Genomic DNA, 144,179 nt, shown 5'->3' with positions numbered 1-144,179 from the left:
TTTATACATTTGTATATCCGAAGCTAACTTGCCTGTATACCTCAAGGCAATTTGATGATAAATTTAAAGTGCAATTCTATTTCCTGTGCCAGTTGACTTCAGTAGATGAGTCATCTTCAAGCAACTAAGCTGGTAGAAGTTTTATTTGTATCTCACACATAACAAGAAAGCTATGGAAAACTGCAGTTTGATATGTTTTCAAGAAAGAGTGTTGTACGATGTGTACACACTTGTATAATGTAGGTTTGAATCATGTACACTGTACAGTATGCATGCAAATTAGATTAAGTTATGATTCAACACCTTACAAGAATCATCATTCTGATTAGTGATAAGTTATTAGTATCTTGTTTGCATATTATGTGGTTGAAAACAATGTTCTAACTGTAAACATGAAAACTTAGTTTTCTATATATTTTTTATGCCTCCGCCACGAAGTGGTGCCTGAGGCATTATGTTTTCGGGTTGTCCGTCCGTCCGTACGTCCATCCGTCCGTACGTCTGTCCGTCCGTCCGCTTTCGTTTACGCGATAACTTGAGTAATATTCACTGGAATGTTACCAAACTTGGTCCAAGTATGAAGTATGATGGGGCAATTATTTGATTAGATTTGGGTGAAATGGGCTAAAGGTCAAAGGTCAAGGTCAAATCATGAAATTGTATCCGTTTGTGCGATAACTCAAGACTGGATAGAGCAAATTTCACCAAACTTTGTTGGAGGATGATGTATAATGGGGCAATTACTTGATTAGTTTTTCAATGAAATCGGAAAGAGGTCAAAGGTCAAAGATCAAGGTCAAATCCTAAAATTTATCTGTTTACGTGATAACTCAAAACTGGATGAAGCAGCTTTTACCAAACTTGGTCCAAGGATGATGTATGATGGGGCAATTAGTTGAGTAGATTTTAGTGACATTGGCAAGAGGTCAAAGGTCAAACGGTCAAGGTCAAATGCTACAAATGTTGCAGTTTCCCCCATATCTATGCAATGCCCTAAGGTATTTTCTTGAAACTTAGTGTGGACATGTACTACTACGTAGAGATTCTCCAGAGAGAGTTTCATGTCATAAGGTCAAAGGTCAAAAGGTCAAAGGTTAGGTGAAAATGTTGCAATATCACTTTTCTTGCAAATGGTTCAATGTATCTTCGTGGAACTTGGTACATACGCATGTACTGACTGGCAGGGATTATCTAGGGAATTTAGGGGTCATGGGTCAATAGTCAGGGGGTCAAAGGTCAAGGTCATCTCCTCAAAATTTTACTATTTCCCTCATATACTAGTAATGCTTGCATTATTAGTTTCAAAACTTAATATGCATTACCTAATGGAGATTCTCTGGGAAATTTCCAGCCAGAAGGTCAAAGGTCAAATGCCAGGTTTCAATGCCCCCCCCCCCCAAAAAAAAAAAAAAAAAAAATCCATTTTGTACCATCATTACACTCTGTCTTCATACCTTTGAAATTACTCAGTGCATAAACTTATATAAAGGTCTGTCAGAATTCAAGTAAAAATTCTCAATTCCCCATATATGTGTACCTGCACTCTTAAAAAATTAAAGCAAACCCAGTTCAAGACATTTCTGACAAACCTGTCATTTCAATATTTTGCCAGTTAAATGTGAAACTGTCATGGATCACACATTGTGAAGACATTGTACTATACGCCTATTGGGAGAATCATGCATTATGGCGGAGGCATCAGTCGCCATAGCGACATTTCTAGTTTTAATTTCAATCTAATTTTGATGAAACTTCTACTTATTCTGTCTGGTTGTATCATATTTAGAAAAGCCAATTTTAATAAAGAATCATGTTTCACTTAACACATCAATTCATTGGGAGATAAAATCATGAAAAGAACAAGATACAAATGTAAGATCAGTCTTTGCAGCTAGATTCCTGAATAGATACAATGTAAGTCATGCTGAGCTTTGGCACCTGCATTTGATTGTCATTCCCCGTGCCACCTTTGGACAAAAGTCGACAAGTATTGGCTCATAACAAAGGGCTTCCAACCTTTTGCTGGAAGGGGGTTGAAGAAAGAAAACAAAATTGATTCTCATCCTCCCCAGGCTCACTTCTCATACAGGCTAAATCTGACAGACGGCCCACGTAAATGCACTTCCTCCTGTCCTAGACGAGAGGAAGTCTGTACCTTAGGCCAGATCCTTCTGGGACCCATGACCCAGATTTTTTTCCCACTACTGCTGGCGTGATTATTAAGTTGAGTGATCTGCTGCCATTCTCCTTGGCTCAAACTGTATACTATCCAATCCAGTGAGGAATGATGGCTCTTGCGACATACTGCACACTACAAAAATGACCACATTTTCCAACTTCATGTTCCTCTTCTTCAACTCCTCCTTCTCCCTTTTGAATGTCCAAAACATTTGCTCTTGCCCAGAAACTATTATGATGTACCAATTGATAAAATCATTAATTTTGACTATTAGTTACATCCTAATATATTAACCACATTGTCAATGCTGGTCAGGGGGAAACAAAAACAGCAACAACAGCAACAACAACAACAACAACAACAACAAAAACAAAAACAAGCAAGCAAACTACACTTGCCATGTGAACTAAAACCAGAATGTGATCTGTAAGTTCAAAATGGCAATTGTACAAATTTACTTTAGTTATTCAATTATGCGACTGGGTGCAAGTTTTACTGATCAGTCTTTCAGTTATAATACAACAGGCTGTCCAATTTTAACCAATATCTGTGATTCATTGTAAATCCAGAATGATATTGATATGGCAGAGAGCTGTGAGAGAGCTTTAGAGATGTAAAGTCCAACTGAGTTTCAGTTTTAAGCAGCATTCATTTCCATAAAAAACAAAGAATGCAAATGAGGGCAACACAAGAACAGGCATATATATTGATTGAAAGCTTGCTTGCGGTGACAGTACTCGTTGGAAAACTTTGAATGAAATGTGTGATATGTGTACAGTGCTCTGACTCCTGGTTTGGAAGCAAGGAAGAAGGGATAGAAAGACAAAGACATGTGTGATTATAGAAACATGACACATGATGAAATGCCTGTGGCACATGTGAGCGAGCAAGAAAATCCATTATCCTCCAGTATTGAAGCACAGAAGACCATTAATTAGAATGCAAAATGATCGCAGATGAAGAGTTTGTTGAACATACAGAAAAAACAAAAAAAGAAAAGGAAGCAATGCATTGATTGTAAAAGGGGAAAAAAAAACATGGGATCTAAAGTTTTTGATATGAAGTTCGGTTGTTGGCCCCTATACACTTTCTCTACCAACATTCTTGGTGCCTTACTATAGGAGAGGAAATGAGAATCCAATGTGTCAGTGTGGCATTAGTAAAACTAGTCTGTAGAGACAATATGAGGTGTCCATTGTATTCAATAATAGGTCAGTGCATATTCTCTTAAATAACTTTTGTTATTTCTATGAAAGAACGATTCCACAACGGCAAAATTTGTATGATTGACATGATTGATTGATAAAAACTTTGATACTTTTTTGTGTGTGTGTCCTTTTGGGAGTTGTTGGATCTAGTCTATTAAATCTGATAGACACCCTGTCCACGATGTAATCATGAACTCATTTTGTGGAATCTCTGTTCTGTATAGCCCGAAAGAGTCTAGAAACTTTCTAATCAGTTACCTTGAAATTTTACATTGTCATGTCAGGGAGTGATTTCTGAGAAGAGGTAAACCAACACTTTGGTGCAGTTGAATTGTAGTGTACACCGTATAGCATTGAATAAAGTTTGATCACAGTGGGGAAGAAAAAACACTTGATGCTATCATCAGCATTACTGTCATTAACACCAAAAAAAAAAGAGAAAAAGATGTATATTGTACGTTTCGTGGTTCAAGGGTACGTACATTGTAGATGTACATTCTATTGGCTGTGCTCTAACCTATATGATCTCTTTTTCAATGATAGTGTTTCACTTTCATATTTTCATGCTGCAAATGATACATGTAGCTTCAGGGAATGAAAATTTAACTTGATCTATCTCATCTATCTATCACAATCTATCTCTACATCCATATGTATCATCGATCATCACCATGTAAAGACAATAGGCACATCCATGAATGCGCAACTTGCGGCGTATCTGAATTTGCAGCCCATGGAGTCATGTACAAGGCATTCTATCAGATTGCAACACAAACCATGGTACAGCATGGAATGCCTGCACAAGGATTACTCTGCAATGCATTGTATGTCATACATGTGTATACCGACTGTTCATTGAGACATACAATCATGTGCATGTACTCATGTACACATTATTTTGTATGTTGCTCTAGGTGTAGATGCTAAGGGCCATGATTTCACATACCATTATCTAAGTGGTAGCTGAATAAAATTAGTTGTGTCATCATCAAGCTGATAAGTCCCCCCCCCCCCCCCCAATTTTTTTTTTTTTTTTTTTTTTTGACTTGTAGATTTTAGGTTCGGACCAGTAAAAAATTGAAAAATTGGGTACCTACTGGACAGTGGTCCAACAGAGACGGGTCAGACCAGTTGAAAAAATGAATTAGTGTGCAGCCCTGCCTACACAATGGGGAATTAATACATTGGCCTATCAATGCATTTTGCTCAATATGCTCTTGTATTGCACAGTGAAAATTGAGCGGACAAGAATACACATTTTAATTTGCCACTAAAAACATCCTATGTAGATGATAATAATTGTTATCTTACGATTAAGTATGGGGCCTATTTGAGTGATTTTAATTCATACTGATGGCATTTTCTCAGTGATCTAAATCCATGAATACCAAGTTACTCCCTCAGTTGTTCTCTAATCATTTGAATTTTTGCAACATTTGTTTGACTTTGTTTTCCATTATTTACTCTGACATGACTCATCATTTTTTACCTTTGTAGTAACAATTTAGTGAATTTGGGGAATAAAATTAGCCTGTGATTGAATTTTCTATTTTCTCCAGCAGTACTGTTGGCATTGGCAGTAAACATTCAGACAGATCACTTCAGAAATGCAAACAGAAATTGTTGAGAAACACCAAGTTCTCCACTCTTATTTTCTTTGTATAACTCTGTCCACATTTGAAAAGCCAGATGTAAACATTGCAGAATATTCACGATGGATTTTATTTCCTGATATGTCCCTTTAACTTGGCTTCTTTGACGACAAACATGAATGATTCACATTTAAACTGCAAGTTTGGTGCCGTTCACAATCCCTTGCCTGATACGCAAATGCCAAAGTGCTGTTGCAGAATAAACATGTTTCATATCCTACAATTTGTATTTCTCTCAAAATTTTCTTTCTTTCATGGAAAAAGGAAGATTATTTCGTCACATGAGATCAAGTTTGATAAACACACCATTGATGCAACACTGATGCTGAATAGCCTAATGAAAATAATGCATTGTGAATGTTTTGCAAGATGATATTGATCTACACATTATACGCTGTGAAATTTACAATACATTGTAAACAGCCAAGCATGGATTTTTTGTTAACACATATATTGTTTTAGAGTGTTTATGCAGCTTTTTAAATGTACAATTATTAATATGTACAAATATTTCCTGCAGCTTGTACATTTGATATTCTAATCATTGGGTAATGCACATTGCAAGGCCAAAGGCTATCAACCAATGTGAGTTTTTTCAATGAATCATTTAAATCTCAAATAGAAAGTTGTAGATTTTTAGCATGAACTATTTTGTCTTTGTTTTTCTCTAAACCATACACATGTAGTATTTCATGTGTCTTGATTACATGCAATTGTATTGATATGTAATCTCAATCAATTCTGTAGGCTTTTGATGATATTATGGTATATTTGATTTTAAAGTATCTCACATTCTTTCGTGTACCCTGGGGTAATGATTTTTTTTTTTTTTTTTCTGTGCACACATTGTAAACAGAACTACATTGTAGCCCTTTGCCACTCTGGCGTGGTGCGTATGGAGGTTCCATACGCAATGCAAACACAGGGCTCCGCTATTGAATCTATCTTGTATGTGATGCTGTGACTATCTGCCTATTGCTGGGCAGGCCTATTCAGCCCCTGTTCATTCCCCTTTGCACTGCCCCGTGGTTGCTGTGGCAACCATAAGCATTTCATTAGCTGACACAGGCCTGCACTGAATCAACTGTGGCTGTATAAATACCCAAGGTTTCTTGTATCCAGTGTTGAGCGTAATTAAAAGCTGAACATTGCTTACAGCAAAGGACTGAATGAGAAAGGATATTGGACAAAAAGCAACGACAAGCAAACCCTTCCCAATTTTGTATTGTTGTTGATGTGCTTGTAAAGCCTTTACAATTGAAGTCCTTCCATTGCAAGATCCATGATAAAGAGTGTCTTCTACAGCAAAGACAGCGGTATAGTCTGAGCATATTTTCAGAGAAAATAAGACATGTAGGAATGTGGAATTACAGAATAGAAAAAAAAACCTAATTAATTATTCAATTGCCCAGGATGCATTTTGTGATAAATGTGTCCCTAACCCTGTCCGTTTGCAGTAAATGTAAATGGGGAAAGTGAATCGCTCATTACACAGGTCATCGTCACAGCCTCTGGAAAGACTTGGGTGCAAGGCAAGTCCAATAAATCAAATTTTAATGACTTGATGTACACAACCCATAGTTCCCATCGTTCATACCCAGGCTGTGGTATCAGGAATGTATTCAAACAAACCCATAATGAAGTACTACAGGATATGAGATGAGTTGTCTTTGTTTTGATATTTTCTCTACATGTACAATGCACTCCCATTATAATGAACATGGTTATAACAAAATTCTGGTTACAACGAAGTAAAAATTCAGGCTGTAATATTATCCACTCTTTGTATTTTTATTGTTTTTTCAGTTATAACAAAATTTCCATATAACAAAAGAAAACTGCCGGTCCCGAGGACATTGCTATAGCGGGAATCCACTGCATCTGTATCTGTAGAATGTATCAAAATCTACTCAATGTAGTTAGAGTAGCTAAAAGCAATTGAATTAATATGAATTACACACAATATAAAATGTTGCTTGAGGCCTAATATTGAAAAAGCTAATTTCATATTTTTATTTTGGTTTCCTATTCCTTTATCCCCCCCCCCAAAAAAAAAAAAAGAAGAAGAAGAAGAAGAAGAAAGAGAGATGGTTGACATGCCTAACTGCAAATGGTACCTAAAACTTAACCTTATTTTTATTTTATAATGATGTCTCCAACGAATCATTGTGAAAGTGTATGGAATATATTGTAGATTATGCTCTCACAATCTGCTTCAACACCAATAGCAACCTTGACATTAAGATCCAGAATAAGATGTGTGCCAGCCTTGGCATGTTAGGTCAGTTTTAGGTTTGTAGTAACGTAGAGTACCAGAAAATGAAAAAGTAGGACGCTCCCGACACTCACGAGTAATTTGATTGCTGTGGTTGCCATGGAAGTTGATTCCAGATGCCTGCGAAGCAGGGGAAGCACGAAGTAACAGTTGAAGATTGCCATTACAATGAGGGGGCAGGGGGGATGAAGTGCAATAAATGGCTGAAATGATGGAGTTTGTTGACACTCACATGAAGAGCCCTGTACCCTTCAAATTTGGAACATGACATCAGCTATTTTCACGACATCATCCTCGATCCTGTACATATCCTGGTGCTCGGTACACCTCAAACCACAAATGTTTTCCCTTTTATATTCCTTTAGAAAGCTTTTTTGCCTAGTGACCTCTAAGCCTAAATTTTGTCAATTGCCAAAAAGGTTTTGGTTATGGTAAAGATCCCCCCCCCCCCTTCTGCTTGGGCTCCTAGTCCTAGCACACAAGGCTGTGGATTTTATTATTTATGTTTGCTTGCGAATGCAATTATTGCAATATCTTCCTCATTTCACCTTTCAGCTCCTGAAGCATCAGTAGCTGACCTTGCCCTTTTGCTTGTATTCAGGTACCTGGATCATATCGTCACCCCTAAATCACCCCCTCTGAGCAATTTAGAATGCACAATCAATTTGTGCGATCTCATACAAAAATGTAGCGTCAACTGTTCATTTCAGCTCTTCTCAACCCCCCCCCCCCCCCCCCCGATTTCAGAGAGTAAAGCTAGCTTGACATCTGCATGAGACCTCTACGAGCTACATGTAGCAAGTCAGGGGCAAATCTTCTAGAACCCCAGCATGTATTTTTGTTACGGATTTTTTTTTCCCCTTTTATGTAATCTTGCATGCCATGGCAGATCTTGTTATTTACGCCTGATGACAGTTTTTCTTCCAAACAGTTGTGCAGTTTTTGAACCTCTCTGTGATAATAGTGAGGCAGAGGGACTAGGGATTATGAATTCACAACCTGCTCAGCTCTCTCTCTTCCGAGCAAGTTATGATGTTAATCACTTCTTCACGAGAGTAGTGATGGGAGTAGTAAAGGAAAAGAAGAGAGAGAGAGATTATGTGTTTGTGTGTGTGTCTGTGATACCCCTTTTATACTGTGTATGACTTTGAATTGCTGGCTTCTGAAATGAGATAACTTTACAGGGATCATATAGTTTTGGTTGAGACCTAACTTCAGGTTTCTAACATTTTTATGGCGACATAGTGGGAAACCTCTTATGAAATCTGAATAAACATGTAGTTCCAAGAGGAATTTGCTTATTTGATGAAAATTGTTTTTTAAATGGCTGAGATATCCAGAACAGAGCAATCCTAATAAAAGGTGGGACCCACCTTACATTACGATTACTTTGTTTATCTTTGTTTTTGGATATCTCTGCCATTTCAAAACTGATTTTCATCAAATGAATTTTGAATTCCTCTTAGAATAGTATGCTTTTTAACATTTCATACAGTTGTTTGTGAGTATCTCGCAAAAAGTTCAAAGCTGAATTCTCACCTCACCCAAAATTAAACCATCCCTTTAACTCAGAATAAGTAATTTTATACTGCCATTTTTTTACCACCTGAGTCGTGTGTGAGATCAGAGTAGTTGTCATGGTAACTTTATCACCCACCCCTCAGCTGTGCTTCCTGCAAAAGCGTGAAAATTGTTTATCAATATGTACGCTTTACAAGCTCAGTTCTGTGTGAAATTTGGTTCATGGGTCACTGAATTTTAGTCCAAGGTAAAATTGAGACACCATTTATACTGTTGTTAGCCTGAAGGGGACTTGAACGACCATAAAAGTGCATATTTTCGTCCGACTAATTTTTTGCGCTTGGCTGGGTAAGAGGAGTTTTGCATGTTTTTAATTCCGCAGAATCCAGACATCAACTACTGGAACATATGGCAAGCAAAAATATATAAAGAAATATTTTATTTTCGCGCTGGTTTCGGATTGCGCCAAATGCGCGAAAATTTCAACACGCAAAAATTTCCACTTTTACAGTACTTGCGAAAGCATGCTAACTTTAGCTCGGGCTAAATTGTTTTCAATCCCTGGCCTGAAGCGACATAACTCCATATATAAGTGGAGTATCCCTGTCCATTCATCCACCAAAGAGCAATAAAAGTGTTTGCAGGGGGATGCAGAACAACTGAAGTAACGCTCGCCTTGGCCGGTATGATTTCCATTAGTAACATGTTACTATGTGCATGCACATTGATGGTGAAGTAACTTATGCAAATAGAACGAGAGGATTTTCAGATCACCTTATCATGAAATACAATGTTGTACCTTGGATAGATAGGGTGGTACTGCACAGTTTGCAGGGAATATTATGCAAGATTTTTAAGTGTGACGCGCATCATGAAATACCACAGATTATACAGTGGTGTATATCTTTTGTGACTTGACACTCTCCATGTCATGTGTGTCACACACACACACACACACACACATGGAGACAATATTTGTGATTCTAGCTATGTAGCTCCATGGTTTTAGTATCCTGCAGAGATTTGCCAGAGAGCACATAACCCATCTCGCAAGACAGAAATTAGCCCCTTGTGGTTTCAGTTTACGTTGCGGGTGTGAAGTTTACTTCGCCGTCTGGAATTCAGTATAATCAGGGATGTGACCCACGTCTCACCTCCCTGGTGTGATGCAAACCGTGATCTACAAATGGATCATTATTGCTCGTGTCGCTCGCTCACCTTCAGGACTGGCCCTTGCTCAGCTCTTTGCTGGTGAGTGAGTGAAGTGCCTCCCGCCTGAGCTTGCCTGGATATTGAACGGGATTTGACCCTTTCAACCAGACCCACTGATAACCTCTGATCAGGGAGGTGGACCTCCCTGCTCTGATGTTGTGCTTGGCATTTTATAGGCTTGACACACACACACACACGCACAAAAAAAAAAACAACCTGCACACTCAAATTATCTTTTGCTCTCCATGTGTTCACACATTCATTGGATGGCACATGATTTGTGGTGATGTTGTAAACATAGCAAGTGGTTATAGTTTGCATCCTAACCCCTTACCAGGCCACTGACAACCTCTAATGTTATGCTTTGCATTAACAGGATTAACACAAAAAAACACACACTGAGGTTATCTTTTTTAGTGAGTCTAAATTTTTGTGAATCAGGACTTTCCAACGATTTTGCGAGTGGTTAAATTCGTGATCGTGAAGCACTGATAACTGAATGGAGAAATGTAAAAGTGTACGTCACGTTCATATCAGGTCAGATTCAACATTTTCATGTGTCTTTAATTTCGCGAATAGCACCAGACTCGCGAAATTTGAGAAAATAAAAACCTTGTGAAATATTTGGCTTATACAGTAGTTAAATACCCTGGACGTCAGTTTGTAAATTAAATGAACATGATCCTTTAGGCGAACCAAAGATGGCTTAGCAATAAGAAAGGAACATTAGGCTGAAAGGCCAAAGATGTTTTTGAAGTAGTTGTTGTTAAATGATACTAAGCACATATCATCCACAGGCAGAAAGTGGTATTTATGCTGGATATTGCATTGTATTGCAGCACAGTATGTCATATCACAAGCTTGTAATGTGCAAATAAACGTGTGGATGTTGTTTGATCTGTACCCTCTAATGCCAGTGCTATGCATGTACACGCTGCAACTTCCCACCATTTAGATGGTCTGTGCATAAAAAATTTCTACTGTCACGCACTCCTGAACACTTTGCAGTAATTGAGTTTTAGTGTTTCCAGACCCCAGTGTGCTTGGTTGCGTGTCATTGTCTGATCAGTGTTTAACCAGTTGGTGTGAGAGTGTGTGTATAGCCTTCATGAGGCCAAACTAGTCTGCATTCACAGTTAATTTCCTCCCCACTGCAGTTCCAGCAAGAGAGTCCCTAATAAAGAGATGGAAGGAGAAAGTTAATTTGGAGGGGCAGGGTGATTTAATTACCTAGTCAAATAGGTTCATGTTTTTTAGCCAGTACATTTTGCCATGAACATTGATCATTATCACAAAACAAATAAAAGAAATCTGGCATTAATAAGATAACCATATATAGTGATCAATTTTCAGTGCATAGTGTATGAAGAATACCGCAATAGTATTCACTCTTTGATTTGTCTCAAATTGCAAGTTGATGTGTCATATCTCTCTTTCATTTTTCCTTTCATTTTTCCTTTCCTTTTTTTCCTTCTTGCAGATTATTGCCTGAGGAAGTCTCGTTGAGTGAATGCCAGACTTCTGTTCATAGCACCCTCGGGAAGCGATAGATTCATGCGGTTCTCCTAGAGGCATTGTCACTCAGCAATAGAGTCATGATGGCCGACGATCTCCCAATTCGTAAGTCACAGCCAGAACCTGGTGTTCAGAGACTGACACTGATAGCCCATCGCTATCCATCTATTCATCTCTGTTTATATTCATTATGCAAATACAATGTGAATACATTTTGTGTGCATATATATTCACATACTGTTAGCAGTATTGCAAAAAGTATTATAGAAGACAATATTGCTTGCGATTACAATTCATTGTGTGAAAATCAACAGCAAGAGATTTACGGTTAACTGAGGAAGATGGAGCAAGAAAGAAATAAAAAGAAGTGAATTATACCAGATACTATGAAGTTACTCTGTTTTCAGTATGTTTTCACTTTTCTGATGTTGAAAAAAATTGGTACCATCAAAGTGAAGGGATTTGTGGAGTGTTTTATCCTTTGCAGTCTCCATATGGGAAGCTATGCACATTTGTACCAAATATGTGACTGGACTATGTATACTTCCATGATACATGTTGTGTATCATGGAACATGCAAAGTAATGCAGGTTGAATCATTGTGCAGAATCAAATTAGTCTGTTCATTGATGTTACTGTGTGGCTGCAATGAACATTGTCTCTCTGAGAGAGAGAGAGAAGGGAGTGGGGAATGAATCGCTGAAAAATGTTTAGCACAGCTGGACTGTTCACAGTGTACAATTTGATCATTCTCTTGACAAACTTATTCTCTTGTGTGTCCTTGCCTCACATGTACTTGAATTCATGATGCACTTGTTGCATGCATACGTACATGTGTTATTGATCTTGTTGCAGTGCTGAAGGTGATATTGATTTCATTGTCTTGTAATGTGTGGGAGAAATTAAAACGTGGGTTACTATCATGTAATTAGCTCATTTGTGAAAGAGAGAGAATGTATGTCTACACTGTATGCACAAGGCTGTGTAAAAAACATTAGATGAGATTAAATTGCATTGCATGTACAATGCAGGTCCTTCACCTTAATATACGTGTATCAGTGTGAGAGCTGTTTTATAATGAAATAAGTACCTCTTGAATGAAATAATTACCACTGAAAATTATGTATGTAGTAGCCACTGAAGATTATGTACGTAGTATCTAAACCTACAGGTGTATGGTTCACTTGAAGGTACAGCAATATTGCTCTCATTTCGACAACATTCTAAATGATATGAAATATCTCACTGCATGTTTATTTTTGTCTATTATACAATGTAAGTTATATTTGTTTGAAAGCCTAAGACTTTACCAAGAGAATGGTGTATCACAGAGATAATTCTGACATATGTTTGTTGACCTTTGACCTTTTTTACATAACTATGTGAAATCCTTTGAAGCTTGTCACTGTCATACTTTGTATTGATTATTACAAATGAATATGATTTAATATACTCAAGATTACTTTATTTGGCTGCAAAATTGTGCCTATGCATTCCCTACCGTGTTTGTTCATCTCAGAGCACGCCGGCGAGATCTCGGATTACTACTCATGCCTTGGAAACTTCGACATCGAGAAGAAGATCGGCAAGGGGCAGTTCAGCGAGGTGTACAAGGCGCGGTGCCTTCTCAACAACAGGGTTATAGCACTCAAAAAAGTGCAGGTGCGTGTGAACGATACATTGATTGAGCATGGTGAATTTTATACGATTTGTATATTAAAGGCGTGAATGGGTCCCTTGAGCAGACATGTCCTCAGTTCTGCCTGGAATCGTGACTCACAGGGTAAATGAATTCAGGGTTTTTCATTCATTGTGTCAGTGTTCCATCTCATCAGATTTGATCTATTTCATTTTCCCCTTCAATAACTGGACTACTTTGTGTCATTACAGAAAATCTGGGAGCCCCACTCCCCCCTCCCCCTCCCCTCCCCTTCCCCCTCCCCCTCCCCCCCCCCCCCCCGAATTTGCTCACACTTTGACAGTGAAGACAAACACAAGTTCTTTGTTTGTACTTTTGAATATTCATTGTTTATGATTGTTGTATTTTTTTGGCAGGGGGTGGGGGGTTCTTGTTGGACTGCCAGAGATCTCTGTATGATGTCCGGCACTCTTATAATGAGCTGGATTGTATTTGTCATCATTTAGTCTCTGTTTTCATTGTTTCGTTTCTTCTGTTGGTAGATCTTCGAAATGATGGACGCCAAGGCACGTTCAGACTGTATAAAGGAAATAGATTTATTGAAGGTAAATATGTGGTATGAACTGCAACCAAGTTTAACTCCCCTTCTAGCCTTTCGATATGGCCTTCGTGCCTTGAAAGTAGACTAAGGGCGTCACTCCCAATGGCAATTGCATGAGGGATCTGTGTTGCGAGCTGCATGTGTGTGTATCATACCATATGCAGGTACCAGTAGTTCATTGGTGAATATTGTCATGTGGCATTATTCTTGGGGGTTTTACATAAGAAAATCTGCATGTCATTATCAACCATGGTGGTAGAGGAAAAAAAAAAAGGAAACAAAATTAATCAACTACAACAATCAGTCAAGCTAGTAAAGGCAGTCTTTGGGTGCGTTCGAGCGTTCTAGAGCGAACCAAAGCGTACCGTACTGAACTGTGCCAGATTTGGAGCATTCAAGCACTCTGTTGAGAAAGCGTATCTCACGAGTTATTTTTAGAAAAGGTCACGCATGTTTGTGGCAAGAATGTCAGCCACCTGGCGCTTGAACTACTTACACCTGTCCGGAACAAAGAGAATGATGTCTTTGCATTGTGACGTATGCGCATGATACGCGCATGCTTTTCAACGAACTTTTGGTACGCTTTTGGAGCACATCGGGAAGTGGTCCACTTTTGGTTCGGTACAGTACACTTTAGGAGCGTTCGAACGCTCCTCTGGCGCGAGTACGGTACGGTACAATTCGCTTTAGGAGAGCGCTCGAACGCACCCTTTGGCCCCTCCAGACATGATCTTTGGTGTATCACAATTAGTCTCGATTCAGGCACACATGGGATATCAAAGCTCAGACCGCATTGGCTAAAGGTTCCTGTCGTAGCGTCACATGGCAGAGCAGTAAATTCTTTGCCTACCACAGAAAGTGAAAGTGTCCATCAAGTGTCATGAAAGGTTGAGATTCCTTTATGCCATTTGTGTATACAAGTAGTAATGAATGATGTCATGTCCTAAATGCATAGTAATTTATGTGATTGGTCGATGTATGATTAATGAAAGAATGTATCCCTTTAAACTCTCGATAGGATCTTGTGAACATCATTTTCATTACAAATTGAAATTTTTGCTTTCATTTGTCATATAATCTGTGTACTTAAAGGACATTGGTGAGAAATTCTACACTTCCTCCAAAGCATTCTCTTAGAGCATGTGTATGTTTGTGTGCATGCATGTGTGTGTGTGTGTTTGTGTTTGATGTTTGTTTGTTCAACTATTTTGTAGGTTCCTGTCTTTTTATGGAAGGATTCATACCACAAGATCTTGTCACGCTGAGGGAAAAAACTCATTTGGGGATTGAATTTTACAGCAGAGGCAGTCTTGCTGCGAACGTTGTTGCGAATGTGTTGAAATACATATCAGATGATGATTTTGTCCTTGTTTTGTGACAGTCCTTGGACCACGACCATGTCATCAAGTACCTAGCCTCATTCATTGAGAACAATGAGCTGAACATCGTACTAGAATTAGCCGATGCTGGTGACTTGTCGAGAATGATCAAGGTAATGAAGTATTCTCATTTTTGCACAGTGTAAACTGTGATATTATGTATTTCAGCGTTGTTTGTTGGACCGCACGATTAAAAAAAAAGACATTGCATAATTCATGTTGTAATTCATCCACCTCTTAGATTAAACTTTTGCGGTCAGTGGCATTCGCAGAATAGATAAATGAGTTTGAGACTACATCGATTGATTATTCCATGTTGATGTTCAGTTTGGGGTTGAGGGTGAGGTAGGATGTGTTGGATTAGGGAAGCACCCAAGGCATTCCTCTACGAAACGTCAATTTGACGTCATCCCACCAAATCCTTGGGCTCCCCCGTATCGTGGGTATTTCTGGTGGCTTCCTGGCAAGGGGATAGAGCTTTCTCAATACAGGGGAAGCGCATGAGTTCAGCGCTGGTTCATCGAAATGCCTTCGTTCAACCCTCTCAGTCACATGTGGAAGCAACAACATTAAAAAGAATCATGAGAACCTACAGACAATGGCCGCAAAGGATTGGATCTTCTTGAAAGGTCAACGAGAGTGCTAAATTGGCAACTCGACGACACACTGGATAGAAGATTCGAGATAAATGTGCGATAAAGGGATGTACGGATTAGGTTTCTCACTTCACAAGGATTAATCTCTTGCAGTTGTTTTTTTTTTTTTCTTTTCTTGCTCTCTTGTTGCTTTCTCTCTCTCTTTCTCTTTTTTCCATGGAGTATATGCTAGAGAGTGAAAGCTACATAGTCACATGTCTTGTGATTTCAGTGATATTGCTTTCAGGACGTAGTCCTGTTATGACTGATTATCAGCACAGATAAGAAGCATGACGTCACATGGCTGGATTTCTCTTAAATATGTATGACCTATGATATCACTTTAATGTCATCACGATTCTAGTTTGTATTTATCCGTTCGTAAGTGAATTAAGCTAGCATCCATGTCCACATCCGTGTGACAAACTTTTGTTGTTGCTTTTGTTTAATGTGCTCTCTCTCTATTTCTATTTCTACTTCAATCCTCTATCCTCTAATCTCTATTCTAGCATTTCAAGAAGCAGAAGAGACTGATCCCCGAGAAAACCATATGGAAGTACTTTGTGCAGCTCTGCAGCGCCTTGGAGCACATGCACCATAAGAGGGTGATGCATAGAGGTGAGACCAGGGAGTCGGCATGGAGCAATGTGGCCCCAAATGTATGAATTGATTTCAATTAATGAGCGACTGTATACACCATATATTTAGCGAGTCTAAGTTTTCGTGTATCGGGACTTTCCGACAATTTCGCGAGCAGTTTAATTCACAATTGTTGAGTGCAGTACTGTACTAAACGGAGAATTGGTTGCGTGCACATCACATTCATTTGCGTGTTTTTATACTCGCAAATTGCACGCGGTTCACGAAATTTGTGAAAAAAGAAACCTTGTGAAATCTTCTGCATATACAGTATATCGTAAAGAATTATCCATGCAGCCACCAAGGCTGAATTGCACATGTTGTTTTGTTTTTTAATTCATTTGTTGAAAACAAAATTGTCTGTATGCCTTGCAAACATCGAAGCAAAACTCACATGATAACACAAGATACTCATGAGAAAGAAGGAATATGCGAATACTTTTGAAAACTCACAAAATGTGATATACTTTTTAATTCAAACTAGCAAATACAACAATAGGAATGTCCTCCTGTGTAGCAACATTTGTGCAGCATTGTGTTCCTTGAAACAAAGTTGAATGAAAGTGAAAGTAATTTTGCTCAACAAACGTCATCCCAATGACTCCTTCTATAGATTGTCTCATATTGTTGGTACAGTGGACTCCCATTAAAAACGAAGTCCTCGGGATCGGCAGTTTTCTTTCGTTATATTGAAATTTCGTTATGACTGAACAAATAAACTTTGACTGAACAAATAAATTCTAACTAAACAGAGAGCTGATAATGTTGCGGCCTAAATTTTTATTTCGCTGTAACCAGAATTTCATTATAACTGTGTTTGTTGTAATGAGAGTGCACTGCATTTGCTTCTTTTTTTTTTTTCAAAACCAGACATAAAGCCTGCTAATGTATTCATCACCGCTGATGGAAGGGTCAAGCTCGGTGACCTTGGCCTCAGCCGCTTCTTCAGTTCAAAGACCACTGCTGCACACTCCCTCGTCGGAACCCCGTACTACATGTCGCCGGAGCGCATCCACGAAACCGGCTACAACTTCAAGTCAGACATCTGGTCACTGGGCTGTCTACTGTACGAGGTGAGGCTGCATTGCTTGTAAACACAAAATGTGACAAAATATGAAACAAATCTGAGGGTTTGATAAGAGAGAGTGTGAATGGAAGATATCGTCGGCTTAGAACCAGAAGGGCGTTATTGGGTTTGAAGATTTGAGCGTAGATAAAAATGAAATAATCAAAGAATATCAGTAGGAAGTATGTGCATTAGTTTAGATGTTCAGGTTTGCATATTGTGTGGTGGTATGGTCGTCTATGTCACACTTTGTGAGAATCCTAGTAGGTGTCATTGGATTTATGATTGTGATTATTTTTGGAATGAGGTGGACAGAATTTTTGATGGAAATGCTCAAATGGCTCTACATTTCATGTCAAGCCAAGGGGACAAGTTGACTCTCCACAAAGGTAAATTCATAGGGCACCTTTGCTCAGTTCTTTTCATGACTAAAGTCAAGAAACAAGAAAACAAAGTAACTAACGGACCACAAAGTCCTCATCAATTTTCTCTCACGTGATGTACTGAAAAAAAAAAAGCGATGTGCAGAAGGAAGAAGTCTTGAGGATATGGTGGCTTTGAACATATCGATGATGAGAGCTATGCGTGGCATTTCTTGTGGTACAAAAATACTGAAAATTAAAAGTCACTGATACATGTGATAGGTAATCTATGGATGCCATATATGGAATCTTCCCACTGAGCGTGTGACGTTGTGTCATGAGACACTTGACATATCAAAGTTTTGGTCTCTTTTTTTTGTGTGTGTGTGTATGTGTGTGTGTTCTGTGTCCAAGTGTGACATTTGTTAACACGTAAATGCAAGTTTCCCTAGTTTCCCAGAGATAAGAGATTTCCTAAAGAAATAAGCCAAGCTGTGTTAAGGGTGGAAAGCCACTTTGCAAAATCTGTTCATGCCTGAGGTGAAATAGCAGAGCAAAGAGGGGCGTAAAGATATCCACACAAGTTGAGAGAATGAATTTGATGAATGCATCATGGTACACAGACTGAAATAGCTGTCACAAAGAGGGTATATTTTGAAATACAGTGGTATGAACTTTGTTGGGTTTTTTTATCACAAATTAAAATGAGCCAAGTGCTCATCTATTATGAATTTTATCAGGACACCCGAGCCATAAATAGATCAAGTGGGCTTGCTTTGGTGTTGTGCGTGGAAGGAACCGGCAGTGAATGAATAGTTAATGAATTGTATTGTACGGAAGCGGTGCACCATCATTGACGCCATGGTGGAATGGCGGATGTAAGGCAGGTGGTATTCCATGCACAAGCTTTCTTTGACCTTCTGCCAAATTAAAAATTTGTGATGAGAGGTTTTGTTTTGTTTTGTTTTGTTTCTGCAAAGATTGATTGGAATCGTTTGTAATTGTAGCATGTAATACTGTATTGCCCAAGAGACACCAGTGCAAATTTTGGCTGGATGCTGAAATTGAAATCGGTGGTTTTATCTCTATCATAGATTGAATGTCACACTTGCTATCCATCAAATTTGTATACCCGGTATGTCACTTTTAGAATATTCGATAATGAACCATTTTTCACCTGCTTTTTGCAATTGCATATTTATGTCTATCCCAGCCATATGTTATGATTACAAGATGCTTGCTGTAATTTTTCCAAAGCTTATATCAAAATTTGTGTCTTCTTTTATTTTAATTCTGCTTAGTTTGTTCAAGTTGTTTTTTAGAATTTTCTTGTTGTGGTGATGTGCACATAATATCACATTTTGATCATATTTTTGAGATACATTCTTCTTTTGATTGTGACGAATGATGGTCTTTCAGATGACAGTGATTGTGTGTTGCATGCAACAAATATGATATGGATGTCAAATTTGTTTGTCAGCACTTCATAGCATTTTAATGTAAGTGCATGACTTTGAAAAAAGCAATCAGACAGTAAATTTGGGGATTTTTTTTTTTTTCTAAAACCAAGATTTACTCCAAGGTACAAAAGTGTCATTTTCTGTATGGAATGTTTTGTGTTGTGTGTCCCTATGGCCACTGTATGGAGAAAATGGAAGTGAATAGAAAGAGTAAGGCTCACTGTTTAGACTGTGATTCAATCTGCTATCATGCTGTTAACACAAACATAAGTCTCGTCACCCCCTTCCCTGTGTTTTGTGCAATCTTTGTCTGAGAATTCCCAATCGACGGAGGAATTTGCGGTTCTACACCAGAACTCTAGACATTATGATAAAAATTCCCAGACTGTATGGACCGTTGTGTTGCATCCCTCTGCTGCATCCCATAGCTTTTGAGCACAGACACACAAACATACACACACAAACCAATAGTCCAATGTTCAACTGTGCAATCTTGATGCCCTTGTAACAGTGTAGTGTTGAATTTTTAATTCCACATAAAAAAAGCCCATGTAGTCAACTGTGCATCATCTATGATGACAATGAGTATCTGTACATTGTATGAGTGAGTGTTTGTGTTTTGTGTGTGTGTGTGTGTGTGTGTGTATGATCTCTATTTTTCAGTCCTTGTATTTCCTGTAACTTTTAAAAGGTGGTATTACCCTTAACTATTTCACGTTCAATTTTGGGAATTTTTTTTTCGTAAATATTCTTAGTTGGTGTATGAAATATAACTTTTTGTTTTTTCTCTCTCCCTCTTGCATTAGGATATTTGAACATGAAGTTGACTATTACAAGAATACAAATATTTTGTGTACTGGTATCTTTGTAAATATTGAGTGCTGTTGTCCAGTCTTTATTTGCTAAGCAATGATTTCTGATAGCAGAAGCCCTCTTTGTCCTGCAGTTACATATATGTATTTTTAAGCCATGATTTCTAGTGAAATTATGTTTTTCTTTGTGCATAGATCAAACCTTTGATATATCTTGTGCAGCAAGCCATTGAGTAGGAGCTTACTGTTTGTGTTTTTTCCAATATTTTGTCGCTCCAATTATTTTTAGACATCTTATTTGTCTTGTCATGCCCCTCAAATAGATTTCCTAATCTACCACATGTTAGGTTGCACATCCTCATGGCTATGTGTTTCCTTGCTTTATACTTCTGTCTGACCCCATCCCGCTTGATCTCTGCCTGGCCAATCGTTGGCCCTGTCCGTACCTCCCCACTAGATGGCGGCCCTCCAGTCCCCTTTCTACGGCGACAAGATGAACCTCTATGCACTTTGCAAGAAGATTGACAAGTGCGATTACCCGCCCCTTCCCGCCGACCACTATTCCGAGGAGGTAGGGGTGGTTGCTGTGAGCTTTGTTGCTGGCGCAGTCGTAGCCTAGCCAGTCCCTTTGTGGTCGTGATGTGTGAAAATGTTTCATATGGGAAGAATAAGTCCAAGAGCAAGATGGGGATGCCCCAGGCACATTGCTGTTTAAGAACAAGTCCTCCTACTTTCCAGGAGTCACAGTGATTTTCATACGAATTTTAAAATGCATCAATATCTTTTTATGTGCAACTATATACAACAAAACCAGAATGGCGTCTTTGGAAAAGCCAGACAAATTTATAGTTCGTGAACAGAGTCCCTGTCTGAGATTCCACATCTTGCTCTTGTGTGTGAACAAATATCTATGTATTTATGATGTGCTTATTCTAATAATTCATCACTAATTGAGTGTGTTTTATCTGTGTTTCTTTCCCTTTCTCTCCTTTTCTTTCCTCCCCACACTCTATCTCCACTGTGTTGTGCTGTGTGTGGCTTCCCTCATCCACCAAACTCACACACAAAAAACACCAAAAATATTCCCCAATTTATGCGTGTGCTAAACAAAAATTAAAAAATATGATGTAATCTGCAAAAATGAATGAAATCCAATATCAAAACGAATAAATGCCAAACATACGTCATCATTTTCCCCATTTTTTTTTTTTAACTAACATTCATTGCGTTGGATAATTAAAAAAAAAAAAAATCATTAAACAAAATTAACCTCCCAAATTCAACCACATTATAAATTTCGTCTGGTTTATGTACAAATGGCACGCACACTATATGTACTCTACACATCATCTTTGGTGTCCATATGTTTGTGTGTGTTTGTTTTGGGACACCGGGGGTCGCTGGTGACGTAGATGGCAGCTCTCCATTCCCCCTTTTACGCAGAGGGCTTGGATTTGTACTCCCTCTGCCAGAAGATAGATAAGTGTGAATACCCGTCGTTACCCGCACACTACTCAGACGAGGTAGGTATTCAAACCGGGCGATGCTCATTGTTCAGAACATTGTTATGCCGAAGCACACCAATTCTGTATACCTAGAAGTTTGTTAAACTGGAAATGAAATAAGGCTTGTTAAACCAAACATTTGTGGTATTAGTCCGAAGGTTCGTTAGTATGAACATGAAATAAATGTTCGTTATTCTGAAGGTTTGTTGATCTGAAAATGAAATAAGGTTCATTATTTCGAAGGTTTGTTAATCCGAAAATGTGAAAAAAAAAATGCCGTACTAGTGAATGTTCAGAAAAATTAACCTGTTTTTATTTTCAGATTATTGAGCCTTTGGAGGAAAGAAGCAAACCTCCAAACCATTTAGGCGAGAAAGCCTATTAGCATTTCCCTTGGTAGTGATGAATACTTCAAGGGGATAAAACACAGTCTTATCATGGCAGCTCGTATATATGTGGGCACGTACAGTACTCGATTGAGAGATTTCATAAAATGCTTTCCACAGACATTTATTGTGTTCCATTTAAAAAAGAAAGAAAGATGGAGGCAAACATCTAGCAGATTCACCATTTTTTGGCAGGAGAAAAGCCATAAACTTATGTTTGTTGTGAACTCACTTTATTCATCACACACACTCAGCTGTGAGCCTGAAAACCAAGATATTTCCACTCTTAACCTCAAATCTGTTTTTTGTCTTTCCAACTCTTCTACACTCGTATCTATGGCATGCAGGTTGTCTAACAATAATAATGATCAGAGTAAACCCTGAAAAAAAGAATAGAAACTAAACACATGGAGCTCATTAGAATAGGTTTTGGGAGGTGGCAATTGAAGTTCCGTATACTGTAAAAGTGGATATTTTCGCGTGACTAATTTTTCGCGGTAGGGCGGGTCAGAAGAGTTTCGCGTGTTTTTAATTCCGCGGAATCAAGACATCACGCACAGGAACGTATGGCAAGCAAAAATATTCGCGTGTTTTTATTTTCGCGCTAGTTTCTTGTTGCGCGAAATGCGCGAAAATTTCAACACCGCGAAAATTTCCACTTTTACAGTAGCATTCTGCTTTTATGAATTTCATGCAGAGCATGAGTTCCTTCAAATTAATGTGATTCAGGGAGGGCCGATGTTCCATTCATGAGCCATCGGTTTTTACTCAAGGATGAATTTGATCAAATCAAACAAAGAGCAGCTTCCTGTATATTAAAGCCACTTCACAAAGTTTTATACATCATATCCCATCTTGAAGCTTTGTAGGATGACCAAATGTCAACACAAAGTTTGCTCCAGTTCTATCTACCAGCAACCTTTTGCCAACTATTACTGTGATGAAATACCATTGTTGGAAAATACTTAAAATTAATAAATTGCCAGTAGGTATTTGTACCAAAACATCTTAACTGTGACTACATGTATACATGATTTTTGATAGTGTATTCCCTGCTTCTCTTGCATTCTAGTAAAAAAAAAGAAAAAAAAAGTGCTGGAAGTAAAACTAGTCTCTTTTCCTGTTTGACCAAATCAACAACATGATTACGTCAAATTCGTGGATTGCCGTCAAGTCCGCTTCCTTCCATCATTGACAATGTATATACCACATCCTTTTTAACATTTGTTTTGTATTCTGGGAGATAGTCAACAAAAAGATGACAACAAACAATGTTAAACCTTGAGGAGACCAGGCAATGCTAGTACCAAGGGAAATTTGGTCACTTTTATGCTGCTAAACAACGATAAAGGATGGACTCGATGTGATAAATGCAAATTGCAGAGCATCAGTTCTTGTATTTTATTGATTTTGCAAAAAGCTGTGATAGGTGAACTTCAGTGTAAAAAAAAAAAAAGTCCATGTACAAGTTTCTGAATTTATTTTTGCATGAAAAAACAAAACAAAACAGGGAATGAGTTCTCAATGATTATTTTAGTATTATTATTGGAAACCCATGACTATGGAAAAGTATTCTTTAGAAAGAAGACACAAAATGGATTGCATACTACTCTAAGAAAAAAAAAATGTAATAATAAAAAGTTACAGGGATGTAGGAATATGGGACTGATTAAATTTTTCTTGAACAAAGAATCACATCAGAGATTGGATATTGTGAACTTAAAACATGAAGAGATTTTCTCATCCTAGATTAACTTCCCTGAATAAACTGTGGTATCTTGTTTTATGAGATCCTAAAAACAAAAGACAGTTTGGAAACTGTTTTGTCTGTTCATTATTGTTTTTCCTTCCTTTTCATTGTGCTTACTGTAAAAGTGGAAATTTTCGCGGCGTTGAAATTTACGCGCATTTCACACAACCAGAAATAAGCATGAAATTAACAGCCCGCGAATATTTTTGCTTGCCATATGTTCCAGCAGTTGATGTCCTGATTCTGCGGAATTAAAAACAAACAAAACTCTTCTTACCCGGCCGAGCGCGAAAAATTAGTCATGCGAAAGTATCCACTTTTTCGGTACTTTGCCAATATAAAACATAGGCCTAATATCTTGTTCCATTCATACTGTCTCTAAAGTGTGTTGGTATAACTGGTGGTCTAACATTTAAAAAGTATTTTCCTTTCTTTCATGTATATGTAACTGGTGTATTGACACTTTTTGTGTGTTGTTTTGATTGACTAGAGTCCCATTGCATGGTAGCTGTAATTCTTTAGTTGATTAATATATGAAAACATTCCATGGTAATGTGTTCATCCACCCTAGATCTTACTCATCTTGTACTAATCTACATGAACGTACAGTTATGCATGTTGTTTTAATGTGTGGAATCAATTGCAACTTATCGCTCGCTCCCATTCTAAAACTGTTGTTCCTAAGGGGAAACTGAATGCGACATACGTCAAAATTCATTATGCTTCTTTTCATTGTGGTCTCTTATTTGCCACAAGAAGGAAGTGGAGCGTGAGTGTTGGTGCAGTGAAAAAACCAAATGATTCCACCCACATGTGATTGGATAAATTAACCCCCCCCCCCATATTGTCCTACCAGCTTGCATGTGGTCACAACCTACAAAACCAAAATCCACAAAATAAACGGAATGGTTCCCAAATAGCAACAATTTCAGCACCATCTCCCCCCCCCCCCCCCCCCCAATCCTCTGAAAAAAAAAATGAAACAGAAAAAAGGTGGTGGATTGTATGAATGTATCAAACAAATACCTCATGGTCAGCCTGTAATCGACCAAAGAATTCTTTACCAATGTCAGGAGTTTTCAGGATGGGAAAATAGTGGGAACCCCCCCCCCCCCCCAAACAAACAAACAAACAAACATGTTTTAGGCTTTGCTTCTGTTTTTCAATTTTTTTAATTATTTTTTTTGGGGTAGTATGATGGCAATAAGCAATGGATATTTTACTCAGTCTTACATGCTGAGAAATGGCCTCAAAAACTGATAAATCGTTACACCAATTTGGCACGGTGGAATGTTCTCTCGTTAAAACGGCAATGTGATGGACCAAGTTACCTCGATCCACCTTGTTGTTTTGATGATGACATTTTTGCTAATTGGCAATAATAGCGTCATCATATGCCCTTACTTTGCATGACAGGACTTGTTCTTTGTTGTTGTTATTGTTGTTGTTTTAGCTCCTGCATTAAGGATGCATAAAGAAAGAAAGCAAGTGAAGCCTGTTGCTAATTGGGAAAAATCAACCATGTGTGTCCATTGGATCCTGTTTACCCGATTTGGGATGATGAATGATAATGCATACATCATTATACAGTATTACTGTTTTAATAGTGACTTTTGTATGTATGAATGTTTGATACTTACACACCCTTCCCATATTCCCTTCTCTCCTATTATCTTCCAGCTGCGGAACCTGGTGGCAATGTGCATTCACCCGGACCCGAGCCTGCGGCCAGACGTGTCCTATGTGCTGGAGGTGGCAAGAACGATGCACATGCAGAAGGTCCAATCCGGCTAGTTGCAATATCATCATTCAAACCCTCATACAACCCCCATCCCTTTCCTTCTTCCTCCACTGCCCCCCCCCCCCCCCCACTCCCACTTCATTATACCCATCCATATGCCCCTTCTATTTGTTGGTTGTTAGAGGTTTTTTCATGAAGGGGAGGGGGGGCTTGGGAGGGCACAACAATAGACGTCCCCCCCCCCCCCACACGCACAAGTTTGTAACCCTTCATTGCAGGTCCCATCAATTTCAGTCAAGTTTTATCCAAAGCATGCCATTTTTGGGGGACCCCCCCCCCCAAAAAAAAAAAAAAAAATCAAAACAACAAAGCAAAGGTACATATATAGTTCAAACTTCCCATGGTTACTTGTTGTCAATGGAAATGGACATTAAAGGGCAATAAGTGGGAATATATGTTTCAGGCAACACTTTCTGTTACCAACCATGCCCTCATATCCGTGCCTTGATCATTACTACCATCGTTACCTGTTTTTTTTTTTTTTTTTTTAGTCATCTGTTAAATAGAACCATGCAGGGGACATAGGGTGGGTACAGAGTGTAAGTCTCCATGTTTTTCTCCACCACGTCTTTGTCTGAGCCGACAAACATTCCATCGCGATCATACATACCATCCCCCCCCCCCCCCCATGTTTGAGAAAAAGATGACTGTATCACCACATAGTCATATCCATGGTAGTGGCTCCGTCAAAGAAAAGTCTGCTTTGTATTTGGTGAGGAAATATTGTGAGTTGTGAGCTCATTTCAGTGTAGAGGTCCATTTTTAGTGGAGACTCGAGTTAAACTTGTATCCTTGGTAATGTGACCATCGCATAAATGAGATATGTATCCAATGTTCTGCCAGTGTGGCACACAGATTCACAAGATGCTAGAAAAGGTAAAAACAGTGGCTGTGAAAGATATGTGGTTAGGCTTGCATGAATGTGTTGTCATACGTTTGGCTTTAATATCCTTGTCCACTTCAAATTGACAGGAGTGGCAACTATGTGAATAATTCCTATCATATTTTCCTGGTGTGTACTGGAATATATTATCTGTGTGTGCATGTGTGCCCTCAATCTCGGTCTATCGGATTCTCGTTGTGAAATTATTTTCCATTTCCGTCCAGGGCTGTTGTGGATTATGTTTTGGTGGTAGCTGAGTAGTACAGTGTACAAACAGTTTCAGTTTTTACAAGAGTCAGCGTAACTGCAGTTAGTGCGCATATGTATGGAGAGATCCGCTAATTTAATGCATTTTGGATGTTCAACAAGTCATGCACAGTGTCAGTCATACTAGCTTGTCACTTGTGAAAAAATGAGTTTCGTGTTATCAATTTAGTTTGTAATCCCACGGTAACATTTGCAATGATTTGAGAGCATAGCAGAAATGCTTCCTTCTGTGTAGAACATGACTGTTAGGTGTGTTTATTGAAAAGCAGATTATTGTGTTTTGTGAGTGTAACCTATGTGGCCGACTTGACATGGGAATCCAAGAGAAAATGTTTAGAACTAATGCTGGTATGTGGGAGACATGTATTACGCTTAATGTTCTGTTGCACGAAGGATATGAAATTTCCTTGTCGGAACTTTTGATCATTACCAGACACTTTGAGAGCAAGGGTGGGGTGTATCCTTGAGGTATTCAACCACGTGCTGAACGCAAAGGCACGTCAGAAGCAAATGTGTGCACTCGGATGTAGAGAAGTTGGTGTCATCAGAGGGCAGAGCGCTAATTTCTGAACGTGTTGGCTGTGTAATGTCCAGCTGTGCCTGCTCTCATGGACTCATCGCTGTTGACCCAAGTTGTGAGCTGCACCACGGGAAGAGATCTTTCTTTCTTTCTTTCTTTTTTTTTGGATGCACGGCACTCTCCGAGATGCGGAGAGATGATGACATACCTCAGCGAAGTCGTACGGAGGACATGCTCCTTTCTTGTGGAAGAGTTTTGAAGCGATGTTAAACTGGCCTTAGTACAGCGCAACTGTGTGTGGCTACAGAGAGCTCATGCTGGGACAAGTTATATTCATCACCAGGCCAAGAGTAGGCATGAGAGAAAACGGTTGAAGACAATCCTGTTACCTTGCTTGACTCTAAAACTTGCAGTCACTTCAAACGTTCGCATCAACGCATATGTCCTGCTATTGATCGTTGTTTGTTTTTTTGTTTTTTTCATATAGGGAATTGATGAAAGGGCAGAGATATATTAAAAAAAAAAAAGAGAGAGAGAATAGGATCACACAAAATTATATACAGTGTACCAACAATATTATGTTTCATGATATATAAATATTGTATGTGTGGATGAGAAGTTTTTTGCAGTGTACTTTTCAATTCTACAATCACTATTTCGATTTGTTTTCTTGCATTTGTAGTAACAATGAAGTGAGGTTTCGGTTTGCGGAATAATGTGATGAATTTCGCAACAGTTGATTGTCACACAAGTGGTAGTGCCGAAGAAATTGTACTGTAATTTTATGTCTCACTGGTATGTAATTGATGTAATGATTTCAGAGATACTAAGATTACTGCGCTTTCTTTTTCCATGTATGTTGCTGTTTCCGTGTGACGATGTATGCTGAGTTTTCAAATTCACATACAAGGGTTTGTCTCCACTCGCATTTGCCTTTTTCATTTCTCTTTGCCCTGCTTTTATTTTGAATAGTATAAGGTATTATTGCACTTTCAACATTGCAGTCATTTGTGAGAAAAAAGAAGTTGTAATGATTCTCAGGACCAAAATGAGTGAAGACGTCTGGGTGACTTGTGTGCCGTATCTTAAAAGGACCTGTGTGCATTTATCTTGTGGTTGCCTAGTTGTTATTTCTTTGATTTATTCCTGCCTTTTCATTAACAGTGGTGATGAGACAACTGATGCTGTGATATGTGGTAGAGTAGTTGTTCAAAGGGAGAGCATGTTGCTGTGTAGCAGAACCATCAAGGAAAAAAAAATCAGAGATATACAACTGTAGCAAGGCATGCAAAGTGGGTAAACTTTGGGGGGGGGGGGAGGGGATGTGTTTTAGCCTCAACTGTAACATGGGGCAGGGGATGGCACCACATTATATAACTGTACAACTTTGCTATAGCATACATTTCGATCCTCCCCCCTCCCTGACACACCCCCACACACACCATGCCAAATCAAAGCTATGGTGTCCTCAGATGGTGTGCCTTGAGATTTTAATCATCAAAAGGGGAAGGGGTTGATCCTTCAATGTCCAGTACATTGCCTCCCAAAGAACCACAGCCAGCTACCTCGCCGTGTGAGCGTGTCGCACATGTGCCCAGCACTGTTTGTGACGGCCACAAATTCAAGATTCAAGGCCTTAGTCCCATGGCTTTGCAGTGGTGTTGCTAGTAAATTGTGAAATTGAGCGGGTACTACTTTGATGATGTGGCTTGCAGTGGCCTGCTTTGAGGAGAGTTGGTTCAGTAAAGAAACCTGTTCTGAAAGACTGCCTGTGATTTGTTTAACCCTCTCTGTACCAGGGACTTTGGACAGTGTGTACAGTGCTATGGGTATGCTATGCCGATTGACATTCCAAGCACATAAGGAGTTAAAAGAAATACTAGCATCATTGGAGGGATTTCAGTGTAGGGGTCTAAAAAAATGAATTGCATCGCTAATGTGAAATAGTGTTTCAGGTATACGTGTTACCTGTACATGATTAACCAACATGAAATATTCTCAAGTCTGTTAGCCTTTTGTCTGGTGTTTTGTATTTTTTGAACTGATCTGCTATGAATTTCTGCTGCCATTATTAACTAGACAGCCTGATTTGTGGATCAATTTCCAAAGTATGTGTAGTGCCTTCACACCTTGCGTCACCGCGTCATAATGCCTTCTGCCACTGATTGGACGGGTGCCCTACACCCCAGTTCTCTCTCTCTCCTGTTAATGGTGTGAAAATGAACTTTCTGTCATAGTGTCTCTTATGGTGTCGTAGAGCCAGCAAGTGTGTCGATTCATCTTCCTACTCAAAAAAAGGAGAAAATGTACATGCATTCCACACATTTTGATCTCTTTCAATGTGCTGTGTGATAGACAGAAGTGTCCTTCGAGTATGAGTAGATATTTGCTGCCGTGCGATAGTGTATATGAGAGATGAAATATGAAACTGTTGTACAGAGTGGCTTCTATATGGTCAGATGAATAACCGTCTTGCGCTTGTGATACGAATGTGTGTTTAATCAATTTTCATTTGTAGGGGGCAGTCAGGCATACAAATCGAAAAAAAAATAAAAATATATATATATATATGAGAGAATATTCCAATTTAGATATACCACATTCATGCGCCTGTTATGGACAAGCAATACTCATATGCAGGTATCATATCGATTAGATCTGAGTAATAGTTGTAAAATCATGTGATAGGGTCAAATGTTTATCGCATCCATCATTGAGCACTTCTGATAGACTATAATGATGTTAATTGTTGTGACTGTGTAACCTTTCGCGCCATTAAAGATCACATCTTGTTCTAACCAGCTGCAAGATATGTGGACAGACAGTAGCGCAGTTCTTGTTCCAGTGATCAAATTCTCTCTTTCTGGTTGAATTCTGATGTAGGGCAAGAGTATAGATACACCAACCATGTGAAGTAGTACTAATTTCAGCACATACCATTTCAGAAAAAAAAAAAATGCACTCTTATGAGAAGATAATGACTGTCTATATGTTCTTTTGATCTTGGTATCTGCAGTCACTAAGCAATTCTTTAATTTTCCTATTTGTCTTTGATTTTGTAAGGATATGTGTGATATATTGAGAATTCTCTTTGGCATTAACTATCTTTCCCACCATCTTGTGTTTTACCATTTTGAAAATTTGTTATCTCTCTTTCATTTCTTTTTTTTTTCCATCAGAGCTTTAGCACATTTTTGTTTTCCATGTAAAAAAAAAGAATACCTGTTTAAATCATCAAATTGAATGTTTATCATAAATATGATATATTGACATAGCGAACATAAATTTCATGAAGCATATGGAGCGTATTTTTGTAAATATATTATACGAGAAATGAATATAAAAATAGCCAATCAGAGATTCTATTGTACGAGTAAATGAGTAGCATGTGTATGCAGGTATACACGGTTCTCACACATACCGCATGTGGTGCACTTAATTTGTGCGATGTTGGATGAAATATGTTGCTAAATTTGTTTGTGTGTTGTTTTTTTCCCCCTCTGTGACATGACATGGCAATTTCATAGCTGACGCATGTAGAAATCTTTGCAAGAAATGGAAATAGAGCGGGGGGGGGGGGGTGATGAAATTGATTGACATGGGCTTTGATGACTTTTATTTAGAGCTCTAGAAAGCTCTACATTAGTTAGTAAATTGCATTATTGTAATGGGTTATTATATGGACTCCCTGATTCTCAAGTTGGGCGCCTGCAGCGAGTCCAAAACTCCTGTGCAAGGCATATTTGTAACAAACCTAGGTTTTCAAGGATTACTCCTCTTCTGAAAGATTTACACTGGCTTCCGATTCGTAAACGAATATTGTTTAAGATCGTGTTGATTGTGTATAAGTCACTTATCGGTCAAGCCCCCAGTTACATATCTGAATTATTAGTGTTTAAATCTTATCGACATACTCATAATTTGCACAGTTATGAGGACACTCTTCTTTTACAGATTCCAACATGTAAAACAAAAGTAACATTGGGAGACAGAGCATTTGCCTGTGCAGCTCCCAAACTCTGCAATGATCTACCATTAGAAGTCCGGAAATCCTCAACAGTAGCAGTCTTTAAATCACGACTCAAAACACATCTTTTCATTTAACTGTTCGTTATTATCAAGCACATCAGAAGCTTTTGCAGCGCAGAAGAATATATGTCTATAGGTTTTGCGCTTTATAAATTGATATATTATTATTATTATTACATTAGGGTTTTATTCTTTTGATTCATGGGGCAGTGAAAATATCACACAGTTGCATTTTGACAAAGGATCTATCTATGATGACCTTTGGTTGGATATCAAAACAGAGTGTGTGAAGTTTAAAGATCATCATGTTTTTTTAGAAAAAGAAATGATAGATGATAAAGATTAATGTTGAAATTTGGACATCATATACTAAGGGCCTGAAGGATGTGGTTAGTAAGCGATTCATCTGATGTTTTATTAGTAGCCTCCAGAATCCCATATAATGAGTATGCTTCTACTGGTACCTTGTCAGTTACAGCTTACACTAGTGATACCAATACAACGTACTTCATATATATTCGTTGTACATTGTGAGTGAATCACAATGAATATATTTTTGTATCGTATTTCAAGCAAGGGGATGCATGGATTGAGCCTGGTACCTTTGGTAGAGACCATCAGCTACATCTGCCTGCAATTGGCCAGTCCTCCAATGCAGAGCCCAGAATGTTGGGCTGATGATGGGGGAAGTGTTGAACTATTATTTAGGAGGTAGCCATTTAATGATATTAGAATTTGACATAATTGAAAGAAAGTCAAGGAAGCATTATATTTGGCACTAGTTGTAACAGGGTCTGAGTGGACAGCCATGGTAGAGTATCAACGTGTTGTGAATGTCGGCAGAATCGCGTGTAGATAATCTCACAAGGACATCAAAGCCCGAACCACCCATGTTATTTGCTCCCCTATGATAATATCATGTGATTGCAATGCTAGAAACTGTGCACAACGCTCAACAGAATTCATTCATAGAATGGTGTACAAATTTGATGAGTTATTACTTGCTACAGTGTATGCTCAAAACTACTGTATGAATCATACCTCTTTCAAAAAAGAAAAACATGTGATAGCAGTGATCTGTAGGGCATAAGATGTATTTGCTACTCAAAGCTACAATATGAATTATATCAAAAGTATAACCATAGGACATAAGATACATTGGGACTTGCTGTAAGACTACAAACAACTTTTATATATGATTACAAAGTGCAGTGTACATGAATGTATCCACTTCACGCTCCCTTTACTTTGTTAAGCATCTAACACACTGGTCGGTTGATATATCTTCAAAATAGGACATGAAATAAGAAAGCTTTTGGAATATAAAATTTCACATGATTTGGAAGAAAAGGTGAAAATGGAAGCAACCACATTATGTAAATTATATGAAGTGGTGATGTCATAACCACAAGTCTCACATTGACCTCCACACATATCTTCACTAAATTCTCCCTTTTTTTTAATGAATTGGTAGAATTAAAATTTTTTGTTCCGTGGCATGAAGTTTTTGTCGTGTGCCAGTGATCTCGCCATGGTGATCGACAGAGGGGAAAAAGTTTGCACGGGGGAACCTTGCTATATTGAGGACTGTAAAACCATGACAGTTGTCCTTTTATATATCGTTGCTCACTGTATCAGGTATAAAAACAAAGAAATACAAAAAGAGTTTGGTCCTATAAAATCACTTTGTTATATTACAGAAAGTTTTCTGACATTCAACCTCTTTTATATAGAGGTTCCACTGTAGTCACTGAAGTATTGACCGAAAACTCAATGCGTCAATTTATGATATTTTGAGCACAAATCAAATGGGAGAGTTACAAGATGATGACATAACCACCATCAACTTACATACAAATGTAGTTTCTACTCATACTGCTAGCTAGTCAACCAACATGTGAAAATTTTAGATTCCATAACTTACTGTTTTGATAACAATTCCACCATGCAGTTTGTGTGATTCTTGCTCTGTTAATTTAATCAAGTTAAAACATGGTGTTGAAATGCACTTTAATTTCTATGTTTTGTTTTGTTTTGTTTTGTGTTTTTACTCATTGTCGTACAAGCCGGCAAAGGGTCTCAAGCAGAGCATATGTCTAATGGTATACATAACATGTATCTTTGCGTTTTCCTCTTACTTTTTTTGTGTGTACTTCCAAACCAGTGACATTCGTGTAATTTATATATTTTCTTGTGACTTGTCGATGAAAAAAATGGAAAAAAAAAATCTCTTCTCGGTGTGCATTAAACTTGTTTATATTCTTACAACATGTGGATGCTTTAAAGAGTATTATTGTCATTGTTCGGCTTGTCTTCGGATCCAGAAATATGACTATAGTGTACAGGGGTGGATATAGGAATTCCTTAAAGATGGTGTTATGATATGAGTGTGCTTCTGTAATTATGGAAATCTACAAATATAGATCAGAATAAGAGATTTAGTGGCAGGAAGAGAGAGAGAGAGAGGCGAGAGGTTGTGTCTCCCTTTGATATCAATGATATATTTGTGTATACAAATAATGCACTAGCATTCCCAATTGTGATACTAGTCCCTTGGTATTATAGAAATGCCACAGCAGGAACAGGTCAATTGTATTGCGACTTGTTTTCGTGTGTGTGTGTGTATTTTCCTTTTTCTTTTTATTGCATGCACAGATGCATAGGCCTACTCACAAATACCGACAATCAATACAACACTGAATAGACAATAATTGCTAGTTTTCATCATCAACAGTGGATAATGTTTGGTTCAGACAACACAAAGAGCACAGAGCAACAAAAATAAAATTGTGATGTGTCTGTAGTGTGTATGGGTTTTGTGTATGAAAAATTAGTTTAGCCTGCTATCTCCATACTTTGAAGTACAAGGCAGTGATTATGCCCCACTACCAACTTCCAAATACATTGTACAAAGTGTACCTGTAATCGCTCTAGCTCTCCACTGAACTTGCCGCTGGCATGCAGATTCCCACTCCAGCACTCGGTGATCAGAAAAATGCTCTGTCTATGGGGCGCCAATTGTAGTACAATTCACATGTACCGCTACAAGCAAGAAATTACAATTTAGGTACTATTTGAGTATCCTATTAGAATTTTATGAAAAGCCACAGATCATATATTTCGCGCGCGCGCGCACACACACACACACACACACACACGCAATTAACAAACGTACAATAGCAAACACACAAGTAAGAATTAAAGGAAACCAAAACCCAATATGGATTGAGAGAAAACAGGAATTTCAGTAAAACACGTCGGTGAAAGTGTGAGGAAAGACGAACCGGATAATACTTTGATTTAAAAGTTTTCAAAGTTGTTAAGTTTTGGTGCCATCATTGCTGGATAAGGAGACTGCGACATTTCTCAATGTCATTTTGGACAACAATATATCAAAATATAAGGAAAATTCCACATAATTTCATTTTTCATGAAGAGTACACATTCCATTGACTTGTTACTGACACACATTGAGGGTAATATTCCTCTGGTTTCTAAAACAGTAAAAGAAGTAAGTCAAGTGCTCTTTCATTGTGCTAGAAAAGTGAAAATGTGTTGAATTTTTGGTATAGGCCCAACTTTCATTATATCATTGTCCATAATGACGTTATGAAGTGTAAGTCTCCTTATCCAGCGCGATGATGGCACCTAAATTTTAACCATTCATAACATTTGAATCACTTGTTAATTTCCCCCAAACATCGTTGATCTGGGTACCGTTTCATGACAGTTGTCAGCGCTGACAAGTTGTCAGTCTCTGACAATCACCATGGTAACAGTCAGTGACCAGAGCATCTTGGCCGATCAAAACCAAGGATTTTGCTGAAAATTTCAGAGACTGACAACTTGTCAGCGCTGACTAAATTGATGAAACACCCCCCTGTTCTTCTTACATTGCTGCTTTCATTCACTCCACATTTACATTTAGGCTTTGGTCTATTTCAATGCTCTTACTCCTCCAGACATAGATCATAATTTTAGCAAGCAGCCGTTAATTCATCTCCTTTGTAACAAAACATCAACAATAAGAGAAAGGCTCTAAACAATGACTGTCATGGGATATGCTCTCTATGGCTGGCACCACATTTTTAAAAGTGAGGGGGAGCAGTTTATGGTGCCACTTCCGGGTTTCATGAGCTAACAAGTAAGAAAAACAAATATCCTTGAGGGATGGTACAGTATTGGTGGAGATGAGAATTGGGCTTTTAAAGGACAAGTTCACCTTCATTAACATAAGGATTGAGAGAATGTAGCAATATTAGTAGAACACATCATTGAAAGTTTGAGGAAAATCGGACAATCCATTCAAAAGTTATGAATTTTTGAAGTTTTTGTGCAGTCACCGCTGGATGAGAAGACTACTACAGTGTATGATGTCACATACGTACAACAATATAAGGAAAATATAAAGAGAATTTCACAAAATTTTATCTTTTGAAAAAAACTACACATTTCCTTGACTCGTTACTGACATATGTGGGTAATATTATTCCCATTGCCTTTAGAAAGAGGCAAGTCAAGTGCTCTTTTATCATGCGAAGAAAGTGAAAATATGTTGAATTTTCTATACATTTTCTTTATACTGTTGTACTCATATGACATCACAAGCCTTAGTAGTCTCCTCATCCAGCGGTTCCAACACAAAAGTTTTAAAAATTCACAACTTTTGCATCAATTGTCCAATTTTCCTCAAACTTTAACTGATGTGTTCTGCTAATATCGCTGCATTCTCTTAATCTTCATGTTAATGATGGTGAACTTGTCCTTTAACTTTTTGCAAGATACCAAGAAAACACTTATGGTATAGTACAGAACATAGCGTTTTAAGAGGAATTCAAAGTTTACTTGATAAAAATCGGGTTTGGAATTACTGAAACATCCAAAAACAAAGTAAAACAAAGCGATCATAATAAAGTGTGATTCCCACACTTTATTAGAATCGCTCTTTTTTGATATCTCGGCCATTTCAAAACCAATTTTCATCAAATAAACGTTGAATTCCTCATAGAATTAAATGCTCTTTCGTATTTCATGAGAGGTTTCTCATTATCTCACCAAAAATGTTAGAAACCTGAAATTAGGTCTCAACCAAAACTATACAGTCCCTTTACCTGCGCTCCCACTCCAAGGTTTCATTGGCTGGCAAAGAAAAAGAATTGCTCTGGTACAATTTGACCACATTCTCTTTTTTTTTTTTGGGGGGGGAGGGGGTCAACTTTCTGGGTTAAACAAAAATAAAACAATCTGGGGCCCAAAATGGTTACCCCTATGTATTCTTAAGTAGGCCTACTGTACACACACAAAAAAAGTGGCCCGACCCCCCCCCCCCCCCCCTAGTTTGCAGGCACAAACCCTTGTTGGTCGTAAAGGAGTCTGCGCCAAGACTACTACATGCACCATTTTGGCACTGTCCCATAGGCCCTGTGTTGAAGCTTCTTGGGAGAGGCTGCAGTGTAGTGGTGCGTGTTTTAGTCTTGGCGCATGCAGACTCCTATACGACCAACAAGGGTTTGTGCCTGCAAACTACCCCCCCCCCCCCGAGGATCTAGACTTCAATAAAGGGCTTTGAAATGAGGCAAGAAATTATATACATATGTATTTTGGAACAGAAAGGAATGCTTTCTCCTAACTCGAAGCAGGTTTTTCGATTTTACATCGACATCACTTTGCCTTGCATGTGATTCCGTCCCGATACGAACGTTTTATTTAGGAGAGAAGTTGGAAAACTTCTGTCCGTGAAAAAAAGAAACAATAACATTTGGCGCCCCATAAATTCTGTGATTGTCCGATCGCGAACGAAATCGACAAACTGTGTCTGTGAAATGTTACTTATCTTGTGCAAAAGAGTAGCAGTATTTGTAAAACATGAATGAATAATTCTATCTTCATGGCTTTGCGGGACAGGTGAAATGGCGCAAAATACAGTAAAAACTAACGTTAGGGCGAACGCAGGACAAGTTCGCCAGCAACATGCAACAAGCTCGAGCGTCGATGGAGGAGGAGCCCAGCAGCGGGACAGAAGCCTGTCCGAGCCCGCCAGCACCGGGCCTTGCACAGGCTCCGAACCCGATGGGGAGCCCTGTGCAACAGCAGCATCATTCTCTCTGAATGTCACTGTAAACATCAATGTCCTTTTCATGTTACTTACTGTTCTCTCGTTTGGTTCCCGTCTGTGGAGACTTGAGCAACCAAGGGGTGTGGTGTAAGTATAAAATTTACTTGGATCGCACTTGACCATGTTGACTTGGATTTTTTTTTTTTTTTTTTTTTTTTTTTTTTTTTTTTTTGGCTCGTGTTGCGCTGGAGCTTGCCTTGGGCTTTCAAGCCATCCATGCCCGGCCTGGCCGGGCCTGTTCTGGATGGGTAGGCAGCAAAAAACCCACATTATATTGATTTACGTGAACACATAAGTTTATGCAAATAATTAGAAAGTCTTGTAAATTGCAATTGATGTATTCAACAGAGGATATGTACACTTAAAAACAGATGAAACCCCTGTAAAATGTTGACATTTTATTTGCAAATATGAGCATGATTACCATTTCAGATGTCGGTTATAGCCAAATCATGGTCAGATTGATCAACTCTCTATCTATTGTCTTGTGATGTTCATTCACATAAGTTGATATATACATAGGCCTATGTACAGATGTAGCAATGTTCAATAGGTGCTAGCATTGTAATTTGTAGTAAATTTATTTGAAATATCCGCACATGCATGTACACATAGACTATGTACCACAGTTGTGAAACATCCACATCCTTTGTTAAGTTGGCCATTGGTCTATAAATTGTGGCCCATAAATCTGAAATCAACAAACAATCTCAGAAAATATGGTTTTGTGTTTGGTATGTGAGGTTAAGCTTGTTTTGTGTGTCTCCTCGGGAGCACTGTCGGGGGAAAAAAAGAATATGTACGCTTTTGGCAACTGTTCACTAATAGAACTCTTAAGTTTGTTTTAAATAATTATACTGGTAATCCACTTACCCTTTCTGTACGGGAACATAGTGGCCTGTGTATTAGTATATGGGCATTTCAGAATTCAGTTTGGAATGGGTTAAGCAAGTAGTTGCATTTTGTACCTTCCCATTAGTGTGAAACACTACAGAGACATCAATAATGACAATATGCACTTGTAATGTTAGTGATAAATTTAGTTGCCACCAAACGACCATAGTCCAGTCAACAATAAATGTAAGTTTGATACTGGCATGTGATTTACATTGCAGATTTGACGAAACCCACTTTGGTTTATTCACAAGCTTCTACCTGCGGGGCATATTTTTCTTTGACGTGCATCCACCGCTGGGGAAGCTATTGCTCGCTGTCATGGGACATGCTTCTGGTTTCGAGGGAGACTTCGCCTTCGACAAAATAGGACTCGGTGAGGTTTTTGTCACAACAAAGTCTGGCTGCGACAAGAGGTGTTCTGTGTGTGAAGTTTTATGATTAAGACTTTGCAGTCTGCAATTATGTAAATTAGTAACTTGGGACAGGTTATACCAATATGACATCATTTAGCAGCAATGGTTCGCATGATGTGCAGAATTGTGGCCCACCACTGAATCAAGGAGAAATTAGATACCGGTCTTACTCGCTGTTAATGCCTCGTTACTAGTTAAGTCAAATTTATGGCCTTCCCCAACAACCTTAAAGCAAGCTTTTCCATTTTCTTGTGCATAATTAATGCAGTTCAACCCTTGTTATCAAAGTTTTCATCCATGGAAGAGTTGGTGCCATGGCATGATGCTAGGCAAAGAAAAATGCACCAATGAGAAGATTTCAACAAAATTTTTGAAAAAAAATGTGATTATTCAGTTTATTGAGGGTATTATAGTGGCTATCAAGAATTCAAGTTTCATGTGACAGTAAGTGTAGGATGCATGTCAAATATGTAACCCATCCCTATGAAAATATGCTACCATTGTTGATGTTGGTTGCATCATCTCTCCATCAGAGTATCCCTGTGATCTTCCAATCTGGTATCTGAGGCTTCTTCCAGCCCTGTGCGGGGCGCTGCTCACCCCCCTCAGCTACCTGGTACTGGAGGCGATGGGGTTCAACCAGTGGACAGCTGCCCTTGGGGCCACCCTCATGCTTTGTGGTAAATAATGACTATCAAAGTTCTCATTATATCGTCAATTATCACCTTTCCTTGATATTGCTTTCTGCCTGTGCCACGATTTAGCAGCAAGGAACAGGAGCTATTTCTGTTTCAAAGTTTTAATGAAGATCAAGTGGAAATAGGGAAATTGTACTCCAAGAGCTCTAGTGCTTAGAAGGTGCTAGATTCGTATCATTAGGTAGTCAGGTAAGCTTTGATTTTCTGGGTTTGGTATCAAAGTTACTTCTTATGAATCATTCCCTGGATTTAACCCTATGAGTAGCTGGATCAAGTGACCAGTTGAAGTTATTTTGATTTCCAGTCTGTCATGTTTGATTAATTTCTAGAATGACATGATTGTCAGCAATAATAATTTTGGTCCAAAATGATATCTCTGTTATAGTTATGATTGCTAATATTTGTTGATATGATAATAGTAATGATGAGCATTCATAGTTTTACCATAATCATAGTTACAATACAACTTAGCTGAAAATGAAATACCTCTGGCACCGTTTAGAACAGAGGCATAAAAATTGTGATACAGCAAACAACAATACTTCTCATTTTTCTCCTGAAAACAGACAACTCCCTCTTGACCCAGTCCAGATTCATTCTAATGGATACCATGCTGCTGTCTTCCAACCTGCTGGCTTTCTTGGCCCTCCTCAAATTCAGACAACTCCATCACAGGTATCTTGCACACAAGTGATTAGGCAGCCTTAGATTTACGATGCTTACACAACGACGCACCTCCTCCCAGGTTGCGTTGATGCTTCTCCTCTCTCTCCATGCCGTGTTGCAAAGTGGCTTTAGATTTTGTGAAGATGCAGCTTTGAAAAAAAGAAATACAAAATGTGAAATTGTATTGATAGCGATGTTACATAGTTGCAGTCATTCTGTAAAATGAGGAATGGTAGTCCCTTTCTTAGGTGGTGCCTGATCATTTTGAAATGCCAATAGTAAGTGATGTACATCAAACAAAAATGTTTCTTTTTGTTCATAAAAGTTCCTAAGGTCGTTCTTATTCAGCTCTTTTGAAATGATGCAACAAGGGTCATATTGCTCTAATTTGTATACATGTCTCAAAGAGTTTTGTTTTGTTGCCACAAAAATGCAGATAACTTGTGGCATATGTCAGGAAAAAGGAAAAAAAGAAAACATGCCAGGGAATTTGGAAGCATGTCCTTTTCATGCAAGAACAACAAGCAGATGCTGGAAGATATTCTAAATTGCATGATGTGAAATGGGGAAATTGACATCAATGACTAAGCTTCTTGTTGTCTTTGTCTTCTTCTATCTCAATGTTGTCACGACAGGGCGTTCACCCTCCACTGGTGGATGTGGCTGGTATCCCTTGGAGTCTTCATCATGTGTTCTGTCAGGTATGCAAAATGGAGAATGAGGCACACGGTAATCATATTGCCAATGTACAATGTACAAGTGTGTGCATAGGTATGTGGAGGGCTGCAATGACAAGATAAATTGTCTCTGTTCTCATATGACATGTAGTAAATGTGGCAAGGCCTCAATGTGCTTGGAATGTGAAGAGATATTAAATGAGTCGAAAGTGGAAGATGAGAAAGAGTGCCATTATTGAAATAGTCAGAAAGGAAAGATTGAGGACAGAGGTAGCCATCTTCTGAATTCATAGACATTGCAGGCTGATATTGATTTAATAATTTGTCAGTACATTGTACTTAAATATGTTTGTGTTTAAAAGAAGACAACTGCTAAAACTGCTGACACTCGTGTTTACCACTGCAATTATGCTGCCACTACTACTATAGCCTATAATCTAGGCGGAGATTGCAGCTATTGTCATTGCAGTAAACGCTAAACGTCTGAGACAGTGAGATTATTGTCTCTGCTTTAGTGATACGTCTGATGTGTGTAGACTACGAACAGTGGAAGCATCCACCGCCTATATCCACTCATCTGGCTGTAGTCCTTGTTTTCTTATTGTCGACCATGAATCAGCATTTTTTTCGTATGAAAGCTGCTACCCATTTAAAGTTGATAATTACAAAACAACGACTACAGCAAGACGAGTGGCTACAGGCAGTGGATACTTTGCGCGCATCCCCTGTTCGTAGTCTTGCCACATCAGACATATCGCTTTGTAAAGGCAGTTGTCTTGCCACATCAGACATTTAGCGTAACGGCAAAGACAATAGCTGCATCCTCCGTATAGATTATAGGCTACTACTACTATGACTACGGCTACTCTTGCTATCAGTTTTTTATATTTGTTATCATTACTACTATGACGAGCATCATCATTATCATCATCATAGTCTACATTGCTACTGTTATCATAATTACCCTACTAGTACTACTGCTATGAATGTCAATGAGTTCGAGCACTATCACTTACTATATCATCAATGAAATTATCACATTGTGTTCTTGTTGCAGACACCCATACATTGTTATCACAGATGTTTTGATCCTTTATCTTTTCCTTGTGTGTGTGTGTGTGTGTGCATAGCATCAAGTACTGTGGAGTTTTCACTGTGCTCGTCATCCTTGGCATCGTCGTGTTCGATTACTGGTGCATAGTGGGTGATAGGAGTGTCTCAAATGTAAGCATCAAGAATTCATGTGGAGTAATTCATTTTCACAGCGCACTTAAATGTGTGTTGACGTTTCTTTCTTTCCTTTTTTCCCCATAGTTGAATGTGAAAGCTTTGTGAGTAACCAATAATGATGCAACAGTGCATCTGTTTGAGCTGGAAGGAGATTGCTTAATAGAACAATATGTTGCTATGTTACAACATGTATGTCAGCCTATTAAGACATTAGGTTGTTGGCAAACAATCATGTCGGTTGTCATAGGAATCCTATGTGATGGAGGAAAAGTTACAATTCAATGCCTGAAGAATGCTCTCGATGTATTCTGTATTAGCTCTGGTACTAGAGAATGTTGATATACTGTATACGCCATATATTTTGCAAGTCTAAATTTTCGCGAATCGGGACTTCCCAAGAATTTCGCGAGTGGTTAAAATCACGATCGTGGAGCCCTGTATTGAACGGAGAAGTGTAAACATGTATGTCACATTCACTTCAGGATCAGAGTCAATATTTTCGCGTGTCTTAATTTCGCGAATAACACCTGACTCGCGAAATTCGCGAAAATAAAAACCTCGTGAAATATTTGGTGTATGCAGTATACTTCTATGAAAGTGTTTTGTCATAATTCTGAAGACATTTAGAAGATATGCCAAGGTAAAATATTTTCCTGAACGTATGTTTTATGCCTGTGAATCTGTGGGAGTTGAATAAATTTAGTAGATTTGCAAGTCCTTTGCAAGCAACAGATAAGAATTATCATGAAAGCTAGAACAAATATTGCATTAAAAATGATAGATAGGCACAGTGAGGGGATTTGTAATGTATTCTAGTTCATGATTACTCCATAAAGGTTATATGAATAAGTTGCAATTCCCTAACCTGCTTTGTAGATTTTGTGAATCTTTTGTGTAAACCTAAGTCCAATCCAGTTTGCATGCATTTTTAGTTGTTGCCTAGCGGGGCACATATTATAGACAAGATTCCTGGTTGCCAAGGAAAATTTTCTGTCTTAAAGATTTTTGTAACATCTGAATACATATCAAAGCTCCATTATTAACGTTTGATATATGTATTGAGAAAATGTCTATGCAGATATTATATGCATGAATATTGTTATTTGTGTTTTTCTTTTCCTTGTGCTGTAATATGATTGCTACTCCATATTATGTGTAACAAATTGGTTTATCCTATGTTAGTCCCACCTATTGAAACACACGTTGGCCAGAGTCATGCTCCTAGTGGGGCTCCCCATGGTTCTGTACTCCTGCATATTCTACGTCCACCTTGGCGTCCTCCATCGGAGCGGTCCCCATGACAACCGCATGAGCAGCGCCTTCCAGGCATCACTTCAGGGCGGCCTGTCCAACATCACCAGGGGTCAGCCGACGGAGGTTGCGTTTGGCTCACAGGTCAGTCACACATCTCTGCACATGTGAGGTGACAGGTTGTTATTTGTTTGTTTGTTTTAATGTAGTCCCTTTGGATATTGCTGTATCAAAAGTTCCGAAACACACAGAATATACTATGAGTGGGACCAGTATGTCTGATATCAAAAGAAGAAGACATCTTAAGAGCGAATTTTGACAATCAATCATGCAGTACCTTTGCTGTCTCTGAAAGTGATATGTCTATGATGGTCTTTGGGTCTTTAAAATCTCTTCATTTATAAAAACTTATGGCACCTTAAGTTTTTATTACAAGTAGATTTGCCATACTGAATGCCTTTCAGCTATCGGTGTTGTAACAGAAAATATGAAGATACATTATGTTTTGACCATTTTGACTGTGATCACATATCTTGTGCACATACATAACTGGTTGATGATGTCTGCAGATTCAGAGCCGGATTTTTTTTCACAGTTCTCGGTTTCATTCATGCTCTTAGATTACGCTCCGTCACACTCATGGTTCAGTGTGCTGGCTCCACTCCCACGCCAACACCTATCCACTGCGATATTCAGAGAGTCGAGGTAGCAGCCTACAGCAGCAGGTCACATGTTATTCATTCAAGGTATGATATCTGTAAAGAGGAAATTATCTTGATGTATTTAAAACGGAACTGGTGGTATGTTATTTTTTTTGGGGGGGGGGATTTCAGTTAGAGTAAGGATGTCTTAAAGATGAGAGAAAAGCACAGTGTGGACTTTTTGTCATCAATACTTGGTTGCCAAATTCTTTTTGAGCTAACATCTATTTTCGAAGAATTTATCCAATTAGTTTAACTTTAACGAATAACTTCAGAAAATTGCACATATTTTTTTTTTTTTTTTTTTTTTTTTTTGGGGGGGGGGCTTGGTTTGGTTTGGTTTGGTTTGGTTTGGTTGGTTTGTTTGTTTGTTTGTTTGTTTGTTTTTTTGTTTGTTTAACTTTCATTAAGTTAGGGATAAGTATAGGTAAACCACTTTTGTGCTTGCAGCATAGCCTTCAAGTATTACACACAGGAGCTCATGATCAGTGGCACCAAGAAATCTGAAACCAGAAGCAAGTAAGGTGCATCAGGAGACAGCATCCAGTTTCATTGCTGTGTCAGGATTCATCTCTATTGCATTAAATTTTGTTGTCGTCATATCTTCGCAGGATGTGAATAACTGGTGGATAGTGAAGGACCCCCGTCAGCTGTCGCTAGGAGTGGAAGACCCGCCCAGACCAGTCAGGCATGGAGACATCATCCAGCTGGTACACGGGATGACAGGACGCAGACTGAACAGGTGAGCTGTGGCTCCTCTGCCTGTTGCCTAGCAACAGATTTTTATCCATCTTGAGAATATAAGGGCTTGCTGTTTTGTGCTAACGTTTTAATGTTCTTTTCTACACTACAAGTGACGCATTAGAGATTAAATAGTATGCGCAAAAAAAAAAATGAAATCATGCAGCAATCAACCTATCATATGCTCCTGTCATGGAAATTGGCTTGATGTTTTTCATTGCTAATTCACATCATAAAGATAAGATGTTAAAGGTTATAAAGAGAATATGAAGGTGGATATGCAAGTGAAATGGGGTATTACTTAAATCTAGTAGTAGTGGCATTAACGAAACACAACTGCTCTTCCATGGGTTACCTTGAGAATTGCAGCTGTTGATGTTGAGTCTTCTCAATGAACGGAGCCCTGCATGGTATTTCTTTCCCCTGTAACTTCCGATGTTTCAATTTTTGTTTTCAGCCACGACGTGGCAGCCCCGATGTCACCCCAGTTCATGGAGGTTTCCTGCTACATTGACTACAACATATCTTTCCCTGCCCAAGACCTCTGGAGGGTGGTGAGTTGGAAGGGGGCTGCGTGATTCAGACTCTCAATCTCTCACTGTCTTCTTATCACTTTCACTGGTATCTTTTCATCTTTGAGCCATCTCTCTTCCTTTCTGTCCAGAGATGCCAACAGATATCTTTTGTTGTATTTTCTACTGTTTCTTAAAAACAAAAACAAAAAAACAAAAACAAAAAAATCTTCAGGTTTCACAGAAAATTCTGTTTTTCCCCAATTATGATACCAAATATGTCTATTGCAGAAAAGGGAAAAATGCTTCTTTTGTACAACAGAAAAATGCCTTTTCAGCCCTCAGAATCCTGCAATGCTGTTATAAAGTTGTGCTTTTCTGACTGACTGTCTGTCTGTCTGTCCATCTGTCCTTCTGTCCTTCTGCCCATTTGGCTACTTTGCCAAGAGAAAACATATATTCATTCAATATCTTTGTTGATATTGTTCTAGATACACAATGATACAAAGGGTAGATATATTGGTGGATTTGTTTATAGACATATCTTTCATGCATATAAAATTTATGCACACATTTAATTGTAGATACATAGCCATGTATATATGTTTATGTGTGAATGTATGAATATGCCTTGAAGTTTAAGATTTCTCCACAAAAGAATAGACAAACCTTGCCATATGAATCTGTAGAGCATTAAAACAGTTGACTTTTTCTTTACGTGAAGAGTATGTGAATCATGCTCAAAACTAGTGTCACTTAGGGATGAGGTACATGGACACTAGCTGCTGATTTTTAACCCGTTGAGGACGAGCTAATTTTGCTGTAACATGCATTTCCCATAGACACCTGCCTGAGTATACTCTGAACTAGTCATCAACAGGTTAAGATGCAGTCATTTATATCACTTTTTGACTTTGGCTTTCTTCTTCAGGAAATTGTAAATGGTGACACCCAGGGCAATGTATGGAATGCCATTCATTCTCACATCAGATTGATTCATGTCAACACCTCTCAAGCCATTAAGGTAAGTCAACCTTAAAATTCCACAATTCCAGATTATATCAGATGTAATCCCAGAATTAATAATTCGTGAATAAGTAAGAAGTGATATGTCTGGAAATATTCAAGAATTATATCACCACTCCTTGCACTGGAACAAAGATGGAGTCATTCATCTTGAACAAACGTATCAGTTAGTTTCAAACAATCAAAATACATGTCTATTCAGTTTGTTTTGATTGCAACAGTGTTGAAGAATTACCACATCAGTGGGCCAGTGAGATCCTGGGACTTTTTCATATTCTTTTTTTCTGATATTGTTACAATCATTTCTACAACATTATTTCTCCATTTTGAGAAGACAGAAGATCACACATCATCAATATACTTGGAGCTGTTTTGAATATCTCAACAGTTCTAAGCTCTCTTGCATTCTTAGATGCAGCTTAATTTGTCATCCCAGTCTGAAAATCAGGAAGAGACTGACCAACATTGTTTTAGATATTTGGGACAGTGGTTGTCAGATTGGGTGGCTGTAACATACATTTTGCCAAAATGGGCAACTTGCATTTAATCGTAGCTGTGTCTAGTTACATTGTAATTATTGTAATGGCTGTAATGAGTTTGTTGTGTATGGATAATGTTATTGCTGACTGGTAGGGACTGTCCATTCTCCTTTCCAGCTGACCGGTCAGCAGCTGCCCGACTGGGGTTTCTACCAGCTGGAGGTGGCCACTGACAAGATGCTGTCCCAGGACGCCAACATCTGGAATGTGGAGGAGCACAAGTACTCCATCGGTAAGGAGTATTTCTCCATAGAAAAAGAGAAGTTGGTGGATATGGCATTGTGGAATTAGTTAAATTCCAGAGGAGACAACTTTTGATAATTTCTCTGCATTTACTGTGCCACCTTTGATTGACTGAACAAAAGGCCATTTGTATTTATGCTTTCAATATTTTGTATGTATGTATGTGTGTGTCTGTGTGTCTGTCTGTCTGACTGTCTGTCTGTTTCTGTGTGTGTGTATATGTTTGTAAAGCAAGATAAAGATTAATTTGAAGGTAGAAGGATGAATAGATGAATATGTAAGTCATGATGTAATAGACAAATTGAAAATAATGTAATTGCAATGAGACCAATTATAGCGGTGATGAATCTATGTAAAATCCTGATGAGAATTTGAATTTCCAGACACAGAGCACAGATGCCGATGCATATTTTTTTTTTTTAATCTAACCGTTTATGTTCATAAAGCAAGAGAAATGGAGAAAAATCTGTGATGAAATACGCCAATTGTTGCATTTGACTGATGTATCTGATGCATTGTGTGTTACTCAGACCTGACAATATTTGCAGTATACATACTTTCATGAATGAGGTGGCATGTAATATAAAGATTCCTTGTGCCGTGTCTTCATATTCCATTCTTTGTGTAGATAGTGAAGAGGAAACTTGGAGGGAGGCAAGAGAAATTGGATTCTTCAGCAAATTTTGGGAGTTGCAGGCGAGTATCTGACATTCTCTATGAACCTGATATTATGTGTCTGTCTTCTTGCATAGATATATAGTAATTTCTCAGTTTTGTATGACTTTCATTTTTCTCTGCAAAAGTCATAACATTCTCTGTCAGTTGATGCAAAGTTGCTGGTGGTGTTGAAATCGAAACTCAGTGCTTTTCATTTTCTTCTATTTACCCTAGAAAGACAATGCAAGGTGAGAGCAATAGCTGTATTGAAATATCACATGAACATGTGAAATCATACTTCAAACTTCACATGGCATTTTCCCCTTCTTGATAAAATCTCCTTGCCCAACTTTAGCTCACACAGGCAGAATAATACCTTCTTTCTTTCTCTAATAGAAGCATGGATAATAGTTTACTTTCATTCCCTTTTTTATTGACCGTACAGATACAAACATGGCCCTTAGATATGACATTTGTTCCTGAATTTCCATGAATATTCTAAGTGTGTTATGTTTTGTCCTTTAACCCATTGAGGATGAGTCCCGAGTATACTTGGGCAGGTGTCTATGGGAAATGCATGTTCGTCCTCAGTGGGTTGATACCACAAAGTTATCTTATGAGTAATGGTCTCTTCTTCAGCATCATAAGGTGTTCTTATGTGTCATGTGGGGGCACTGTGGCGTAGTGGATAAGACTCTTCACATTCAGTGGGAGGTCCTGAGTTACAAACCCATCAAGTGTCTACATCCTTGGACAAGAGATTTTTATCCACCATGTCCCCATGACCGAGTTGTTATAAAAAGAAAATGTACGTGGCAATGCTAGCTGGAATAATGATACTGGCAGGGCAATCTGGTAGAGCAGTGGCAGTACTAGCAGAGGTTATGCTACATAAAAAAAGGACCATATATTACCGTTATTATCCTTGAGGATCATGTTACATTATTTTGTGTCTTGTTAAGTACCATAATATGTTTTTCTTATGTTGTTTTTCCCTATAGTGGAAGATGTTGGAAGCAAATAAGATGGTGGTCGATGACCACAAGTATCGGTCAGACCCCATTGAATGGCCGCTTATGGAGAGAGGTATTGCCTACTGGATGGATAGCAGCTCAAATGTAAGTTAGCTCTCAGGATAGTAATTGTTAACTGTAAAAGTGGATATTTTCGCGCGATTAATTTTTCACTCTCAGCCAGGTAAGAAGAGTTTTGCATGTTTTTAATTCCGCGGAATCAAGACATCAATAACTGGAACATATGACAAGCAAAAGTATTTGCATGCTTTTATTTTCGTGCTAGTTTCTGGTTGCGCTAAATTTGCAAAAATTTCAACACCGCAAAAATTTCTACTTTTACAGTATTGTGTTATGAATGAAATTGTCACTGTTTTGGTTGTAGTTACTGCTATGATTATGATGATAATCTTTGGCAATTTCATTTCAACCAGAATTAATCTGATAATGATTAGCCATAAATTTTGTTGGTACAATTAATAAAGCATGTGATATTTGTTTGAACAAGTTGGTGAATATGTTTTGTCATATGTCATGGGGAAAATTATATCAACTGTCAGAAGTCACATGAAATGCAGTGTTCCCGTTTTGCTTTCTTCCTACCCACCAATCACATATGCATTGTGTATGGCGACTAACAAGATGTGCAAAGAGACTTATGAATAGTCACTCCTTACAGTGTTTCTTTTTTGTAAGGACCTGGAAAACAATAATGAACGTAACTTTCTGGGATTACCTGAACGTTTTGTATCTCTTTTCTTTCCCCCCCCCCTTTTTTTTTTTCCGACCTTAAGGCTCAGATTCATTTCCTTGGCAATGCAGTCCTATGGTGGTCAGCAAATGTAGGAATTGTCGTCTACCTTGTCGTCACGGTGATATTTGCACTGAGGTATCAAAGAGCCTGCAGTGATCTGAGCAGAGGTAAGGGCATCTCTTTTGCTTGTCTGTCTGTGTGTTAGTTGTCACATCGTGATTAAAGGGATGGTATAGTATTGGCTGAGAAGGGGATTCAGCTTTTAACTTTTTGCGAGATTATTAAAAATTGCTTTTATGAAATATTAAAGAGCATACAATTCTACGAGGAATTCAAAGTTATTTAATTAAAACTGGTTTTAAAAGGGCTGAGATATCTAAAAACAAAGTAAAACAAAGTGATCCTAATGAAAGGTAAGTCCCACCTTTTATTAGGATTGTGTTGTTTTGTATATGTCAGCCATTTCGAAACTGATCTTCATCCAATAAACTGTGAATTCCTCTTAAAATTGTATGCGCTTTCATATTTCAAAAGAGATATCTCATTATCTCACAAAAAAGTTGGAAACTTGAAACCCCATCTCAACCAAAACTATATCATCCCTTTAAGACACTTTTTGCTTTGATATTGGAACAATCATAGAAGTGCCAGCCACCCCCCCCCCCCCCCCCATCCCATAGATGTAGTTCAGGCACTGAATGCTGTCTAATTAACTTCTAAAAGTTTTATTCATTCATTCTGGCATTCAATGATTATAAGAATATGTTTGTATCGTCCCAGTCTTAAAGATAATATAAAGTTTTGGTATTACCTCAAAAGTTTCCCTAAATTTCTTTGTCTTAGTTTGTGTTTCAGGTTAAAGTACCTTTCATATAACTAACACTGTGAGACTTACTCGCCCCAAAGTGCTCTCATGTCTTAGTAATCATGCAATAATGGTTTCGTACCTGAGCCGCCGCCGTACAGCGGCGAGGTAGCACACGTATTGTACGAAACCATTATTGCATGATAACTGCGACCAGCAGCGTGCAGCCCCATACGCATACTGAGTAGCTAACTGCGACCAGCAGCCCCATACGCATAGCTAAATGGGGCTTCGCATTGTTGCTTACAGGATCATGACAGATTTAGTATCGCGGGTAAATATCAACTTAAAATCCAAAAAAATTCTTCAATTTGAAGACTTACCAATTAAGTTGAAGTCTTGAAAACAGGCTTCGAGCAACGTCTGGTTCTGCTAATAGTCCCTTTCTGTTCGAATTGATGACTGAATGTGACTCGGTCGAGAGGACCTTGGGAGAGCTACACTGAATTGACGGCCAGCGCATGCGCACACAAACATCTTTTCGTTCGTGGATTTGAAATTTGTTCACATGTGATGTGTGCGTATGCGCTGGCCGTAGTAATCAGTGTATGTAGCTCTCCCAAGGTCCTCTCGACAGAGTCACATTCAGTCATCAATTCGAACAGAAAGGGACTATTGGCAGAACCAAACGTTGCCTGAAGCCTGTTTTCAAGACTTCAACTTGAAATATCAAGTCTTCAAATATCAAGTCTTCAAATTGAAATATTTTCTGGATTTTAAGTTGATATTTACCTGCGATACTAAATCTGTCATGATCCTGAATGCTACAATGCGAAGTCCCATTACGCTATGCGTATGGGGCTGCTGGTCGCAATTAATTGCATGATTACTAAGAAATGAGAGCACTTTGGGGCGAGTAAGTCTCACAGTGTTAGTTATTTGAAAGGTACTTTAACCTGGAACACGGAAATTCAGGGAAACTTTTGAGGTATCAAAACTTTTTATTATCTTTAAACAGATCTGTTTGTCTGCCTATCTCTGTTCTTATCTCTCTTCTATCTATCTATCTGTCTATCTATCTATCCATCCATTCATCTGTCTCTCATTTAGATGAATGGGCGAGGCTTCTTTTGACAGGCGCCCTCTTTGTTGCCTGGCTGCTGAACTACCTGCCGTACTTTGCCATGGATCGCACGCTCTTCCTGCACCACTACTTGCCGGCCCTCCTGTGCAAAATTCTGCTTCTGGCGTCCGTGACTGAAATTGTCTACGCGCACGTCCTAAGGTAAGAAAATTTGCAGAAATACAGTCAAACCTGTCTATAGCAGCCACCCAAGGGAAACAGAAAAGGTGGCCGTTATAGACAGGTGGCCGCTATAGACAGGTAATCCAACTTTGTGTGCATTGCTTACATGTACATTTATCATCGTTGTATCCTTACATTTACATGTATGTGTGTACGTATGCACACACCGTGTGATTATGTCGGTGCATATGAAATTGTTGCGCACTACTATGTGTATTGTCGTGAAGAAAGCTTAACACTAGTGCATTATTATGACTGAATAAAGGATGGATGCAGCAGTGGCGATCACTGAACATTGCCCACACGGCTACAAAGCAGAAAAACACGCTGAATTATTGGCTCAGCTACGGCTCCGTTGGGTTTTTGGCCGCTATAGACAGGTTAAAATCTACCGCGGGAAACAAAATTTGTGGCCGCTGGCTGCGTGAGACAGGTGGCCGCTATACACAGGGTCTTTAACAGGGATTTTCTCTCGGGGGGGATTTTTCAGTGGCCGCTATAGACAGGTGGTCGCTATAGACAGGTGGCTGCTAAGGCAGGTTTGACTGTATTGTTAATATCGATATTGTGGTAAGCCACATCGGTCTGGTCAATACAAAGAACAAGAGTGCGTGGACTCCTGCAAACTTGACTTAAAAATACATTAGCTAGTTCCCCAGAAATGTGTGTTGTATAGCCTTTTTGCTGTGTAGTTTAGAAAAATTGGGGGACGGGGAGGTGGGGGGGGGGGGGTAGAGGGGAAGGGGGAAGCAAATGGATGATAAAGTCATAGGTGCATTGCAACATCCGATCAATCACACACTTTGAAAATGCAAGGAGAGGGTGATCGAAGAAGTTCTTTCCTGTTCCGTTGAAAATCCCCAGGAGTGCAGCCCAGCGGAGCGTCTTTCTCAGTCTCTTGGCCGTCTGGTTGACCTCTGTCCTGCTGACCTTCAAGGCCTTCCTGCCCCTCTGCTATGGCACAAAGGCGCTGTCCGTGGAGGAGATTGAGGACCTGCGCTGGAACGAAGACTGGGGCTTCCTCGTTCACGGGAAGATGATCAGTTAGGTTGTTCACATGACTGCTGACATCATAAAAGGAATAAGATTCATTGTCTTATTGTTTTGAGTGTTAACTCAAGTATAATGGGGTTGAAATATGCTTTATTTAACCATCTGGTTTTTGTTGTGATGAAGTGGTATTCATGTTTGGAGTATGGGCCATGTGATTTTTATAGCCTAAGAGCTTCACACATCCAAGGAATGAAATTCCATGTCAATGTGTTTGTCTTATAAACTTTGTGTGTGTATGTGTATGTGTTGTGCTTCTTGTAGTACTAAGTTATTTGTATTTATATGTCTTTTAAAGAGGTTTAACTATTCAAAAACACTTTAAAAATGCATGTAGCCAACATGTATGCTGATGCATTCAATAATTTTGTGATTATATCATGGAAATCATCCCTGGAATCATGTGAAGATTTGTCTTACGTGATTTCATACGTTTTGTTCAAGTAAATGAAAGTAACAGTGTTGTGTGAAAAGATCATGGCATGCCAGGCAACTAGTAAAAGGTCCAACTCCAAACTTTAGATTGTGAAAGTATTCTGTGAGTCACATTCACAAAAATCATCATAAAGTGAAGAAAGCAAACAGATGATATTTTGAAGAGAGGACTTAATCATGGTTTCAGTTTTTCATTATAATTGTTCAATCGCTTTTACTGCTCTCTAACATTGAATTCATCAGCAAGAGGATCAATTTCATGTGTTTTTGTGTGGAAATGTTCATCAAGAGTTGTATCAACACCAATGGAGTGTGGGCGATATCAGAATTATTTGGTGCTTTAGTAGGCAGCTACTCGTGCTGCAGCGGTGCTTGACGTGCATTTGCACATGATTCGTTTTTACTTCATGTAGGTGTGTGATCCTGGTGCAGAGTTCACAATATGGCATTTTTTGAAACTCTGAGCCAGGATTCTTAGGCTTCACTTTCACGTTGTGGCAGATACATTGTGCTGCATCATTTGAAGACAGTGAAGTTCTTGAAGAGTCATGTAAATTTGTATTTTCATTGTAGGTGGATTAAAGCTACGATTTCTTCTGAAAGCTTGATGTTGCAAATTTTTTGACATTTTTTAGCGAGGAACTCTCAAAACTGAATAAGATTACAAAAACCTGCCCACCCACCATGTCAGCTTAATTTGTCAATGCGTTTTGAGCACATATAACTATTGATATGAGTTTGGGCCATTTTTGGTACTTCGTTGCGTAAAGAAGTAGGAAATTATTGGTTTAGCACATGATTTTTCTTATCTGAACTTTTACGTGCACTAACATTAACATGACAATGGTGACTTTCAGTGTGCATACACATGGCATGAGCAAGAATCACTGATCTCTGTGGAAGAACAAGATTAGTGATGGAAATGAGCTGCTTAGTGGAGGTCTGGGCTCTCAGACTGCTTCTCCAGTCCATGTAGTTCTTGTTGTGATGAAAGCTATCCATAACTGTAGAATATATGAGTCTTGGTGTTGGGTGCAATCATAGACAATCAGATTTTCTCAGAGAGTCATATATTTGTTATATTTTTGTGCATTTTTTTTTTCTCCAGGTACGAATGAAATACATTAATTTAATTCATTCATTTTCATTTTCAACTACAAAGAATACAGAGTACTAGTATGCAAAGATATTGAAAGATGCGAGGTGTATTATAGTAGTAACTACCCTAACTCCAGTGTGTTTTTACTCATTAGTCATGGCTGATGATAGTCAAGAAATATTATTTGAATTGATTTTTAAATTTGCATGTAAAGATGACTTCATCTTGTACTGTGCCATCACCAAACATATATGCAGCATGATGAAACAAAATGAATGCATAAACAGTAACTCAAAAGGCCAAGTGTGGATCTAGTCTCCAGTTACTCCAGTGAAATGATGGTGTGTTATTTATAGTGTCGGTACAATTAGGAGAACTTAGCATCTCTGCTGGTAATGTTATTGACGCAAAGCGGCATTTTTAGAGCAAATCCCAGTTACGACAAATCTATTACAGTGTCAGCAAAAGTGTGATTATGCAAATATGTAATTTATAAAATGCATTTTGTGGCAAATACTTATCAATCACTATGCTTTTGTCAATAAAATGATCTTTCAAATGTTGTTTGCACTGAGTGCCTTTGTTGTACTTTATAGAGTTATAGTCGTGATATGAAAATTTTATTTCATCTCTCTCTCTCTTCATATGTGTGTGTGTGTGTGTGTGTGTGTGTATATGTATATTATATATATATATATATATATATATATATATATATATATATATATATATATATATATATATGTGTGTATATATATATATATATATATATATATATATATATATATATATGTATATATATATTATATATAATGTTTGCAAATTGGTTGCTTTTTTTGTTTGTGTCCCAAGCCATTGAAGAAGACCTGTAACTAGGTCGAAAGCTTGGGAGAATTAAAGGCAAAGTGAACATACTGCAACGTCTGCCAGCAGCCCTTCCTCCGTCATAATGTGTGTGTGTGTGTGTGTGTGTGTATTTATATATACAGTATAACCAAAGCTTTGAAGAAGGGGAGGCCCCGTAAAACTCGGCAATGAAATTAACTTTTTGTCAAAATGCCCTAACCATTGAATATATAGGCCGATAATGCAATCTTGATGAGACTGCCTTTTTTTAAAAACGGGTCTAGATTCTGCGTGTTATCTTTCGTCAGTGCAATACAGGTTATGAAGCTATATTTTAGTATCATTGCATTGAACTTACATGACGGGTGCTGGTAATGTACATACGTTTACTGCCCAGGGATCAGTGGTTGTCCTGATGATTGTACAAATCCTTCCAGTGCAGACAATTGGGATGTTCTAATGATGTATTTATCACACGATATCGTACGTTTAAGTTTTGCAGTGTGCTGTATCATAGGCCTACTGGCTATACTGGTGTATTGAACGTCGTGTGTGAAGAAGAAACTTCACTCAAAATATTGTTCTCCATTATAAAAGACAACTCAACCTAGAAATGATATTGTACAATACCGATCACAGTTAGGACCACAGAAAAACACGTACATTGAAATCCTCGTGTCTGATTCAATTTTCATTTTTCCTCTCATGGGATGGAACACCCTCGTCGGCCAAAGGCTGGTTTACAGAGGGATCAACACAAGTTAGGAACATATTAAGTTTTATACATTCAGTATTACAAACATATAAGTGTAACTGTTTCAAATACGGATATTCAAAAATAGTGGCGGGTCCAGGAATTCTGCCAAGGGGTTAATCAGCTGACAACCCAAAGAACAACAACAACAGCAACAGAAAAAAAAAAGCTTCAATGCAACTTTCTGTCTTAAAAAGAATAATGGGTAGGGGGTGCACGCTCCCCTTTTCAGTTTGTTTGTTTTTTCTTTGCATTTCTTTTACTTTCCAACAAAATAAGGTGCCCCACCCCCCCCCCCCCAGATCCGCCACTGAAAAATACGATATCCTTTTTAAATATTTTTGTCCATCTGGGATGAGCTTTCCTTTGAGTGTCAAAGAGGTGTCATGCAGCGCGTGTCGGCAAATATACATCTCTGTCCAGGTTTTCAACTGTCGGTCCAAAAGGTTCATCACATGACTGTTATAGTAATGAAAATAATATCGTAACAGAGTGAAAGCGCTGTCAAACAATATGAGCTAAGCGACCAGAACAGAAAACGAAAAAGAATCACGAGACACTTTTAAAGGAATTAATTAATATTCAAGAAAATCCAATATTTCTTTGTTGGTCGCAATCATGGTGAAGTACCATTAATCATGGTCCATACAGTGTTAATGTTTTTTAAATAGGAGAGGGATACACGTCATGATTCCTAAGATTTTCTTTCAGATTGCGCAACATCCAGTATGAAATATGATTTGCACCAGCATTTTAAAAAATGATTCTGGCGAGTATTATTGAATCTCATGTTGTATAGTGATTGAACATATATGCATAAAAATAACTCAGATGTCGAACTTTTCTCAATTTCTTACTTTATCGACAGAGAATCGGTAGACCCACCATCGTTAAACGTATACAGGGAGTAATAACTATTAATTGTGCCTTCCATTTCATAACTTTGAATTATTCGATGAAATAACTAGCATAGCATTAGGCAAAAAAATAAACAAGTGTGGGGATGCAAAACAACGTCATGCAAAAGCCCAATTACATGTATTCATTTCCGATCAATACAAGGATAAAACTACAATCAACCCAAAGTTATGACACACCAAATGATGAAATTCAAAGCCACGTTACACCATGCTGTTAAAACACGTCGTATTACTATGGTAAGGGTCTGTTGTATTCTTTCAAAGGTGTTAAAAGTGTTTTCGCTCTGTCAGGCGGAACATAATCAGTCACAATCGTAATGACACGTAGCTGCATACGATAGCGACACGTCATTTAGTATACACACAAGGACAAGACAACGTGTTATTCTAATCAATATAGCGTCCTATTATCATCATATCGCTTTCGCTTATAATACCTCATGGTAAAGGTTAATCAATATGCCGCGCTTATTAATTTCAGTAAAGTGGCGATGAGACATAAAAGGTATGCGCAGTTTGCAGACCACAAACATAATTACGATTATATCGAATTGTCGTGGTGATAGATACCGTATGTGATAGGATTGTTGATACATTTTTATTGTCTGAATCCGTACACTTGTAAGACAAATGAACATTGAACAGCAGTTCTGGATTGACAAACACATATTATATTGTTTCATAATATTTTATTCACATCTAAACCATGTAAGTCAGCTTTACGTCGTCTCGATTCTTTTCAGTTTTACTTAATTTAATTTCAGCGTTTTCTCCTTGAAAAACATACACTAAATAGTAATGATACTTATATTAAAAAAAAAATTACTGAAGATAATGTGCATATATAAGTCACTGTATCTGTTGAAACTATGCTGATCAATACAGTGGTATCAAAGAACGGTACGATGAATCTCAATTAAGTGAGATTAATGTGCAAAAGTCTGCAAGCAGGTGCTTGATGATAGGTTAAGAAGTTATTAGAGTTGACAAATACGGTATAATGCATAACAACTGTCATAGTCATGATGAGTTTTGTCGGATTGTGCTTGTTTATATCGATTTCATTAAAGTCTCTATATTGCCTGAAACACAACACAATATAATATATATATATATATATATATATATATATATATATATATATATATATGTTTTTTCTTAATATACAAAACATATATATATACATATATATATGTTTTATTGAATCAACAAAATCATGATATATATACAAAATATTACAAATGATTAGACAAATTTATGGGCGAAATCAAACACGAATAAAAAAGAAAAAAATAAATGAATAAATGATAATATTAACAATAAATGCAGCTTATACCCCCTCCCCCGACAGAAAAAAAGAATACAAATGCATAAGATTACTAGTAAACATTAAGTTTGTTACACTAATACATATATTTTCAAAACGATTTAAGACATCGTATTCTGTCAGAGATGGGAAGGGAGAGAGAGGTGGGGGGAAAAGAGTTGAGGCTTGGCGGAAAAAAAACAACAACAGCAACTTTAAAATCGAAAGAGAATCCGTATAACAAACCACCAGCTCCCACAGGGTCCGCAAACAATTAAACCAACAAAGTAACCATTCATCAGTATCACAACTTCCCCGTCGGGGCCCGACTCCATCTTCAATATGACTTGTTTTTAACCTTGTTGTAGTTTATATATCGTTTGAAACAAATAAACACACCCACACCCACCCACCCACACACACACGCACACACAACAGACAGACACACACACTCACACTAACTCACATATACACTAACATACACACAGACAAACAGACACAGAAACACATACTGAAAATTGTGAAAAATTAACACTAACTCCTTGTATTCCATGGAGCCGTCCCCGCACTCGGGTAGGAGCGAGACAGACAAAACATCCCCTGGAGAGAAGTAAAACACATGAAACCGGCGAAAATCGCGGAAACTCTCCCTGAGGTTTTACAAAACATCATTTGAACAAGCCTCAACCCTGCTTTAGGTATAAAAAACAAAACACGTGTATACAGCGTACATTTCAGCATAAAACTAATCACGCAGTATGACTACATCATGCATACAACGACGATTTAGATAACATAGTACAACCTATACAGCGATGGACAATAGTCACCTTATAATGATGGCAGTCCTCTTGAACTTTACAAACTCAGTTCTTAGAATACATGAATATATACATATAAAAACAATATGTAATTTAGGATTACTACACTTTTATAAGCAGTGAGGAAAAAAAGCAGAAAAAAAAACCCCATCAACAACAACAACAAAACTAATATTCTTAATTAAGAAGTCACAAAGAGAACTTCCATTTCCTAAAATGAAGCGCTAACTTGTTTTTCTTTTTGGCAATACTATATTCTAACTCTTTATTACTTGCAATATATGCTTTATAGCCCTCAAAAGATGGTGATTTATTCTGGAACTTACATATGTAAATATGATATTTAAGTAAAAGAAACAAAAATGTAAGAAATTTATCATTGTCAAAACCAAACATTTTTTTTTTTCAAAAACAGTAGGTTTTAAAGTTTGTTTTGACTTCTCTATAATAACCTTAATAGTTTTCTCAGGCTTTACCACAGGACACTCAACGAACAAATGTATGTAAGTTTCTGGGGCAATATTACAAAAAGCACAGTTTGGTGAATCCTTCCTTTTAATTTGTATAGAAACTCATTTAGCGCTCTATGAAATAATTCAAAATAAAAAGAACGAATACGGGTGATAATGGTTGATCCAAAATTATTTGCATGAATTTTTTCCCATTTCTCCTGATCGTGATCAGGATATAAATATATATATATATATATATATATATATATATATATATATATGTTGATTATACACCTGCGAGTCTCTCAAAACGAAATATTATTTCTCAAAAGTACACGGAGAATATAATTTTCTATTGATTTTATTTCTTAATGAAATGAAACAAGGTATTCACTACTATCAACATTTCTGCAACATTATTGTATATCATTACGTTCTCTTATCATTATACGTATTGCATTGTATTTACGCCTATTTTATGATGCACGTGCTGACACATTTCAGGTCAGTTGGAAAAAAAAGAAAAAAGAGAGAAAAAAAATAAAAAGTATTTTTTTTTCAGGAGATGCTGCTGGTGATAATGACAATTATAGAGATAATAAAGAAAACGACATCTTGTTTCAAAATGTACTCGAAAATAAATACCATGGAGAGGAATAATAATTCACTTGATTTTCTTTGAACAATGGAAGCTTTTCGCTTCTCGAAGTATGTTAAACACAAAGGTAACATTCTCGTGGTGAACCGAAAGTTGAATGATATATTGTGTCATGTTAACATTGCGAGATCCAAAGTAGTCAATTAATTTCTGGATACCAGTATCGTTAAACCCTTTTGAGATCGTATAAACTCTTGGAGATGATAATCCAATATAGGCCTACCTCGATGCGTTCACTCGCTAGATATGCGATTACGTCGGTCTCATTTGATTCCCAATTCCTCTCTCGATCTCTTAAACAAACAAACAAAAGAGCCCAAAAAAAAATAGTTTTAGCCTGCATGCTTGTCAATAATTGTCATCACCAAACAGGCTACAATCAAAATCGTATCGAAAAGTTAGCTGAACAATGTACAAAACTGCATTATGTTGGCGTCAATACAACAGTGCATCGATTAAAGATTCCAAATTTGTGTGATCCTCAATCAAGTCTGGGAGGTGCTCACCTCCCTGATCAAGTGAAGGAATCAAGATAATAAACTTGGAAATGAGCGCTTGAAGAGTACCGAGTAAATACTCCGTAACTACGGCAATGGGCCCCGTTCGGGATAACGACACGGTTTTCATGGAATGGAGGGTGAAAAGAGGATTGACCGTGGAGCTTCCACATGTCTGAACATAGGTTGGTGTCGGGTCGATTTGCATATTTGCTGCTGAATCAAAGGTACATTCCCTACTTTCCCTAAATGGAAACTCGATTCCTCCTGTTTATTCGAGAAACAGGTTGCCGCACTATACTCCCCAGTATTAGTACACTATCTCCGGTACTGCATTACCTAACCGGCGAGCTCCCTCTCTTACGGAAGTACACATGGCATTGTGACATCAGCTCTATCCGCGAGATAAATGTACGTGTCACTTTACTAGCCAATGAACGGCAGCCATGTTGCGGGGTAAGGGCCAATCAGCGTAGGCCACGACCGTCTTACACAGACTGAAATATCAATGTGACGCTTCGGTCACTAAATTCTCTATTCACACACGTGTATACTTCTAGCGAGCAAAGAACGTACACGTACCTGCATACGTCCGCACTGCATGCACTCGACACACTTTGGTGAAAAAGACCGGCTACGTGTATTCCCTTACACATTACATGCGAGAAATCAGCTGATCGGGACGACTTCGTAACTCGTGCTCTGTTCTTTCATTTCACTGAACACATCTTCACTGAAAACTGTGGTTTCTTGTTGCAGTCAAACATTCAGGGTAAGTATTTTGGTACCTACTAGTAGAATCTACTTGTAAGTCTTCAATTTGATTATGTAAACTAAATTTAGAATTCTGATTGTCATGATTGTATGTGGCCATGTGGGAGTGACCTGACTCATTAATGACTAACCATCCCCGGCATTACCCATTTGCAACTTAACTGCCCAAATCAGTGGTAGGCCCTAAGCATGGTAAGATGAGTTGTACTAGGGAGTAATGTCTCGAATAGTCACACTTCATACACAATTGTGAAACATTCTAGACTTGCTCGTCAATGAATATTGTCTTTGGTATTTAGCACTTAGCAGTCATATTATTGTCTTTGTAATTTTTTACCAAATCAGTTTTTGTAAATTTAAGTTATCAGTGTCCTGGTTAATTACTCATGTCATGGCCATGCTTCCGCTTTTCAAATGTTCTAACGAACTAAAGTTAGATTATATTCAGTCTACTCTAACGTTAGATAACGTTAGTGATTTCATTTTTTTCTTTTAGTCTCGTGTAACGTTAAGTCTTTACTGTAACGTTAGAATCAACACTCAACAGTAACATTTAATCTCTTTGTCACTAAATTTTCAAAGTCTAACGTTAGCTATGACTTGCTTCTGCTGGGGATGAAGATGTGCCAGTTAGATCTAACGTTACATCGTGGTAGTAATTTATGTATTCTTCACTTCACAGTAAATTGTCACAGTGCACTTATCACTCAGTTGGAACAGTCTTGTCGTAGACAGTCTACTTGCTTGTGTCATACTGCCAACTGTAGTGTTTGTGCTGGTTCCACTCAACATGCTACATAACGTCTAACCGTTAGACTTTTGTGTCTACATCACATAGACCGTCTAAGTATTTAATTCAAGACGTGGATCCCCCCTAACTCCTCAGGGCCCAGGGCGTGTTCAATGAGGTTGGGTTTCCACTTGCTCAACTAGTGTCACATGTGCATGCCACATGTTACATAATCTACTGACTACTGTGAGCATGAGCCTTGCACTCGAAGTCAGCCAACCAGAGTCAGCCAACCAGAGCCATGCCTGTCTTTTCATCTCGATCTAGCCTCAATTCAAACAAACACTTCACTCATGAATATTAAATTATAATGTTGTTTAAAAGTTACACCACCTACCTTGTGTGTTGGCAAACATTAGCCCTTCAGTACCTACTCCCAACATCCGTGTGTAGCATTAACACCGATGAACTCACACACTTAGCATTTATTCTCCTCCAGTATAGTCATTTTTGTGAATGTTTATGTCCTTTCTATTACAAACAATGTACTAATGTTGAAGAAATGACACTGTTGAAACAATAGCATCAACAATCAATGAATCATCACTGAAATATTTTGCAAGATCATAAATCATTGTCTTTGAATTGATCTCAATACAAGCTGAGGAAGGCAGAGTGTGCCAGATATGTCAGAATATTCACATGATTTTGGAAAGACCGTACCAGCAGTAGGATAGCTGTCAACTACACACTGAATTAAACCTCAGACAGTGAAAAGTCATGACACATATCCACCCACTCTTGCTCAAAGACAGAATGCCACTTGATTTATTCCTTCAAATATGCCACTGTGCTTTTGCAGATCAACATTCTGTTTGAAATGTATCCCATCTGATATGAGATAACACAGGGCTGCACACTAACCCATTTTTTTTTCTACTTGTCCGACATGTCTGTCGGACCAGCAATAGGTACCAAGTTTTTCCATTTTTTTACTGGTTCATTCCTGAAAAAGTCACTGGTCCGACAGTAATTTTTACTGGTCCTGGACCATCGGACCAGTATCAGTGTGCAGCCTTGGATAACATTGGAGTGAGGTGATCTGTTTTGTCCAAAGTAGCCAGTGTTGTATTCTGAATGAGGTATAAGCTTTTGTCTCTTGAAAATGAAGGGATGTGACTTTATTTCATTCTTTCTTTGCAGGACAAAATGAAGAAACTGTTTATGTTCTTCTGTGTGGTGGCGATCTCCACTTCAATGGTGTGGGCGGAGGATGATGACGATGATGACAAGAAGGACGTAGGAACTGTTATCGGAATCGACCTGGGAACAACATATTCATGGTGAGATTGCAACTTGAAGTGAGAAGGAGTAGTTAGAAAATGAGATGGAAAAAGCCTTTGCTTACAGTGGGCATCAAAGTGTTAATGATAAGATTAGATTGTTGATTTCCACAATAGTGAAGAACCAAAGTTTGTGCTTGATATTGGTTAATGTTTCCATGAGGGGTGCCATCTAAGAAAACACTGATCTTGCCATCTGTGAATGATAGGACACATCAAGTGATGCATTTCATTATCTCTAGTGAGATATGTGTTTAGAAAACCATCTTTGTTAAAAAAGACTGGAAAAAAACAAAACATGTTATTCACGTTTAACTCACTTGTTATTTTTGTTGTTTGGTTTGAGAATTAGACTGTTGAATTCTCTTCTGTGCACATTTTCATCTTGGACAGTGTTGGAGTTTTCAAGAACGGCCGTGTAGAAATCATTGCCAATGACCAGGGTAATCGTATCACCCCATCTTATGTTGCCTTCACCGCGGATGGGGAGCGTCTTATCGGAGATGCTGCCAAGAACCAGCTGACCAGCAACCCTGAAAACACCGTCTTCGATGCCAAGCGGTTGATCGGAAGGACGTGGGATGACAAATCCGTCCAGCATGATCTTAAATACTTCCCATTCAAGGTATGCTCCATGTTCAAAAAAGAAGCAAAAACAAAAATGAAAAAGCTGGTTGAGAGGGTGGTGGTGCAGATTAAATTACTGTTAAAAGTATGTTAAGTATTCCCACTGCCTCATTGTAGTGTTGATGAGAGTAATATGTATTGAACAAAGCTAACTTTAATGTGTCTCTGACATTATTGATTAAGTATCATTACCTCTCATTCATGAAAACTAGTTATTGGGAGATCTGATCTGTCTAGCTTGTGCTTTAATGAGACAGTTTCTGTGCCTTACACTTATTTACTCACACATTACACTTTCTGGGCCCCGTTGCTAGAAACTTTGCGTTTAAACGCAACTTGCAATTGATTGTCACTGGCCAATCAAAATCATTGTTGCATGCATGTCTTCTTAATAGGGCAGACCCTGAGCCAATCAGAATGGTTGTTTCAAAATTAGCAATTATTTGCAATTGATTGCAACTTTCTTGCAACGGGGCCCAGGTCATGTAGCTATCACAGGAAAGTGGATCTTTGCAACACTCTAGTCGTATTATGTGGTATGTGTTGATATTGCACAGAATTATTTGTGCAAATAATTGACACTGAAATGGTTAACACATTGATATTAATGGGACGGCAAATGATGCATACATCTGGAAGTATTTTGATATGCTCTCTGCGTTCATTTGAATTGCATGGCTGTTACCACCGTTGCTCTTTCTATTACTGTTTCGCAGGTTGAAAACAAGAACAGCAAGCCCCATGTGAGAGTCAATGTTGGTGGTGCTAGCAAGCTGTTTGCAGCAGAAGAGATCAGTGCAATGGTTCTCACCAAAATGAAGGTAACTTTTCCCCGACAGTGTTGACCTCTCACAGAATGTGTTGCTGAGGAGAAGAAGCAAGCTAAAGGGAAACATAGTAATAATCAAGGCAGAATCCCCAATACACCTTAAGAGTTCTCTTATGAGTATTTGTTAGTGTACTCCCCAGTGAAACTGAATTGAGATATTGCATTATCTTGAAGATTGATAGTAAATAGAACAGGATAAGGTGCAAATTTCAAGATCCCATCCAACTTTTGAGGCATTTCTGGTTTTTGCAAAAATGAAACAAAATATTGAAAAGAAAATTGCAGAAAAGAAAGACAAATTACTGAACCATTTGAATAAATGGACAATCCAACTTAACCCTCCGTAATGTTTTTTTTTTTTTTTATTGTATCCCCGTTTTATGAGATGATATATTGTAATATTTCATAATTTTATAAATAACACCCAATTCCCACAAGATATTGACAGCTGAAACTTTGGTATAATTAATATTCTGTATACTTAGCATGTGATATGTTGACCTTGCTGATATTGATTTTATGTGTACCTTTTGTAAATATTGTAAATATGTTGGTTACCTGTTGGTTTACATCCAATAAAAAGTTTTTTTTTTTTTTAAAGTAAAAAAAAAAAAGAACAGAAAAAAAGAACAGGATAAATCCTGTTGAGTTTGCAAATGCATCACTTCATGCTTTAAGGCTTTTGATGCGATTTTATTTGAAACAGCCATCACAAAACAACATTGAAGGTTGTGTGTGTTCTACTTGGTCAAGCGAGAGTAACTTTGCATTTCACACATTGAGCACAACATTGCATTGTGATCATACTGTATATATGCCAATGTCTACATAGTCGTGAAAATGATATATTTATCTGCATTGACTAGATTCACAGAGATATGACAAAGATTGAGGGCCCTTTCTGGGAAGAGTGATTTCTTGGGTAGTAGGTTAGGTCGAAGACTCACCCCAGAAACTAAAAACAAACCAACTTTGCTTTTTATCTTCTCTCCAGGAAACTGCTGAGGCATACCTCGGCAAGAAAGTTACCCACGCTGTTGTCACTGTCCCCGCCTACTTCAATGATGCCCAGCGCCGGGCCACTAAGGATGCGGGTACCATCTCCGGTCTCAATGTCATGAGGATCATTAACGAGCCGTAAGTAGCACCCGCATGGATTTACTTGTGTGCACATCCTCCAAAGGCAGTAGATTTTTCTGAGGCACTTTTTCTTTATCCCATTGTGTGGCCCTGTTTAAATGGGACATAAAGTCATTGCATGAAAACACTTAGAAGCATGTGAAATAGAAATCCAGGTTTTTCTCCTGTGACCTTGCCATTAAAAGTGGTAGGATTTAGCACCTTTTGGAAAGAACTCTTGAAATGATATGCAGTTATTTGAAATGTGGCTGTTGGCCAGAGTTGAAATATGGATGTTAGCCAGAGTTGAAATGAAAGATTGCTACCCATAAAGAATTCAAGATTTCAAATTTGTACTGTGACTTCACTTGTTGTTAGCTCTGTACCAGTTAATTAGATGAGATATTTGCTTTTTTATTCCCCTCTATCCAGGACTGCTGCGGCCATTGCTTATGGTATGGACAAGAAGGAGGGTGAAAAGAACATTCTTGTGTTTGACCTGGGTGGCGGAACTTTTGATGTGTCTCTGCTAACTATCGACAATGGTGTCTTTGAAGTCGTCTCCACAAATGGTGACACCCATCTTGGTAAGTGTCCAAATTGATTCTGCCTCAGCCCCGCATCAGAAGTTTTTGTCACTGAGTGTTTTGAATGCTGGCCCACCAAACATTTAAAGTTTGTCTTTTAGTCCGGGATCAAATTGAAAATGTAAAGGAACATATGTAATTTCATGCAACTCTCCTTCTCAAATGTGCTTTTCTCCACATTTGTTCCAAAATTAAAGCACCCACTTAAAACACTGGTGTCCTTACCCCACCCCCCCCCTTCACTCCATCGAGTGTGAGAGTCATGATCACAATTCATCATGATTAATCCCACTGGTGAGCCATCGGGTTGCTGATAAGTGGTTGCATATTCCAAAAGTCAGGATTATATGAGAAGAAATGAATTTGAAGTGAGACAGTCAACATTTCGAGTATTAGGACTGTAGTAAACGGTACTTCTCCCGTTTAATTCTTGCAAATGTTGTTGTTGCATAAACCTGATAATTTTGGGCATTGAATACAGCAGAACATATCAAGCTGGAGTGAATTATACTACATCACTACAGGGACGGAAACCTGTGGAGATGTGTAGATGAAACCATCATGTTTGTCACACATAAACATGTCGATATTTGGAAGCAAGGCTAGCTGCTCAATTCTCTAATTATCTGACATGTTTTCTTGTGTTGTAGGCGGTGAAGATTTCGACCAGCGTGTGATGGAGCACTTTATCAAGCTTTACAAGAAGAAGAAGGGCAAGGATGTACGCAAGGACAACCGCGCTGTTCAGAAGCTGCGACGTGAGGTTGAGAAGGCAAAGAGAGCACTCAGCTCCCAGCACCAGGCCCGCATTGAGATCGAGTCCTTCTTCGACGGCGAGGACTTCTCCGAGACGCTTACCCGTGCCCGCTTCGAGGAACTGAACATGGTAGGCCATTGCTCTTTTTTTTCTGCATGTGTGGTATAAGATCTGAGATCCAACTCAGAAGCCTTTTACACTTTTACTTTGAGAAATATTTGGTAGTATTTAATCACTTGCCTATACAAGTGTGAGTAAGATGTGAATATTTTGCTGTCTTTACTTTTGGGTCAATCTACTGAACAGAGGTGGGGAGTCGGATCACTTCTGAACTGTAGTATTGAATTTAGCGCTGTTATTTTGTGTAAAGCAACTGAACCAACTTTGTATATATATTTACGGTATTACCATGCATTATATACCATTGCTTATCAGTTTAATAGTCCAATTTCTATTCATGCAAGTGCAAGGTGTAATAAATTCTGTCCACTTTGTTATTTTTGTGGTTGTCTAGGACCTGTTCCGCTCCACGATGAAGCCAGTGCAGCAGGTATTGGACGATGCCGGTCTGAAGAAGGATGAGATCGACGAGATCGTGCTTGTTGGTGGCTCCACTCGCATCCCCAAGATCCAGCAGCTGGTGAAGGACTTCTTCAACAAGAAGGAGCCGTCCCGCGGAATCAACCCCGACGAGGCTGTGGCATACGGAGCTGCTGTCCAGGGCGGTGTTCTCAGTGGAGAGTCGGAGACTAGTAAGTTTTCGTTTCATGATGGAACGTATTATGCGGCATAAATCTTATAATGAATTGATACAAAGATCCCCAAATCTCAGTGATGACATTTGCTTGTAGTGAGTAAGTGGCACCTGGGAATGCTAGTGATGCTCTCCTTCATGAAAAAATGTGGATTAATGCATGTGTTACTGGTCAAGCTATACTGTAAAAGTGGATATTTTCGTGCGACTAAATTTTCGCTCTTGGCCGGGTAAAAAGAGTTTCACATGTTTTTAATTCCGCGGAATCAAGACGTCAGCTACTGGAACATATGGCACGCAAAAATATTCGCGTGCGTTTATTTTCGCGCTAGCTTCTGGTTGCTCAATTTGCGCGAAAATTTCAACACCGTGAAAATTTCCACTTTTACGGTACTGATTACAAATCCATGATAATTTGACTGTGTCTTGTACTAGATTTTTGTGCATCTGGTGTTTAATTCACATTTGCATCAAGTAGAATTTGATAGGCAGTCATTGTCCCATCTCAATTCACTTCTGTTACTCTTAATTATTTCGAAAGTTTCAAATGATTTGTATAATCTACAATGATACTGATGTTCAGTCAAAAAAGCAAGATATTCTTCAGTGGTGCAGTCACACCTCATTGCATATGCTTAAAGGTCCAGTTTACCTTTGGGAGCAGTGATTTCAAAAATGTTCAAGATATCACTTTTGATGCATATGTGTAGGTTTGTTTTATCACAAAACATTCTACTATAAAAAATTTTAGCAATAAAGCCTAAAATATAAGGAGATATCAGTGTTTTTCTCAATAAACCGTAACTGTAGACGATTTAGTCTGGAAACATTTTTATTATAACTATTGTTCACATTTTGTGTATTCAACAACACTTAACATCGATTATACGGATTCAAATTTTTACAGTGGTTGTTTCTATCACTAACTCACATTTTAGAACTATTTTAAAGCACTACTGCTGGGTTTTTGTTTCATGTGCAAATGGTAAATTATGCCTTTAATTGCTATTGCATCGCTTTTCCCCTCAAGGTGACCTTGTTCTCCTGGATGTTAACCCTCTCACCCTCGGAATTGAGACTGTTGGAGGCGTCATGACCAAACTTATCGGCAGGAACACTGTTGTGCCCACAAAGAAATCTCAGATCTTTTCCACGGCAGCCGATAACCAGCCAACTGTTACCATCCAAGTTTTTGAAGGTGAGCAATGTTAACACATTGTTTTGTCGAGTGCATTCATCTGATTCTACTGCATCCTATGCATTAGTGAGGATCCTTGAAACATGAGAATGAAAAATGTTGGAAAGAGAAGTTCTTTGGATAGGCCATTAGAGAATGTGTTTCAACAAATTATGAATGAAAGTGAGTCTAGTTTTGAGAGTGAAGTGTGCTCACCCAAACCATGTATTGTATGACAATTTGGAAGAACAAGTTGGAATTCTTGAAATTGTGAAACCAGAGTTGAAAGGAGATAACTCTTGTATGATTTTGAGAAGATGAATGAGTTACGAATGCATTTTTTTTTTTTTTTTTTTTTTGGCAGCTTTCAGAATGCCTATGATAGTAAGCACATTGAAGTGACATCACTCTTGTGAATCATTCCTGCTGTTTGTAAATTTTCTGGTTAATGAAATTAACTACCTCCTTTTATGTTGTTCATTGCTCAGGTGAAAGGCCAATGACAAAAGATAACCATCTCCTTGGAAAATTCGACTTGAACGGCATCCCCCCAGCACCGAGAGGAGTCCCGCAAATCGAGGTCGCCTTCGAGATCGATGTCAACGGCATCCTCCGGGTGAGCGCTGAGGACAAGGGCACCGGCAACAAGGAGAAGATCACCATCACCAATGACCAGAACCGGCTGACACCTGAGGACATCGAGCGCATGGTTAACGAGGCCGAGCAGTTCGCCGAGGAGGATAAGAAGCTGAAGGAGAAGGTGGAGTCGCGCAACGAGCTTGAGAGCTACGCCTACTCGCTGAAGAACCAGGTCGGTGACGAGACGAAGCTTGGCGGCAAGTTGTCGGAGGAGGAGAAGGAGACGATCCTGGCCGCGGCGGAGGAGCAAATCGAGTGGTTGGACGCCAACCCAGATGCAGAGACCGAAGACTACCTGGAGCATAAAAAGGAGCTCGAAGGCGTCGTGCAACCGATCGTCTCAAAATTATACGAGGGCGCGGGAGGCCCCCCTCCAGAGAGCGGTGATGAGGATGATGAGGAACATGATGAATTATAGAGACTATAAAAGACCTATTCAGACTGTCATCTTGTTGCAACAGCGATATTTAGGCCATCAAATGAACTGTTGCCTCTTAAAAGAACATCATCGTACATGATTGATTTCGAGTGTACAAAATGAAATTGCACGCTCCTGGGGCACTGGCATTACGAAAGCGGTGGAAACGAAAAAGTGATTACAGCTCTCGTATTACAAGTGCCTTGAATGTGGGTTTGGAATCACTTGGAAAATCCATTGGGGTCAAATATTGCATGAGGGTGTAGATGTGTTGTACTCCCCATGTGAACCCAGGTGTAGGGCTCAGCGATGGAAGACACATACATGTTGGGTTTGTGATCAGGGTAACTACCAAAAAGAGTTCCGTGTAGAGCTGTGATTTCAAGTTGGGGGTTTCCAAACTCGCGGGCAATCAGCCATCAAATGCAATCTGTCTCCTGCTACTTCACGGGGTTGGCTCAAATATGCTCCCTGGGTCATTGTGTATGCAAATCTTCAAACAACAAAATAATCTATATGAAGTCTGTGCTCAAATGCCCCCATTGATGTCACAGAGTAACATAATTACTTGCCTTCTTTTCTGTCAGAATCAGCGGAAAACACCCAATGTTAAATGCATCTGCCCTCTGCAGTGATGTAGCAATGGTGTGAGGTATGTCTCAAAGCTGTGTGTGAAGTAATTTCACTGTGTCTGTGTCACTCACACAAATGGTCTAAAGGGTAGCAAATTGTTTATATCCCCACAGACTGAGGTCAATGAGCCTTCTTCGTAGGGAATAAGAGTCCGTTGAAGGATAACTGGGGTATCGGGATGGAACAATGAATATATCATTATTGTGTATAAATAGTCCAAAGCAGTTTGTGTTGCGCCTTTTCCTTCACATATTTCTTTTCCTTGCATATTACCTGTGCCCCTTTAGATTGTCAGCCTCCTAATTTATTTCTCTCTTGAAGGGGCTACTGACGTGATGAGACTATTGCAAAAACCAAGCTGCGGATCACAGCTATAGTTTGTAGATGTTGTGTCTGTGAAATCTTATTTTAATGAGGGCAAAACAAGTAAACTTAGTAGAGCAGGAATTTGAATGCTCCACATTGCCAAAGTTGCTGTTGTCTCATTACACACAAAGTTTAGGGTGTAGATTTTACTGATTACTCAAATTTTGTCGATGAGGCAGAGTCAATTTTGTGCGTAAAGAGAAATTCTCCAGTTCAACTTATGTTCAAGATTATTCAAGCCTTTTTCAATGTCACTTTTCTGTGAATTATGTCCCCATTTTTTTTTTCTCAGTCTTTATTTTGGTTTGCTAAAATGTTGCAACCAAATACTTTACTCCACTATCTATAGAGTATTCTTCATGTTTGTGTTGCACAAGAACATTTTCTATGGAAATAAAAAAAAAATAATAATGTCAAATATTAACTAAATGTTTGTCTTCAAAAGTGATGTTTTGTCTGGGAGAGTGTAACTTTATGTTGCTGTATGGATGAATTTCTGGCAGTTTCTCTTTGATATCTTTTCTACTGTTACATTATCAAGAATGCTTAGTAAACTCTTGCATGTTGATAGATATGTGTCCTACCAGATGAAAAGCACATTTCCATGCATATTTCCATTCACACACACAAACCACATATATATAAATACTGAAAGAAATTAGACTCGAGGCGGACATTGCTCTCAATCTTGTTCTCCCTTTTAAGGGAGAACTATATATATATATATATATATATATATATATATATATATATATATATATATATATATATATATATATATATATATATATATATATATATATATACACTGTGTATATATATATATATATATATATATATATATATATATATATATATATATATATATATATATATATATATGTATATGTATATATATATATATACACACATATATACACCAAAAAAAAAAAAAAAAAACCACACACACACATGAAAAAGGAAATTTTGAAGACTGGACACAATTTTATAAAAACTAATTTCTTTATAAATGCATGTCACAAAGTCACCGTGCCTTTTCCTTTTCCACTGGATATAATTGAAGAAAAATCTACCACCCATGACTGTATCAAATTTGTTTTGAATGTGAAAGATTTTTCAAGTGTATGAAAATCAGCAAAATCTGACAAAGTACACGGCAGCCTACAAATCACAGGTAGCCATAATTTAGAAATTAATTACATTTAACATGTAATAATTTAACCAAATTGTACAGAATTTATGTCAAGTTAATAATTAATTGCAATAATCAATATGGGTAGGAACTTAGTTTTGTCCAACATCTTTCTAAAAACAGAAGGAAAAAAAATGTCTGATCTTTCACTGTCTTTTTAAATACATAACATGTATACCGACATACGGAATTCGGCATGTCCTCATTGGCTATAATACACATTACCACACACACACACACACACACACACACAAACACACTCATTCACACACACCAGGGAGGTGCTAGAGAAGGAGTGGCAACTAAAGCTCTCCTTTGAAGTTATGCGCGGCACCGCCGAGAAGTTATGCGTTCAACAACAGGTGTTACCCATGTGCTTTGACAAAAGAGAGCATCAACTAGAGATTGTAATTTGTCATCACTGACAAATTAAGGTGATCCGATTTCTTTTTTAATCAATGATTCGAATCGTGATAGTGCAAAGTCTCAGCTACAACATACTAAAATCTGAGAGAAATTCACCGAAGCATAAGTAAGATAGTGCTCGATAAAGAGAGTCATGTCAATTTTCACATCTAAAAAAATTCCCTCCCATAGAGATAACACGTCATAGCGAAAATAGAAAAAGAAGTACATATGACCTTTGACCCCACTTTGCACAGACAAGATGGCATCTGAGCAAAAAGTGGTTATTTTATGAAATGATCCCTGTAACATGGTCTTTACGTGTGCAAAATATGGGAAAGATAGGACATGTATTCACCAAAATACAGGATGAAACATCTATGACCTTTGACCCTAATTTACATACCCAAGATGGCGTCTGATTAAGTCGTTGTTATTTTATGAAATAATGTTCGTGACATGAACTAAATATGTGCAAAATATGGTGGTGATAGGGTATGTTTTTCTTGAGTTATTGCACATAACGTTGCAAAAAGAAAGAAATATTTCAATACATCGAAGATAAACTTTAATTTCAAGTAAGTTTTTTGACGTGATCCCGACATCGTATGAAAAAACGAAGGGCACATTTACGATAGCCCAAAGTCTCAGCTACAACATATTAAAATCTGGGAAAAATTCACCGAAGCATAAGTGAGCTTGTGCTCGAAAAAGATAGTCATGTCAATTTTCACTTCCAGAAAAACTGCTCTCCCATAGAGATAACACGTAAACTGGTCAAATTTTACAAGGATACTTTCAATCCATTTTTATGAGGTGATGACGTCATCCAATCAAAAGTTTGTAATAATAAATATGAAAGAACATTAAATAAGCTACAACATACTGAAAGTTAGGTGAAAATCGGCAAAGGATAAGTGAGATACGATCGAGTGAACTTGAATTTTGAAGACGTCATTTTGAAAATTTACTTTTTTTACTTTTTTAAGAAATCTGATATCTTTTAATCATTTTGTCAGTATCGCCAACCCATGAAATGATATGTACAACTCATCAGCTTTCAAAATATGTAAAGAAAATGGGGGGTCACCGTCCATCCTGACGAGTAAAATCGGATTTAAAATTGGCGGTTTTTTGGCATTGTTGCACTGTATATCGCCATTGACGCGCGCGCGGAATTTCAACTTTGACGGGCCCGTATGACGTCATATTGAGTCGGATTGACTTGAAACTTGGTAGAAACATTCGTTGACATTTCAGACATCCGATACGTGTGAAAAAACGGGAAATTTCTATTGCATATGAGCTGTGCGTGCGTATATGCGCGCGCGCGTACGCGTCCGTCGATTTTTTCTGAAATACTCCAAATGACCTGAAACGTGTGCAAAACAATTTTGAGCTCGATTGGAGCATGTTAAAATTTCAACGCGCGCGTACGCGCTCGTTTACTATGAACGTGACTAAATTTTATGAAATATATCAATAGAGCTTGACTTGAACCATATGATATGTAAATTTCATTGAGAAAATCCATTCCATTAATGAGATACGAATGTGAACGTGTTTTCAGACAATGACGTCATAGTGACGTCATGGTTGACTGATCACAGTGATACATTAGATCTGTCGTCCTTATGACGTGATACATATATGGTATCAGTTTAGAAGTGATAGGTGAATGACTTTTTGAGTTAACCTCTGCACAACATTTGAGGAGAAAGAAATAAAGAAGAAGAAGAAGAAAGAATCCGTACAGATACAATAGGTGATCCGAGAGGATACTCGGATCACCTAATAATCGGGACTAGCGCTCTCACATCTGCTCCTACTGCAATTCGCTCTCTCTTTCAATGTGATGTCAACAATGAATTTGTGTACCTTGAATTGGAGCAGCGAATCAAAATGCAGTGTAAAACTCACAATTTTAACAGCAAATAGTTTAAAAACACGCTGGAACACGCTTTAATGGAGTACTTTATTTGAAAGATCAAAATATCCCTTTATTAAAAGATAGAAAATTAACATGCGGAAATGTGCGCATTTTAGAAAAAATAATGTTTTTAAGAGGGCCTAATTCTTATTTCCTTTCGATTTGCGAATTACGAAGAAACTAGAAATACATGTTAATAATAGTGAATTCTTTCCTAAACTATTCTAAATCGATTCGAGTATTTCATATAAAATTTTGCGGTGAAATAAAGCTTGTAATTCAACGAAAGGTGAAATGCGTTCTTCGTCTCCGAACTTCGTCTTGCAACTAGAGCGGTGCCGAGCATGACTTCAAAGCGTAAATGGAATGCTAGACATCCCATTGTAACGCCTTAAACCCAAACATGTATTTGCATGAATTACGAAGAGTTGCCACTCCATCTCTGTAACACCTCCCTGCACACACAAACACGCACACACAGTTGAACAGTTGAAATTTCACCATGCAACTTTCATTTTCTTTCACATACATTGTATCACACACACACACATATAAAAAGAGATGCCAACTTGCACTGCCTTTAACACATTACATACTGTAATACAGACAGGCTTGCTAACAAGAAAGCATGCTTGATGCTGCTAGTATGATGTAGCAAGAACTTTAAAATGCATGCTATAGAATTCAATTGCATGTACTAGGTGTTACAAAAAACATTTCCCACTTTTGATCCTTAATAGTTCAAAAACTATATATCAGATAACACTGACATTAATATGAGCAATAGCTTAATAGTGTACAATTTTGTTGGATGCAATTTTAAAACAACAGCATAATTCAGTTTCATCAAATTAAACATTAATTTTTCAGTTAGGTTTCAGATTTTGCTCTATTTTCAACCCTCTGTACAAAACTTTAACTTTGCACAGAAGTCAATTGGTGTGTATGGGAGTGTGTAGTTGACACCCAGACAATGGTCCTGAACAATGACCAGGATTTGAATGCCCCATTATTTATTCATGAGAAATTCCACGATCACAGCTAGTCTTTATTCATTCTGAAATGTGGTGTATGCGAGCACATGGAAACATGTGCTTACTTTTTTCATGTGTATGCATTTCACCCTTTGCTAGGAATTCAGACTAGCAGTGCCCAGGGCAATCCATCATTAATCATGTGCCTCAGAACAGAGCTATGAACAGGTGGTATCCAGGTCCATTGTTCAGGGTCACTGTAAGTACACACTCACATACACATCATTAGTTCCAGTGTAAAGTTCAGGTTTTGTACAGAGGGTTAAAATTTGACCAAAATCTGGAACCTATCTTTGAAATTAATCATGGATTTCATGAAACTGATACAGGTTTTCATACTCAAATCACCTCCAACTAAATTGTACACTATTCAGCTATTACTCATATCAATGACAGTTTTATCTGATATGTAGTTTTTGAGCTATTAAGCATCAAAAGTGGGAAATGTTTTTTTGTAACACCTAGTACATTGTATAACGTGGTAGATAGTAAAAGATAGCCAGAAAAGGTGTACTGAATAATCTTCGAGTCATCATGGAACAAATTACTATGATTTGAATACATCGTCATGTTCACAACATTTTCACTCCAAATAAGGAAGGCGCAGACTCACTGCACAGGGCTTCTGAAGAAATAATACATTTTTTTATTTACTATCGGGACATGTACAAGCTATGAAAAAAAAAAAATAAAAAAACTAGAGAAGCATTTTGCGAACGCAGACAGCCACCAAGCAGCTATAATTTCCATCAATGACTTTGTTCTTCCATAGAGATCAGTGATTTCCACCCATATGTATACATATCAAATACATGTATAATGCATGCTGAAAATCGCCTGATTTCTCAATATAGAAGCCTTTTGTTATGTCATCAACCCTCAGCTGCGTTGTACGCCTCGCCCTAGCAGAAACTAGAACATGCACTTAAGTGCGCATACGAAACCTCAAAAATGTGCAGCTTGAACTTCCAAGTTCATTGACCCTACCTGCCAAAATATCAAAAATCCTTCTTAAAATCCATAAAAAATTTCCAGATCACAACCAAAATTTAATCATCTGTTCCTTGCATCATTCTCGACCTTTCCTGCAAATTTCATCCAAATTCGTTTGCAACTTTTTGAGTTATTTTGCACACAGACAAACAAACCAACAGTGATTAAAATATAACCTCCTCCCTTGGCAGAGGTAACAACCAGCAAAAGGTGATGTATATACATATACATATTAAAGATGTTACAAACAGCAACAAACTTCCTTCAGGATAGAGCGTTTGCAACTTGAGAGGTGACTAGTCTTCAGTCAAGACCTGGGATGTCAACTCTCAGTTTGGTGGGAATAGTGTTCAAGATTGTTTGGTACAAGACTGTGCATGAATTTCAGCACAACTATCATCATCTGTACTTGATTGAGAGTTTGACTCCACAGAAAGAGTCGCTGTGAATGAAAAGTGTTCCTCAAAAAGAAGCAGACCAGTGAATATCTGAAATAGGTCACTTTTGGCAAACCAACCTCTAATCATTTGAATAAATCCTGCCATCTCACATGATATTCTACACAGAACTTTAAAACAACCATCTCGACCAAGTGACTGACATGTCCAAGTTCCTCTCCTGTGTCTCAGCCCATGAGAAGACCCAAACTCCTGTTGTGAATTCATAACATGTATAAAGATGTCAACAAAACATGATGTCCTATTGTATCCTCAGGAGAGTCTTGGAGGCAGAGTTTCTATTGACAGGAAATGAAACAGGAATCATTTCACGGGACAAAATGAGTTAAGCAGGACTCCTCATGCCCTACCGTGCTCTGTCATGCTCTGACGAGACTGCAACAGCTCTTTCACGTTGTCCTCATGCCGACACTTGCAAGCCGACTCACTGACATGCAAATGGTGTTGACATTGCTCTTGTTTTCTCTACTCAAATTTTCAGAAGCTGTAGCTTCACTTTTGCTTCTTCCTTGCATGGCACATTTTTGGGGGGTCTGTCTGTCTGTCTCTCTCTCTCTTTGAGATGGGCTTTCCTCCAAACAGTCATCCTGGGATGGTCTACGTGGTTTCCATGGCAAGTCTCTGTCTGACCTCCAACACAATGGCTTCCATGACCTCCGGCCGCAGCAGGTCTGAAATCTGAAATGAAAAAGAAGGAACGAGAGAGAGACCTCGACGTGTCACATCAAGTCCGAATAACTCAATAAAATTTGCAGAAATTGAATTAGATCAAATAAAGTCAAAATAAAATTTACATCAAATCAAAAAAATGTAATACAGATGTTGACTACTGGTACTACCTCATAGGAAGTACTGTCTCGTATTCCGTTCCAATAAGTCAACATATTTATGAAGTTTGCAGTTCAGTGGACTCCCGTTATAATGAAGTCCTCGGAACTGGCAATTTTCTTTCATTATATAAAAATTTTGTTATAACTGAACAAATAAACAATAAAATACATATAACACTAGTAATACTGTCACTTTGAATTTTCATTTCACTGTAACCAGAATTCCGTTATAACCATGTTCACTATAACGGGAGTGCACTGAATTTCTTCCTTGTAATGTACAAACATGGCATAGGATGGTGGGATGACCCTTACAGCAGAATACTGCATTGACGCCTCGTACGTGTAGAATATACTGGTGTCGTAGAGCATCATTTTGTGGTCCGCCAATCCCACAATGCAGTTCCTAAGTCGGGCAAGAACCATCCTGTCCTCTTCGTGTATGGGCTGTGCGAATGAGACGGAGCACAAAGCATGATATACAATTGTTGTAAGTATCAAATCCTCAAAGAGCATGCGGTAATTATGTACACTGATTGTGGATGGGTAGAGGTGTTTTCAGAATATTATACTGAACAAAACAAAATCAAGGATGATAAAGCAGGATTCAAAGATTAACGAGAATGAGAAAACAAATAATGGATCACAAGTTTCAAGTGATATTTTCTTGTGGAGATAATTGCATCCATTATCGCAATGAAACCAGCAGACACAAAAAAAAAAAAAAACATCCCTGAGTAAATGATTTCATTTTAGAAATGAAATCAACAGAAGCTTTGTATTGAGGCTACACTAGAACCCTTGACATGACAATGCTAGTTTGCTCTTTCAGACAGTGGTGATGATATTTTTCTGTCCAAAATGTTATGCTTTTATAAGTTTCCTCCTGTAATGTAAAGCAAATTTAATCCCAGTATCAAAGTCCACATTATCCACTCCTATACAGCATCACTTGCAAAGCTTTGGAGGTTGCCATCTCTAACAAGCACTCTCATTTTTTTTTTTTGCACTACTGTAGAACATTCAATCATTTGCAGCAATGATGAGCACCAGTGAAGTTAGACTGACCAAGCCGAGGCTGAGAGAAGCAGACAGATGGGATTTTGAACCCTAAATCCTGTGATCTAGAGCAGCAACACAAACCAATGTACCCCATAATGCTTATTTTGCTGCTAACATTCACTGGATTATTCCTTGACAGCTGGGGTGGACTAACTGTAGTACCACAAACCCTTATCCCTCAGTGTAGGTGGGAAAAGAAAAGCTGCTGTGGAACACACCTGAAGGTTCTGCACAAAGCCCCCGTCAGGGGCCACGTCCTCCTCTGTCGGTGTCTTGCTGATCCAGACGTAGCCATTATTGCCCAGGATGACGGACGCTCCACACGTCAGGTTGTGGAAGTGGGTCTTGCGCCGCTTCACCAGCGAGGGCGACACACGGACCATGATCCCCTGCCCGAGCTGTGAAGAGGAAACACAATTTTCACAGATGAACAGAAGAGCAATAGATCATACTTTTTCCATGGTACGGGTTTGAAAGTAAAACAGCCATTCCTCATTTAGTACTGCTAGAGGGGTGATGCTCTTGCTAGCTCTCTGGTTACAAAGAGAATAACCTTAAGTTTGGCAAAATGTCAATAGAAAGAATATCTCTTGAATGCTACTGTTGTAGTGCAAGCAACAGCTGACCACAAAAACACTTTACACCAATTACTACCTGACAAACTGCTCCCCTTCCCCCTTTTGATGCAAGTGTTTCACCTCTCTAGTGTTCAAATGTCGAGTCTAATTATACAGACCTTTGAAACACATGTTATCATACACTGCACAGCTTGCTCATGATTCTCTGTATTTAATGCAGTTTTCTCACAGAGCTGACATCCTTCCTAACTACAGTCAACCTTGCCTAAGTTGAATCTATTTCGACTGTAGAAATAGCTTTGACTTAGAGAAAATTCAACTTATGAGGGATTAAAATCAAAAGAATATAAAGAGAAGAGGATGTGAAAAGACCTTCGACTTAGGCGATTACTGTAAAACAAGGAATGTTCCCATGCATCTTAAAGGTCCAGTATACCTTTGGGAGCAGTGATTTCAAAAATGTTCAAGATATCACATTTAATGCATATGTGTAGGTCTGTTGTATCATAAAACATCCTACCATATGAAATATTTGCCATAAAACCTAAAATATAAGGAGCTATCAGGATTTTTCTCAATAAACCGTAACTGTATACGGTTTAGTCTGGAAACATTTTTATTATAACTATTGTTCACATTTTGTGTATTTAACAACACTTAACATCCATTATACGGATTCAAATTTTGACAGTGGTTGTTTCTATCCCTAACTCACATTTTAGAACTATTTTAAAGCACTAATGCTTTCATCTGCAAATGGTAAATTATGCCTTTAATTTCGCGAATTTCGCGAGCGCCAAGATTCGCAAAATTAAAATGCACGTGAAAGTTCTTGTCTACACTATATGCATTGAATGCCAGTGGCAGTTTGTGAAAATTTCATGCCGCAAAAAAAGCTGTCGGCTCCAATTCGCGGAAAATTCATGCCGCGAATATATCACGTTTTACAGTATTCGATGTATGCTAGGTCGACTTAAGCAAGGTTGACTGTAGTTTCTGAAACACCTACTCAAATGTCTGACCTGATGAATCTCCATAAATGAATGATCTTTAACCCTTGTTGTGCCAGGGACTTTGGACAGTGTGTACAATGCTGTGGGGTTTTCTGTGCCAATTGGCAGTCAAAGCAGACAAAGGGTTAATTCACTTGACGGCCTGTAATTGGAGTTATTGTCCGTACCTTGCCATATTTCAGACTCCTTGTGTGAAGGGACAAAGCGCCATCTGAATACACTGACTGCACTTCTGCCTGTGGTGCTGTGGTCAAGGAACACAAACTGCACACGTTGTATATCAGTCACGTCTATATCATGAATTCCCAAATTGGTGCATCACCACCACCACTATCCCATACAAAAATCTTTTTCCTTATGCCTTCCTGTCAGGGCAAAACTCTGCATATCAGGTACTGGAAAACTTCAACTACCATTAGCAGAAGAAAGAATGCAAAACAAGCAAAAACAACAAATAAAAACAAAGCAAACTTTGTCAAATTGAGAAGCCTTTGATACAGACATATTTCGTTATGCATGTGTATTAAAGCGAACAAATAAACACTAAAAAAGAAGAACCAATAATGTTGCGGCTTGAATTATTATTTCACTGTAACTTGAATTTCGTCAAAACCGTGTTTGTTATAACGGGAGTGCATTGTATCGTAAATGGTGTACCATTGTCTTGTTCCATATTTGACATTTTATTGGTTCCTGTTTCCATTGAAAAATGACACATCATCAATCTTCATTGTACATAAAATTTATACTGCCAACAACCCCAGAAAATGTAGTACAGCTATAGTATTATTGTGATTGTGAATGACAGATCGTACAAAGCCCGCCGCACACTATACGACTCACGACCTTACGACTGACAGACTTTGGATCCGAAATATATCACAATACCCTCACAATACACACACACTTGTTTATTTCAGATCCAAAGTCCGTCAGTCGTAAGGTCGTGAGTCGTATAGTGTGCAGCGGGCTTAACCCGTTGAGGACGGACTGGTTTTGCTACAACACGCATTTCCCATAGACCTCTGCCCGAGTATACTCGGGACTCGTCCTCCACGGGTTAATGTGCAGTAAATCTCTAGTGTAGTAAATGTGCTTCAATGGAAGTTCCTCTTTAAACGCTAAAGTAAGAGTGAAGGATACACTGATGAGGTCTCCCTCTGTGAGGTACTGCCTCATCTTGAGCTCGTCCTCAGCCGACCTCTTCCTCAACTCCCCACCAGGGAGGTTGACAGCAGACAGCATGAGAATGGCGTTGAGCCTGGAGTTGACGTCCACCTTCCACCTCTTTTGACCAACCTATTGGGATTGCACAGGGGCGGGGGGAGAGAGGGGGGCAAATAAAATTATTAGCACAGTTAATAAAAAAAAATAAAAAAATAAAGTGCCAAAAGTGTGCATGATATATCATATCAACTTCATGAGGAAAATGATCTTACATGCCCTCCTCTGACTTCAACTCATGATAATCTAGATGGTGTAAGGCAACAGAATGCACATGTGCCCAACCGTAAATCATATTAACACACATGCTTCAGCAGTGTGACAGGAAAATGTTCCATAACCATTACTCCATTTCTGTTTTTTCATTATAATTCTTATTTTTCTTTTTAAACAAACAAGTGATACTACCTGGCATCCCATGGTACTTGAGCAAGAATGTGATTTGAAAGCAGAACATATGTGGTGTACATTACCACCTTAATTCAGGCAAAGTTAGAAGTGGCCAAAAGCACAGACGATAATTGCTACTATAATGCATATCTTGAACCTGCCAAATGTAACAAAGTGAATGCCGTCCAAGCCGTGTTTCACTTATCATTTCATCTCATCACATTAAACAAATCACCATAAAATTTACAGCAACATTGTAATTCTAACTCAGGTTCTATACCAATAATTCATGGACTCCACACCAACCTAAGTGTCTGTCTGTCTCATCTATATCTATCTATTCACCTACTTACCTATTTATTCATCAATCTATCTATCTATCCAACAACCTATCTTAAAACACATTTTAATATTCATCTCACCTCCCGTATTCTTCCAACGACAACATCTCCAACCTCTCCATTATACCTGTAACAAGGATCAAAATCAAATCGGTATTCACAAAACAATTCTCACTGGCTCTGGTAAAATTACTCTGATATTTCCTACTTTAACGGAGATAGCACAAGACATTAACAAAGTAAGAAGATGACAGACTGTGCGAGTAAGATAGATCTGGCACATGAATTTGTGATGACTTCTCAGGAAGATGACAGCTAAAGGGTGTACAAAAGACAGTGCAAGAAATCGACTTTAACTTCAAACTTACACTGCATATGAAGTGACCAAAATATTGCATGGCGTGCATGAGAAATGAACACTCAAAGAGACATGTGCTCAGCCTCAAATCCTTGTCAGAACATAAATCCAAACTGGACTTCTTCACTTTGAAACCATCAAAGATAGATTAGTTTGATATGAAAAAAAAAATAATAATGATAAATAAAACTCAAAGTTTCAAATTCACATTGTTGTATACAAACCTAGTTTTGAGTGGTCTGACACTGATGAGCTTGTTGACTGTTTCCACGATGCCAGCAACTGATGCAGTCAGCTTTTCATCTTCCATATACGTACCATGGCCTCTGCAGTGAAACAGGAAATCAAGAATGACATGGTCAATCTCTCACAAAAGTCAAACTGATGGCTATGATAACTGAGAAAGAAAAAAAAAAAATCTTCGACAACTGACATCCACACAAATTGATTCTTAGGCCTACTACATGTGTTTTGATAGAGGTTGAGATACAATGTAACCAAACCTGCCTTTCGATTTACAGTAGTTTCTTCTGGGCCCCACTGGTGTTCAAATTTTAGACAGCATTATGGTTGAATTATGGGCGGCTTGATTTACCTCAACTTACAAGAAGTCACCATCAAACTTAACCATTTTCCAAATTAATACTAATGGTTAGATATTTAAAGGACAAGTTCACCTTCATATACATGCAGATTGAGATAATGCAGCGATATATGTGGAACACATCAGTGAAAGTTTGAGGAAAATTGGACAATCCATTCAAAAGTTATGATTTTTTGAATTCCTGTGCAGTCACTGCTGGATGAGAAGACTACTGCAGTTGATGATGTCACATGCGTACAACAATATAAGGACAATATAAAGAGAATTCCACAAAATTTCATTTTTTGAAAAAAGTACCCATTCCCTCAACTTGTAACTGATATATGTTAATGGTAATATTACTCCCCCTGCCTTCTGAAAGAGGAAAGTCATGTGCTCTTCTATTATGCGAGAAAAGTGAAAATATGTTGAATTTTCTTTATAGTTTCTTTGTATGGTTGTACTCATATGACATCACAAGCTGCAGTAGTCTTCACATCCAGCGATAGTGAAACTGAAATTTCCAAAATTCATAACTTTTGAACGGATTGTCCAATTTTCCTCAAACTTTCACCTATGTGTTCTACTAATATTGCTGCATTCTCTCAATCGTCATGTTTATGAAGGTGGACTTGTCCTTTAAGTATCAGTATCACTCAGGACATGCTACACACACTGTGTCAGAGACACTCTAGTCTCAGACATTTAAGTTGTTGTTCATTTTGGTTTTTTCAGGACCGATATATTGGCGCCTGTGCCAAGGCCAGGTTCGACCTCCCGTGCCAAGGTTCGACTGTGTGCAAAAGCATATATACCCGGTACAGCACCCGCATCAAAGGTTCCACCTCCCGTACCAAAAGGTTAGACCGCACGCAAAAGCATATTTATTTTGTTTCTACGAGTAAATTTAGTCAATTTTACTCAGAAATCAATATTTTAATCTTTGATTTTTTTTTTCCTTCCCTCTCTATTCCACTTATACACAGGTCTGATGTTTGCAGAGGTTTCTCACTCGATTGAATTCATTATTACGTTTATTTTAGCTTAAAAGTATACCCATAAAGAACGTATAAATTTTCATAAGTTTTGTAGTTGTGTTGTGGTTCCCCACTTTGAAGGTGCCCGCTCGCTGGTGAGACGCTGTATTCGTGTAGCGTATTAACAGCGTCTGGTCGGGCTAAACAACAACAACAATTTAGCCATTATTAGCAGGTGGTCAAATTTTGGGCCATGCTGTGGTCGAATTATGGGCTGCTTGCATTAGGTTTCTTATCCTACATATAGTCATGATTATAGCAGGCAGTCAAATTCCATGAAGCCTAAGTAAGGCTAAGGGCGGGTGGTGGCTTGCGTTATTATTCGGACATTGATTGGTCAAACTAAATGAAATTCACTAGAGAGTAACTGCGTTAGTAAGCGGCTGTGCAGCCGTTCGCGGCAGGTACAGCATACACGGTAATATACAGCTAAACACGGCATTGCAATGTCACATGCACCCTACACATATACACACTAGCAATCAACAAAAACCAACTGATAAAATGGGCACGATCTCTGACAAAAGTGAAATTTTCTCACGTAAAACATATCGCATCCAAAATGAAATTTTCGGTACTTCTTAACATAACAGTTAAGAAACAATGGTCCAAGAAACTGGATTTTTTGTCGTTTTCTCAATGTTTATGGATTTTGAAAACATATCCTCACGTAAAAAAGAACTTTCGCGAGCCGATGTGGGCCGCCATTTTTTTCGGAAAGTGGATGTTACCATCGAAAAAAATGAGAAAAACACGAGAAAGACATCAACAACACCGCCAGAATTGCGATCTTGTTTGCGGCCAATGCATGTGCGCACGCTATTTTCACGTGCTTTCGCAATGGGAATTGGCGCTTTAAATACGCAATGTTCGCGAGACATGTGAAGGCTTTCAGCTACAGATCGCGGAGCACGCGCGTATTGCATAGGGATTGTACATTGTGCCGCAAGCAGAAATACTACGTCGCATATCGCCCTTATCGGCGAAAATTGTGCCGGGTTTTGCCCTGGTAAATCATGAAAACTGCGTTGGTCAATGGTAAATTTCTTTCATGAAAACAATTGCATTAATGAAGAATCTTGTCTATGATGTATGAAATGGTTGAAAATAATTTGCCTGATTTGTTTACAAATTGGAAAAACCCTTAACAATGCTTAAACTGCCGCAAACGGGATATTTACTCTACACTATGAAAATGCTATTAAAGCACTGAAATGAATGCATCTTATTTCCCATCATCATTCATACCCTGAAAAATGTCTACTGTGTGTAAATAAATTTTACTGTAGATTCTATGTGACCATTTAACTGTAAATAAATTTAATGTGATACAAGTCACTGATTATTGTGATGCTGACAAGAGTGGAGTGAGTGAGTGGTGTGCTCTCGTCCAACTTACACCATTCTCGGCTAATGGGACTGAAGTAAGTATTCAAACGTTGAACATAGCGCTGGCATGGCATGGTTGCCCCGTTTTTGATCAATACATTACCATCTCCTTCATCTCACTGAAAAATACGGTACCTCATAAAATCCGTGTCACTTGTTATGGTGTCACCTGGCGTCACCAGACGTTTCGGCTCTGTCGCATCCTGAACGACTTTGCGTTCTCGCGGGGCACTTATCCTGATCGCCATCGGCATCGCCTTGATCTGCTTCCTACTCGCTCGCACGTGTTGTTTATGCTTATGTTCGTGTGTATGTGGCGTGGACAAGCGACTGTACCTGTGTCTGTGACTCAGTGAATCCAAACGTGGAAACTGCAAAATGTCGACTCTACGGCACTCGTTAACCCTGGAAGAAGCTATGGAACTCATTCGGAGTTACGAAAAAGATGTAAAGTCGAAGTTTGCTGTAACTAGTCACAATAACTATTGTGAAAATGGAGAATTTGGTCAACCTGTTGGTATGTATGTACAGACTTATACTGTAGCCCCACACGTTATTATTTGTGTTAGTTATGGATTTGTATGGATTTGGTGTTCAGACAAAGCCTTGTCCTTTGCTTGAAAGCTGGTTCTAACTAGGAAAACAAAATGGAAATGAATATAGATTCATAGATCAAGCCTCAAAGGCCTAGCTAGACGTCTAATTTACTAGTCGTTCAATTCATAGTCATGTTATTTTACTTCACACTTGTTTAATAGACCTCTACTAGACCCTATAGAATCTAGGCCTACATTTTTTAATTTAGATATGGAAATAGGCCTAAATTTATATGAATTTAGTTTTCAAGCAAATAATGATTAAAATGAAGCATGCTCCTTTTTCTTGAAAGTGGATTATTTCAATCAATTAATTCAAAGAGCAAATTTGACCAGTTTGAAGTATCATTCATGGACATCAGGGTTTTACATAACAAGCATCAGATGGAGTCAAAACAGTTTGTCCTTCAGGCTTCAATGCTTTATTTCCTGAAAAAAAAAAAAGTTTCAATGTACATTAACTAATTCATTCATGTCTTCTTCATGAACTGGACTACAGCTAATGTAGTAATGAGAGCAGGAACAATTATAAACGTATTCACCCATGCATAGACATCTCATTGTTAGCAGGCAAGTCTTCTGCTATGCTACAGATTGAAGAGTTTTATAAATGTAAAGGTACTCATGACTGAGTGTTGTGGTTTGTCTTTTTTTTTTCTTGCAGGTACTGAAGAGCTCCTGAGGCACAAAGTGATGTTTGAAGAACTCCCTCTCAGTGGCACCCCTCACATCGTGTTAGGAATCAAGACGCTGTCATGCCAGCATGGTCCAAAACAGAAGCGTGACATGAGCAAGTCCGAGGTGAGCCTGGAAATTATGTAAATTGGATTTTTGGTGTTGGCCTCCACCTCATAGCGCACAGTGGTGCAGCAGGTGTCATGTCTTGGCACCATCATCTGTATCAGTGTCATTGTCATCTTTTGTGTGGAAGAAGCCATTCAAGTGAATCAGTTCTCATGTTATGTGTCTTTTCCATTAAGTATTGGATACGTGAGAAATTTTCTTCTACTTCACAAGGTGCCAGTAGAAGCAAAGCACTCATTTCTAAGTACCACGGTTTACCAACCATCCAGTTCTCCTGTTATGTGTCTTTTCCATTGAGTATTGGATACATGAGAAGTTTTCTTCTACTTCACAAGGCACAAGTATATTAAAAGCAAAGCACTCATTTCTGAGTACCATGGTTCACAGTTCAGAGTTGAGTCACATTGTAGTGAAATTGTGTTTTTTTTTCTTTGCCTTGTTTGAGGATTTATTCAGGATTCTATGCAAAAATGCACAATCAAAATAATGTAATCATAATGATGACACATGAAAGTTTTGTTTGTTTTATGTTTATTTTAGTTTTTGAAAGAACTTGTCCATGGATCATGGTAGTTCAGTTTGACTTAATCAGTAATAGATTGATCTATCAACCACCACCCCAACCCCCTCTGCAAACCCCTTGGGGAAATACAGAGAAGTTTCATCTATTTTCTGCTAGTATAGTCAGTGAATCTGCTGTTGCCTAAAAAAAAAAAAAATATCAAAAATATGGAAGACACCTTCTGTACGCATTATATGATTAATGACCTCATACTCCAGGCATTGAAGAGAATTGCACACACTTATTCTGCACATTGAATTTTTGAATTTTGTCCATTTGAATGTACATTTGAGTCTTCACTGTATGTTACCAAACATTTGATGTAACAAATTTTGTGTGATGACATTCAACTGGTTAAGAAAAGTAGGTACCCGGTAGCTGGCCATCATACCTATTGTCATTATTTCTAGGCATTTAAATTGTTGGTAAAATTTTCTCCCTTTTTTTTTTCTGATGAAGATTTCTGCAAATGAAGAGCAGTCAGAAAAGCAGAATTCATGGAACAGCAAGAGGTTTGGGTGTGGCTCCGAGATAACCCTTCACAGTGCTTGGGTGTTCCCTGAATACAAGGTAGAGTAAGATATTGCCATTCCTTCTCTGGTTTTATTCTCAGCTTCAAGGCACTGGTCTGATAAAATAGAAGGGAACTCTTCCTTGCATCCATGAAGATTTCTATCTATGGATACCTCAATTTAAGTATCAACCTTGCCTTCTTTAAATCTGTCAGGGGCAGATAAAATGACTATAACTTTGATGAATTTTTAGCATTGTTTCTTAAGATTCCTGGCATGGTCAAAACTTTCAAGAGCTAAGAATACATCAAGGTTTGCCAAAATTCATTTTCCCCTTATGAGGTTAACAGGAGAACACAGTTTAATTCAGAAAAGAAATTCCATCATTTGCTGCAAGGCAATTAGCCAGTTACATCATAGTGCTATGATTTCTTTATACCTGTTCTAGTGTCACCTGTAGTGCAAGAATATGATAAGTGTTTTACAATTAATTTCACAGCAAAATCCAAACTCTGCATTGTAGAGAAAATACTTTGCCAGCTGCTTTTCAGCGCTGATTGCATTAGATTTGAAGCTTGGGAAATGGTGAAGATGACTGAAAGGACTACATTAATTTAAGACAGAGAAGTGTCCACTTACACCATACTTCTAACTTCTGAGTTTCATTCTCATCAATACTGCTACAGATGCCCAGTGACACCGTCCAGCACCGAAAGAAGGTGTCCAAGAAGATCAAAGCTCAGCTGGAAGCCGGGAAGCCTTGCGGGGAATTCAGGTTCTATGTGAACCTTCCAGATCCACAATCTCGCTCTACCCACCTCAAGGAACAGGTATTGGTCACAAGTTTTCATTGACATTGTGGCATTCAACTACTTTTTGGCAACACAACACATATATTTCTTTTCAAACATAGGAAACCGGATATAAAAAGCATTTGAAAATTTGGTATCATGTCTGTATGCAGGCATTCATTTCACAGTTGTGCCCATGAATGCACTGAATGCACTGAAAATAGAAGAGTGGAAGGATGGAGAAATTTATGTCAGATGAATGATTTTTTTTTAGGTTAAGATATACAGCTGCATAAATGCCCAACTAGAAAGACAGGGTAGTAATACTTGGTAGTGGAAATGCACAAACATTACATCTGTTGGAAAAAAAAAAGAATAAATAAATGAACAAGGGTGTGCTAAGAAGACGGGCTATTTTAAAACTTTGTAGTTGCTTTCTAAAAATTCTCTAAATTAAAAAAAAAAATAAAATAGGATAAAGCTTCTTGAACATTCATTCGCAAACATTTGTAGCGGTATATCATCTTCCAAGTTCTCATGTTTGCTGGAAATGTAGCACGATGTGGTACTTTGAATGAAAATTAGTCTTTTTTTTTTTTGGTAATAAAGTTCAGGTACAAATTTCAAAGCTTGGTTGCTACAATGTACTTTATGTAATTGCTTGTAGTAGCTTCATTTGCTCATGAACTTTCTCTGTGTGTACTTCGCATTTCAGGCAACAGAATGGAAGTCATGGAAAGAAGAGAGTAAGTGGTATCATCCATATTTCAAACATCAGTATAAACGTGCAGAAATTCTGAAAAATGTAGAATGACTCCTAATCAGGGCAGTATCTCTCGGGCATTTACACCTCTAATAGTCACGGAAAAGGGGAATGATGCAGGGAGAGGCGTAAGGTCGCCAGAGGAATTTAGCTGAAGGAAAATAAGTAAAATTGGTATAATCACCAAGGCGAAAATGTTCATGTCCCGTCAATATCAACTACATCCATACATTATTTAGTATTTGGTCTCATTAATTCCATTTTAATATGTTCAACAGCTGCATGTTAGGTTTTAGTATATTTTGATGGTAGTCTTACTTATGAGAGAGCGTGTGGCATAAATATGATTTCTTTTAAATTTCTATCATGATTGGGAGGTAGTAATTCTTCACGCATGGTCCACATTTCCTTACAGTCAAAGAGAAGAAGAAGAAAAAGCGTGAGAAGAAATTGCTCAAGCTGCTTGAACAACAGAAGGCGCTGTCTGAGGAGCAGAATTCGTCATTGGAAGCAAATGTTGTGGAAAAAGACAGCAAGCAAAATGATCAAGGTAAGGTTCAGAGCAGCTCCATTTTTTATTTATTTATTTTTTTTTGGTGGTGTTGTAATCAATGTCCATTCCACAAGAAAAATCCATGCTGTTATCTGTCTATATCTCTGTGTGTACTCTGTCAATCACTCCTTAATCAGAGAGGTAGCATTTTTTTTTTTTTTTGGGGGGGGGGGGGAGGGTGGAGGGGGACAAACCAAAGCATTGTTTTAAATCATATTCAGTGTTGGGTAAAATGGTTTGAATATCATTAGAGAAGTGTGGGAAAGAATGCTACATGTAGATGATAGAAAGTGGGTCCTTGCAAAAGAATTTTAACATTTAAGTCTGCAGTTCGTACTCAATATTGTCTTGCCTGCAGTAATGCAGTGATCAATGTAGCTATCAATTGGACCAAACAAGAACGAACTGCAGCAAGTAAAAACAATTTTGTGTTTTATTTTATTTATTTATTTTTTTTTTTTAAGGAGAAGAAATAATCCTGATGAGTACTGATTGTTAATTGTTCGGCATTCTAGTAAGTCTCAAATCAAAGACAGCATACAAAAGTACTTGGGGACAGAAGCAACCTGCATGAATTACTCATAAAAATTAAGAGGATTTAAAGTAAGAGAAGAAGCATTCCTGGGGAATTCATGGCATTTCCGGTATCACTCAACCCAGTTGTATTTTATCTGTCTAAGCAGGGGAAAGGTCTTTGCTTCCGCAAGATGTGACCTTTATATATATATATATCTTTTTTTTTTGGGGGGGGGGGAGGGGGGTTGTGTGTGTGTTGCCATCACCTTTTGGATAGTATGTATCTTGTCTTTGTTTGACTCAAGATTGTAATTTTAACAGTACCATACTTTCGTAAAAATGGCACACTTTAATCTCGTCTCGTCAAATTGTCACAGGGAGACCGTGGACTGTTTCTGTCGCTCTACCTGGCTCCATCTTGGACAACGCCCAATCCCCGGAGCTTCGCACGTACCTCGCCGGTCAGGTGAGTGCACCCCTGTGCTGCACAAATTGTAGAAATTTGGATGCAGGTTGACCCGTTTTATTTTCAGGAGCAAATGAATGATGCTGAAAGGAGAGTGGATGGTACTGACAATAGACGCATGCTTTTTGCTGGTTTGGAGAAGCCCCAAGGTTTCTTGCCAGTCATGGAATTGGGAAAAGAAAAACTGAATATCTTATTATTAAAAAAAAAAAATGTAAAGGGAACGGACAAGCTGCACTCTTACTCTTGAAAGCCAAAGGAGAGCATACCCCAAGGGTTTTCATATTGAAACCGCAACTCGCACAAAGTAAGGCCAAAAAGAAAAGACATTTAGAAACCATTTCTTCTTTAAATGTAATATCACACATCACTCTATTGTTGGAATTTAAAGAAACATGCAATGTAACCCCCCCCCCCCCCCCCGCAAAAAAAAAAGGAATTAAGAATAATGAAAGTTCTTGAAATATGATTGAAATTTTTGTTTAATTTTGTTTTGATTAAGTTGTGTAAATCATCAGAATGCTCTGTATTTGATGTTCTGTTTTCTTGATACCTTGTTAGATAGCCAGAGCTCTTGTCATCTTCAACGTCGATGAAGTCATTATCTTTGATGAATCTGGCTCACCTGCAAGGTATTTGTGTGATCCATTTATCCTTTAGTTGAGCTCGGTCATTCATGACATCATCACTAGTTTTCTGTTATCCCATTATTTATGATAGTATGACATAGCAGTTCATTGTCAAACCAAATCATATTTCTAGTTCTCACAGATGACCCATGAGGAAATTTAATGCAATCAACTTCTGTATATTTTTATGTGAAATCCTGTTGGCATTTACACATTGAAGATTTTGAAATTCATTGTGAAGTTTTTGCATCGCTTCATCAATTTTACTCGGCTTCACTCTATGCAGAACAATGCTATGCATGAGTGAGTCTGTTCTGCACAGTATTATTAACAATTCGTGGAGTGTATGCTCTGTTGTTCAGACATTGATAGATCTTGTGTTCTTGAAAAAAATTCATTTGAAAATGCAACCATGTCTACTTACTTACACTGACTGTACATGAAGCCTGAAGTAAAATACATGTATTCAATGTGACCAAGTCTCCAGAGTGATTTTGCTTCACCCTGTAAGGATACTAACTAAAGCTACTCTGTCCTAAGTCTTTATCTGTGCGACATAATGTCATGATGTAATGGTGTTTATGGCATGTGTCCTCCTCCATACTGGTGGATTTTTCAGTGAGAATACAGACGGTGTCTTCAGCGGCGTGGGGAAGAAGGGCAATGCCAATGTCCAGCTGGCTCGTCTCCTCCAGTACTTAGAGTGTCCTCAGTAAGTCTTTTAGAATCTCTTTCTTTTTCCAGTATCTCTAAAGAGGTATTGTGATGTATGCATGTACATATGCTTAACCAGTACTGAGGGCCTCACATTTTTGTTTTCTTTCTTGTTAATCTTTTTCCCCCAAATTCTCAATTTTCTCCAATCAGTACATTGGATGTTGGGTTCTCCTCTCATTCATCAGCACAGATGTGCTGGAAGTCTTACATCAATGAGTATCTCTTGTATGATGGTATAAATTTTCATTGCATCATTTTTGCCCGGAGGTGGGACTGTCGTATTGTCATACTGGCATGGTGTTGTTCAACTTCGTGTGATGACAGTTCCTACTGTGAACTCCAGAAAGTGTTGTGCGTGGACGTGAACTGTTCTGTGGAGTGTTCTGGTGTGGCTCATCATGTGTTATTATTTCCTTGTTTGGAGGCAGCAGTCTAGAATGTGCCATAAAGTTGGACTGGACATTCGGGGAATATCTGTGTTGAATTCTTACTTGATCACAAGTTCTAGTGGCATGAGTTTCTTGATCATTCCTCAGGCTTGGTTTCACCAACAATGTCATGTCTTCCAATTGACTGACAAATTGCTCTTCATCAATGTAATTATAAGCACCAATTATGAAAGTGTTTTAGTAGTAGCCATGATTTAAAAAAATCATGGACATACATACTTCGGTTAGACTCAAACGAATGACCTCCTGAACACTAGACAGGCATCTTATCCACTAGACTACAGAGCTTTAGGCAGCCTGACAGCCAGTGCTGGTTTTAATTCTTATTTCATTAATTCGAATAGTGTCACATCGACGAGAAAATGAAAGGCTTCAACAGTAAAATCTGTTGTTGACAAACTTGTATGACATTTCCTGCCTTGTCTTTCATTGAAGCAATGTTTCAATCAGGTCTCATATTAATGGCAGTTCCATGCGAGGATTTTGTGTGGCTTCATATTGACTCTGTTTTTATTTCCAGATATCTGCGCAAGAGCTTCTTCCCCAGACATTCAGACTTGCAATATGCAGGTAAGCCTGCCTGGACTTCTAGACAGAAATTTTCAATACCTGCAGAGTAGGCATTAACATGGTGTAGCTGTATTAGAAAAAGCTGCTTACATGATACATGATTATTGTGATGTTGTGCATAGGTTTGTACTTCACGACAAAGATTTTCTGAACTGAAGCTTTCCAATTTTTTTTGGTTCTTCTTCTTACCGTAACACTCTCCTGTCCAGTTGATGTTGCCATGGTAATCTAGGACAGCAGCACCTCCAAAATTGAACAGTTTGCCAAACTATTTCATAGTGACAAGTTTGATTTAAAAGGAGGGTGGGGTGTCACATGTCCATCCAAGCCTTGGAATCATGTTTCTCTATCAGTCAGTATTCTCTTCTTTATAAGTCAGTTTTGGTATAGTGTGTTCTGACATTGCCAGAATACTGTAAAAGTGGAAATTTTTGCGATGTGGAAATTTACATGCATTTCACGCAACCAGAAGCTAGCTCAAAAATAAAAGCTCGCAAATATATTTGCATGCCATGTATTCCAGTACTTAATGTCATGAAACTGCGGAATTAAGAACATGCGAAATCCATCTTACCCGGCCAAGCGTGAAAAATCACTCGCGGGAAAATATGCACTCTTACTGTAAGTATCTGCTAGACTTTCACCAAATTGTTTCAAGAATTATCCCATGTTTGTTGTTATTTTTCTCTCTCTCTATTTTATTGATAAACTCAGGTCTGTTGAACCCCCTGGACAGCCCCCACCACGTGAGGGCGACAGAGGATGTAGCGTACAGGGAGGGGATAGTGGTGGACAGGCCGGTGGCCAAGGGCAGAGGGTCACTCGTCAATGTCGGTCTGCTGAAGGTCAGTTTAAGTGACCAAGACTCTTGGCAAACATTACCCATTTTCTCTGACTGTTGTAGATAATACCCTGTGACACCATCCCAAGTTCTAAAACCTAAAAATACCAATAAATGTAGATCCTATTTGATATTTTCCTTTTAGTCTTCAAAAGTAGCATGTTGGGGTTTGATGAGAGCAGTCTGTTTCTCTTGAGATGATGAAATCCATAGTGTACATGGGCTGAACATATCATAAGGATATTCATTGTTAATAATTGTACTTTTCGGTTTGTTGTGTCATATAGATAGAATTCTTTTCACAGTCAAACCCAATTACAAAAGCTGGTATACATATGAAGAATAAAATCCAACCCTTCTTTTTTTTCTTCATTAAAAAAATAAATGTGAAAAATATATTGTTTCTTTTTTTTTTCTCATTTTTGAAAATCAATGTATATATATTTTTTCCTTCAAAATATATATTTTTTTTTCACTGTGCATAGGTATCCTTTTTGAATTGCAGAGGTTGGCAACTCTGCAATTATTTACTTTTCTTGTTAAAATTTAGCTCATTTGTGATTAATGAATTAGTTAAGAAAACCAGCCAAGAATTTCAGAAACATCAAACATCAGAGCAGGTCAGTGTCAATCAGTCACAGTGAAAATTGCCACGAACAGGAACGATCCAATGTAGGCAGATGTCATACCTCTTCTTTAAACCGGTCATTACAGCAAATGATTACCTTTTATATTTTGTTATGAAAATGGCACTGGTGAGATGGCTATGAAATGTACATTAATCATTATCTCTTTCTCTTTTTCTTTCTCACTCTCTCATTCTCTTATCTCTCTCTCTCTCTTTCTCTTTGTCTTTGTGTTTACAGGAAGTCCACATTGACAGGAAGCTCCAGCCGGGGTTAAGGGTCACCGTCCAGATGAACAAGGCTAAAGGTATGTGTTTCCAGCTTTCAATCATTGCGTAGAGAAAATAATGACTCAAGAACATACGAAACCTTTCTTTAAGCTATGTGACACATTATTGTACCATGGAAAGCGTGAAAAATTTCATGATTTTCATAAAGGGTGATATATGAAGGTCTTTGCAAACACAAATTTTCAACATTTCAATTGTCAATGAAAGCTGCTACCAATATATTTGTTTGAGACACCTCGGGGTTGAAAAAAGTTGTCAAGAATTAAGGCATGCCTGAGGATTTCGCTTTTCAATACTCTCATATGTACCTGTTGTGTAGATGTGTAGCAAACTGAGCTGAAACTTCTTTACACCATATTTCTTCCAATGTTTAGAGCTAATGACATCAATGGAGTTGTTTGAAAGTGACTTTTATGTGATAGTCCTCTTTTTTTTTTTCCTCCTTCTCCTTCTTCTGCATCTTTTCACAAGGTTCCCAAATGAGGGCCCCATGTAAAGTGGTCTCTCCTTCCGTGCCCCGGACCCAGTCTGGTCTGTATTGGGGTTACACTGTGAGGTTGGCTTCCAGCCTCGGGGCTGTTTTCACGGGTTGCCCATTCTCCGACGGGGGCTACGACCTCACCATTGGCACCTCCGAGCGAGGGGCTAACATTGATGACGCTGCATTGCCAGAATTCAAGTGAGTCTGATCAAATTTGTTTATCAGTTCTTCCAACCCACTCTGATTACTATGATAGCGGTCCATCCATCCTTGCAAGATGTCTTTCCTTACACTGTATCTCTTTATCCAGCTGTATAAATGGATATCCAGTAATTTGAGGGTAACAATTATGGCAGGGCCATCTGGTAAAAGAACAATGTTAACACTGAAGAGGCTGCCCTGGATAAATAAGACCCTGTTTTGACCATAATTCATTGCTTCTAGATAAAATGACTTCTTTCCTCTCTGATGGACTTGGTCTCCTTCAGTAATGATTTTGACTATGATAACTGTATTACTGTTTTCTGCCCTGATGCCCCGAGTTTGAAGCAAGGTGATGTAATAGGGTCAGCTGTGGGGGAGTAGATATGCTTGCCCCCCCCCCCCCCCCCCCCACAGATGTAATTTTTGACAACCAGGATATATGCTGACTGTAATGGTCTCCCAGAGTTAAGATTGCAACTAATTTTCAGGCTTTGCTAGATGTGCACTATGTAAGGAAAACACAGCAGGATATGTATACTGTATGAGCCATATATTTGGCAATGGATTTGTTTTACGTGAGCATCTCTTCCACTAGTCGACTATCTTTCACAAAATTCACTCCGCGGCAAAATATTGCCTTACACAACATAAATGCAATGTACATTGTATATTTTCTCGAAGGTGGTAGATCAGTGACTTTTCATCTTTCCCACTTCATGGTATCCTCACACTACCAGGTTTTTAAAAAGAGGAAATACAAATTTGTTATTCTGTCACAGTGTTTCTCTCGCACAGATTTAACCACTTGGAGCAAATTGCCTTTAAGTTCCAAATTGGGAAATATGACGCTCGCAAAATATACAACATATGAAGTACACTTGACCAAGGTTAAGTGTGAAGTCATTTACACCCTACTATCTCCCACTAACCTGTCATCAACCGATGTGTCCTGCAGACATGCGATCGTGGTGTTTGGAGGCGTCCAGGGTCTGGAGTTTAGCCTAGAGGTGGACCAGGCTCTGATAGTCTCAGATCCCAGCCTCCTGTTCGACCTCTACCTCAACACCTGCCCAAACCAAGGGAGTAGGACAATACGCACTGAGGCAAGTGGTGCATGTACAGGAATCTCTCTATCGCAACTTTCACATCAAGTCTCCTTGAGTTGATGACTAGACCACAAATAAGATCATGAATATATGCGTCTATTTCCAATTTCTGCAGGTTTTACAGTTTCCTTGCTTGATCCTTTTTGTCAAGCCCTAGTTAGCTGGTATCATCTATATTTTGTATCATGGTACATCATTTTAGTACTTTTATTTCATTACTTTCTTCCTCTTACATGTGTTGAAGTGTTCAGTTCATTCAATTCATCATCATCATCGTCATCAGTAGTAGTAGTAGTTTTAGTTATTGATAGTAGTGCTTGTAGGATATGATGCCATGTGTATGACTATCATGACATCATTCTCAAAGAAAATCTCTCTGTGTTCTATGTTTGCACAGGAGGCTATTTTAATCACCATGTCTGCTCTGCGACCCAAGCTGCTCTCGGTCCAGTCCGTTGGCAGGTAACGAACAATTCAAGTGGACATGTGAAGGTCTTGTGGTCAAGCAGACTGCGCACTGTGCTGTCAGTGTTGAGGTCCAGGATTGGACGCCCTTCCACAGCACAGCATGTGTGCCCTCGAACGGGAGCCTTTATACCGGATGCTCATTTTTTCTAAACTAGATATGTCACTCCAGTTCTGGTAGGAAGCTGAACATGGGTGTGGTTGGATTAACCCTTTCCTTGTCATGGACTTTAGACAGTGTGTGCAATGTTGTGGGGCTTTTCCATGCCAATTGGCACTCAAATCACATGGAGCATGAAAGAAATCAGGTGTTAACCCCCTGAAAAGTGAAAGCCTGGATGGAAAACATCCCAGGGAGTGGAATGAGTGCACTGTGGATGTTGGTGTGATTGCCAACTGTGATGCAGGATTTTAATGTGTCCATGGCAATGTTGGGCTGCTTATAATGGCAGGGTTGTTTTGGGAGAGCAATGGCTATACTGTCAAACCTGCTATGGGAAGATAAAAGATGATGATGTACAAGTACAGTTAAACTCGCCTAAGTCGACATCGCATATGTCGAATATTCGCGCAAGTCGATGATTTTAAAAAGTCCCGATTTTTCCCCATTGACTTACGTGTAATAATTCACTCACAAGTCGAATTTTGTAAGTCGAATACTCGCCTAAGTCGATGAAATTCCAAGAACACTTTCATGGAAAAACCATTAAATTCACTGTGCCTAAGTCGAATAAGATTTTATTGTGCAATAAATCACTGTCAAAATCACGAGACGCCAGTTTTTGTTTACGTAAGAACTAGCCCGACCAGACAGGTGACAAAAAAAAAAATGATCTAAAGTATCAAAATTCAAAGCCATCGCATGCGATTGTTGAACTCTCTTCGTGTTTGGAGGTCCGCTGGTACAATCCTGTCGCACTATAGCGCTACGTACGTACAGCGACTGGGCTGTGTATAATTGTGCGTACAGCGACTGGGCTGTGTATAGTCTGTGTATGTTTGCAGTCTGCGCTGTGCAGTGGATGGATGAAGCTGCTGAGTTTTCAAAGCGGAAAGTAGGGGGAAAGTTACGGGCACGGGTAAATCAGAAGTACACCTCTACACGCATTTCAAGCCACGGTATGGTAAACTGGAATCAATCACTGCTCAAATATCGTTCATATTCACTTCCCCAAGGTTTGACAAGGGTGTAAAGTAATCGGACCTGTACCAATGCTTATGCACTGTCCATGCAAAGTTAGCCGCGGCCCTGCCGGGCGACCTGTGCTGCAGCACACCTCTCCAGCTCTCGGCTCCAGAGTAGACAACATACATGTACACTATACATAATGTATGTGTGGTGTGACTGTTGTTAAGTCGATTTTTTTCGACTTACGCACAAGTCGAAACTCGTTTAAGTCGATGTGTTTTGCTCAGTCCCGAGAAGATCGACTTATGCGAGTTTAACTGTATCTCTTTGAATGCTGTTTGGAACCTCTCCGATGTTTTATCTGTAACTGTCAACAGTTCTCCTGATTTAAAGTTTCAGTCCTCCTAGAATAATATCTGGCATTTGTCAGAAAAGCATAGCAGGGAGTACCATTCTCTGCTGATATTGTTTGAATATAGCATGAATGTCAGAACCAGTGCACTTGAATAAGTGCAAGATATGATCAGGGCATTTCAAATAAAAACTGAAGATTTTTCTGACCCGACGAAAGTTAGTAGTGGGATAAGGAAGGGGGATGCTTTTGACACATTTAAAGTAGTAATTTGTTATCTGAATGACATCAGTTTTTAAGGATGGTGATGATGCAGATGACTCCTGTTATAACGAAGTCCTGGGGACCACCAGTTTTCTTTTTAGTGATGTCAAAATTAATATCCAAGTGAATAAAGTATATAAAGATATATAGATGATAATTTTGGGACATGAATTTTTACTTTGTTGTAAAGAAATTTCAATTTAACCATGTTCATTATAACAGGAGCACAACACTGTATTCTTTATGTCAAAATAAATAGTTTTGCAATGCTGCAAAATTTGAGAGATGAAATAAAATTCTATGGTTTTCATTTGAATGAGTGTCATTTTGTTGCATTTGTGATGAGGAAGTGTGGAATTAACAAGTGGACAGTATAAACTTGTGATGAGTAGTAGAAGCAGTCTTTGAGTGAAAGAGAAGATGATCATACGTCGTAGATGGTGTCTGGCTAGGGGTTATCTACAACAAGAGTATGAAGTGCTTCCTAGGTAAATTGTGAGTGGCAGTTAAAAAAAAACAAAAAAAAAAACATTGCAGCCCTCTCAAAGTAACAGTGCATACCCATTTGTGAAGATAGCAGTGAAGAGGGTTGTTTTTAGATACTTTTAGCAACAGAGTCTAGAAATCTTACTAATTTTTTATTCTTTCTTCACATGTTGTTGTCTTAAGGTTTGTTTGTTTGTTTTTTCCTGGTAGGAGCTGAATCTGCAATCACTATAGGTAGTAATGGGCTACAGCCCCCAGCCCACCCCTCCCCCCCCCCACCCCGTTTTGATGTGGTGCATCATTCCAGCAACTGTATCTAATGTTTGCGTTATTCAGTTCGTAGCATGCGCTCTCTCGACCCTACAGAATTCTGCCCAGAGGTGGCAATCAGACTTAAATTGTTTTATCAAAAGTTCTTCACTGATTACACACTTGCAGCTTAAATTATCATAAAACATGTATTGTCCTCTTCCACTTTAGTTGAGAGCTTGAGATGTCTTCCATGAGCTCTCTCTGTTTGAAAATCCAAAACCTTCCTTCATTTTGTCAGTCTTACCTTTTTTCCTCCATGCAGTCAAACTTTCCATTTCATTTGGCATCAGTATCACCCGAGATGTAGTGCAAAGAGAAACTTCACCCTACATTCAAGATAACTTAAATGTAAAGAGTGAAATTAAACAAAAGTAAAAGTTTCATTGAATCTAGACCCCCAAACAAACAAACAAACAATGTACAGGCTAAGAAATAAGTTAGATAAATGCTTGAGAACGATGTCTGAGTCACATATTCAAATCCTAAGCAATCAGGTTGATGCTAATATATTTTCTTTTCTTTTTAGAAAAAAAAAGAAATGGGTGTAAAATTTGGAAACATCTCAAAAGTGATAATCTATTTGTATCTCCAGGAGTATTGAGAGGCCTCTATGATATTAGTGTATGACTGCAAAGGGCAAATCAAAATGCAAATCAAAGCGATATGATTTTGTTTTTTCCTTCAAAATGTTTTGCATGCATCATTTGTTTTATAGTTTCTCTTTTTTAAGGTCTGCAGAGGTTTGCAGATCTGCCTACACAGCATCTTCAGCTCTATATGGTTTCTCATGACATTTGCAGAGATGCCAACCAACATGATTTAGTAGTATTTAGCACGATAGGCAGAGTGAAATCCGATACAGTGTATGATGATATTGCCTCTTGAAAGTACGACTTTTCATCTTTTGAATAAAAAAAAAATGAAGCCATTATAAACCGCAGAAAACTGCAGAAAAGTGTTTCATCACCTAGAGAGATGTAATACTAAATTCCTGCAACCCCTACAAAAACATGGAATGACGAGCCTAAATGGGTCGTCAATTTTCTCATCAATGTTGATGAAGTAGCAACATTTTACTTGCCTGTTCTTACCATGAAAATACTTCTTTTCTGACATTTTACTGGCCCAGGGCCACGAGCCTTGTGGTGGTGTCAAGATTTCATGAAAATCTGATTTTCCTCTCAAAAATTAGATTTTTTTTCGGATATTCCATCTGTTTTTGTTTTTGTTTTTTTCTCAACGTCAAGAATTTGGCATCTCTGCATTTTAAGCTTGTGCAGATTCAAATTATGTTGAAAGGTCGTGGCCATGGACATGTTTTAAAGATTAGCATAGGTCAGACACTAGACAAAAATTTTGATTAAGCAGTGACTAGAACAAAGCCAGTTTTATGAAACAACATGACATAATTTGCATATTTGTCTGCTACAAAGGTTGGCAGTCAAGTCTCCAGGGAATTCAAAGTTGATAGACAATCATCATAATATGCATTATATGTGTTCATTTTGTGACTGAAAGATGCTATTCCAATAGATACCAGATCCTAAGAAGAAGGTTTGAGGGAGAGCAAGGGGGTTGAAATAAGAATAAATTACGGAAGTGATGATTTCACAGTCTTTTGTAATAGCTTGGGTTGGAACCAGGTTTAGGCATACACACTCAGTCCAGGTGAGGTCGTTTGGAAGCAGTTTCCATGGCGATCAATGGCTATGACATCACACTTAGGTGCTCTTTAACAGTAATGATTAATGATACTTAGGAGAGGACAAGGAGAGTGACAATGGTCTATTTCACAAGTCAGAGAAAAGAAAGAAGGGGGAAACATTTCCATGTTTGTTTATTCCTTCTTGAAAATCAACAAATGACAGCACAATAAATCAGTAGAATAAGACACTTTCCTTATTACCTTCTCTTTTTTTTTAAATCAAGAACTAATGGCTTGTAAATCTGTAGTATGAGGCATTTATTGACTCACGAAAAAAAAAAGACTGTGAGTGTGCAGTGTACTAGTATTCGGTGTCAAATTGATAAGAAATTTGACTTCTACTACAGTTATCCAAATTGCTTTGTGAACGCAGCACGTATTCGTAAGAGCGCCATCTATCGAAATCTCGCGGCCGAGCTTGTTCCGCGTACGCATTATTCATTGGCCGACAGCCAAGCTACTAGGATTTCTTGGAACTACGATGTAAACAGTAGCTCAGTGGATCATTCCCTGATTCCAAGAGAGACCAATATACTAGTACACGGTTTCTCTTTCCCAGAAGTGTTGACGATTTCCTGTCCGTGTTCAGATTCAGCCCGATATTATAATTATGGAGAGTTGCTAAATGATTTTTTTTTAATAGTTTGTTTATTATTAGGAATGTTTCCACAGATTTATAGCTTCTCCTAGTATACACTGTAAATAAGAAATGGCGTTGGGAAGAATAGTACCATTCTCGCGAATGTCGTGCAATCACAGTGGTAATGGGGAAAATGAAACCTGATGATTGAACCACCTGTCGTGGGATGTGTGTGTGTGTGTGTGTGTGTGTGTGTGTGTGTGTGTGTGTGACATCATAACGACCATCATTCTCATTCCGGGTAATACATTATGCATATATGTGTGTGAGTGGGTATGCTAGGGATGGTGCGTTGATGAATGTTTCATAAACTTGTATTTTCTGTGTATTACATTTATACATGAAGAATTAACAAGAAGAGACATGTACTAATTGATCTGTAAGGTTGCGCACCAAAATATTTGGACTCTGCTTTAATCTTACTCTTTTATTTTGCATGGTTTGCAAAATTTTTCTTCAACGGAGACGACCTCAAACTTTACTAGTATTTGTGTAAAGTCCCTAGAATAAAAACTTGACACTTTTTTTTTTCAAATGATGTTTATTTACTTCCAATTAGTAATACAAGAAACATCAATTCACTTAGGTATTACTGTACAATATTCCTTTAAAAGATGACTGAAATGATTACCATTTTCATGTCTTAATATAACAACTATAACAAATATAACAACTATAATGTCAATAGTACAGCCATTGCCGAAAAAGAAAAAAAATGGAAGTATTATGAAAGTAAAATTAATCCCCAAAACAATTTAAAAAACAATTTATATTGCAGGCGCGTGACAATTTGGAACCTTTAGCTAGTAATACTTCTCAGCCTTGTCATGTAGTGTACTACATGTAGGCATAGATGAGTGCGGATATTTCGCCAGTTATAATAAGAATGCTTCCGGATTAAACCGTATACAGTTACGGTTTACTGAGAAAAATACTGATATCTCCTTGTATTTTAGGCTTTACTGCGAAAATTTTATATGGTAGGATGTTTTGTGATACAACAGACCTATGCATATGCATCAAATGTAATATCTTGAACATTTTTAAAATGACTGCTCCCAAAGGTATACTGGACCTTTAAGATTTTGGTACGGTCAACATGACCTTTACACAACAGTTCTCGTGCATTGCACGAGCAAACGACCCCTCGCTCGAGGCAGAGCGACGCCGTCCCGTGTTCGTATCACAAAACAACGCTCGCCGATGAGTCATTTTCGGAGTCGTGAATAATCGTCACGATATATCCTCCACGTAATAATTATGCGGAAATTTGCAGCCATCGTGACAAAGAGTCTTTGCTATTCTTTTATTTTGGCCAATGAATTGCACAATCACGCGTCAAAGACATTATTATGTATCAAATGGATAGGACCTACATGAATAAATATTTTGCTAAGTTTTGAGAATTAAAAAACAAACAAACAAGAAAGTAGTGTTTGAATATTCTTCCAAGGTATTCATAATTGATGCAAGGTTATATTCGTTCATGGTAAAAAAGTAACATACAGCGGCTAATATATAAGGCTTGAAGGGGTTTGATCTGATTGACGACTGTACTGTAGGAATCATGCTATAGGTCTTTCGACCAATCCTCATCGGGTGTAGCTTTTCCTATTTCACGGGCTAATCAGAAAATTCGGGGTCAAATTCTGCGAATAGTTCCCTGGCTGATTATGGCAACACAAACAAGCTCTAACGTGCACCAAGGAGGTACTAGGCGTGCACAGACAGATCGCAACTCGTCGTAGTGCGCGAATCACGAAATGAGGGGATATACACCGAGGGGGAAAAAAAAATCCAAGCCCCCAAATACGGTGTGCGAGAAATTCGTCCCTAGTTATGCACGAAAATTGACCTTCTGACGTTTACTTCTGGATGCGAGTAAAATGCAAACCACCCTTAGCGACGTGCGTAGTGTGTTGAGTGTGTACGCTGTGTTTATTAATGATACAATGACGTTGCCTCGTGGAAATTCCAAGAGCCCGACACAAAGGATTAGTGACGTCACTGTGAATGATCATACACGACTCATCCTAGGGTGGCTCTGATTGGTCAATATCGCGATGACTAGGGCGTACACGTGTTCCTTCTCATGCCTATTTTTAGTATGCAAGCTTGCGATTGGTCGAGTAATTGATTGAATGACGTCAAGCCGGACGTTGAATATATACACCTCGTGAGTAACGGTTAGCTTTCATTCATTACGCTTCCACGCTTTGCAAGACGCGGGACCTACACGCCGTACCTAACATACTGCGGAATATCAATCTGAACTGTGATTTGGAATACTCTTCCATTTCTAAATCGCTATAAATTGCTACGGCCTACCGCTGCTTTACTATCTTGCTGAGGAATAAATCGTAACCTGGAAAATAACATGGAGGCGCAGAAGCTTATCACCTTGTCTATCAACAAAATCGCTGGCTCGCGCCGGCAACGTGGCGGGATCAATCTACGCAAAAACCTGCTTGTAGCTTCTGTGCTACACTCGGCTAGAATCCACTACTACGAGGAAATGTGCAATAGAATGCCTGGACATATCGCTCTCGAGCAGAGTTCCTCGGAACCCGAAATGGACGAGGACGACTGCACAGACTCTCCTGACTGGGATAATGACGATGAAAGCGACGAGTCGGGTGCTGAGTACGCTGGGGAACTGGACACGGAGGAGAACAATGAAACCGCGGGAAACTCTACCTGCGAGAGTGAGACCGTCGCCGTAAGCCGTGTGGTCGTTGAGCCAGCAGAGAGTGCGAGTGCTGTCTCGGACAAGGAAAATATCTACCCCAGCGGACACTGTGCCAGCGAAAACACCGGGCATTTGCTATCATCAGACAATCATTCGTGTCATAGCACGGACTCCGATCGTGTTGCTCTCGGCAACGTCACCGCCATCAGCCAGAACTCGAGCGTCGAAACGTGTACGACGACGACCTGTCTTACCGTGCCAAGTGTGAAGAGAAAGAGGACGGAAACCGAGGAGGCCTGCGAAGCGATAATCCCGAAACGCGCCAAAGTCGACTCGCAGTGTCAGACGTCAGCTCCGGAGCGATCGACCAGCTCGATTTCATCGCTAGTGGACATTTTCAAAGCCGGTTTCCACGGACTTGCTGGCGAGTCGAGTGGGAAGTTGTCGTCGTACGATGTCGAAAAGGAGTCGTCCTCTCCGTCGTCTGGTGCATCGTATACCACGCTCACAAGTCGACCCTTCGAAACATTACAGACAGCCGTTATAGCAGCATGTTAGTTCGTCGGGTTATCCCTTCACTGCCAAAGACAATTTATACTGACTGTCGAACATTCTGTGTGCCAGCCATTATGGACTATTACTGAACTTGACATATATTTTTGGAATACCCTTTTGATTCCAGCGAGTTGCGGAAGGAACGGATTTCTAATATTGGAAATATTTAAAAGTTTGGAAGAAAGGCTTTCATCTACAGACTCTAAATCCATGTCTAATTGTTGTTTTCACATGTGTTTTATGACGATTGTGAGATCACAACGTGGAAATTGAATGAAAGTTTTGTCATATGCGATAATGTAGAGATTGTTATAGAGATTGTTATCCACATAGTATTGTATTGTTGCCTGTTTTTTTCGATGATAGCTCAACGTAACACCTTAGTCATAAATCGGGTAAAGAGAACTTGAAAAAGAAAGAACAAAAAAATCCCTGCCCAGCTATAGCTTGCTTACGCAAGTCGATACCGGGGCCTCGATCTTTCACGCCCTTACTACGTTGATTGTTCACGATTTCCATTGTTATCAGTGTGGCAAGCCCAGACAAGGTCCTAGCATCTTTTGTTCCAGTTGTGGACTTTAGCCCTTTACTACTCAGGCGTGGCTGTATTCAGAATTTCGGGTAACCTGTGTGTGAACAAAGGGGGGTAACGTGTATTGGTCATACCATGCCAACATTTCACGCACTCTTGTGTCTATGCCCAACGCCACCGACTTATATGGCATGTGTGGAATGTTATAAAACAGTAGGTAGCTGCAATTTGGGCGCGCTACCTACATTGTTTAACATATTGTTTGACATAAAAGTTGTAACTGAAAATGTAGATGAGTTTACAGTGTGTGTTCCACTGTTTCACAATATTTTAGTTGGTTCCAGTATCTTTATGTTAAACGAACAGTTATGAAAAAACGCTTCACTTTAATACAGTGTACATGTGAACCGTACCGTGCTGGAAAAGTGTTGTTTTACTGCGGGTTAGTTTGAATTACCATTCCAACTCTTTGAATTCTAATCTCGTTTTTGGTATCAAAACCCTAAAATATTCAAACCTGTTGTGCTATTGGCCATACACGAGGCATAATTGTATGAGAGTATACATTGAATTCGCAGAGAATTACAGAACAATTGACCCCGCACTTACCCGCTCAACCAATTTCCGGCTTTCTTCAATACACACACATCCTCGTGATGCTCAACTCACACATATCCACGTTGGTTGGTTTGTTATCTCAGTTACCCCGACACGTTCGAAACTACGGATGCGGTTGGCCAAACATCCGCCATGTCGTCACGTTCGTGCGTGGGCGGGCTTTGCCCCGAAAGATGAAGTCATAAGTACTATAGAATTTCAGACAATTGTATCCCTTTTTCTGATTTTTTTCCCCGTATGTTTGTCGATTAGATATTTTTCTATGTTATCAGACTGTTTCGTTGTTGTTGGACCTTGGATGTTTAAAATGTTAATTGCTTGCTGGATGTATTTATTTATTTTGGCGGTGTCCAGTTCGCGTTCACATGACGAATCTTTCTCGTTTTGCGTCAGTGGGAGACAAGCTTTAGACAATTTCCTTTGATTGAAAAGAAAACCTACTTCAGCTCTCGCACAAAATTCTTCCGCTTTTGAGGAAGAATATTATTGTTACTTGTTAAAAGTTTTGACAAGGGTATCTCAAAGTAAGAAAATGTTGGTGATAGTATTTGTATAAATTTATGATCTCGAACACTTTGTTCTGGAATTATTTTTATTATGAAATAAAAAAAAACAAGAAACAAAGGCCATCTTTTTGATCGGCTTGGAACTATACACAATCTGTCCTATGAGTATTTTATTTTACTGATGAACTGTGGTAGAAGCGTTTGGTGCAACCTAGAGTACCTTTAAGATGTGAGCGTGTGTGGGATGTTTGTGTGTATGTGAGCGTGTGTAAGGTGTGTGTGTGTGTGTGTGTGTGACGATGTTGGTAATAATCACGTGTTCCGATTATCCGTGAAGAAATGACCAAATGTGAAAGTGGTCTGCCCTGCGGCAGTGCATGCGGTGGTACAAATTTTGTTAATATACTACATGTAGGCGTACGTATGATATAAATTCTAACATTTTACCACAGCCGATAAATTCAAAGGAACTGACACACTGGCACACACACACACATACACACACACATCCACATGATGCATATGCGATACTGTATTACATCAGCCAAATATCGTGTACATGTACTGGTACTGTGTTGCTCATCTATTGTGTGTGCCATCTATTACTAGTACCCCACTACCGTTGTACAAACTGGTCGAACGGACATGGTTTTGTTTTTCTTCTATTTTTTTTTTCTGAGAAGGACAATTTGGGGGAAAAAAAGACAAGAAAGTAAAGAAAACCCACTTCCGTTCGCAGTGCCTTCCGCTCTTTTCAGCGACTTGCCATCAGAGCGGAAATGACATCGCCCATGATTTATCCAACTCGGCAACCGTCACTGACCTCTTCCTGTTGACTCCTCGCCAACTACAGCTGATGACACCCTCTCCCTCCCTCCCTACCCGCCTTTACACCAATACAAGGGCTTAAATGACATGCTCCATCATACTACAATGTACCATAATGTTACATCAGTTAAGCAAGAAATCTATGAATTGTACCTATTTACACCACACATAAAACATATGGTACAATCACAATCATGTTTTTATCCGTATACCGACGCTGGTATCATGTATTTAATTGAGGCCTAAAACAATATGTTTAATTAAAGTGTCATAATGCATGGGTGCGACAGACCTTCGTCGGAAAAAAAAAAAATCTATATACACGTATGTATACAACGTATTACATGTAGTCATGTAGCTGCCCCTCGTATCCATTGGACCTACATATTTTGCAACAACGTGACTTATACTGGCACGCCTAAACAATGTAAATAATTCTGAACTTTGTTTCCATAGACAGAGAGAGATATTTTGTTTGTTGGTTGGGGGGGGGGGGGGAGGACTCGGGGCATGGAAAACCTTTACGAGGAACAAAATTAATTAAAAAAAATAAGAAAAATATGTCGGTATAAAATCGCTTCCGCTTTTGGTTTTTGTTTTTTTCCTCTCTATTAGATACTAGTAATGCATCCGGGCTTTATATCACCACAGACAGATAACGATGTGCGTATAGTCCACACGTAAACGAAACACACACACACACACACACACACACACACACACACACACACACACACGTAGAAACACGAACCAGATGTTTGTGTAAATACACGTATGCCATTAACCTGAACATTTATTCACGTGATATTTTTGCCAACTCGTAAATTGCGTGCCTATGCCCTATGATTCATTTAGGTGTGACGGAATATCTATGTGTACGCGCAGCAAAGTAAAGTGACTCAGAAAATGATGACCCTAACATTATATGGGCAGAAATCTTTCACGAGACAATAATAAATGTCATTTTCACTGTTGGCTTGTTGTTTCGCCCCGAAAAGATGACGCGGTTGATTTGTCATGGCAACATCGACCATGGATATAGGCGTGTCCAACTTCATTCTGTGGCAAGTTTGATCAGGGTGCCATGGAATGTAAACTGTGCATGGACCGGAATTCAAAGATCTTCTTTATTTTAAGTTAAGTGTTTACTGAGTCAGAGGTAGAAGAGAAGTTAGTTTGAGTTTCCTGATATGGTATAGCTAACGGCATTCCGCATTAAAATATGTTGATGTGATATCAACTAGTCGCATGAATCGTTAAGCACACACTGCTATAATTTTATATATTTCTCTCTTTTTCTCTTTTATTCTATATATATATATATATATATATATATATATATATATATATATATATATATATATATATATGTATACATATAAGGGAGAAAGGGAAATATATAAAATGAAATATGTTTGTACATTGTGATAACGTATTATTTAACAATAAGAATAGCTGCAGGGTGCCTCCTGTTTACCATAGTTTTATTACAACCCTGTGATTTCCAGTTCCCTAGGATATGTTAGCATTTTTAACATCACAATCAGCAATGAGCTGCCCAGACATTCACCGAATCGGGGGATAAATTTGCGAGGAAACGCAAATAAATAAGAGAGTGCAATTCATATAGGTTCTTTTACAATGATTCTCGCGCGATCTTATGCTGACGTCATTTTCACGTCACAGCTGACATTTTAGCTGTGCGAAGCGTTGCATTTCAGGGTCCGAAATTTGAGTTTACTTCCAATAGTTGTTTGGCCATTTCTCTACAAAAGTGATAGTGTATTGTCAGAAGTGTCTAACCATTTAGACTGTAGATGATTAGGCCTACTAATTACCCTACCCCGCTGAACCAAAAAAAAAATAAAAAAATAAAAAGAAGAAGAAGAAGAAGTGTACAGACTCTGGCTGAAAACAGGTGTTTTATTTGCTCCGTACCCACACGCGCCAAACTCGTAAGTGTGTAAGCAGGGAGGTGTAAGCGATCGTGTACGCCACATGATGCACCTTGCGTGCTGCATGATGTGTGTGTGTGTGTGTGTGTGTGTGTGGTGATGTGTGTGTGAGAGACATATCATCCACGCCTGGCCTCGTGTTGACCTCTACTTCCCGCCACGCACCCTGATGTATTTGAAAGAAACGTAGTACAGTACTGTATCAAGGCAGTATCCGCATTGTACGTACCTCCTTCTGAATACTACATGTAGTACAACAACGTTGTAGTACAACCGCGGTCGCTTTAGTCTCTGATTTCAGACCAATATGTCATAGCCACAGTCGAGGGTTCCATGACGGACATTATTGGTATTTTGCTCCTGCGACAACATTGCTCCCGTGAAATATTTGCACGCCTAGTAGCCAAACGTAACTTCTACCAAAATAGCAAAATATTATGTCGTGTCACCGTATTCTCACTTGAGCCTAAAATACACCCGTGATTGTACAGTGTTGTGACGCCATAAGCCCCAAGGTGTTTTGGTGGGTTTTTTCCTTTTATTTTGTTGCATGATGATATTTTGTAGGCATCGGTTCAGTGAACTGCACGATATTTCATAATAGTTCTTTCTTGTCACAAAACTCTGTGACTTATTAGAAACTTAGGCAGTCAATAACTTTTATGTACCAGGTAGCGATGGTACTATTGTGACATTTATGTAATCCATGCCGGATCCTGGGAGGTGAGTCTCTTCCCACCTCCCTGTCCGATCTGAGCGCGCCCCATAAGTACCAAGGATATTTTTGTGGTGTATTTTTAGTCGGAAAAGGGTTTGTAAGGCCAGACTACCAACTGATCGGGTGACGTACCAGTAAGATACTAGTAGACGAAATAAGCATACAACTAATCGGACTGATTCGGACAATAGCTGGTCATTCCCGCGTGAGTGCCTTACCCGTAAATGGTGTTTTGTTGATAGTCGCGCTCATACTGCGAGAAACGAGAAAGATTTTCCTGGTATAGGCCCTACCGACGAAAGAATCGACCGCCACGTCAAGCTTTCCTGTTGTTGCGCAACGTTACGCAATGGTTAGCGAGTTTTTCGTAGCTATCCGGGTATACATTTCCGCGCGCATGTAAACGCAGCGATCAATGATTACGATGGCAGTCATATTTCTATCACATGACTTCAAGCGAGTGTCACGTTTCACCACGTGACCCAACGTGAGCGATGCTCGGGGTGTAAATACATCCCCGATAACGCAATACCACATCGCGAGGGTCGTAACAAGCGCTGTTTATTCGTAATAATATTACACTTGCAACTATATACGTGAAAGTGTGACAAATCTGTCAAAACATTCGATTCAGAACCACTCACCCGAAATGTAGACATAGACAAAATAGATGATAATCGTCGCTTGCGTCAGATCAATCATTTTAATCCCATTGGTCATCATTGTTATCATGCAAGTGAAAAACATGCAAAGCGGATTGATTAGGCCTACTGAATATCGACCAGCAGGTTATCTGGCATTGTATAATAAAGAAATAAATACCACGGCACAAAATAATAAGGGTATTGTGAACACCGTGTTGACAGGAACCTTTTGGGTTATCCAGTATTGGCCATTCCAGTGATTGATAAGATACGGAGTTTGGTGCAACTTCTCCAAACGACTAAACCAAACCGATTTATTTTCTGTTCTTTTCTTCTTCTTTTTTTTTTCGGGGGGGGGGGGAGGGGGCAAGAAAAATATAACAAAACATAAAGATGACAACCATCATAGGCTTTGTGTGTTACATTACGCATGCTGTGGATAAGAGTAAACCCGAAACACGCGAAGTCAGTTGATTTTTTTTTTTTCAAACGATCAGTTATTTCTTCCTCCAAACTCATTATACTTAACGTTTGTGAATTTGTTTGTTTGTTTGTTCTGTTTTTTTTTTATCGCCATATCAATATCAGAATGATTCGTCACTCTTCCTGACTAATAGCGGCACAATAAGGTGTTTAACCCAAAGGACTTTGCACAGCTATATAGGTTAACGCCCATCTGGCTTACGGCTTATGAGAGGTCATTTTGTCATTATGTACGCTCAAATCATGCCAATCTTGCCAATAGCCAGAAGAAAAGTGGGCCCTGAATATACGTCCACACTACGTCAGACTGTCAGGCCTTGCGTCTTTTTGTCTGGCTGGGGATCAATGTATTGCTCGAAACATATTATTGGGCAAGAACTCTACGAGAGTGGTAACTTATTCCATGAATTTGTCATGTCAGAAGAAATTAGAGTATATTCATCAGTTTTAGGGTTACTTGGCGCTGTGAGTATATGAGATCATCAGAAACACGTGTTTCATTGTGATGACATGCAATATTGCGTAAAAAATGTCATAGAAGCGGGAGTGTTAGCGACTAACACTGGCTATGAAGTCTGCTTGTTGGTTGGGTGGATATTAGAAAGGTATGCCATCAGATTGTTGTATTCAAGATCGTTCGAAATTCAAATTCGTCCCAAGATTTATAGGTGTATTGATGAAACTTTACCTCCTTCAGAAGACGGGAAAAATGTATCCATAACATGTCAGTTACGAGTCGAGAGTCTTTTTGTGCTTTTCATTTACAATCTGAAAAATATAAGGTATTTTCTATCTTTCCCTATAATACTCGAATTGTTGTATAGTCTTGTTATTCAACATAGCAGCATCAATCAAACTTGAAATATTCACAACTTTTGAATGGATTGTCTGGCTTTCCTCAAATTTAGGTAATGTATACTAATCTTTATACAATATTTCTATAATATACAGTATATCCCCCCCCCCAAAAAAAAAAAATACAATCAGATTTTTGCATTGATAACACCCAATATGATAAAACTGTCTAAATGCTACTTCAGGGTCTTAAAATATAACATCTTAGCTCTATTTTGCAGAAAACCCCATTCAATTTGGTAACGCGGGCCCAGAGAAATGTGGATTGTTGTAAAGCATGTCATGAGTCTGATTCTTCCAAGTTTAGCACTTGGATGCTCTTGTGTGTGAACACAATAGACAGAACTTGGAGGGAAGAGATTCTTGACATGCTCTACAAAATTCCTCATTTCTCTTTGACCTCTGAAGCAAGTCGAATGGGGTTTTCTGTAAGATGTGGGCAATTAGTTAATTTCGTACCCTGAAATTGTACTTGGATTGATTCACTTCTTTTAAAGTTATCATTGCGGAGGGTCCCTATGATTTTTTTTTTTTTTTTTTGGGGGGGGGGGGGGGGAGGGGGGCATACGGTACATCCACTCTATCCAAATAAGTTTATTATTACTTTTATATAGGGAAAAAACTTCCCTATACTGATTAATGCCAATTTCGGACACCAAAGGCGCGCTTGATTTATCTTCGCCCTGCCCACATCAAAATTGAATATTTCTATATTCCACTGGTGTGTTGTTTGCAAGTATAGTGAGCGTATACATTATATTTTGAAACTTCAATTTGTCTTTATTTTTCTTCTTTTAATTTTTTTTTTTTGACGATCAATGACTATTTCCTTTGACTGTAACGATTTAGATTTCCAGTCTGACTGGAGATCTAAGAAAAAGGCGAGCTATCTAACAGAGTGATTACGGTATTAAACGACGAAATTTTCCACATCCTGTATTTGCAGGAAGTGACATTATAGATTTTTATCGACGTTTTGTCTTAATCGGTTTTGATGAGTGTAGCGGGGTCCTCCCCGCAAAGTAAGGGAATTGTTTTCTACTTTTCAACCTGAATATTAGACGTGGTGTGACACGAATTAATGTGCACACACTGTATCGACCCATTACTTACACTGTCTTGCACGCTACTTCTGTGTTATTGGTGAAATAAAGGTGAGGATGTCTTGCACAGAAAGAATTATCGAACAAGATTCTTATCTTTCATTGTTTTTGTATCTGTCCCCGTCCCTCTTTCTCTCTCTAATCAGTTCTCTCTTTTCGCCCCCCTCTCCCTATATTCATACATCTATCTCTCTATATGATCATATATACATATATATATATATATATATATATATATATATATATATATATATATATATATATATATAGTTATATATATATAAGATCATGATGATGATAATGATGAATGATAAATAATATCTACTTTATCCAGGGTAGCCTCTTTAGTGTTGCCACTGCTCTACCAGAGGGCCCTTGCATTATCATAAGCGTTGTCAGGTACCCATTTATACAGCTGGCTGCTTGTATGGGTCGAGACTGGCGGTGGAACATCTCAAGGACGTATACGATGCGCAATGGACTGGATTCGAACTCGGGTCCTCCGATTGAGCGCAGGAGTCTTATCCACTATAATAATACATGCCACAGTGCCCCGCTTTTACATTCATGTCTTCTTCGTCTTCTTCTCCTCCTCCTTCTCCTCCTCCTCGCCCTTCTTCTGCTTCTCCTTCTTCTTCTTCTCATTTCTTTTATCTCTGTCTCTGTATCCTTGTCTCGGTTTCACGTTTTAGATAATCATATTAATAATTATATCTCTGTTACCAATTCAGCAATGCACAAAAATATACAATAACACAATTAAACATCATGTTTACAACAATTTTTTTTTCGACGTGTGTACATTTAATATCCTGTATGGTAGATGAATTACAGTGATGTACATTATCGCAACCCGTTCACAACAATACAACAACAACAACAACAACAACAACAACAACAACAACAACAACAACAAAAATCAACGTTAAAATTCATTTGGAGATTATTTCATCATGCAATAAACGCGGGCAAAACTAAACCATACAGTACCACGTTCTGATTGCATAAAAAAAAAAGACACAAATAAGTCTTCCTTGTTCTTCGTTGACCATGTTCGCATATTTTGATACAACAATTTTGAATGTCTGTTGATCCCTTTTTTTTTTTTCAAAATCCTGAAAGTTTCGATGGGAATGCATTTAGAAGCCGGATGTTTACACATTCGGTAATTTATTGATTATCGCAAGGCATGACGGGAGGCGGAAGAAGGAAGGAAGTTCATCATTTCAATATAGGCAGAAGGTTTTCTTGTTGAGTATATTTCCACTCTCCTTTCGAAGCTACGGACACTGCATGCGGAACAAAAGAAGTAGGGCAACATGTAAGTTTCCAAGGATGGGTAACGATTGGTTTCATTGGATACATACAGGTTTTTTACGTTTGTTTTTGTCTTCAATTTCTGCATGTCGAAAGTTTTGAGTCCTGCGCTGTTTGAATTGTAAGATAAGTCATACAGGGGATCCATTTTGATCAAATAATAGTCGAATGTCAAACAGTCATGGTGGGGGAGGGGGAATAATCAAAAGATTCATAAATGAATATCCATTCCAATCTATCTGAACTGCAAGACAGAATCCCATGTGATTCTACGCTTGTTCAATTATTAACCGAAGTATTTTGTTCTTTGTTTGTTTGCTTGTTTGTTTTTTCAACAAACGTTTAACCCGTTAACAAACAAGAGAATAGATACTTGTTCACGGGATTTTGAACGACAACAGTTGTTTTGTTTTCATTTTGCCTGTTTATTTATTTTTAGAGGGTCTCAAACTTAATATCCAATGTGTGAAATATTGAGAAGTGACTATTCAGGAAAATGTCTCATTACTACGTGGCATAGATATAATGAGCACACCTTTAAATCAGTCAACGCCTAGATGGAAGCCAGAGTTGCGATGTCGAAACCTTTCAATTATTGCTACACATATTACCACATACTCATCCCGACCGTATTATGTGTATCTCATCCTCAACCCGTATTAATTTTCTGAGACGATCTCATCACGTCTATTTTCATCTCGATTCTCCTACCTTGTCATGTACATTTTACTGCACGAAGGCAAGGTCGACAAAACATTATTATATTGCGCAGTCACGTAGTACGGGTTCTCGCCAATTCCTATTTGATGCTTCACGCGTTGTTATGGCGACGAGATTGCAACCTAATTAGGCGGAGTGTCGTTCTATCTTCGGCGTGTACCAGGAAGGGTGTGCAACGAAGGTGATGCAGTCATCTGATCACACTGCCAAATAGCGTAATAAACCGTGCTATTTGATTAATCATAAAGCCCTTGGAAATAGTCTAGCCATCAATTGGTAAGAACCTTCATCCGCTGTAGATACGCTCAAATAAAGCCTCATTCATGTTTTGAACATTCCTAAGTGAGATAATGAAAAGCCTCTTATGAAATATGAAAGAGCATGTAATTCTAAGAAGGAATCAACGTTTATTTGATAAAAATTGGTTTTCAAATGGCCGAGATATCAAAAAAAAAATGCTAATAATAAAAGGCGACATGCCACAACTTTATTAGGATCTCTTTGTTTCACCTTGTTTTTGGATATCTCAGCCATTTCAAAACCGGATTTCATCAAATAAACTTTTGATACCCCTTACAACTGCATGCTCTTTGACATCTCATAGAGTGATTCTGAATATCTCGCAAAACGTTAAAAGCTAAATCCTCACCTCGACCAGAACTGTACACACCCTTTAAGTATGGAGTGGACAACAGTAATAGACATTTAAATTTTGGACCAGGGAGATGGGAACTTGGCTGTAGTTACGTCTCCATTCTGCCATAAACATTGGCATTCACACCGCTATTCATCTTATATATACTTTGAGAAGATTTAACAATGTTTTCAGTGGGATGTGAAAATCACTGCCAAACGATTTAGGGCGGTTGAAAGTTCACAAGGTCTGTCCAAACACTCTGTAAAACAACACAATCGTTATTAAGACAGGGTGACTTTTATCGATCGATTACTATACATCAATCATTTATCCATCCGACTGTCAGGCTGATGCCAGAAATCCTCTTCTCATGATTTCACACCGACCGGCCATTCTTCTGTTCTTACATCTTCATTGTTTATCTGTCAATCACTCAATGTTATCTATCTGTCAATCAATCACTCTATCTCTTTGTCTGTCAATCTGTATTCAGACCATTCTTGTCCGTCTATCCATGTCTGTCTATCTGTACATCGGTATCGATTATCCCTGACAAAGCTCATTAACCGTGTGTGTGAAATCCTTTCCCTTTGTTCACTTGAACACCCACTACATGAATACACTGCATACACACTAGCTCAATCACCTTAGACCTGCCGATGAAATCATATTGAATGAACTCGCTACCTTTCTGAATGTGATCTCGGTGATCATTGAAATTCACCCGAATTTGAATAATCGCATTGTTAGATCGAATGCAAATCTGATGAAATTGGTCAAAAAACCCTATGTATTTATTACTAATTACCATGGGCCCATCAGCGCCGATGAAAAAGTGTTAGATGACGTTTTCTTCCTGTTCGAGATCAATAAAAAAAAGTCCGACCCGGTTTATAGCGCCTTCTTCAGTCAACATCCGTAGCAGACAATGGTTGTTATGGCAACGCACATCAAATGGGTAAAATAGAGGAGGGAATTGATGTTGGGAAGGAGGACGGAGGGACGCGGGGTAATATTAAACAGCACGTCTGACGTAACTCCTCGTTGAACAGCTCACCACGTACATGACCTGTGTGTGGTAACAATGGCCTACGTGGGTGTCATTGACTTTGCTGAAGGACAAAACCCCTACTCTCAAGGGCAGCCAAGTATGAAAGTCCTCTACGCCACCACGCCGATGTGGTAAGCTGTAATCTCATGAATGGCTTTTGATGGAAACAAAAGGGGGCGAATCAAACCCGCATCAGAGGTCTGCCAGGAATAGCACATTGTACACTGTTGTATAAAAGAGGCATTTTTTTTTTTTTTTTGGGGGGGGGGGGGGCACTAGTATATTGGAGCCTATGGATTGAGGACCACGTATTGGATGATTATGATATTTCAAATTTTGATATCATATCTCACATGTTAAACACGTGTTATACACGCTATAAAGCAGGTGGTGTCGAAGTATTAAATATTTCACTACGGCTTGATCTGTCTTTTATACGCATGTGTGTATTTTTTTTTCTTTATGTGGCCATTGTTTTAGTGTGTGCACCACCCAACTAAATGTCAAGTCTGTATGTCCCATCTTATACTAATCCATATCCAGCCATCTTCTCAGATGGAAATGAACAAACAAACAAACAATCGTATGACCGGCCGCCTTCCAATTATATCACTGAACGTGGCTACACCAATCATTTTGGGGCTCCTAATCCATCTTACTTGACCCATAAATGTATTTGAGAATAAGGATATAAATTATGATCTGTTGTTGAAAGAATCACAATTCAATCATGAATAACATTATAATATTCAAGAGTAAGTTTGTCTACATTTATTTTCCGCATGTAAACTGAGGTATACTTCCTCGTTGTTCTGACTTATTTCATGGGGATAAGATACAACTATACAAAATCTGAAAGAAACACTAACGTGATATAATTCTACCCTATACCAAGCTAAAATCTGTCTGCTTCAAAATGGCTCTTAAGTGTGGGTAATCGCCTCGTAATAGAAAACATGCGTGAAAAAAACAAACACACACACACATTGGTCAATCCCTCCCTCTCTTTTATCTCCCCCTCTCCCCATTCAAGAGCATTACCATGGCAACTGTTTCAGTCCGTTTAGGATACGACCCTGCATGTTGAGAGTTATCTGACTGAATCGAGTAGATAAAGAATTCCTCATTACTTAAGTATGTGAATGGGCTAGAGGTAAGTATCTTCTTTTATGGGATTTGCCGGTGATGTGATGATCTTCAGTTGACCTGTCAGTGTACGTTGCTACATCATGTCACTCCCAAGCCCCCCCCCCCCCCGCCACCACCACATGGATATTTTTGAAAGCAAATTGTCATGGCAACAGTTTCAGAATGATAATGATATGCCGAGTTGCTTCTTGTGAATGATGCGGACGAAGTAAAATAGCCAGAATATACTCCTGATTGAACTTAGCATATCTAGGCACATCAAATATTCCGGAAGTATGAGATCTACTGATATGTTTGTTTTCATGGCTGCGTCACAATAATACTGTGTGCAGTGACAACTGTTTGCGGGGAAAAACAGCAACAACCAACTAAACAAATCCATAATTAAAGCACACCACCTGTATTCCATCATGCAGGCTGTAATCATACACGTCTAGGCCTACCAGGTAATTTTCCGTATTATCAGCAAAGTGGAATCTCATGGATGTTTTGTGTGTATGTGTGTGTGTTTGTGTGTGAGTGCATGTGTGTGTATGCTTGATTCGGGCATACTCCGTGATTCGGGTGACAGTTGTAAAAGGGATGCAGGCGCCACAACTAGAAAACATGTTGCCGAGAAGGTATCCGTGCAGACAATGAACCAAGGCCTGCGGGATACAAGTAGGGACGCACTCCCTTTGTGATCACGATGGACGAAGTTCAATCTACCAGTAGACTTTTTACCTATTAATAAAGAAAGCCGTCCGGCCGGCCCATTTGCGGCCGAGTGGTATATTAGCATAACAAGAGGAGTGGAGGTGGGGTATATAGGGTGAGATGAATGGGGACAATGGAGGTACCCACGGTGTGGATTAGCTTACAAATTTTAGACCCCCCCCCCCCCAATAATTAATTGCGTCGAAGAGTTTGGAGCCGAGATTATTTCCCTCGTCATTAACGACTTTCAATACAACACGTTTCAGCACGATTTGCGAATACATGCGTTTGAGTATTTTTAAACTGATTTGCAGTATCTAAAATAATATAACCTCTGTGTAATTGAGTCGCATAATAAATGGCTTCTATAGAGATTTCAGTTGGCGTATGTTAACCATAATGATGTAAATACAAGTGGAAACATTCATAAAGCGGCATACATCATAAATTTAATGAAATTTTAATGAAAACCTAAATAAACACGAACATGTATATGAAGAAACCTCACCCATCATCCAAAATCAAGCCAAAATTACATACAAACTATAATCAATGTTTAGAAGTTCATTTTTGACGCTACTCTCGGAAGATAAAATCGCATTCCCGATCTATTTTATTACAAACACCAAGAGAAAAAGAAGAAAGAGGGTTGTGAGTTGCGTAACGTGGTAAAACAAACAAACGAACGAACGAACATCTGCAACTATACACTCTCGGCAGATCAAATTCATTCTCCATTCAACGACATTGTGCGTTCAAGGGACTGTACAGTACTGGTTGAGGTAAGGGATTCATGTTTTGAACATTTCTAAGTGAGATAATGAGAAACCTCTTATGAAATTTGAAAGAGCATGTAATTTTAAGAAGGATTCAATGTTTATTTGATGAAAATTGGTTTTGAAATGGCTGAGATATCCAAAAAAGTGATAATAATAAAAGGCGACAGGCCACAATTTTATTAGGATCTCTTTGTTTCACCTTGTTTTTGGATATCTCAGCCATTTCAAAACCGATTTTCATCAAATAAACTTTTGATACCCTTTGCTCTTTGACATCTCATAGAGTGGTTTCTGAATATCTCGCAAAACGTTAAAAGCTAAATCCTCACCTCGACCAGAACTGTACACACCCTTTCAGCTCAATACGGTCTAGATGACGAGACTACACAATAATGTTGGGGATGAGAGATGAAAGAAGGGTAACAAAAAGGCTCAAAACAAAAGCTTGAATTAAACCGAGATTGAATGAAGAAGACCACAGAAACGCAGCTTTCTCGTATACTTACTGTAGTAACAGGTCTTGCTGACTCAAATCGCGATGTCCAAGTGGAAACACAACAGACATGTTTCCGGAGGTTAAACTGTGAGAATTAAGCCAGTTCTGACGTTATTAAGATTTTTTTTCCTAATGAGGACATAGGAATATTTACCTCGTTCTATCATTACATCATGTCATTTCAGTCAGAACGATAGCAAGTGCAATGATTCTCTTAAAAAAACCTCTTTTGAAAAGGTAAGAGTCTGTAAACAATAGTTAACAATAGTAGTGTCTTTTTCCGCCATGCACTGCGCTGCATATGCACTCAGAAATAGATGCTGACATCACTATAGCAAAGAAAATCCGGAAATGACCCGTGTTATGCCTCTTTCCTGACTTGAAAGTGTCTGTAGTAATACGCAGCTGTAACTGTTGACATTATAGCAGGACAGTATAGACGCAGATGCAATAGGAATAGCAGCAGTATAGCAGGACTATACTATACTATATTACTACTATTGTATTACTGTTGCTGCTGCTGCTAGTATACTATGTATACTATAGTACTAGTACTACTACTACTACTACCACTACTACTACTACTACTATACTACTACTACTATTACCACCACTACTACTACTACTACTACTACTACTACTACTACTACTACTACTACTACTACTATTACCACTACTACTACTACTACTACTACTACTACTACTACTACTACTACTACTACTACTACTATTACCATATACGGCATTATAATAGGTCTACATCTGAATGGTGTGGATACAGTTTGTTATTCCAAAGATTCGTTATTCCGTATAGAATAAGATGCTCGCGAATCTGAAAATTAAATGGGGTTCATTGATCTGAATATTTTGTGGCATTATTTTGAAGGTTCGTTCGGTAAGTTTGTTAGTCTGGATATAGAATGATGTTAATTAATCTGAAAAGTGCGTATACATGTATTAACGTAAATTCAGATTTACAAACCCTATTTCGTCGTTTTTGAAATAACGCACTTCATCTCCTTTTCGGATCACCGAATCTCCGGAATGAAATGGTGGTACTCCACTTGTCGAGAAGTACAGTGTAGTGCCTATTATAGCGGTATCAATTAGCGTATACAGGCATGATGAGGAATGGCAAAAGTGTCACAACATGCTAGAACGCTTTGGCGATTTACAAGCAATTTACACACACTCTTCACCATTCACCGTTACTTCGAGCACACCGGATGTTTCGAAGGGTACGAGGCCTAAATAACAGATTGAGAGATTATTGAAAAAAAAAAATTGTGAAATTTCCGTCCGTCCGTCGCTCCTTCCGGCTTCTCGAGTTTGGCCATTGACAATCTCGAACGATTTTGACTGTACGCTGTACTTGGCTGTACCAAGGAGGTATTAGGCATTTGCCTAGTACCTCCTTGGCTGTACTGGTTAAAAAAAAAAACGAGGTCACTCTGCTCTTAATAAAACTCGGGCGGTCACTGCTCCTACGTCACGCGTTGTCCGGAACGGTCAAGGTGACTCAGTGGTGGGCATTACCAAAAAACGTCAAAATGTGACTTAATTCCACTGCTTCCGATCTCAAATAATACTCTTTTTTCGCGTCATCTGGCATTGCCTCTGGGTAATTTATCTCTTTTGACTGTTTTGTATAAACTTTGGACACTGTCCACACAGGAAGGCGTTGGATACCTTGACCTTTGATTTCGGAATCCTGATTTTTTTTTTCTCTCTGTACATATTCTTATATAGGCCCACATACATTTTTCCCACTTTATGGAGTAGAGATTCTAGCCAAAATATAAATCGGAAGTTACTTTTTTGAAGGAAGGTCAAACTAAAGGAATTCAATTCAACTTGGAAACGAAATTGTACGAAAACAACAAGAAAGTCATATCCGTTTGGACATATACCTTGCTCAAGGCTTCACCCCATCACGATGGATTTTATGGTCACGTAACGATGACGTTTCAACGAATTCATCAACGGAGTCATTTTCCCGGACACACTGAAAGAAGGACACACAATATAGGAAAGACATAATCGAGAGATCCTTTTGACCCTCTGCTGTATACGTAATGCATATAGTCCACAAATTAAGAATATCATTATCCGGATGTTCTCCCTCGCCTCTCTTTTGTATAAACTTAAAAAGATTACCTTGATGTACAAACTCATTGAAAATGTGAAACGAGGAGTATTTTTAGGACTTTGGAGGGGAGGAACTTCAACATGGTAGGTCCGTCGAGATATATATTTGGAAGTTGGAACGATCTCTATGGGTTAGGTCCGACTTGGAAAAGTCGAAGTGGTGAAATTGATACTAAAACTGCACGGTCTTTGTGATTTCCTCTGCCAAAAGTACATATACCAACGGCAATCATCATTTTATTTTGGGTTTACTAACACCTGATTTAAGGTCATGGACACCAAAGTGACATAATGCTGTTTCATTGTCGTAGAAAATGTACGTTATACCATAAATTACTTATTGACATAGCTAGATGAATACTTCGCTCCAGCTTGACAGAGGGTCGATTTACAAAGTACCTCTACCTATACACATACACCTGCTTTACATACACAATACTCATAAACAAGCGAAGGTACAAAACAGTCACGCATCACTGTACACACACACACACACACACACACACACACACACACACACACACACACACATACATAAACGCAACAAACAGTAACTGTCTAGTGTCCTGTGCTTCTGTTCGACCCACAACTAGTAGTAGAGATCGTAAACTCACACGCCGTACACACATAAGGCCTACTAGTAGTACGCCCACAAATCTGTTGGTCTATTCATTTCTAGACTTGACTGAAAATACAAATAAATTGCCATATTCGTATCAATCGTATTACTCTCTTGTCTCTTTCTTCGAGGCGGTCAACACAAAAACAATGATGTCAAATCGCCGTCTTTCAATGACGTAGGTCCTGTATGAAAATAGCTATGAAAACGGCAAAGGCTTGAACTCGTTAAAACATTAACCCCAGGCCAAAATCTGGTTTGCTCAGCACACCGACCTCGGAATCAGGGCATTTTCCAATATACAACGTAGAATAAAAAATAATAAAAAAAAAAACTCGCGACTCAACATCATTAGATATCGACTTGATAACTTTTCGACTGATTGGCACAAACTCTTGTCCGAACGGTGCTATGGTACGACATTATAATTTTGCTCCTGCGACAAATGATTGCTCCATTTTTATTTTCTCCAAGAACTTATAGGGTTATGGATAGGGTTGGTTGGGGTTTTAGGTTTAGTTTGATGCGAGGATTAGGATGAGGGTTAGGGTTATGTTTATGGGTATTTATGATAGCGTGCAGATAACGTTCACTTCATGGAGGAGCAATTAGCGCGGAGTTAACTAACATACATTGTCCTATGCACTAATTAGCGTTGTTGACTAGACGAACCTTTCCTAAGCACCAGTACAAAGTTTGATATATCAATACTTGTTATAAAATGTAGAGCTTCACGGTGAACTACATGTACTAAATTCGCGAAAGGCGGTCGCAAGTTTCTCACGACGAACCGCACGCATCACGCTCGTCGATTGTTTAGTGACCTCGCCGAGGTCAAAATGGGCGAAATTCCCGCTGAATCGCTCGATGACCTTACCTGACCTTCGGTCTCCTGCATCTTGACCTTAGAAATGTACAACCGGTGGGCGTAAACTGCAATGAGCAGAACCGGGGTCAAATAGCGAGAAAACAAGTGAGGAGCATTTCTGATCGCACCAGGTTCCTGCCCTATCAAACGCTATGTAAGTCATAAATAAAAGTTCCTCCTCCTTTTGCCATCGTTGCTACTCAAAATTCCCCAAGGATGAAACAATAATAAATAAGTAAGGCTTAACAACAGAAAAGTTTCAATGGGAAGTCGATGGTGTTGTTACATAGATGTAATGGCGTATGAGAGCATCTTGGTATTATGCTCAAGGGCATATAACAGTAAATGATGAGTTTAGATCTATAGAGAAATTTCCAACTAATTTCTGACAGTGAAGCATACTAGGATGTCAAATAGTTTCATCGACGTGTTTTTTCTACATCACAGAATTATGGCAAACGATTCAAACGTACGTTTAAATGATAGATACTCGAGAAAACAAATGCAACAACACATGCCCCTCCTTTTCCCCTCTCTCATGAGATCGGCCAGGATATCTCCGGACATCTTGCGAGAGGAGCGAGTGACCCCGCCTTGGTCGGACTACTTCAAGGGAAGACGGACGGAGGTCGCGAAGAATACGCCGCCCACCCCCATCGAGTGCCCTCGTTCGGTAAGCTGGCCGAGCTCACCATGGAGGACACTCTCATCGCAGAGGAGATTTTCTCTCCCTCCCCCTTTTCTTTTTTCGTTTTTGATAAGAGCAAAGAGAGTCAGTAAATGGCCCTCGTCTCAAACTAGATCACCGCCTACATTTTCCCATCTCCTTAGTGTACTCCCTTGTCGCCTCGCCTTCTTCGCCAGTGGGTTAATTTAATGCTATACAAAGTAACATCTCGTTTTATCACAAGGAGAGGTACTACAGGCACAAACGTCAGCTGACTTGAGGTTAGTCGTGACGCCAGCAGACACTCATGAGTAGGAGATCTGTGATGTGTGAGTGTGTTTTGTAACGATTATCTTTTTTATGCATGGGAGCAATTTAGGCCCTTTACTATTTATAAAAGAAACTTGTCCGACTTTGTCCCACGTAGCAACAACAGACAATAAAATGAATGCATTTTTGTTTTCACAATGATGTTATCGCATTAAAAAAATGTACAGCAGCTACACAGGTGAAGAAATTCCGAATAAATCATAACCGATCACCTGAGAGAAATACCCATTAGTAAGAAATTAGCACGAAACTTCCTTGAAATCATAAAATAGTTAAAACCTCACAACATTATCGGATACCGAAGACGGCATATCAATACTGCTATAATTGTATACCCTTCTAAATAACTACACGTGTAGTCGCAGTTCCGTTTGAGGGGCACCAGACTACCGGGAAGTGATAAAAGTGAATGAAGACTATAGAAGATCACAGGATGAGACGGGGATGAAATTTCTTAGAACAGTTGCTCGCCACCATTATCGGAGGAAGACCGATACGTTGTCAGTTTGATAACTTTTGGCCTTTACATAACGGATAGAAAATCGGCTGCGATATCCGATGGCCAGTTCGCTGACTCCGTTGGCCAATCGATGTTTCCACCCGTGACGTACATAGATTCCAAGAATAGACAGTGGAGCTACAGGCTAGCTCCAGGAATAGACTCAGAAGTGATACGCCCCCCGCATTGTTTCACACCAGCGGTAGATACCTACAACCTCGTAGGATGACCCGTGGCGTACCTTATAGAGCAACATGATGTGTTCGCGTCCATATCGAGAAAACAGAACTAATTCCTGTTTGAGCGCGAGTATGTTTGTGTCGTGTATATTATGTGAGGAGTATGTATTATGGAGATGCCTTTATAGGTTTACTTGCTCATTGAGTAAACCATAACGAATGACAATGTCATTACCGAACTTCTGCTCTTGTGCCAGTTTATAGCAAGGATCGAGTTGGGGTAGTAGCTCTTTGATTATACTGTACTCTGTATTCATTCTACATTTCCGCTACCTTCCCTTCATCATCGCTTCCGTGATGTATATGAGAAGTCAGAGATATTCTTTAAATGTAAAATCAAGCTATTGCAATATCGCTCATCTATATCATTAATTATCGTTATGATTATTTATCGGAGATAAGTGAACCAAACATAATCAGCACTGTCTTTCAAACAGACCATTATGGTATTTTATATAATATCATTAATGTTGAAATGACATGCAATTGTCCATTCAATGAGATAACTGTGTAAGAAAGACAAGCCTAACTAGCCTGCCAAATAGCCACATATACAATCGTCACATTTTATTAGGTAATATCATAAACTGTACATTAAGTATAATGCATAGCAGTTGCCCCTACGTCTATTCAAAGCCTGCAGCTATCAAAATGTTAAAGGGATGGTACAGTATTGGTGGAGATGAGAATTGGGCTTTTAACTTTTTGCGAGATACCAAGGAAACACTTATGAAATAGTACAGAGCATATCATTCTAAGAGGAATTCAAAGTTTATTTGATGAAAATCGGGTTTGGAATGGCTGAAACATCCAAAAACAAAGTAAAACAAAGCGATCGTAAAAAAGTGTGGGTCCCACACTTTATTAGAATCTCTTTGTTTTGGATATCTCAGCCATTTCAAAACCAATTTTCATCAAATAAACGTTGAATTCCTCATGGAATTACATGCTCTTTCATGTTTCATAAGAGGTTTCTCATTATCTCACCCGAAGATGTTAGAAACCTGAAATTAGGTCTCAACCAAAACTATAGATCCCTTTAAACAATTATGTCCTCTAAATAGGAACCGAGGGGTGCAGAAATGAACGAATGCCTACCGTTTCATGAGATCCCCTCGTTCCAAAAAGGAATACTGACACCCCCTTCGTGTCCGTTTCCACGTAAACGCGGTCCGCGAACCACCGATGAACCCTGTACCGCATTCCAAGGATGAAGTGTAATATTAAGGAGACGTCAGAATATAATGTTAATCTCGCTTGAGTGGGCGTATCGATGTGCCATCTTCTCAGAACTCCATCAGCGGAAGACATTCCTGCACTACATGAACTTCCCAGTTCCTCCTTGTTTTTCTGAAGATCCATTTTCACAAGTAAACTTTATTAAAAGAAAAAAAAATCCCCTGTTAAATACGACGTCGCCATAGCAAGGCCGACATCTTTTCCTTGATACAATTCAGCTACAGTTTAACTATGCATTTTATGGTTTGTTTTATTGTAAAGACAGGAGCTGCATTGTTTTCGTTTGAATATGCAAGTCATATTGTACTCTGAATTTTTGAATATGCACATGTTATATTGTACTCCATATTTTTGTCGGAAACGAATGAATGCATTTCCTTAACCTATGTTTTGTTTTATTGTAAAAACAGGAGCTGCATTATTTTATTTCGCTTGAATATGAAAAGGTAAATTCAACTCTAAATTTTTGTATATGCAAATGTTATATTGTACTCTATATTTTTGCTGGAAATGAAATGAAATGAAATGAAATGAAATGAAACTACTGTGTTTACAAGTGTGGTCCACAAGCGAGACACCAATCTTTATTCACGTAACATTGTAAAAAGCCTAAAACGAAATCATGATGGGTTGAATTTCAATTCAGTTCACTTTAATTCAAAATAGTATTCTATTTCCATCTGACAAGGATATCAAGTAAAAAAAGTACACATTTGGCAAAGTATATTGTCTAACAATCAAAAGAAGCACAAGTCATAAAGTATGATGCAAAATGTATGTTCGAACGAACATATTAAATGGGAGAATTAAAAAACGCATACTTTGGTGACAAAAAAATATTACAGCGATGGAAAAGAGTGACCCACTGAAAAGCGGAGCGTGTAGACATGGATCACTGGGTTAAAAGTATATATTCACAAAATATATACTTTCACATTTACCTATTCATCGACTTTACATCCTCCAACAGCAAAATCTGAACTACACCCATTATGATTAAGTCCTATAACTACGTGTAATCACAGTACAAATCTAAACAGACTTTGAGAGGAAACAAAATGCACTCTATAAACAGCACATGATACATTTATTTCAAGGACATGCATACAAGAGTTTCAAAAATATAGTAGATTAGCTTTAGAAATGAAAAACTGTTAGACAATGTTTCTGTGATTATGTCAAACAAGCTGAGATCATTTAACCAATAAAAATTGTGTATCTGTGTATGTATCCATTCAACGTATTCCATTCAATGTATTGTTTATGAATTTCGTTTGATGTAGTTTTGGAAATGAATGAATTAAGTACCACACAGAGGTGAAAAATAAAAGATTCGGATCGATTCCTTCAACTATAAGTACTAGATGCTTCAAGTAAATTGATGTATGTATGTATATATAGTTATAATATGTATCCGGGCAATTACCCCCAGAGGGCAATTACCCCCCGGCCAAATACTGGTTAGTGGTAAGGTTAGAGTAAAGATTAGGGTTAGGGTTAGGTTTAGGGTTAGGAGTTTGGGTTAGGGTTAGGGTTAGGTTCAGGATTAGGATTAGGATTAGGGCCAGGGGAAGGATGCGGGGTAATTGCCCAGGGGGTAATTGCCCTAGACCCGTATTTTATGTACGACTTAAAAAAAAAACGAAATACACGCAGGCCTAGTGTTTCATATGAATGATCAAACTGAGTTGTAAAACAGCAAAACAAAACGCGAGGGCCTGAAAATGGAAAGTACCCGAAAATGACATCAATTCATATGACCGATACGTCACTTTGTGTGGTGGTGTATCATATGATTTCCTGAATGAAAGTTATACTTTATAGTTAGACCATGATGATGTCCGTTAGAAACCTTCCGCTTGCTTTTGTTCAGACTTTCACCGCTATCAAAGGGAATTTCCATGTTCGATTCATCCGCTATATACATATCTTTCACTTTGCATCAGCGATGCTATAAAGCTGTAATGATCATCATACCATAATACATTTTGCAAGCCACCCACAAGCTCTTATCACTTTCTTCTTGTCTTTTTTTTTATTTGGTCCATTGTTTCAAATAATCTGACGTTATCATCGGTCAGTAATTTAACTGACGATAGTTGATGACAGGATATATTCATTATAGTTTCTATTTTCTTTTTGGGAAAAAAAGTATTTTCGTCTGTAAACGGGTTTTTTTCTCACAAATGTTATGAAATATCATTTTCACTGTAAGGCACACATTCACACACATTCACACACACGCGCGCGCGCACAAACACACGCACACACACACACACGCACTTTTAAATTCACATTGTGTTCCGTCAGACAATTTATTCTTCACCATACACTGAGATAATGCCAAATCTATAATCGAACGCATTTGACGTGGAACTTGAAAACGCATATTTTCACACCCTTTAAGAATGCCCAGTTGCTGAGTTTTATTTTTTTTTTCCTTACAAAATATATATATTTACAAAATATACTATGCCTTTCTTGTTTTATATTCATAACATCTTGTTGCGTGCAATTATTAGCCTGAAATTTACCGAGGAAGGGGCCGGGAAGAAGGCCGGGGGGTCAGCTCAAACTTCGTCCAGAGGAATACTGCGTGCGCTCTCACCTTAAAAAAAAAAAAAAAAAAAAAAAAAAAAAAAAAAAAAAAAAGAAGAAGAAGAAGAAAAAAAGGATGTGCCTATGTTTTGGTATAATCCTCACCGAAACCGAAGAGATCGTATACATTCAATCTCAAATACTTGTTTGACCGAACCAAATAACTTTTAAAAAGATGATGTTGGACCTATCAGCTACAGTTATGAGGATATTACTACGGAGCTGATAATGCTCCCCATTCATTTTGTTATTGCTGTTGCTGCTGCTGTTGTTGGCCGATTCCCCTCTTCCACTTTATTCTGGTATCTTTGGTAAAACCAGAGATCGCGGTATATACCTCCTGATTTATCTCCCTTGTTTAGTTGTAACATATGGGATCCAGGATATATAATAGGTGTGATAACACGCGTATAAACTGCCCGGGTGATTCAACAGGAACGAGACAGTGTCGTAGTGTATCATCAAGCCGCAACAGTGCTGCTGGTATTAACGACGCTAACAGAATAATTCTTGGTATAGGCCCATCTCTCATCCTTCCGTGTTCCTTGAAATCTTCCTGTTCCGTCGCATTTTCCCTGAAAGACAGAAAGACAGAAAGACAGACAGACAGGCAGAAAGAAAGAAGATTTAACACGACAGAAGAAAAAGACAAAGGTCATTCGCCACATCACCGCTGTTCCGATGTGAATATTTCAGTACGACACCACTCGATTTATCCATACTCAATGCGATCAGCTGATTCACGCATTATCGCGCCACTCGTAAAGACACACGATTTCCTTTCACTTTTAGAGACATAATCATAGATAGAAAAGCAATATAGGGGGAAACAAGCATACCTGTAAGACCAAAAGCCGCGATTAAAATGAAACTTGGTGTGCATTTTGTCTTGTTTTGTTTTGTTTTGTTTTGTTTTGCTTGAGCCAGCAATACCTGAATGACTTATGAAGACGTGGGTGTGTTGTTCACTTTGTGGGAACTCGGCGCTGTGTGGGCGGGGCATACATTGGTGGTCACGGTAGTGGCGTGGTTCTGGGCTCCTGAACATGGAAGTCATGGTTCCAATCCCGTTATAGTAGTCGCGCACATTCCTGAACAACAAGACGTACTCACATTGTCTCTTTCAATCCATCGTAAAGGTATGAATATGTATACCTATTAAAAAATGCTCTTGATTCAGTCGTAAATTTTCGTACATGCACGCACTCAGAATTGATATTAAAGTCTTTGTTTTAACCCGAGGAAGATAAGCACCTTAAATGATTGTCGGCATTTTATCTTATTTTGCTTTTCATAGTAAGTTTATTCTTTGGTTTTTTTTAACCACCACCACCGCCACCACCACCACCACCACCAACAACAACAACAACAACAAAATGCCCCACAGGAAAACAATCAGACAGACAGACAAACAAACAAACAAACAAACAAAGTTTCATGAATGTAATACGTGTATATGCGTATGAAGGCTCATATAGGTTGATTGTCATGCCATTCTAAAAGGATTTTGTGCATTTCCTGTCTGACGAAATCTTTGATAAATGTGTGATCATTATCAATATTGAAATCTATCATAGTAAGCAATCATGACTTTTAACCAGGTAAATGACGTATGTATCTCGGGCGCTGTTGTTATTCATCAAGGAAATATGGAAATTACGAATGTTTCTGTATGGGTGGGTGTGTTTTAATGATTGTTTGTTGTGAGAAAACAGGTATATAAATATCCGGAATAAACACATCCGACCAGTCAAGAGCAGACGTCATGTGCTCCTTATCCTTATGAAATTACGTAACTGACCACTGAGGCCGATCATGTAGGTATATACGAGGTTAAAAAAAAAAAGAGAAAAAGAGAACAAAGCCAAACAAAATCAAACGTCGAACGTCATGGAAACCAGCGGACATGATGACGTAACGCATGCAGCGCGGTCAATTCCACCGGCGGACATCCACGCGGCTGATATGACGCAAGGGATGATATATATCAGGGAAGAATAGGTTACGGCTGCCATATACCTGTATACAGATCGCAGTTTCCTAACGCTCTGTTTAGAAGAGCAAGAAAAAGAGGACAATAATATTGTGAAAAAAGGGGGTATCTCGTATTACGATGTTTTGTCGCTCGTCCAACGATATTGGAATATAGGCAAGTCATTCTCGTTCACCAAAGTGCACAGCAAACTCAAGCGTGCTACATGCGTTAGTATTCTGGGAACGAAGAAAAATCGCTTTTCAAAGTTTATACACATAATACAACATCAAGATAATATACTATCATAATAATATGCAAAAAAAAAACTATACTACGGAGAATCGAGATTTTCCGTCATAAAAAAAAAACAACTAAAAATACATTTTACAAAGGGAGCAATGTACACTCAATTCAATTCAACGTAATAATGCATTGTTTTATTTCAGTCATATTGCAGTCGGTGACTGAATTGCACAATGTTAAAATCAAAAGATATATCATGTCTACAAAATTTATAAAGAGATTGTAAAATCGTGAAAAAGAAATAGAAACAAAATTGGAAATTTACATACATTATACTCAAATAGGATAGGGATTCGAGAGGAAGGGAGAAGAGAGAGAAAGAGTGATAGTACGAGAGATTAAAAGAGAGGAAGAAGAGAGAAAGGAGAAGGAATGAGGGTAGTACTTAGAAAGAAAGAGAAGAAGAGGATGTCCTTGCAAAGAAAAAAGAAATACATGAACATATAATACGCATATAAGTTTATATACACATTTTTCCTTCATTGCTCTAAAATCCAACCAGCCAAAACTTCTCTAATTAATTTATAGCAACGTAAAATGAAATGTTTGTAAAACGGGTATGAGAAGAATGCTAACTGTAAAAATAAAACACCACTAATATATATTTTTTTAATATAAACGTGTTTATATATTTTTGTACTCTGAACGTGACAACATGATGACCAAAAGCATAAGATAAGAATAATATGAAAGACAGAGCAGAAACAGATTGATAGAAAAAGGATGAGACTATTTTGAGGGCGCAGCAAGTGGAAACTAGTTATCATGAAGGAAAGAAGAAAAAAAAAAGAACAAAGGGGAGGAAAGTAAGCACTTTGTTAGTATACTGTAGTACATAGGTATATATCATAACTTAAACACAGATACAAAGGGAGGGGGAGGAATTGGTCTCTTGACATGCCCAATGTGTGGGAGATCTTAAAATCAGACTTGGTTATCAATAATGCATCATGCTAAAAAAACAAACAAACAAACAAACAAACAAACAAACAAATAGACAAACAAACAAACCAAAAGCCCTGGTGTGCATTTCACAAGGGTAATTAATGGAAACACATTAACGCCCGGCTACACTATGTGTGAATTTCTGTGCCTGTGTTTATGTGCGTTGTGCGTTGTGTGTGTGTGTGTGTGTGTGTGTGTGTGTGTGTGTGTGTGTGTGTGTGTGTGTGTGCGTGTGTGTGTGTGTGTGTGTGTGTGTGTGTGTGTGTGTGCGTGTGTGTGTGTGTGTGTGTGTGTCTTAGTATGTACATCATATTATGTACTGTGATCTGTTAAAGCATGGAGGTACACTTTCTTGGTATCTCCATGGTTAAAACGAGCCCAGACGAGAACATTGACGCTGAACGTTGCTGACGTCACTGGTTGACCTTCAGTATTTTTACGCCATACCAGTGTGCGACATCACCGCCCCTCGCCTATTCATTTCCTCCCACATAGTCAATTAAAGCTATTTTAGGTGTGATGCCTGCATTGATTCCAGATTCTTTTTTTTTTTTTTTTTTTTTAATGGCTGGCAAGTTAAAGGAGACTGTTGAGAACCTAGAATATACAGGCTTGTGATTAAGGAAATAGAATTATTGTCACATGGTTTTTACATGTATTTTTAGTTATAGATACATTTGCCTGATAATGAAATGTATATTCATGTGCCGTTGTGCAGGTGACGCATTTTGATGTATCTTTGCAGCCTAGTTGTTATCAGCAGTTGGTCGTAACGAGTCGTTTTCGAACCCCAGAAGCTCATACTTCCTGTATAACACTGATCTCTATATCTCTCTCGGAACAATACTAATAATTATCTTTCAACGGTAGACGAAAACATAAACGAGAACAAGATGATCATAGTCATTGTGTTCAATAAACAATAATGAATGATTAGACAAATATGTATGGCGCAGCTACTATATACTCTACTGCGCTGTGATGTAACAGAGCCACCACCATTGTTACTGATTAGACAGACAAAAAATAAGTAACAAGAATCAAAGGCTTATGAAAAAGGCAAGTCTTCAACAAAGATTTGAAGACAGCAATTAATGGGACCTTCCTCATTTTCTCTGATAATTTATTCCAAAGTTTTGGAGCAGCACAACTGAAGGCACAATCCCCGAAAGTTACTTTTGGTTTTTAAGTGAGGTTGCTTTAGAAGCAACTTATCCTGTATACTTCGTAAATTGTGCGAATATTGATATGGTTTTATTGATATCAATTCTGATAAATAACCAACAATAACAAATAATTTGTGTATCAATTATGTGATCACTTCCTCTTTCTTTCTTTACTCCTTGCTCCATTATGAGTACACAGGCATCAGGAAAATTCACGGTATGGATACAAACATTTCACTCACAATGAGAAGAAGACCGTGATAGACGCTATAAACAGCACTGCTGTACATGTTTATGTATTTTCTTTTGTATATCCTCTTGTATTGTTATATTGTTTGTTTATATACTATTCAATAAAAACACACACACAAAAAAAGAAGACCGTGGTAGCGAGTGAATAAAACCCTCCTGAAATAATAATAGAATATCATAATATTAATTCAATTGAAGCACTGTCGAAGAGCAGTAACAATTGATTCTGGCGAAAATTGTTCTACATTTAGACTTTGGAATGCTGGCTAGGGAACAAATTTAGATTTGATTTCCTCCGCCACTCGTATAGTATTTGTTAACCACGAAGAAAGAAAGGGGGAAAAAGTTCTCGGGATCGACCTGATAGTTACTATGGCAACGTGACGCCTCAAAACCGAGGGTCGTTCATAATCATGCAATGGGGAATCGGTCACCAGCATTATAGGCATCGAGAGGGTGTAGATTAGATCGAGACAGGGCGGATATAATCCTTCGACCAAAGATTCGACAACGAACCCAAAGATAATCCCCAAATCAACTTCATCCGTATAGTACCTCTTTGGCAAATGGTATAATCATCAGTGACACCGATGTGCTGAAGAATAGTGCTTCTGTTCTGATAGAGGTTGCCTTCGGGTCTGGCAAGTCCAAATCGAGGACGTAAAAAGCGCCTCTCTGTTCTAACCGAACAGGGATATTGTATACGTCAATCTCATCATCTATTTGTCTATCTTATCTATCTATCTCTGCCTATCTATCTATTATCTATCTATCTATCTATCTATCTATCTATCTATCTATCTATCTATCTATCTATCTATCTATCTATCTATCTATATCTATCTATCTGTCTATTTATCTATCTATCTATCTATCTATCTATCTATCTATCTATCTATCTATCTATATTATCTATACTATCTGTCTAGTGTATCTATCTATATGCATTAAAACATGGAACACGTCTTTGTCCAGATCAAAGATGGAAATGTGGGTATGAGAGGTACAAGATGTGTGTTTAGGCATAGACCTATTGTACAACGTCCGTGGTATTAGGGTAAAGCTTTGTCAACTGATATGGAATGATTATTACCTACATTAATTAGGCCTACAGGTTATCCTAGGATAGTGGGAGGGGTGGAGAAGGTGTTTATGTGGAGTCATCAAACAGGGCATCTGTACTTCTGTTTTGACCGTCAAGACCCAGCGGATGTGGGGGAGGGGTACAATATATGGAGGAATATACGGTTTATATTATATGAAATAGTTAGGTCTATACAGAGCCTACACGTATTTCTCACCCCTACTGCAGAAATTCAGGTCTATCAGGAGACGTCTTAACAGATAGTCAAGGGTCTGTCCCTTCAAAAGGCCCCTGGGTGACTGAAGGTGGAGTCTCCGATATAGACGTCACTTCCGGTTACGTCATATATCACGCACCCGGGTAAACGTATGGTGATCAGATCGTTTTGACCAGACAGCGGCCAAAGGTTTCGAGATGGATACATTTCCCTTTTCTCTCTCTTGACTCACATCGAGGGAAAAAAAGACCTTATTTTTCATGTCCGGTCCGACAAAATGAGTAACAATGAGACACAGGTTTTAGTGGACTACTTCTTACCTTTTGCCCTTTTGCAGCTATTCCCCTGTGATCATCTTGTCCAGCAAAATCGCATTTCTTTCTTCAATTCTCCTATCATCAAAAACTAAAACGTAAGACGGAACCCCATGAATTATTATCATTTGCGCGTTAAATTTTACGAATTTTGAAGAAGTGAAATTGCTAATCTTAACAGATGAGGGTATATTACATTATAGAAGTGTGTGTCCTGAAAACGCAAGGTGATTTGAAGACCAAACACCAGCATGGAGCGTTGCGGTGTGGTGTGAATACGGTCCTGCAGATTCTGGCACCTTTCGAGAGAAGATTTTGTGTTCGAATCGTGCTCGGCGGGTCCTCATCCTCTTTGGTCGAATTGTGATGTTTTACGCACCTTGTCACGAGATATACCCGCAATCTTGGGCTAACATTATGAAGAGTCCTGTAGAGAAAGAGAGGGAAATTGTTCAATTCAATTCAATTCAATTCAATTCAGTTCAATTCAATTCAATTCTTATTTTCCACTCATGGGGTAGAACACCCTCATCACCCAAAGGCTGGTTTTCAGAGGGTCCACACAGGTTAAAAATACAAGCATTTACAAACATAATCATAACAGTTCACACTGTGCCGGGAGCCCAGGGCAAATACTTCGCAGATCGCAATTAGATATCAACATCAGCAGATTCGACATACCATATACACGTCTACCTAAAGATGCCTCGATCTCTAGGCGGGAAATTTAAATAACATAAAATAATGATAAAATAACATTCTTTGATATCAGCAGACGACCGACAGGCGATCAGTGTACAGTAATGTGCCTCGACACATGAGAGGAGTGAGTGATGATGATGACACAGCGATGAACATACGGAGTGTGCTAGCAGACGAGGACAAGGGAAGTTACAGCGGGAAAAATGCGAAGGACTGGACAGGAAATTGAGGGCGCAAGAGGAAATTAAGAAGGAGACAATCAAAACTAAGAGTAGCGGAAGATGTGACTCAATTAAGTGAAGCAAAAACTCCTTAATGGGGCGTTTGAGAAAGGAGAAGGAGAGAGAAGGGGGAGATAAGAAATAGAAAGAGGATGAGAATGAAAGAGAGTGACCGGGATGAATTTGAATAATTCTTGCTAGCGTTCAGAACAGGAAGCAAATTTTTGCCTTTCATAATTCTCGGAACATTGAAATGAGCGATGTCATTGTGTGCGCATAAAGGAAGTGAAGGGATCTAATATAAAAAATGAATGTGAAAAAGGTACACTGTATCTTTCTTTCTTAGTACAATTCTCGGAACATTGAAATGAGCGATGTCATTGTGTGCGCATACATAAAGGAAGTGAAGGGATCTAATATAAAAAATGAATGTGAAAAAGGTATCTTTCTTTCTTAGTACAATATAGGCCTACATGCAAATTAGTTTCAATTCATATGATTGATTCTCGGACTGTGTTCGGGGTACTGCATACTTCATGAATAAGCCAAAAATTCAAAGCTTCATCACAAAATAGGAGAAGGAGGAAATATTTATGCAGATAAGATTGAGAGATATAACAGGAATATGAAGTGATGGAGTGTCGCATCATCACATCCATGCTTAATGTCAGCTAAAGTTTGTTACAATTCTACAAGTTATATCTTGTGATGAAATGGAGGGGGGTGAGACATGAGGCTTTAAAAAGACATCTTAAAGGAATAATGAAAATCTGGCCCCAATAAAAGCGGTATGAATCAACTTTCAATCAAACTGTGCGCTCTATCCAGAGTCTATTATGACATCACCGGTGTATATAAAACGTGTTCATCGTAGCTCGTGTTACTCATACGTAACTCTCCCCTCGTGTAGCTTTCACACATGCCTTCCGGCGCGGCGCGTGAGTAACGGTGATGCATGCGACAGGGGTTTCCCGCCTCTTGATCGTCTGAGCATAAAGCGCCAGATTGGTCTCATACTTTTCCCTGAGTTGCAGAGAATACAAAATAATAAGAAGATAATGCAGCAGAAACAATTTTCGCTTTCAAGTAGACCTACTTAACCTTCATTGTCTTCTTTTTTTTTCCGAACAGGACAATGACGAGCAAAGGTGAAAAAAGGAAAGAGAAACAGGCTATCGAAAAGTCATGCCCTTCCGTCATTATCGATCTTGTCAGGATTTGAATGACATGGATTCTTGAAAAGAAACTCATGTGTAGGCAGCCCTTTGAAGTTCCTGGTGTTATAGAAGAACATTAGACAAAAACACAAATTGCCAAGGTCTGACCTCTTTTCAAGGTTATACAGGCTTCTTTCTCATTTTCATTTTGGTGAAGTTTGATGTCTTGTTCAACGAGAGATGTCCTTGAAGCTCGTTGACATTTAAGTAAAGAAAGAAAGAAAAGTCATCTTTGATAATAGCGGTGCAGAAAGGTAATTATATCGCGCCTGACAAGGTCGTTCTTTCAGGAATGATCAATCTCGATATCTAGGTCTTCTTTATGTTTTTCCTCTGGATCAACCTCCACTTATTTTCTTTTTTTTTTTTCCTGAATCGATATCTGGCGCATGCTGGAACTCATGATATTTGATGAATGATATATGATATTACGCCATGTCGTTTGTTGAAAGATTTCTGGAATTGCAATGCAGATTGCTTTGTTTGTTAGTCTGAACTACTAAGTTGTTATGTTTGTTATTACAGTCCCATTTAAATTAAACTCCCACTCGTTCCGTCTCGTTTTCAGTACTACGAATCTTTATTGCTTTGCGTGTGTGTGTGTGTGTGTGTGTGTGTGTGTGTGTGTGTGCGTGTGTATTTTTTTTGGTATATAATTATGTTTAGTATACATTACATACTATTATACTTGATATCGTTTTCAGCAGCAATTTTCGCCCCCATCTTATTATTCCTTATACATGGCATGTGTATACTAGGTACTTTCTTCGGAAAAAATCCCCCACAGGGATTTCACAAAAGTTTGGTTAAGGCTAGGCATTTATGTGTCTTTGCCCGACCTGGCAACAACCATTTCCTCATACATGGACTGATATGATGTTAACGTGCAGAAGGTTCGACTCTGGAACAGAAGTCGAGTCTTCTTATTTTCTTTAATTCGGAGTGCACGACTAGACTTTATAGAATTGCGTTCATGTGATGTGATGATCTTTTGCCGTGGATTTTGAGTAAAAGTTGACGGCAAACAATATACTTAGTATAACCCACTGGGATGTCACAAAAGCTATGTGATAGCAAAAATATAATATAGAAAATACTGTAGCAATCAATCGTGATCTTTAAATCGTAATCATAAACTTTCACCATGTTCAATGTGTACATAGAAGAAGAAGCCAGTCCGGTTGGCCCCCTTTTAGAGGTGTTGGACAGTAACATAGAAGATAACTTCCAATGTACAATCAAAATGTTCCTTTGACTCTATTATAAGCACATCGATAATCGGAAGAGTCGCCCGGTTCGGATAAAAGTTTGACCAAAGCGTGAAAAAAAATTGGTATTAAATTTACGACTTTAATGCAGCTGATAGTTTACCGTAGATCATCATGATGTTTAATCAGTGTTACAGACAGAATACGTGATTCTCAAGGTGACTGTTAACAACGCACGAGTCCTTGATAACCCCGCGTGGCAAAATGTGGATCATGGTCAAAAAGACGAAGGCGAGAGATGTCCTCCCATCATCACCATTGCGACGGTGACTAATCTCTTCCATAATATACGGTCATCCGCTGATGAGGGGTGGAGCTGGAGAAATGTCTCGGTTCTCGGGATCCGCAGAAGGTCACGAAGTACAAATTATTATCAGATTTTTAATTGTTCGTGTGTGTGCAGGTATGTGTGTGTGTGTGTGTGTGTGTCTGTTGGTGTGTGTGTGCGTGTGCGTCACTACAAGTATCAGCTTTATGATTGCGATCAGTCTGCAATGAGCAAAGCTAATTCTTCCTTCAAAAAGTGACATAATGATCAGAAAGTTGATTTCAGACGCCATTCAGAAATACAGAGGAGGAGAAGGAGGAGAAGAAGACATTAAAAAAAAATAAAAAGATTAAAAAGAATGCCGCGAAAGGGAGACAAATGAAAAGTGGAAAAGAAGAACAATCAACAGGAAGGATGAGGAGAAGAAGAAAATAAATAAGTATACCGAAGAAGAAGGCAGAGAAGGAGAGAAAGTCTAGGGGAATATGGCTGCTGACGTGGAAATCATTATTGTTCATATTGTCTATAGCATGACGTCGTTACCATCCGGAACAATGGCCTCGAATCCCCCTTTCCGTTACAATTTTTCTCTCATCATTGTATCCGCCTCAAGTACTCAGTAGATCGAAAGTTAGCGCTCTCACCAGATCGAGCAACCGTACGCATAATATCGTCTGCATTTCCTGATACACTCTTGACAGCAACACAAGGCACGTCAATTTGTCGGTTTCTGCAGCGTCATTCATCTCACTCATAAAATCATTTAATCATTGCTACTCGAAGGTGTTCGGTGATGACACACTTGACGAGCTCTCGCCACTTGCGAGCGGTTATCAATTAAAGTGTTCAGTGATTCCCCGTAAAGCGCTCAGCAATGCATGACCCATAGCATGTCATCACGATCATGATGACATTGTATTTTTGTCTTCTCTTTTTCATCTCAACAAAGCGCTCAGCTATGGTTTCGTGTCTAACCGGTCATCGACACACAAAACATTACGTCACAGCAAGATGCGCACCCGCTGTGCTCACTACGTGATATCCCATAATTATCATCCTATAAAACGACCGGAATTGTTCTCTTCAAAATTTGATTATACTAAAGCAATAAGTTACGTATGGTTGCACTCTTGTTGTAATTTCGAGGAAATGATTATAAAAGAAAACAATGTGATCAACATATCTAGAGAAACGTGCGCAATATGCTATTCTAGGTTGTCTGCATAAAGTTCTAAATTGTCATGAAAACATTTACATTATCTGTTTAGATCCGTCGACTAATGTTCTTATGATCTTGTGTAATCATGAGTCAAACATTCTGAATGTCAATCATGTGGTGAAAATCTGGTGAAGATTGTCATGTCTCTAAATTTGTATCATTTTGAGTAAAGCGGCAAATTTCATTTGAAGAAATAAAATTTCATCGTTATTCAAAGATTTATCCTCATCACCATCATCACTTTTCACCATGTCATAGAAGAGGGCCTACTATATACAGTATTGTATCACTATCAGAGCAATAACATAAACGATTACTATTTTTTTTTTTTGGGGGGGGGTGGGGGAGAAGATCGTAAGGGCCTCGAAATCAGGAATTCTTCTTCCATTTAGTCTTCCACCTGTTTTGTTTTGTTTTTTCCATCGAATGTGTTAAAACGCTAATGTAGTAATGCAGTAACATCAATGTGTGTGTGTGCGCGCGCAGCGCCGTGAAAGTAATGTACACGCAGGTGTATGTAGGGGGGGGGGAAGAAGAGATCGAAAGAGATGGGAGAAGGGGAAAGAGGGGGAGGGGGATGAGAATGTGTGAAATAGACAAGGTCGAAGAATAAGCACAGCCCCGCCCCTATTCCCGTCTGGCCTGGATGTCCCCTTGACTATAATCTTAATGAGAGGGACATAGAAGGTACACTGAAGAGAGCGTGACCCTGGCGGACAAGGTCTGTCACGTTTACGTTTAGCTTCACACACACACTCTCTCCCTATACCTAATACTGTGCGTGTCTAAATTCCTGTTGAAAGGTAATCATGCTGTTCACAACTACTGGCACAAACGAGGGTGTTTATCTATCTCGGTTGAGATCAGGCTGAAATCGTACCTGAAAGAGCTGTTACTATAATGTTAATGATAATGATGATGATAAAAAGGTCTTCTTTATCTTCAGTGTTGCCGCTGCTCTACCAGAGGGCCCTCCCACTATTACCCTGCATTGCCAGGTATCCTCTACACACCTGGGTCGAGAGGGACGTGGTGGATAAAAACATCTTGTCCAATTACGGACGTAACTGGGCGGGAATTGAACTCGGTTCCTCTGATTTGGAAGTCGAGAGTCTTATCCATTCGGCCACGACGCCCACATTTACTGTAGGCCTACACATTAATATCACTATAGTTGTCTCTCTCCATTTTCATAAACACATACATGTACATACATAATATAGGTCCATATTTATACATAATAGTGGCGACAAACCATTAATGAGTTTCTGACGTCATGCATAACCTTAGATGACGTAAGTGTGAATAGATATCCTATAATATAGGCCTACATTATACATTTTTGACACCCACATTATATCCGCCCTGGAGCTGTAAAACTGATTAATATCAGACTTGTCATTGAAGCAAACATTGGTACACGGGTAATGACCCTCCGAAATCACCGGACAACCTCGGTTGGTATTCTCGCGAGAAATGCGATCAGCGAGCGAGCGTGGCGTCTGACATACAATGTACCAGCATCATCGTCTGATTGAACTTGTGCGCATGACAGCGACTCATATACTACACAACATCACGGGGGCATCGAACTATGTAAGGTTGTATCTCTTTTATGCATATCATCTATCCATTATATCTATCTGTTCATAATCATTCAGATATAATATACAAACATGTATATGCCTCTGTAACTATACCGATCTATATAATTATGTTTTATAGATCAATAAAGTGAGAGTTGTCACTGTAGATATAATAGGTAATCCTTGCGCGTGATAGATGTCTGTGTGTGTGTGCGTGTGCGTGTGTTATATAATCCCACCGTTGTTTGTGTGATACAGATACATATATTATAATGTATGTGCATATACACACAGTCATGTACACAATATGTGTGTGTTTATGTATTTAACGAAGAGTCAGTGGATAAGCATTATTGAACTCTCACATCCCTGCTGCCCTTGTTTTGTGATTAACGCTATTGTAAAAAAGATCATATAAATCCAACTGCGTGAGGTGCATGCGCAGATGATTTCACTACGTCATAATAAACATTCTGTCAGCAAAGTACCACATTCATATTTCCTTTCTGTCTCTCTCTCTATACAGTAACCTTTAAAGACAAAGAGGCGTACTTGAATTTCTTTTTCCTTTCTTTCTTCAATATACGTTGACAGCTGACTGAGGATCATCAGCTGATTATCACTGCACTCTATAGAGTTTAATATTCAAACGACGACTCTCTGCGCCAGTGACTTAGCACGTTTTATAGTAACAGGCGTACGGGATAGCCTTGGCGTGACCCTTTGTTAGACGCTGAGCCCGCCTGCCACTGATCGACGCATTTTCAAGTAGCCGCACACAACACGTCTCACGACTATACGACTGACAGACTTTGGATTCTAACTAAATCACAATAGCCTCAGAATAAACACGCTTGTTTATTTCAGATCCAAAGTCTGTCAGTCGTATAGTCGTGAGTCGTATACAGTAGTTTGCGGCGGGCTTCTGGCATCTTTATCGGTTAACAATGTAGGTGACCTATATTTTCATGTAAGTGCGGCATAGCGATGAAAGGACGATACTACTAATATATTTTCTTACATGTATAGCTGGAAATTCACGGCACCCTCGCATTTGCCTATAATGCCACTCACTTTTCTTGGAAGTGATAAAACATTATTACACGCGGCATCAAAGTTTCATCAGT

The 144,179-nt window shown here is 38.6% G+C and overlaps 6 protein-coding genes across 8 annotated transcripts in view; 5 read left to right on the top strand and 1 right to left on the bottom strand.

Moving 5' to 3' along the window:
* Positions 1-25,659, top strand: part of LOC140240702 (serine/threonine-protein kinase Nek7-like) — a 29,738-nt gene extending 4,079 nt beyond the window's left edge. Inside the window, exons 2-9 of one of the 2 annotated variants that reach the window (XM_072320461.1) lie at positions 11,528-11,667; positions 13,082-13,224; positions 13,744-13,806; positions 15,184-15,294; positions 16,326-16,434; positions 17,326-17,528; positions 20,613-20,726; positions 25,477-25,659. In XM_072320461.1, the coding sequence (XP_072176562.1) occupies positions 11,643-11,667; positions 13,082-13,224; positions 13,744-13,806; positions 15,184-15,294; positions 16,326-16,434; positions 17,326-17,528; positions 20,613-20,726; positions 25,477-25,590 (882 nt within the window). In that variant the 5' untranslated portion in view covers positions 11,528-11,642 and the 3' untranslated portion in view covers positions 25,591-25,659. Of the gene's footprint in view, positions 1-11,527; positions 11,668-13,081; positions 13,225-13,743; positions 13,807-15,183; positions 15,295-16,325; positions 16,435-17,325; positions 17,529-20,612; positions 20,727-21,567; positions 21,679-25,476 lie in introns of both variants that reach the window. The other variant, XM_072320462.1, reaches the window with a different exon arrangement.
* An 11,433-nt stretch (positions 25,660-37,092) lies between these two features.
* Positions 37,093-54,675, top strand: LOC140241226 (protein O-mannosyl-transferase 1-like). The gene is made up of 17 exons (XM_072320978.1): positions 37,093-37,498; positions 38,527-38,681; positions 39,255-39,401; positions 39,986-40,094; positions 40,721-40,786; positions 41,893-41,986; positions 43,175-43,387; positions 43,864-43,989; positions 44,556-44,686; positions 45,143-45,239; positions 46,129-46,221; positions 46,880-46,994; positions 47,634-47,701; positions 48,664-48,780; positions 49,470-49,596; positions 51,345-51,519; positions 52,405-54,675. The coding sequence occupies exons 1-17, from the start codon at positions 37,206-37,208 to the stop codon at positions 52,586-52,588; spliced, it is 2,310 nt and encodes a 769-aa protein (XP_072177079.1). The 5' UTR covers positions 37,093-37,205; the 3' UTR covers positions 52,589-54,675.
* Positions 54,676-60,936: 6,261 nt separating this feature from the next.
* LOC140240891 (endoplasmic reticulum chaperone BiP-like) lies at positions 60,937-71,548 on the top strand. The gene is made up of 10 exons (XM_072320670.1): positions 60,937-61,150; positions 63,086-63,225; positions 63,619-63,850; positions 64,569-64,673; positions 65,676-65,818; positions 66,233-66,387; positions 67,038-67,273; positions 67,659-67,896; positions 68,929-69,096; positions 69,564-71,548. Exons 2-10 carry the CDS (start codon positions 63,092-63,094, stop codon positions 70,130-70,132), a joined length of 1,980 nt encoding a protein of 659 aa, XP_072176771.1. The 5' UTR covers positions 60,937-61,150; positions 63,086-63,091; the 3' UTR covers positions 70,133-71,548.
* A 4,773-nt stretch (positions 71,549-76,321) lies between these two features.
* Positions 76,322-86,211, bottom strand: LOC140240444 (exosome complex component RRP4-like). Of its 2 annotated transcripts, none has more exons than XM_072320213.1 (8): positions 86,084-86,211; positions 83,164-83,265; positions 82,663-82,708; positions 81,770-81,925; positions 80,794-80,862; positions 79,254-79,433; positions 78,289-78,420; positions 76,322-77,821 (listed from the first exon to the last, which is right to left on the bottom strand). In XM_072320213.1, the coding sequence occupies exons 1-8, from the start codon at positions 86,200-86,202 to the stop codon at positions 77,741-77,743; spliced, it is 885 nt and encodes a 294-aa protein (XP_072176314.1). In that variant the 5' UTR covers positions 86,203-86,211; the 3' UTR covers positions 76,322-77,740. The 2 variants fall into 2 exon arrangements, with proteins under 2 accessions (XP_072176314.1, XP_072176315.1); XM_072320214.1 differs by having other exon boundaries at positions 85,959-86,096.
* Positions 86,212-86,290: 79 nt separating this feature from the next.
* Positions 86,291-99,916, top strand: LOC140240467 (putative methyltransferase C9orf114 homolog). Its single transcript, XM_072320238.1, has 15 exons — positions 86,291-86,465; positions 87,209-87,345; positions 88,370-88,480; positions 89,109-89,252; positions 89,929-89,959; positions 90,392-90,526; positions 91,423-91,511; positions 92,073-92,143; positions 92,760-92,852; positions 93,827-93,876; positions 94,591-94,721; positions 95,584-95,650; positions 96,105-96,312; positions 97,274-97,421; positions 97,822-99,916. The coding sequence occupies exons 1-15, from the start codon at positions 86,327-86,329 to the stop codon at positions 97,888-97,890; spliced, it is 1,623 nt and encodes a 540-aa protein (XP_072176339.1). The 5' UTR covers positions 86,291-86,326; the 3' UTR covers positions 97,891-99,916.
* A 4,998-nt stretch (positions 99,917-104,914) lies between these two features.
* On the top strand, positions 104,915-107,819 carry LOC140240694 (uncharacterized). Its single transcript, XM_072320451.1, has one exon. It carries the CDS (start codon positions 105,155-105,157, stop codon positions 106,022-106,024), a length of 870 nt encoding a protein of 289 aa, XP_072176552.1. The 5' UTR covers positions 104,915-105,154; the 3' UTR covers positions 106,025-107,819.
* The last annotated feature ends 36,360 nt before the right edge of the window (positions 107,820-144,179 follow it).

Source organism: Diadema setosum, chromosome 17, assembly GCF_964275005.1.
Source record: "Diadema setosum chromosome 17, eeDiaSeto1, whole genome shotgun sequence".
NCBI lineage: Eukaryota > Metazoa > Echinodermata > Echinoidea > Diadematoida > Diadematidae > Diadema > Diadema setosum.
The sequence above is the reverse complement of the archived record's forward strand: the minus strand, read 5'-3'. Positions and strand labels throughout refer to the sequence as shown.

Bases quoted from the DNA above. Each gene is read 5' to 3' on its own strand.
- LOC140240467 (XM_072320238.1), top strand. From the start codon at position 86,327: ATGTCGACTCTACGGCACTCGTTAACCCTGGAAGAAGCTATGGAACTC. The intron at 90,527-91,422 runs GTAAGGTTCAGA...AAATTGTCACAG, and splicing joins CAGCAAGCAAAATGATCAAG to GGAGACCGTGGACTGTTTCT. The intron at 93,877-94,590 runs GTAAGCCTGCCT...TGATAAACTCAG, and splicing joins TTCAGACTTGCAATATGCAG to GTCTGTTGAACCCCCTGGAC.
- LOC140240694 (XM_072320451.1), top strand. From the start codon at position 105,155: ATGGAGGCGCAGAAGCTTATCACCTTGTCTATCAACAAAATCGCTGGC.
- LOC140240444 (XM_072320213.1), bottom strand. From the start codon at position 86,202: ATGCCGATGGCGATCAGGATAAGTGCCCCGCGAGAACGCAAAGTCGTT. The intron at 82,709-83,163 runs GTTTGTATACAA...TCCTTGTTACAG, and splicing joins GTCAGACCACTCAAAACTAG to GTATAATGGAGAGGTTGGAG. The intron at 77,822-78,288 runs GTAAGGGTCATC...TTTTCATTTCAG, and splicing joins CGTCAATGCAGTATTCTGCT to ATTTCAGACCTGCTGCGGCC.
- LOC140241226 (XM_072320978.1), top strand. From the start codon at position 37,206: ATGGCGCAAAATACAGTAAAAACTAACGTTAGGGCGAACGCAGGACAA. The intron at 40,095-40,720 runs GTATCTTGCACA...TTGTCACGACAG, and splicing joins TTCAGACAACTCCATCACAG to GGCGTTCACCCTCCACTGGT. The intron at 48,781-49,469 runs GTAAGTTAGCTC...TCCGACCTTAAG, and splicing joins GGATGGATAGCAGCTCAAAT to GCTCAGATTCATTTCCTTGG.
- LOC140240891 (XM_072320670.1), top strand. From the start codon at position 63,092: ATGAAGAAACTGTTTATGTTCTTCTGTGTGGTGGCGATCTCCACTTCA. The intron at 63,851-64,568 runs GTATGCTCCATG...ACTGTTTCGCAG, and splicing joins TTAAATACTTCCCATTCAAG to GTTGAAAACAAGAACAGCAA. The intron at 65,819-66,232 runs GTAAGTAGCACC...CCCTCTATCCAG, and splicing joins ATGAGGATCATTAACGAGCC to GACTGCTGCGGCCATTGCTT.